This window comes from Harpia harpyja, chromosome 10 (genome assembly GCF_026419915.1).
Source record: "Harpia harpyja isolate bHarHar1 chromosome 10, bHarHar1 primary haplotype, whole genome shotgun sequence".
Taxonomy (NCBI): Eukaryota; Metazoa; Chordata; class Aves; order Accipitriformes; family Accipitridae; genus Harpia; species Harpia harpyja.
In genome coordinates this window covers 25577802-25699697 of record NC_068949.1, presented here as the reverse complement: position 1 = coordinate 25699697, position 121896 = coordinate 25577802, and the positions used below count along the sequence as shown (strand labels likewise).

The following is a 121896-nucleotide window of genomic DNA, read 5'->3' as shown; positions in this document are numbered from 1 at the left end:
CAATCTCTGCTTTGGTGTACTGCTTCTCTCTGGATTGGCAGGGGGCTGAAAGTGACATCAGTCCAGAGGGCTTTAGATCTAATGCTCCTGTGTGCGTCAGGTAATCCAATTGAGTTCTTATATGTCGACGGACCCAGAGATTTATATTGAGCCACTTCCTAAAAGCTGACTCTTATTACCTGGCAGGTGAACTAACAAAAAAAAAAAAAAAGAAAAGAAAAAAAAAAGAAAAGAAAAGAAAAAAAAAGAAAAGAAAAGGAGGGAGTGTAAACAGCCTCAGCAGACATGACATTGCCCTCAACTTCAAACCAGGGGCTGCTAGGCTTGGCTTGCAAGCAAGAGAAGGAACCTTACTGTTTATTTGCTTAGCCACTTGCCAGACCACACGGCGCTTAGTTACGAGACATAAACAGAGCAGTAGAAAGAGAGAAAGGAAGAAAGAGAGAAAGAGAGAAGACAGAAGGAAAGAAAGAGAGAAAAAACCAAGAAAGAGAAGTTCAAGCAAGTACTGAATATTTTTAATGTGACACTTACAACTATGATGATCTAAACAATCAGTATTTGGCAAAAATATAGAAGATTTCAGACTATTCTGGATGCAGCATCTGTCCAACGTGTACAGGTAGGTTCTTACATATTTCTCTTAATCTCATTATCAATTAAATAAGTATTAAAGCATTCATCTTCTTGGCTTTGTACAGCAGTATCTAATATTTACCCTGGGTTTTTTTACATTAAAGCTCATTTCATTTCTCTCAAGTCATTAGCTAATCCTGATTAGAAGGCTGCCTTCTTCTGGAGTTAGAAACATTCACCTATGACAGAATTTCACACATAAAAATTCAGAGTACCTCAGCCTATTTATATTTTCTATTGAAGGCAAAGGAATAGAAGGCACTAAATTGCTACTGCTCTTATGGCAGGGATAAGTCTTCATTGGTATAACACCATTCACATGATTCTGGAAAACATGTTTAAGTACATTATTAATTCATGGATTTATACTGAGTACTATTATTTAGGAAACAGCACTGAACTCCAAACACCAGAAAGACGTGTCTCTAGTGATTACCACCTGGGACTAAAGACTCTCAATTAAGAAATTGGTTTCCTAATTTCTTCTCTACTGCTCTCTGCTGTGTTTTTAGGCAAGTCCCTGCATTACAGTTTGCAGTTTCTAAAATAAAAGCAGCCTTATTTTATGGAAGTTTTGGCATATGCTTTGTAAACATTAGTAATTTAGAAGTTTTTAGATGGAAATTCCAGAGGAATACAAATAATGGTAATTTACTATTTACATCTAAAGTGGATCACTGATGATAGCAAATCACATCATCCTCAGTGATGTGGTGAAAGAAGGCACTGAGAACTTCTCAGGTGATAGAGCCAGTCAGCATCAGAATCAAGATCAGAAGCTTTGGATATCTTGCTACTGCAAACAAAGGTATAACCGTGACACTTTCAGGACTCAAAAACTCTAGCTTTAGAGTACCTGTTTAACATATTAACAATAGGCAAACCACAGCAGCATTGACTACAGTAGGATTAGCTGCTTGAGAAGCTATGGAGAGGCTTTGGGAAGCCTGGACAGTATAGGCTAAAACTTCATTTTAATCTGGCACCTGAAGAAGCTAGAGTAAAGCCTGCTCTGGTGCTTTTACATGTGTTGTGGTGCTACCTTTTAACCTCAGCATCAGCACATCATTTGACTCTTGATTCCCAGCTCCTATGTCTGGAACGAGGCTGCCTCATTGCAGAGAATTACATAATGCCTAAAAAAGGAGATAAGCCAATCAAAATAAAAGAGAAATACTACTATGGTACTTGAGTTCTACTGTCCTACTATTTCTGGCACTGCAGCAGCAGACAGCATGTCTTTGAAGCTTCAATCTTTGAAGCACTGGAATGTAGATTATGTATTAGATGTATCAGATTCAGTTCTAGGCCAGCCGTCCGTTATGCTTTTTTGTAGAATGAGGTTTTAATGACAGTTACATGAGAAAAATAAAAGAATGGCAGTAGCTGTCTATCATAGATAGATATTCTATGAGGTCCTTGGATTTTGACATCAGCCAGGGTGGAGGTGATAGGGCATATAAGCTTAGCAAGAACAAACATAGCACCACTTTCTTTTGAATGCAGTTATCCAGTGAGATGTTTTTATACATTTCTACTGAAAGAACATATATTTGCAAACTGACTGCAGACTGTAATATTCTCCTCTGAAATTCACAGGTAGGTTCCCCTTGAAGTAAAGAGGAAATCGGAATTTAGCCCTGTAATTCTGATTCTGTAGGATGGTGTGTTCTTCTACATTTTCTTTTGGCATCAATAACATTTTGTGTCTTTGAGGAACAATGTCCATAGATCTTGTAATAAAGTCACACCTTTTAACAACCTTACCACTCAGTTCATGAAATTTGCTACAGAAAGGCACATAACCACACTGCTCAGGAATCAGATTTCAACTCTCTCCTTCAAAGATTGGACTTTTTAAAGACTGGCCCAACCCATGAGAAGTTTTTGATTTCCTAGCAATAAAATATGGCTCTCTTCAGCAATGAAATTTTATCCCGCTTGAGTTCTGAATACTTTGCAATAATCTGGTTAATTCTCCTATTGATTAAAGTGCATGTTTCTAGAAAGGAAATAAAATAATTTACATTAGAAGGTGGAAAAATACTGTATAATGAAGGCTGTATCATTACAGCTATAATTTCTCTGGCATAATCTTTCTAAGGAAAAGTCATGCTTTAGCAACAAGGCAACTCCCTTATTGACTTGTCAGTGTTTACAGATTTGGCTCTGCCTGTCTACTTTATTTGAACAGAATTTTTTAACATCATTTTAAGTGTTTATTGAAATTATAAACCCATAAATTTCCACCCCATACTTCAGGGGGTTGAATTTCATACTTAATGAGATTCATCTCTCTGGTATGAGGAATACAGTGTATTCTCTCCAAAATTATAATAAGTGTACAATGAGTCAGAGTACGAAATTTGTACATGGAATATATGTGAATAAATCAGGTTATGATTTAAATTAATTTTAAACTAGATCTTTCAGAAAATGCTCTTTTCAGTCTCTTCCAACTTTTCATGTAGCTAAAATTTATTGGTATTTTATGGACAAGCAGCACTGAAATATAGTAGGTTGTACTTAAGCAAAGTAATTAGTAATTATCCAGCTTTTTATCCAGTTATTATGCTTATATTTCCAGGTAAAAAAAATGTTGTCATGAATGATAGCATGTATCAAGAACTGATTTTAAAGGGTTACGGTAGTGGCCCTAAGATGCATTATATACACTAGAAGCTCAGAGTTTAATTTAGACATTTAAAAGTCTAAAGTACACGGTGTGGGCACCTAATCTCCCCAGATACTTTCCTTTTTCGTTTCTCTAAAATATTCATACAGTTATGATTAAGATATTATATTACATTTATTTTCAATACAGTTTGTTCTGTATTTCCCCTAAGATTATCAGTAACAGTCATTAGTTTGGTGATAGCAACAACATTCCCTTAATTCAATTTTAACTACATTTTAATATATTTTGAGAATTTACTGTTTGAGAATTTACTTGGGTTTTCAATTTTAAACGTTATAGATGAATAGTGCCTATAAAGCCAATATATTTAGGTGTCATTTCTTAGTAAATAATTTCTATACTATGTTTTTTATAAGCTTAATTTGTCTTATGGAAGAGTACTGTTCTTCAAAAATAAAATAAAACCTGAAGTATTAAACCAGAACTGTCATCAACACAACAGATGCAGTCAGACCCTATCCAAAGCTCACAATTACCAACTGATCATCTTCTTTCCTCTGTAGCTAATTTCATGTTACAGTTTTGTGGATTGTTATGAACCAGATGCAAAACAAAACAGGTTTAGGGTTCTCACTGACAGACAGTTTGGTCCCAGCTTTCAGTGCTTCTTCAGTATCGCCTAACTACCTAGTCCTATGATTTTTTTTTAAAGAAGCAAACAACATGCAGTGTTGAGCAACAAAAGATTGTGATCCTCATGTGAAAATTGTTCATTTAAGAATATTTAAGTGTAGACACTCTTCACTGAGGCAGAATTATTTCACTGATCCCAACCTGTCTATAGAGACTGAGAATCAGTTTAATACGCATGTACTATGCAATAATCTTGTGCCTCTATAAAAAGCAAGCCCTATCTTCCCATTTCAATTAAGAAATGATTCTGTACATCAAATATTTAATCTGTATCCATACTAGGATAATTTTCAATTTCAAAACATCTCTACATTCACATTTATAACTATATAATATTTAAGTGCATAAAGGAGATCAGTTAAGTATCTTCCTGGAGATACCGCCTGTAGAATGCAGAGAGGTGATTCTGGCCCTGGTTCAGGTTAATGCCAATTGCTGTCCCTGCCACCACGGCTCAGGGAAGTCAGAGGCAGTGACATTGATGCTAGCTGCATCTGTTCCTTCTCCACCTGTGACTACAGAAAGTGTTCTGCCTTCATCATGTCACATCAATGTACTGCTAGGCTTGGGACAGACTCTTTATAAATTCTGTAAATTTACTTTGGAATTATCACTGATGATTTCAAAACTGTACCTCAGTCCAAAAGTTAATATAGGCCCTATTTTTAATCCCCCTAATTTTGTATTCCAAGTTTGATTTTTTGCACAGCAAGTCCTGAGATACACTGCAAGAACTTTTCTTAGGGTATTTGGGATACTTGATATTAAAAAAGCATTTGTCTTGCCTTTAGTCAGATATAATTTGTGTTTTAATTTACTTCTAGTCTTCAGTGAATTTTTGGTCCCTTTTGATGAAGTTGCTGAACTTTTGTGTCAACATGATGTAAAGATACAAATTCATCCCTGGGCTACTCTTAAACATAAAGGACTTCAAAGCAACATGTCACTGTATGTTATTAATCATTGATGGGTGCAGTCACAGAGGAAAATCAAGAGATAGGATAGACTGATTTTATCTAGGTTGAAGTCCTCACCTTGGTGTGTTCAGAAATTACATTACTTGATATGTTAATTAACCCATTGTACAGCACCTCATGTCAAGTAAAAGGATGCTGACAAAACTGACATTTTTCCAGCTGCTTTTCATTCTAAAAGATCTTTAAGAATTAGCAAGTCTGTTTTGCTAATGTGTCTGCTATGGATCCCTTTTCAGCCCTTAAAATCAGTCTATTAGCCCTCCAACACCCTAGGAAAATGTCCCTTCAACTTCCTATCTTTCCTGGCACTTGATCAGCTTAGATTTGAAAACAGACTGCTCGACATCTTGCAGAATAGCACCTGAGGTCCTCTGGCTAAGTCCCTTCTTCCAAAAGAGGTTTTTTTTCCCCCACTTCATCTTGCTGCCACTGATACAAGAAGTTTTGCCTTTGGCTATACTTAAGCAGGATTGGGTACCCTTGGTTTTGGTCATTTATTTACAGGAGGTGCTTTTAGACTATCAGGCAGCACCTGAGGCCTAAAGGGGACTGTTAGACATAGCTAAGAAATTGGAGTATAACAGCTGAAAGGGATAGAAGGCTAAGAAAAATACTGTATCTAGAGAAAGTTGGCTAACGACCATCTTTTTACAGACTTGTGTGTCGTTTTATTGGTGTGTCCTTCAATGCAGCACTAGAAGAAACAATTCCTGGTCTTAAAGTTGCCCTTGAAAGTGACCGATGGAGATTCGGATACTTCCACACAGTGTAGTGGTTAAATTAAGCAAAATCAGTATTAGCCAACTTCATGTGTCTTCATGTGCAGTGGGTTTACACCAGCTTATATGTACTGTTATGAGTAGACAACTTTTTCTGGATATAGTGGTGCAAATGGAAGAGGTTACACTCCAAGCCCCCCCTCACTTGCCTGCCAGTACAAGCCTACACTCATACTCTGCTAGTGAGGTTAGTGGCTGAGGTTAGCAACCTCTCAGATCTGTCAGAGGACCTACTTATGTTGCCTCTCTCTGACTCACTCATGTCGAAATCAATCAGTCATCTCTAGTAGAGGGGCTGTGATGGGCATTTATGTCCAAACCATAAAGAGGCAATACACCTTTCTCAGACACAACTGCTTACAAAATCTACGTCTGTTTACACCCTTCAGCAATTCAAAAGCTGGTTAAGTTTCCAGCTAGGTATTTTGCAATATACAAATAGAGTAATGAAGCAGAACTGGATGTTCAGTCCCAAGAAAGACAAGACCTCTGCAAGAACAGCTTCCAGGCAGGAAAAATTGAAAGGCATTTCTGGTTTGACAGAAGCCTTTCCAGTTCACAGACTGCTTGGTTCTTACCCAAGGTTAATCCTTTGTTTTTGTTGTTGTTGTTATGTTTTTAAATACACTTTTTGCCAAAGTTCTCATTTCCAGTTGTTCTTCAGGATGCCCAAATGGGGCAAATCTGTTCTTGCTTCATGCCTTTAAAAGTTGACCAGAAACAAACTTGACACCATATTTTCAAAACCTAAACATGGTTTCTCCTTCCTCACCATCTTATTCGCTGCTGTGTCCTATGATCTCCCTTTTTAATCTGTTTTTTCACCATCATCCAGGCAATGGATTAAGACTGATGCTATAGAAACTGATTCTACAGCTGAACCAACTCCCCAGTAAACTCCCTCTGATAGGCTTGCATGAAAAGGGCTGTCATTTAGTTAGGAATCCAGATGCCCTGTTCCTCTTGAGGATTTTTAATTCACATGACTGTGTTTGATAAGGGAAGGTCAGTTTCCCTACAAAAGTAATAGTTTTTAGCTCTTTTGTTGTCTTCATACAGTCAACAAAGCAGCAAAAGTAAAGATGAAGGTTGACAAAAGCCAAGTTGCTCCCTTACATTTTACTAAATAAGATTGCCAAATCTAATAAAGCCAAATTGCATGTAAAGTGACCCTGGCATATGAAATTACTAATGCGTGGTTGTTATTAAGTGTTAAATTCAGATGCAAAGCTGTAGTTCATTACCTTTTACAATCAATTCAATTTCTTTCATTGACCCTAGATTTCAATGACTGTTTGGATGAAAGCTTGCACATATGATAAACCAAAATGTACCAAAATAGAATAAAATAATTTAGAAAGAAATGTGATAAATAGGTGGATATTTGTGGCAATATGATGGCTTATCCTTGCCTCAGTGTACCTTTCATATCTATGCAAGAAGAGTAGATTAAATTCTTCCAGGGGAAAATCTATTGGCTTGAGACAGTCCACGTAATGAATGAACGTGTTGCAAAGATAGAATGGGGAGGATATTTTAGGCTAATTTGCCTATTTGGATGGCACTACCTTCTTCCACAGAAGTCAGCAGAAGATTTGTCTTTGACCTCAGAGCACGAATTGGCACTGAAAGCCCATTGCTACTTTTTCCAGGCACAAAAATGTTAACCTCTGTATCCTGGCCAAACTCCAAAGTGGGTGATTACATTCCGCTGCTCTAATTTTTCCCTGCAGGCTCAACTAGATCTAGCATCATTTCCTGATGTGTAGTGTTACTGCGAACAATCAAGTCCCTTTTTGCAAGGTTATTGTTAACTTTCCTCCTTGCCTCCTAGTTTGTCTGCTTTGCCTTATCAGTTATAGCTTGTTTGAAGGTCAGAACTGTTTGGTTCTGGATCATAGCTTTTATTAAATTGAGGGACCATGAATATGTGCAGTGCTACAATGAAAACAACATCTTTATATCACTTTTACTCTCATATCATATACATAGCGTAGCCTGGCTATAAGAGGAAATGAAATGTATTTTTTTCCCCAAGCACTCACAGTTGTATTTTTGTCAAATATCATGTCATGTTGGTCTTGAAAACCAAAAGTCAAAAACACAGCCCAAAATTACAGGGCATTCTGAGTGTGTTTAAAAATCAATTGACAATTTGCTTGTAAAATAACACATTGCTTAACTCTACATTGCATTAAAGCAATAATTTATTACACTTTAAAGAGATTATGATTTCCATAGCCATACAATGTAATAATTTTTGGAAGAAGTTTGCACATCATTGCTAGCAGAATTCATTTAATTCATACTCAGTATTGATCTGAGACATTACTTTTACTCTTAGAAAAAACATTCACTACAAATGTTAAGCAGCTCTGGTATAACTGCTGATTTCACTTTGGCTTTATAAAGTTGTAACACTTGCACTCTGGATAGTTGCTTATTGAGTAACTTAAGCTAGTCAGAAATGTCAGCACTGAAATCACTTGGTATAAGCAATTCTATCTAAAATAGAGGATGCAGTGCTCCTTCCTCCAGCACGGTCTCAAATAAAACAGCACTAAGTACAGTCTGGTGGATTACCCATATGGAGAAGTCACACAGATTCTAGCTCTGGGGACGTGAATTGATTGCTTAGTCCCAGTACCACAGGGTTAAGTGAAATGCTATCACAGTAACTTACTATTAAGAGAAATGGTGATGGCTTAGATTAAGAAGATTTGTCTGTCTCTTCTAATTAAGGTTAGGTTCTTAAGAAGCTTTACTATCCTTTGAAGCTACAAAGACTAAAATTAGGACTCTGGTTCTGTTTAAAATGTCACTAGGTTGGTCCATAATCCCGTAGGGATTGCAGCAAGGGATCATTCTTTCAATGTTGTGATTCCTTGTTTGGAAGCTAGTGAGCCAGGACAAGACCCCATGAATCAAAGTCTGAGTAGTCTATTAATCAGCAACAAGTTGGGCCTGCAGAGCATCGTAATGCTCTTGCAGTGACCCCTTGAAGACTGCATAATAAATGGGAAGCTGGCAAAGAAATCAGCTGTAAGACACAGTAAATTCTATTGCAGGCAGAGAGCAAATGGTAGCAGTAAGTGGGCTGTGCACAGAGGGTGAAGAAATGGTTAGGGGGGAAGATCTGTTTTCGGGCTGTAAGTGAAGTCATTTTACAGTGGCGTTTATAATCCTACACATGACAATAGCATCCTAGGGTCTAGTGTCCTCACTTGGTGGCCTACAGACAATGTCAAAACCTCAAAGAAATAGATGGATCACTTCCAACTTTTCTCATTATGCCCCTATTTACACAGCATACAATGAACCTATGGAGCTCACTGTTACAGGGTAGTAACAGCAAAAGTGTAAATTAAGTTCAAATATTTTTAGAAAATTTTAAGCTTGGATTCAGTTTTCCTTACAGATGTGTAGACCTAGAGCAGCTCTGCCTAGATTAGCAAATTGCAGAAATGTAAAACTGGTGAAATAGAAAAATCAGACCCATTTATGAAGAACAAAACCTTCTTTGACAATATTTAGTATGATAAAACATTCGGAGAAAAAGAAACCTTGATACTTCAAGTCACAAGTCAGTTTCTAGTTAGCTGGGATTAGGAAAATACTTTCCAATAGGTAAAACATTAAATTATGATTCACTACAGGATGCCTTTCTCTAAATGATCTGATGCTGCGCTGCAGCTGAGACAAAACAGGGAGTGTGTGGACCAACATTCTTCTGCAGTATGCCAGGTCTTACATACCTGTCAGATAAGACAGTGTGCTGGGAGCCACTAAATTGCTATTCAGCAGCTCACAGAGGGAATCATCTTCTAATTTGGTTTAGTGAAACAAAGCAAGTTTATATGTATATTGGTATGGATGAACTGCAGGTTCTGAGTCTCAGATATCTGACCAAGAAAAATCATCAATGAATTCAGTAAGAGTCTACAAAGCTTTTACTGATCAATCTGCTGAGCAATGAATGAAACTCAATTGCTCTGTTGGACTGTGTTTATAAACCTTTCATGTTACAGTGCATCTCTTTTGCTTTGCTGTTCTTTTTCTCTTAGATTAACTCTGTCGTGTTTTTATAAAGAAGAGCATCCAATTAAGCAGCAAAATCAATGCTCTACCATTCAGATAACCACTCACAAAGTCTGAACAGTACATACTGATGAAGAATCTCCTGAGTAAAAACTGTTTGACCCCCAGAATCTTGTGATTGGTTTCGAATGATGAGAAAAAGGGCTCAAAAAGATTACAGGAAGTTGCTTAGTTCAGTCCCCTTTATTTACTCTTACTCAGATTAAGATAGGGATGAACGATTTTGTGAACAAAGCAGCAGGGTGGTTCATAAAATATTTCTTATTGTGAGAGAAGGGTACAGTTGTAATCAGTATGGCTTGCTTTGAGCAATTCAGTCTACTTTAGAGTGTCCAAAATCTGGTTTCTACTGCAGCAGGCATGAGCAGTTCTTGTGTGACACTGGCCGAGGTCCTGTGGGCAAAAGGAAGCCCTCTGGAGGAAGAAGAAATATGGGCACTATTGTACCTGGCCACAGTGCAGCTTCTGGAGGACCTTCACAAAGGTGAGGTGAAAAGTATCTTCTTATAGTCCTTTACAGTTGGAAATTAAATCTTGAGTTATTTTAGCTCTTTTGAGGGTTTGGGGGGTTTTTGAGACAAAAAGCACTAATGGCAATAATAGCATATTGCTAATAAAAATGAGAAATCTTTCAGTGCTGCTGGGATTACATGCAGACTGCTCTGCCTACATAAGAGATCTTCACACAGGGCTTTTTTTTTTTTCCAAATTACACATCAGATATTAATTCATCTAAGTACAACTATACATGGTGTAACAGGACAGAAGAGTCCTTCCTAAAGTCTGAATAACATACACACAGAAAGTGCAGTGCCAGCTAGGATCATGTCCTTCTTGCACTGACAGTGCAGGACAGGCAAATCCACATGGCTCCTCATTCAGCTAGTAAGAGACTTTTATCCTGGATGATAATAATGTGACTTATCATAATGGCTAGGCAAGTCATCATGATGAATGCTTGCCAAGCAGGCCAGCTGTACAACAGAGCACAGCTGAGCGACCTGTCACGTTTTGAGAACTGGTTATGACAACAGATATTCCTTTTGAGGGGACAATGGATGAGATGTGTTCTTACCTCATAATCATGTAGAATCAAAATACAAAATACTGAAAACAATTGATATATAACTTCTATAGCTGGAGGGGTGAACTTTTACTACCAACTAGTTTTTAATGGACTGGAACACTATAGCAGGTTGACTATACCATCAGTTCTCTATTATCTAGTGTAACAAGAGGATAGAACAGCTCAGACAAGACAGGCACCAGGAATGTGCAAAGGAGTGCAGCACAGATATATCCGCCTGGATAGATTCAGCTCAGCTTATTAACTCAGTGCCAGACACTAAGCTGACACTACATTCTCCTGATCTCTTGTTTAAAAAGGGAAAAAAAAAAAAAAAGACAAGACAAGACTTGTTGGATGTCTGTTGAATTGAGATAATCAGCCTATATTCCCTATGCTGCACCAGATAAATTTACGGTATTATGATCAGAAGATGAAGAGTAAAACAAGAGGAAGTAGGGATGTAGGACCAAGCGGATCTACAGGTCAAGTGCAAGGCTGCTCAAACATGTCTTTAGAGAGCTCAAGTCCGGAAGTGATGCCAAGTTGGACTCATTCTGAAGCTGAATCCCCAGTGCTCCAGTTTCTTAGAGGGCAGCAAAGGCGAACTGCCTCTGCATAGCATTGTCCCAGTTGACTAAGACATATCTCTGGCTCCACATCTCTTAATTACAGTTATATTGCTTCTGGAATCGACCTCTTCTCAGGGCTAGTACTGCCGCGTTTGTGCTGCACTGTGCTTGATGTAATAAATCCTGCTAGAACTGGTGATGGTCAGCACTGCTTGCTATAGCAATATTTCCAATGTCTTTGCGCACTGACTGGTTAGGCAGGTATGCTCCCTCATTGGCTGGCCAACATTACAGAAGGCCAGGTAATCTTTGTTGAGGCTAAAGTACAAGCTGGCTACCTGTTTCTAAACCAGAAGAATCTCCAAGCATGTGCTAGTTGTATTTGCTCACAATACTAGAGAAAATGGAGAAGGAGCAAAAGAGAAGGCTAGCTGATGATTTTAAGACCTTTAATTTTGTAAAGAAGTAAATGTCACAACTGTTGCAAATACCAGTGAGTATTGATTCTCTGGGTCCTCTGGCTGTACCAACCTCCTAGGTGTATATGAGTTCCCAGCTTAACATTTTACCCATTTTTACCATCCATTTTCCTGAGGTAAAGGTCACCATGCATAAGAACTAAGTAGCCATTTTTTAATATATAATTTTTAAATGCTAAAATACCAGAGCATTTAGGGCATGTTTCTGAGCTCTTCTCCTATGAAGATCTGCATGGTCTCTGTTCTCATGGTTTAGACTGAAGAGAGTGGTTCAACAGCCAACACTTCTTATTTTTTTTTTAAATTACCTATATTTCCAGGAACACTGTATCTAAATATTGCCATAGTTAATGCAGCTTTTCCTCTTTCTAAAGTAAACAGATTGATCTTAGATGCTTTTTGTCATGTCTTTTTAATGAATATTTTAATGAAATCACTTGGATGTCTTTGGTGAAATTCACTTAACGTATGTATGCAAGTGCAGTGTGTTTGCAGAAGACTGCACATCCTCATGCTTCCACTCCTGCTTCGGACCACTGGGACTGACCTCAGTGGATCTCTGCAGTGGTATTTTTTAAGAGTACCCAGCCCTTTACAAGGAGAATCCAGTCCATTACTGACATACCTTCAAATACAATTTTTCAGGGAACAGCAAGGGCAAGCTGTTCCCTAAGGGAGAGGGAGCCCAGATCCAAGCATGGTTACAAGGGTGGCAGGGCAGGGGCTGTGCCAGCCAGGGCCCTATCCCACAGTACCCAAGTAAGGTGAGTAGGGCAGGTCTGGGGTTGACAGCTGAGAATCCAGACCACCACACAAGTTTGCGGTGACAAGGCAGATCTGAGGTCAAGCTGGGAAGCTGCGTCAGAATCAGGTCTGGTGTGGGCAACCAGGGTCAGACAGCCTAGCAATCCCCAGGCAAGTCCACAGTGACAAGGCAAGTCTAAGGACAGGCTGGGAAGTCAGTCTGTGTGTCAGGATCAATGAGGTCCACAGTCAGGCAAGGCATGGCTGTGGCTGAGCTGGAGACAGGCACTCCTACACCATACATTAGGCAGGGACTCAAGGCCCCAGGCTGAGCTTAACTGGAGCCTGGGATTATGGCCAGAGGTAGGGGGTAGGTCCCAAGTGAAGCTGGTCAGGGCCATCAAGGCCTAGTAGTGTCCTCAGGACCTTGTCAGGTTTAGGAGTCTACATTTATCATTTTAAACCACTTTTGTTTGAAATATCGCCTCTCTTTTAACAGAACTGACACGCAGACAGAAAGAATGAATGTGAATAATGCTAAAATATCATGGCTGTTCACTGGTAGAATCTAGTCTAAGTTTTAGTTTGGATAGTTTTCATATTTGCATTCTGGTAAAAAAAAACCCCAAAGTTCAGGTTAGTTGGAAATGATGCTTCCACTTAAAAGCTTCGTAGGTTATAGCACTGGGACTTGGGAAGTTTGTTTCTACTGCTACCTCAGTTTCTGTTGACTGACACAGTGTAGTCATCAAAGCCGGGCTCTGCATCAGTTTCTTCATCTGTACAATGGAAATAAAAAGATACTGACTCCTGGCACTGACTTTCTGGCAAAGTAACTTGGCTTTGCTAGATACAATACAGAGAAAGAGAGGTTACTAAAATGCAGAGCTGACTGACCATAAGCAGCAGGCAGAACAAAAAAATACCGCCACAGAGAAGAGATTTGTACCATGGTCATGTAACTTAATGGAAGCTAACTTAAGGTCTTTTGCAAATGCCAGCTTCAAAGTATTCATGCTTTATTGGAAGGAGTGTTCTACTCTTCTGATGTTCTCTTGTGTTCTGCTTAAAAAGATCTACCAAAAATGTCAAGATCTCCAGAATCTGCACATGGTATGTAATGCTGCCTTTCCTTAGGCTTCAGAAATCCACTGAAATCAATATATTGTTTATATGTGTGAAATGATGTGAGAGGGAAATCAAGTCTTCAACCATCACTGAATTCCAGCTGACAAAATCAGCCAGGCATAAATGAGTATGATTCCACTGACTTCTGGGTACATCTCCAGGAAACTTCTGTGATGGGTTTGGCTATGCCGGTGAGATGCCAGCAATATGATTTTCTGAGCACAGTGAATTCAACATTAAGAACTCCATTATCTTCTTCCACATTTTTCAGACCCTGCCATCTGTATGATTTGTCCATGGTCAGTACTACTGTGTGCTGAAGGAAATTTGTCCTTCCAAAACAATGCATCTCAGGTGGAAGCTGTCCCTTTCAGTGCACCAGAATTGCTCCACAGGCAAAGTAAAAACCAGCGCATTGGACTAACAAAGGTGAGGTATATTACAAAATAAATCTCGACAGTACCTCATGAAGACAAGCTTGTGGGTTTTAATGCAGCATATCAGGTATCTACTGTCAAACTCCATTTCTAATAACACTAAACAAATTAGGCTACAGTTAGAAAGATTTACATGTATCTTGCAGCTTGCCATTAGATTAGCATGCATGTCAACATCAAAATCAGTTTTGAACATCAGTCCGCAAAGTCTGCAAAAATGTATTTTTGTAAAGGCCCACAGAAAGGAAGAATATTTCTATGAACATGGTGTTTGACCAGATATGGTAATTGTAATCCCAGAAGCAGCAGAACTGCAGTATCTATACAATCAGAGAGTGGAAGCACTCCCAGGAAATCAGAAATATGTTCAGCTTTGTTAACAATTTACTTTTCTTCTCCCTGCCAAATAAGTCTCTCTGGCAAGAGAGTAAGATACAACACTCAGGTACCTAAAAGATTTAAATACCACCAGGACCACATCAGTGCATACTTCCCTTAGGCAGAACGCAGTGGTTTCAGACTCCCACATAACTGATCACTTAGACGCTATGCAGAAATATGAAGCCTTGGAATAGATGGCCCTTACTCCAGTAATCCTCTTCCTGGACACGACTGCTAGTCAGTCCCACAGGCAGGGGAGACCTTTAATTGCCAATGGGAAAGCTTCAAAACTAAGAAAGGAGTTCAAATTTCTTTTCCTACTCATGGCATCATTGGATAGAGGGCAGTCTGGCTCGGCCCCTCAAGCTGAACAATACTCATTGCATGCCATCTAGTCAATAAGCCAAGAGTCACTATTGTATTTTTATATGTTTCCTCTTGTCTAGTTTCTAGAAAAATGACCTGTTTGGCTTCTGCCATTTTGTGACCAAAGACACAAAAAGATGGTGTCTCTAGTATGAGGCTTTTCTGTATTTAATGTTGACTTCATAAAGGGTTTTCTTTTCTGTTTTGACAGATGTTGGTGTATTCCTTAGGAATGACCCTCTATTGGTCAGCAGACTACCAGGTTCCTCCAAACCAGGCCAGTTACACAAACATTTTTCTTTTCTTTCATTCTGTCTTATATTGGTAGGTTCAAAGACAGAGAGGCATAATCTGAAGTCTCAGTAAGAGGGGCTTTATGTTTTGGACCACTAGAAAGAATTGGAAAGCTTGTGTCAAGGTCCAGACTTCACCAAAAATACCAGTTCATCCAAATCAGGAATTTAGTTAGACCTCATCTTTACTCCCCCCCCCTTTTTTTTTCCTTTTTCTTCAAAACCCAGAATTGTTCCCATTAAGATGAATTGTACCTTGCTTTTAAGAGTGAAGATTATTTAATCCAAGACTGTAATAAGGAACAGGCTGCCCAGGGAAGGGGTTGAGTCACCATTCGTGATGTGTAGATGTGGCACTTAGGGACATGGTTTAGTGGTGGACTTGGCAGTCTTAGGTTTATGGTTGGACTCGATGATCTTAAATGATCAACCTAAATGATCGTATGATTCTATGATTCTAAGACACGAAGGGCTAAAAGAAAAACATCATGTCGGCATGATCGTGGTGCTGTGCACATTTATGTGCTTTTTCAAAGAATGGGATGCTGGAATAAAACTAAATGACTCTCCTTATTTCTGAGCAAATTCTACCAGCATCTCTGCTAGCTGAAATTTTGCATTTATTGCTTACCCAGAATACTTTCAAAGATTTGTAGCACACATTTTACATCATTTCTATATCCATGCCTTTGATTGCATGTTTTTGGAGAGCACAAGCTTTTAGTAGATTTAACCCCCCTTTCATGGGTATACATGATCTAAGAGAAAAGGCTCTATAAGCTAAATGACTCTAAAATTCAAGTATCTGGTCTCTATGGCAACAGTTTTGGCTGGTATAACTCCTCACCTTTTTGAAGCTAATGCTGCCACATGTCTTACTTGCATGAATCTTTAAGATTCACAGTCTAATTAGCAAAGCTGTGGAGCAGATTGAGCCATTGTCTGTCACCAAGAAGCCCCTATACAGGCTGATGACCCTCCTTTAAGGGCCAGTTCCCTCCAAGGCTATCCTGGATCCCATTAGAGACTCTATTTAGTGCTGTTACTCTGCCTGTCTGGAATTTTCCCAAAGTCTAAAGGTATTCAGTGCCCATTTCTCACCGAGGGTGAAAGGCTTACAGAAATTCCTGGTCCCAGTTTATACAGGATTTCAGACCACTGGGAGATGTCATTTAACAGTACCTCCATTTTGACTCAGTCTCTCCAGCTGAGTGACCAACTACACACGCTCTTGCTGACACTATGTGAAGATCTGCCACATAAAAGACTTTCTCCTGAATCAATTCTGGAAGCATGTGAGGCATATCAGAAGGAATCTGCTTCCTTACCAGCAGATGTCTACATAAAGAAAATGGTCCAGTTTGCTGTGGGAAGTGTCAGTGAGGTAGGTACTACTTTCATACTCTAATCATCTTCTCTGGTGAGAGAGGGGAGCAGCAACATGGGATACAGGTGAGCAATTGCCTGAAATTAATGCTTGTATGAATTAAGGAAGTGAGATTTGGTTCTAGACTTCTAAGCAGGAAATTGAGTGGGCATGTGTACAAGCAAATGAGGCAATGAAGCCATCTCTCACACCACTCTTACACTTCTGGGAAATTATACAAACCCAGCTTTTGTGCTTACAGTATCTTCATTTCTTTGGTTAATACTGAAAATTGTAACCTTTACAGAGACTCCATATTGGCCAAAGGAATGGACTTTACACAAGAGAAAAGATTTCCCCATTGCCACTCTGGTTTCAGACTTTGTGAAATTCAAAGAAATCACATTTACATCATATTGAGAATTTCATTCATTGTCCTTGAGTGGAACTGAACATTTGCTGTGCAATCAAGCCTGACCACGTGAAGTCTTTAATACATGAGCACCTGAGTCTTTTTCAAGATTTGAAATATCAACAAACATTTTTTGTTGACAAGCTCAATGAAACTGGAAGAAAACACACTGCAAATACTTTTTTTCTGTTTTCAACCAGTATTCATTACCATTTTTAGATGACCTTTTCCCTTGCACCCTCTGTTATTCTATTTCCCACTGTAACAGTGTCCCCCCTTAAACACTGCTAGCATGAGAGCATGAAGCCATCAAAACTCAATCCTGCTTTGTGTTAATCTGAGAAGATGAAGTTGCTTATACCAAGCAAATCAGCAGCCTCTGACAAGCAGAGGGCAAGGATCACTTCAGTATGAGAGTCTGAAGTCCACGTATCATATGACATTGACTTGCAGTACTACTGTCTTCTAGGCAGAGCGAGTAGTCACCGAAGACAGCACAGCCTCTCAGCTTAACAGAAGTCATGTGATAAGGAAAAGACTGCATGAGAAAATATTGGACACCTCACCGCTGTCCTCCCAGATGAATTTTCACCAAGGTAAAGAAAGACTTATAATCTGAACTATCTCATAAGGATACAGCCAGCCTTTTCTGAGTCTTTCCCAAGCTAGGTGAATTGTTTAATTTCATGCTGTAGTGATTACATGTAGTGTTGGATAGGATATTTACTGCTTTACATATAAATGACCTCACAATGGAAAGACTCAGGCAAGTCAGCAAGGTTTCTGTTCCTTATTTCCTCAAAGGACAGTAGTCTGAGGGCTGTGAAGCAATGATAACGAATCAGCTTGCACAGATTTGACTCTTCAACCACTTTGCATAAAACCTGTGCATATAAAAAAAAAACCAACCTTTCAAAACTGCTTTTGTACTTTGTATACTCCAGTGTATTTTTGAAGGTAAAGAGTGGGATTCTGTGAAGTTATCCTCTTGCCATTAAGGAATATATATTCATCCTTCCTATTTGATTACTCAAGCAAAGTTTTGTGGTTTCTTTTTTATTTTAGTTCTGTTTTTCTATTCAAGAGATGTTTTATAAATTCACACATGGATTGCTAGAGTGATTTCAAGACACAAGGCCAAATCCTGCTCACTATATAAATAAACCAGCATACACTAATTCACATTTCATTTGACTAAGATCAAGATTTTGTTATCCCTCAGAGTAATTCTCTGACTGTAACTAAGTGTGGATTTCAGGTTCAGATAGTTCTTTTTTCTAGTCTCTTTATTGTACTGTTCACTTCAACAGAAATCTCTGATTTTGGGGGAAAGGGAAGTTTGTCCCAAGCTATGCAGGGTTTTTTGAATATGCTCAACATTAGGCATATGAACAATCCAATTCCTATTCAGCAAATCACATATACGTTCCATTAACTTCAGCTAGAATTAAACACATGCTTAAATACCTGTGGAATATTTCTATTAGGTATTACTGGTCGTAAGAAAAGGAGATTCTTTTGAAAACATACAGACAAACCACCCCTCAAATGGTATTGGCTCACTCACTTATTCAAAAACTGAGCTTATAGATTCACACTTGCATAAGCTGGTGAAAACTATGCTGCTGCCAAAAGGGATGGTCCCATCTTCAACCCCCTATTAGCCACAAATTCCTGCCATTTCCCTTCTACTGGATCTAGTGATTATGTATGTGGGGTGATCTCTGTGTTTTCTAGGGATTCAGGTCACATGGCTTACACTTGCTGAAGGACTTCAATGAAACAGGGTGTTGATTACATTAAGAAAATGTGAGCCACACTTTTCAAGGCAGCATTTCATTTCTTTCCTTTTTTTTTTAATTAAAAATGATCACCTTCAAAGCCTCTGGAAAAAGACAAGAGACAATGCAACCAAAGTAAAGTTAGGGTGCAACAGAAATATGTACTTCCTAATGACTTAGGATAACCCCTTAATGGAATTTCTGCAGCTGACTCTAGTAGTGGATTGTGGCTGGGTACTGTCCACCCTGCACACAGAAAGAATACTTTACAGCTGAAGGTTTGGGGCCTCAGAATATAAGGAAGGAGAACTTTGCAGGTTATCTGCACTTTGCAAGCTTTCAGTTAAACATGTAGAATAGAATTAATATATTAGATTTGGTTTATTTGGAATAGTTATGGACAACTATGAGAACTATTTTGGGTCAGAATAAGATTATGAAAGTAATAGAATGAAGTTACCAAGCTTTCCTCGGTCCTTAAGGAATCAAAGTCAGGGTTAGAAGACAGACAGACATGGACTATATAAAAATTAGTCAAGCCAAATGGTATTTACGTTATCATGCAGATACAATGATTTATAATTGAAGTATGTGATTCAACATGTTTCCTTTCTGTTTTCAGACAAAGGGTCCAGATTAATGAATTATAGTCGGTCAACAGAAGATTACAGACAACTCTCTGTGGACTACAGTGACTCTAATAGTATTTCTGAAAGTACGTCTTTGATACTGTCTAACCGAGGACACAGGAGAGGTAAGATTTTCCTGAAAGATTATGTTTATGAATTATGAGACTACCCATGTCTGGTCAGGTGATAGGTGCTCCCATGCACTTATGGTTACGTGACTAGGGAGGTATAGTTGTGCTAAGCTGCAGAGAAGAAAGATCCTTTTATACTTGATTCCTTTTTACTTGTGTCCTACTGTAAAGCTATATATTCCTTGGTTACCATGCAGCAGCATCACCTCTTTCTTTCTTTATGCCCCCTTTGCCAGGTGAAGCTGTTCAGCAGATCACAGACAAAGCCTGACAGCATGTTTCTAGCACATGGGGTCTTGAAACAGATGAGAAACAGTGGAGCTACCCCACAGATGCATATGATAGGCAATGTCAATATGACAGCACTGAAATCAGTTGAATCTATGAATAATACCTAAGACTTGAATGGTGGGGATTCATGTTTCTTCAAGCCCATTCAAAAACAAAGGGACTAATTTTAAAATCTAGAGGAAAAAAACAACCAAACAACCCTTTGTTTTCTTTTCATTTTTGTCCTAAAGCCATTGTGCATTTCCTGCTCAGTGTGTTGTTTTCGTTGTGCTAAATTCCAGGTTGCAATGGCTGCTCTTCTGATTTACTTTGTCCGCACATACCAGAGTTGGAATTTTAGCTCCACTTTCAATCCTTCTATGGCAGGAACAGCATGAAAGAAACTGTTTGGGAGAGGACTGATTCAGTGAAGACACTCTGGTAGACATCAGTCAGGGTCCCTCCCAAGCCACTTAAATCACAGTATAGGGGGATACTATGAAGCAAAGATGAAAATTCAGCAGGAAGGGGAGTACTGCTGTGCATATGTATCTTCATGTTTAAACTGGAATCTGAGCTAGGGACACCTAGGCAGGACGTTCACACTGCCTAAGAGCAAAAAGTTCCTGTTGCCAAATCTCATCAGCATCCCCTAAAAAACCAAGCTTACCATGCCAGCTCCTCATTCTCAGACTCCTGCTCATTTCTATTCTCCATTCCACAGTTACCCACCCTCCCATCTGCTTTCAACTTTTTTTTCCATCCTGCCTGGGGCACTTCTCCTGAGCTTCTAGACCCAGAGGTGGAAGTTTACTTCTGTACTTCGGCGTTTACTTCCTCCCTCTATAAGCCTCAATGAGAAATGAAGTACTAGGTCCTCCCATGGCATGGATTCAAATGTGCTCTGTAAGCATGTGTGGGTTTTTTATCCCAGAAATTTCTTCCCTAAGGCAATAACCCTAGCGTCCACTACATCAGTTAGGATGCAACAAGGTATGCACACCAACTGGTTAGATCACTGATGCCATAAATAACAGAAAACTGCTGAGTAGTCCTTGCTTTTTTTCACTGGGGAGCATTAATTTCGGTTTATGATATCCAGCTGCTGACTGTCATGAAATTCATAGGAACATATTATCCACACTCTTCCAAATTTGAAAGGTTGAAAATTTACTAGGCAAAAATAAAAGGCATAGAGCATGATCTCAAGGGACTAATTTCCCTAGGAAGAATGGCAAAAAAAAATGGGTGCCCACTGCATTATCACAAGTCTGCCAGGAGATAATTCACAGAGAGAAAGCGAATGTATCCTGGGAAAAAAACCCAAACATGTAATAGCCTCTCAGCCCCAAAGATGAGGAAGGCGAGGTTTCTCATACAGCTGCTGTTGATACTCTCCTCCTGAAAGGCGCTTTTCTGAAGCTCCAGACTTGCAATCAATATCAGCAGCAATAAAAACCTGAGATTGCAGCTGCTCCCTATGTGACACATAGGTGTCAGTCACATACCTAGTGGCACATAGTGAAGTTAAACTCAGGAGCCTATTTTGTAAGTCATTTTAAAAAAAACTTTTGTCATAAACTTGACAAAGGCTCATTCCAGTGAATTTGTGCATGTCTCAGTCTCCACTGAAACATTGGTAGCTGTTCGTACACAGGATTTTGTAAGACAAAACTCTAAAAATACAGGAGAAAACATAGAATGTGAGAGCTTGTTTGCCGCAGACATTCTTTCATGAGATAATGCATTAGAAAAATGCATTCTCTGAAAAGAAATACTACCATCTAGTAGAACACCATTATCAAGGGAGATCAATATCTCTATCCAGACTGTACTTTAGAAGCTCATTTAACATATAACAAATTAATCATCTACAGGATCAACTTCTTTGAAGGCCACATGTTACTTAAACATCAGGAATGTGTTGGATTTGTGATCAAAGCATGGCAGTCTGGCCACTGAAACTAGCTGACTTGTCCCACTGCCATAACAGCTGACACAGAAAAACTAAGGGGACTTTTCTGTGCTTGTCCAAGTATATTTATACAATTATGTGAAACCTATAGTGTAAGCAGAGAATTTTGCAAGGCTTTCTCATTAAAAAGCATGTCATTTCAGAACACAGGACTGAATTTCTAGTAACTAGCCCTGAGTATCTGGCTTATCTCAAATCTCACATTTTTCACTACCATCTGCAGCTTGAAAAAATATGTTTATGCATATTTTAGCAATGTGACTGTAGATTTTTTAGTTTTTAAAATTTCAGTTGGTGGTTGGTACACTAGAATTCAATTTCATGTTTTCATGTTGGAATTCAGAGTGAGGTCTCAGGTTGTAGTTCGTGGATATTTTATCTGGAGAAAAAGCTGACCTAAATGATTGCTTCCACATAGTTCAGCTTATCACCTTTATCATTCTGCCTGTGTAATAGTTTGATATGCAATTCTTCAAATGAGATCAATGAAATGATCCAAGTGAAGAAAAATTTAACCTTCCCACCCTTCCCTAAAGGATTTAAAACATTTCTGAGAAGAAATGTTTACGGAACTACAAATTGCATAACCCTTTCTGGTTCTATCTCTAAATTTCAGCCTTCATATATTTGGACAAAGCAATGCCTATCATTTCTGTAACAGCAGAGATGCCTGAAGGTGAAAAATTGTACAAATCTTATTTGCTAATGACTCACAAATCATCCTATATTCCCACCAGATTTTTATGATGTAAAAACATTCACAATATATTCAATGTAGCAAATAACCAGTGGAATATTTACAAACAGTTTTAATTTCAGTGATTTTTTATCCTACTCTGATTAAGCCAGAGAAGTTTCATGGCTTCCCCCCCGATTTTATGCCTGGAAATAGAAGAACAAAGAATACTAGAGGTAATTTCTGAAGAGCAAAAGCTGTTTCACAAATTACCCCCATACATATGGAAATAACAGCCATTGTACCTACACAGCTATTTTCCAAATTACATTCATGTGAAGGGTTATGAAGAGGAAGTAACAATAACTAGAGAACTGGGAAAACTACTGGCATACGCTTAGCCTTATCAAATAGCCATTTATCATGCCCAAGCAAGGACACAAGAGAGGAAGTAGCCAATCTAAATTTCTTGTTGTAATTGTCCCAAGATCTGATGCTGAGAGCTGCTACAGTTGCTTCAATTGTGAAATTTCCTTTATTCATTTCAGGGAGAGTTCCACAAACACACAGGTCATGGGATCCCACCCTTAGTGGGTCAAGGACACAAAGTAGCTACAAGCTCTTCATAAACAGGTAATCAAAACTCATATTCCTAAAAGATGGAAACTGTTTTATTGCCAAATGAAGCAGACAACTAGTGTGGCAATGTCATTATCAGAGAGTGCCTGGATTGCCATCTGAACCTGTTTTGGTAATAGATACTGTTTATGTAGAATTAAAGTGCACCTAGACTCGGTTTGGCTCCAAGGGAAACAGTCCAAATATTCTAGTGAAACGGAGCTTGGGCCCTGAACAATCCATACAAAAAAAGCACATTGAAGTTTTCCACCTTCACTCTTTACCACTGTGTCCTGCCAGATGTCACTGGCCTCCTGGAACAGCTGCCCCTAGCGTGTCTCCATCAGAATCAGACAGGTAAGCAGCAATAGCTCGCTGTGACTAAAACAACTGGGAAGCAGCTCCACAGATAGTGTAGAAGGGAAAAACCTGTTGAGAAGGTATGAACAGTCATTGCTTTCACTGGCAATGCATTCTGGAGAGTCTGTATTTGTCTACATTCAGATTTTGGATCCGGTCTGGCCTTGCTGTCACATTAGCAGAGGCCTGATGTGTTCTGAGTGGTTATGACAGACCATGTATATGATCCATCATTTTCAGTGGATTATTTGCATTTCCATCTCAGTTCTTAGACTGATTTGTCTCACTTGTGTCAGCCATATCCAGCCCTGCGCTGCCACTTTACTGAAGAGTCATAGGTAACCCAGGGACACAACACAAGCAGTAAAGACCTCTGCTCTGTCATGAGGATTAGCCTCATTTCAGCCATGGCATGTACAGCAGCCCTGTAGACATAGACAATGAAAGCTGAGAATTGTACAACTGATACTAACTCCTTTTCAAAAGCTAGGGAAACACCACTGCTGCCAAACAAAATTTTTCTAGACTGGGTGTTAGCATAGTGGAGCTGTAATCATGGCTGTTTCCAAATGAAGAAGAGATCTAAGTACTGTTAGCCTCTAGGCACCACAAGGACCAGAATCCCATACTTAAGCACCATGTAATCCCTACAGACATCCCATTTAAATTGAGTTCTTGACCCAGTTAAACAGGAGTTTCTTCTTTTAACCATGACATAAGCAATTCAGGCCCACAGGAAATGCTGCATTTAGATCAACTTCCAATTAAATGTATCCCAATTAAACAGTTTGAACTTCCTGGTAAATCAGCCATGATAATCTGAGCGATGTGATATACCCCAGTACACTTCTAAACCTGCAGTAAGACAGAACTACAAACAGGTTGCAGGATAGCGGCAGCTTTCGTGAAGAAAGAAGTCTCTGTCTACCTGTCTAACTACACACACATACATATATATGCGTGTGTATATATATGCATTACACACCTGGCAATGATACCAGTAACAGAATATTTATTTCCTGAGTATTTTGGAAAAATTGCCATACCTCTGACCACCAACCTGGGTATCATCTTGATATCCTTGATCTAAAATCATGCTGCCAAGAAACCGTTCCCCTCCTTCGCTGAAAGATGAACTCTCTTCTCCAGATTTCCAGCAAGCTGTTTCCCATAGAACTTCAGGACTGTAAACCCCACTTTTGGTTGTAAGCATCTGCAACTGAATTTCTACCAAGGTTACCATCCTATTATAAGTACCATGAAAACCGTGGAGTCGGAAATAATTATTTTGGAAACCACCAATTTCCCATATAGGAGGACAACCAACAGAAAACTTAGTGATGGGTTTACTATCTATAAAGCTTACTAATATAATCATGCTCACTTCTGTAAGCAGTCCAACTGACATAATTTACATCTCATAAAGTTAAGCTTGTAAGTATATGCAGGGCTATGGCCTACATATAAAGAAGACACAGCTGTCAAGTCTGACATCTCTCACCTCACAGGACTAATAACAGGAAGTGTTTTCCACAGGAAAAGAAAGTCTTCCTAATACAGCATCTTGGGTTTTGAGATAGTAGTGTTTTTATATCCACAAAAGTAATTTCAGGTAATTTTTAGGCATATTTCTCAGTTAAAATTTGATCTTTATGAGGCTGCATTGATAGAAACAAAAATATCCAGATATCTTTAGAGACAGAGGAATGTAAACTAGGATCGAACACAATAGAATAGAATAAAATAGAACAGAACAGAACAGAACAGAATAGTTCAGTTGGAAGAGACCTGCAACAATCATCCAGTCCAACTGCCTGACTACTTCAGGGCTGACCAAAAGTTAAAGCATGTTATTAAGGGCATGTCCAAATGCCTCTTAAACACTGACAGGCTTGGGGCATTGACCACCTCTCTAGGGAGACTGTTCCAGTCTTTGGCCACCCTCTCAGTAAAGAAATGCTTCCTGATATCAAGTCTGAACCTCCCCGACACAGCTTTGAACCATTCCCACGTGTCCTGTTACTGGATACCAGGGAGAAGAGATCAGCAACTACTCCAGTAACTTTGTTAAAAACCTTTTGAAACTCCCTGAATAGTTCCCTGAAGCAACTCTGCAAGATGCAAAAGAAAAGGATAAAACTTTGGGATAACAAAAAAGCTTCTGTGTGACTTTGGCATTTGTTAAAAATGTAATTAACAAATATCCACCTCAACAAAACCTTTCCTTCTGTACCACATCATAATTTTTTCCTCATTGATAAGAGTATATATTATATTTTAAGTTTATTCTAAGCATACATGTTTCTTCTTGTGTGGAAAACACCCTTACTTTATGGGTTAAAAGTATAGTATAAAGAGAGCTTTCTGATCTGAGATTACACACATCTTTCTCTTAATTAAATTCAAAATTCCCTCAGTTCCCTAAGACATTAATTTATTCTAATGAATTATTATTCAAATAATTTAGTTCCCATTCCTGGAAAATTCTGAATAATGTAACAACAAATGCTTTTTTGCTTCAGAAAGTAAGAAATGAGGAGTTGACTTCATCCTGTAGAATTCCCAGAAAGGCGCGAGGCTAAATTCTTTGCCTGTTGGCTTCACCAGACATAAACCAGCTAGATCTGGCTCACCAAATGAAAAAAAAAAAAAAGACTGTTATTGAATTAAAGCAGAGTTTAGATTTATTTATAAAGGGCTTCAGTAATATTATCCCTGTTAAATTGTTTTTCTTTTTCTGTGAAGAAACATATAATAACTGATAACTGACATTGCCCTGGATTTCATAATATTCTGCCAGTCAATGTACCTTAAGCTCTTTGTCCTCGAGTCTGTGTTGGTTTGATTGCATGCTATATCTATTGCTCACCATGACATTTTCTTTGAAGGTCGGTCAGTGCTGTAGAAGAAATCCCTGGTGGAACTCAGAAGAACAGCAGACAGAACCTGCTAGGTTTAGGTTCCACCTTCTCTGTGTCTACAAAGGACTACGCAGCAGCTGCTGCATCACAGAAATGTTTGTTCCACAGGAAGGAAAAGGTGACTAATGAAAAACATATAAGCTGATTTCAAAATGTAAATGTCACTAAAGAGAAACCTTGCATCCAGTTGTCGTTCACCAGTGACATGCGTATTAGCTACTGAGTCATCTCATTAGATGAGTATTCTAAATTGACAGACTCCAAATTAGGCATGATCCAGTGTGAAAACTCAGAACTGAAGGCAGTGAAAGCTCTTGTCCATAAAGACTAAGCAAAAGCTTATAACCAAACCCTCTCTGACCTACATGTGTGATTTCTGCAAGCATCAAACACCTACATGTGTGATTTCTGCAAGCATCAAACACCACATAGACTGTTTTCATCAACCACTTTGTCAGGAGTTTCAGAACAGCAAAAACATTTACAGAGACACTGAACCCAAAGACTTGCTCGTCAACGGTGCTCAAAGGACTTAGTTAATTTTTTTTTACAGTCTATACCTGGACAGAAAGCATAGGTTAGCAGCGAGTGTGCCAAACCAATAGTTCACCTAAGGGTCTACTTCTAGTTGCTGATTTGTTGTAGGATTCTCTTAAATGGGAAAGATAATGTTTTTTTGGCAGTTGGATCACAAAAATCCAGAAATAACTGAATCACAGAAAACTCCACAATGCTGCTGCTCATGGAGCTTTCTGTTGTGGAAGTAGAAGGGACAGGTTTCAGACTGGTGAGTCCTTTCACCTGTTCCCAGTTCAAAAGCTCAAGACCGACCAGTTGCAGAACTTCAATCAACAGTTTCAGTTAGATACTTCAGAAAATTATCGTTTTATATATAAATTGAGTTTTAAATTTTGTTAATATGATTTTTGCTGGGATAATAATTAAGTTCCTCAGAAAGAGTCCAGCAACTGTTACAAGAAAGTGCTAGTCCCTCTTTATATGTGATACAAAACTGCATTGTCTGTTGGCAGGACAATACTATTATGTACTATGAAAAAAACCATAAATTTTCTCAAAAAAAGATCTAAATGGGTCAAGGTACTAAGTCATGGAGAATGATTGGCAGGATCCACATCTTACCACTTGCAAACATTTAGTTATTTCTGTCTGCTTCAAGGATCTAAAAGCATAGGTGAATCTGAAAAAAAAACAAAACCAATATGCAAAATTTTTTTAGGTGGATGCTCAGCAAGAAGAAAAGCATCTTGTGCTGTTAAAGTTTGTTGAAGTTAAAGCAAAAGAATACAATGTCTGCTAATAAGAAATATCAGTCAACCTTCATTACAGGGAAGAAAGCAGCTCTGCATTTTAGTCTGGTTCCCTATGGAAGCTAGGCTTATGAAATCACAGTGGTGTGTATGTGTGTGTGTACATGTCTGTGACTGTCCTCATAGTAATTTGGGAATCAAATGGGAAAAGGTCTCAGAAGAAATTAAGTTTCTGTAAGTGTTATGAAAATAGGTGCCTTGCAAAGGATATGGATATTGGTTAAGTGCCTTTACAGAAGAAAAAGACTTCGGCATGAGCTTACCCCTAATTAGACCCCAGAGAGTCCACACAGGAGAGACCCCAAACAGAGAGAAGTCTTCAGTCAGCATTTGCACCTTATTAGACACTGAAGTCAATTAGCTACAGCGTACAGATCAACAGAAATGGGTTTCATTGGTACTGGTGTTTGAGATCTTCATTACGTTAAGGAGACATTTATTAAATTTCTAAATTGCCTCCGTACAGTTTTCAGGTCCAGAATTTATTATTTTGTCTAGTGAACCACCAGTGACCTTACAGCTGCCTGGATCAATTGTGGTAAGTATGAACATATAGAAATTAGAACTAATCTAGTGACCTTTTAGTTGGGGCTCTTTGTAAGTTGCATCTGAGTCCCAACCCAGTATTCTTGCCATGTCCTCCTCCCAGGTTAAGTTAGGGTTCCTGCAGAGGTATTGAGACTTGAAAGGAGATCATTTAATTCTCAGTGCTATGTAGTTATTTCTGTTGGTGTGAAAATAGCTTAATTTATCCTTGTCAGCTAAGAATGCTCACTTTAGCACAAGACTTTTGAGACAAAGTTTATACAGCAAATATGCAATGTGACATCTAGTGCCAATGTCTTGGACTCCTCCAGTTTGCAGGCACATCCTCTACCTTTCATTAAGATAAGGTAAAAGGCTGACAGCATACAGCAGTAAAAATGAGGGCAAAGAAAATTAGAAATTACCCTCAAATCTAGAATAACCCTGGTGATTGTAGAGTCTGAGTATGCTCAGCTGTTTTGTTGGGATTCCCTGGGGTTTTTAAAAATTAGAAATGTTTGGGATATTAATTTATGAGAAGGGAGGCAGGAAACAGCGTAGTCTGTGACCAATTCTATCAGGTTATGCAGAGACAGGAGACTAGGAGGCCTCAGTAATAAAATGCTGTGAAACTTGCATTGCTTGTATTTGACACTCATTCTTCATTCTTTTTTACATGCTCTTAGACTAAAAAAGGGAAATCCTATTTGTCCCAACGGGATCTCAATGTGATTCTACTCAATGGGCAGTGCCTTGAGGTACAATGTGACATCAAGTCCAAGGCAAGAGATGTTTTCAATACCGTGGTGGCGTATGCAAACTTGGTGGAACATTTCTACTTTGGCTTGGCTTACCTGAAAGGTAATGAGACACAGCTAAATACAATAACAGTTGTCTCCCTCAGTGCCTCCGTAGTCAATTTATTAATGAATTCCAGTGAGCTCCTTTAAGATCCTGAGAGGAAAGCACAGCCAAAGCTTAAGCAAAAGTAAGGTACATTGGTTTAAACTGTACTGCACTGATGTAAAGCATATCTACCCTAGGACTGTGCATCAGCACAGCCATACTGTTACTGGCTGATATTCCTATGCAGGAAAGGCTGTGTCCCAGCCTTGCACTGGAATAATACTGAGCCATGTAGCTGCAGCAGAAATTCCAGGAAGCACTGTACTGAGGAAGGCTGACTGCCTTTGTTCCTAGATATAAGTTGGAGTACAGGCTCAGCTATTTTGTCTACAAGACCCACATCTCCCTAGCCCATTTCTGATGGCAAGCACGGCTGAGGCACTAGGAAGAAGCATACCTTGTGTGTAGAGCATGAGGATTACAATGGGGTGCAGAACCTGAATGCTGAGCAGAATGCAAGCCCCATCAATTCTTAAGGGATTCCATAGATACCACACCAATCCAGCATCTAACAATTGTACTCCTAAATTACACACTAAGTATTATCCTAAGTTCTCCATCGAAGAAGCAATACATTAAACCATGACACAGAGAAGTAGATCTCAACTGACATCCATGATCCATTTTATTTTTTATGGCTAGTGATGCACTGAATGAAGACAGCAGGGCTTTGAGCCACTGAACTATCTCCAGACTTATCACAGAACCACAAATTCTCATTTCAGGTAAAGAATTCTTCTTTTTGGATGAGGAGACCAAACTCTACAAAGTAGCCCCAGATGGCTGGAATGACCAACCCAAGAAGAAAACTTCCATCATTAATTTCACACTCTTTCTAAGGATAAAATTCTTTGTCAACCACTTTAATGTTATCCAGTAAGTACATGGTTCTGCTGACAGCAGGAAAAACAGTAGCATTTAGGGTGACTGTTCAAGGCTCCTCCTGTGTTCCTAAACCCTTTTGTGTTCCAGGCATGGCTTGACAAGGCATCAGTTTTACCTGCAGCTTCGTAAAGATATTTTGGAGGAGCGATTATATTGCAATGATGAGACTGCCCTGAAACTCGGCGCTTTGGCTTTACAGGCAGAGTTTGGCAATTACGTTTCTGAGGTGTGGATAAATAATACAATATTTCTCAGAGGTCTCTCTCAACAGCTTTTGCAGCTTTTGTTTGTCACAGAGTTTAATAAAGAAATGTGAATAGCATATAATTTCAGCTAAGTGCTTCAGTAATCACATTTCAGTTATAATTTAAAAAATTACAAAATTTGCCTGATTAAGGAGTAGTAATGAGCCAGATGAATTTGGCAGGAAATATGGCAGAGTGATGAAAGACTCTTGGTCTTTCATAATTGATAACACAGCCCAGAAACTCCAGAAAATCTGTAAAAAATTTCCAACATAGGCAGAGCTTCGATATGCAGAGGGGCTTAAAGAGATTAGAAAACATGGAAGAGAAAAATAAATACACACTCCAGAATTCACAGCTATTTTGCATGTAGGCTCAGATCCACAAGCTGCAAAGACAGGATGGTTGCTGATGATATAGCTGAACTAGTTACCCTAGTTTTGAAGTGTACAGAAAATACCCATTTATGTTCTCTGCCATATATTCAGTTATATAAGTCAGTGTAGCTCCATCAATTGAACTCTGAGTGGTCTGATCCATCTGGTCAGATCCATCCCGGCATTGGGTCCCCCAGTGTAGGTTGTACTGATGCAGCTGTAGCTGTCAGCTCTACGTGTAAGACTTCAGGAATGCCTGTAGGCCCAGCTCTTTTCTCCCCTCTGCACAGAGAAGTAGTGTGTGCTTTGAGCACCTGGCTGAGCACAGGTGCAAGAAGCACATTTGGCCGTCAGGACACTACCTGCTCTTCCCCATCTTCTTTTAGGAAATGGCAACAGGGTGACTTCAGCATACGGGTCACCCTGAAAATGGAAATGCACCAAATAAGAAAAGTCAAGAAAGAACAAAAGGCTCCTCTCTTGTTTTTTCAATTTTTTTCTCCTAAAGATGCATGGAAAGAGCTATTTTCGTGTTGAAGACTACATTCCAGCAAGCCGAATAGAGAAAATGACCCTCATGTATGTACAGCGAGAGCTTGCTAAATTACATCGTATGAATCGTTCCCTGTTTGAGGATGAAGCTGAACTAGAATTTTTAAAGGTAACTTGCCATACCCCAAACATTATTTATTTATTTTGAGATAGAAAGCCCCTCTCCGTTTACCATTGTCTATTATTTCCCTCTTGTCTGATACAGTGGATTTTAAATATGGTGAACAAATTTGAATAGTCAACAAAAACCTCAGAATTTCATTCTGCTATAGATACTGTCACTCTAAATAACTTACACCACATTTACATGATAGTTTATAAAGGGTTAATGCACATTTCAGGGTATTTTCAACATCCTAAGGGTTGATGCAAATTTTCAGCATGTTACCAACATGGCTGGGTTCCAGATGATTATAAATACACCTATTGAATGTATTAGAGATTATTATAAAACATAGGAATAAGCACTTTCTTGACCTCTGAAACTACAGCATCTGTTCAGCCAGTTTCTAAGCATGTAGTCATTATTTGTTTAAAAGTACCTGTGAACCCTGGAAGTGAGGAAGCAGTTACCTGATATATTTTTTTCACATGACACTTTCTCTAGGTCTCTAGAGTGTCATGATGATGTGGGATTTTTTTTTTTTCCCCTAATTTCTCCTTCTCCCCCAAACTTCTCTGCTTTCCATCAAATGAAAAATACCAGGGATTAGATAATGGATAAATATCACTAGCCATTTTGCTGCAGTGCCACATGCTTTTATTTATAGCATCATTTTAGTTCAGCTGCTGTTTAATTATGTTAGTTCCTCATCTAACACTGTCAGTGGAATTGAAGAAATAGATTGAAGCTTAGCCTTAATGACAGTCCCATCATGCATGGCAAATCCAATGAAGAAAAGCAGCTTTGTTAGTATCTGTTTCAATGAATAAATCTGTAGAAGGAGCCAACACATCATACAAAGTGAGAAAGATAGCCCCCATGGCAAGAACATGCAAATTCCAAATATGAAAGGGATTAAAAATTAAAACCCAGATTCAGCTAGTGATTATAGATGCCCCAGTTTTCAGGACCTGAACATTTGTGCTCTGGATACTTTCTGAAAAACAGATCTTCTTAAAGTGTTTCATTTTGGTCACTGAAAATCTCCATTCATGTTTGAAAAGTCATTTGGGGATTCTACATTAGCTTCCCAGGGAAAAAAAAAGTTTTAGAATAAACTTATATTGATCTGCATATCACAAAAGAGGACAGAAACACTTCCTCATATTCCATAGTTCTGTAAAGGGTTTGAGTCACATTTTAACATTTTGTGGCCAAGTGCAGGAGGTAGAAAGACAAGCAACAACACCCAGAACCTCTGGGTGAGTTCCTCAGAGTATCCTCAGCACAGTTAGATGGCAGGGGCAGAAGGTGGCTCCTCAGTCCTTTGAAGTATAATCCTATTTAACTTTTCACCCAGCAATGAGCACTGTGCAAGAAAGAAGAGACACTGAAGATCTGTTACTATAAAGTCTGACACTGAAGGGAATTCTGGGACAGTGAAATTCCCTCAAAAGTCACCACTATATTTAGGTGAGAGACTCTGAGGTGCAATTTAGCAAACCCTGTAACTTAAGATTCTTGGCAATGGGAATTTATAATGTCTGTTTTTAAAAGATGATAGCCATGAAGGAACGGGTGTATGTACCTGAGTGAGTTCATTGCAGGCTGGGAGCTGTGGTGTCACTGCAGGTAATATTTCCAGTTGGTCATCACTATTGTAGAAAAGAAACCACACAAGCCCATAACAATGTCAGAGTAGCCCTGGCACCAAAGTTTTACTAAGATCATCATATTTGCTGTACCTCATGTTTTCTGGGTTTGCTCAAGGAAACAAAGACACAGAAAAGAAAATGGAAAGAAACAAGGTTTAACAGTAGTCAAGGAGCATTAATCCTGCATGGATTTCTCTTCAGAAATGCACACAAGTGCCAGGTAGCAGTACTGTTGAGTACCTCAGTGCCACTGTAATGTTTAGATTATTGTGCAGAAAGCTACATAATCCTCCTACCTCTTCAAATGAGGTATGTGGGAAAGTGTTATTTCAATTTTACACATGGAAAATGAATGCATGTATGGCTCTATGACACACCAAAGTAAGGTGATGATTCTGTGAGGCAGTAGGTATGAAAATTTGGTAAGGGTTTTCAAAGGTTTCTTGACAGAGTGAAAGAATATTCAGTAGACTCAAAACCATTTCCTCCCCCATCTACCTACCCTTTCTTCCTATGCTCTTTTTGAATAATGCATGGTAAATGCACTTTTTCTCTACAAGGTGACTCAGCAACTTCCTGAATATGGAGTGTTATTCTATCGTGTGTCCCAAGAGAAGAAAGGAGCAGGAGGGGACATCATCCTGGGAATTTGTGCCAAAGGCATCATTGTGTATGAGGTCAAAAATCACACAAGAATTGCCAGTTTAAGATTCCAGTGGCGTGAAACAGAGAGAATTTCAGCTCATGTGAGTTGGAACCAAGTGAATCTCTTCTCCACCCTACTACTTTACTCCCCTTCTGCCTGTACTTTGATAAATCTATTGCATTCAGAGCCAGAATTAGACTCATTCTGTACAGACAAGTCCTTTTTGAAAACAGTCTAAAATCAAGGCTGGATCTAGATGTGGATACCAAGATAGTCAGTTCTTAGTGAGGTTTAGTTCTGGAGGTTTTTTGCCAAGGCCGGAGTCAAATTACTATAAAGCTGAATAATCTGGTGTTGACTATTACAGAGGCTATGTCAAACCTCTTTATGGCATATTCCATATCCATTCCTCTCTCATCTTTTCTTCTCTCTCTTTTCTTTTGTTTTCCTACCCACATTAGGTCATGGGATCATGTCTCCCTCTTTCCAGATCTCATTATTCCCATCCTCATCTCTTAGTATATTGATGTGTGTTAACAAACCAGTATTGGTGACAAGACTGTGACCCCTTCTAAATGGTATCCCGCCATCAGAGGTATATCAATCTACCATCATACAGTGTAGGTGTCAACCTGCATCAGACATTTCCTAGTCTGTTTGCTCTCCCAAAATGGCCCTTCTGCCCCTTGAAGATATTTTCATTTTCACATTAAATTGGTTTAATCCTTTTAACATGTGTAGGGCCAAATTTTGCCAGTTCTATCAACCTGCTCTCAATGCAGTCAATGTCCAAAGGCTCTTGACTTTTGACATAGGGCAGTTATGATCCCAATGGCAGACACCTCACTAACAACTGTTGAATTTAAGATAGGCATTTACGATAGGCATCTACTGCACTCAGAAGGCATGCAGCCAGGCATAAATACAACTGGACAAACCAACAAGACTAAACAAATGAACTTTCAGTGCCTCAGTGTAATGACTGACATATGAAGCATGCTGTGGTTTTTTTTCCCTTTAGAGAAAAAAATTCATGATTGAAAGCAGCTTCAGTGGCAAGAAACACACCTTCATTACTGATACAGCAAAGACATGTAAATATCTACTGGACCTCTGCTCTGCCCAGCACAAATTCAATGCACAGATGAATTCTAGGCAACTTCGGCAAACTTCATCAGGTGAGGTATAAATGCACTTTTGTTGTTCAGGCCATAGGACAAGGTTAGGTTTTAGGAAAGGTGCATTCAGTGAAGCTGAGACTCAGAACCTGCCACATCAGTTTCACTGTGCTTCAGTTCCTCATTTGCAGACTAGAAAATAATGTCTCCTATTTCACTGGAAGTTAGAGGTGTGTAAGTCTAATTTAGCATGTGTATGTGAGTGGGCACGTGCAGGGGGTGGAAAGGGATTCTCTGATGATAACAACTGTGTAGCTAAACTCAGATTTAAAAAAAACCCCATGATTAGACTTCCCTTCAGGAAGCCTGCTGAGAATTCTGAAGAAATGTATCAGACTTACCCCAAATGTAACCTGAGAAATATTCCACACAAAGAGTAACTACAGTAGTGCCCAGATATGCTAGAGCTGAATATAGTTAACTGGTTATCTTTGCATAAGACAGGGGTTCAACCCTACAGTTCAGTCCCAGGACAAAACCACTAAACCAAAGGCACATCAGTCATACCCACTCAACTATGTAGCTGCTAGCTGCTGTCATCTTAGACTTTGCCATGTCTGTGGAAGATACGACTAATACCTCCTTAGACTTCAGATTTTCCATAGTTTCTAAGACAAGGTTCTGCTCAACCCAGGGCAGTTACATAGCACTTCTCACCCACAGTTCTCAGCATGCTCTGTAAAGATAGGTGATGATCATTGTGGGGAAAATGAGGCACATAAGAAATAACAGCCTAAGCTGATGACTGTCATCACTCTTGACTTCAGTGGAGCAACATGAGTTTTCACTAGCTCATCCATCGCCTTGAACAGAATCATGACCATTTACAACCACTGAGTATTTGACCCAGTAAGTCATAGCAGGAGAATCAAGTGTCATGCCTTATCTGCTGGGATACTCCTTTCTCTAGGAAAACTGTTAGCGTGTTGGCAACAAATTATATCATAGGATATAACAGGATGATTGATATATTGCTTCTTTCCCACTAAAATTATTTCATGAAAGGTGAAATTCCACCTGCACAAATTTGTTACATGGAAAAAGGTGCTAGGATGACATTTAGGTTCAAGGCACCTTTTGTGGCTTGGGCTCCTGTAGCTTCAAACATAACTTAGTGGGACTGTGATTTGTGGCATACAAATAAGTGCTAATAGTGAATCTTAAAGTTTCCTGTGTCACATTTGTTTGTGGTAATATATTTTAATAAAAATTACTATATTCCATATCTACGAGAACAAAAAGATCGAGAGCCAAGAAAATTATAACCCAAGTCCTGATTACAAGCACCCCAAACCACTGAAACAAGCCAGACTTACACAAACCATGTGACTGCAGGTTCTGAGGTTCGGTGTGTGCTTGCTGTCCCAGAAAAAAGGCTTTGTGAAGGCAATGAGCTACAATAGTTAAAAATTCTGCCTTTGCCACCACAGTGAGGCTGTAAGAGATTATAAGGCTCTTTCTGCATGAGGGAAACTCTTGCTTCTGCTGTACTGTTCAGATGTATAAGTTACCATCTCTTCAAAACTTGCTAGCAACCCCCTACTTTGAAATCACCATGGCAACTCCTAGACAGTGCTAATACTGTGGACACTTAAGCCTTCTGATACCTTAACAAATGCCCCTGATCAAAGTCACTGAGGAAAGAGGAGCCTAGGTTTAATGCTGCAAAGTAGTTTCTAGAAAGTTGCATTCAGGCTACTATTTGTTAGGAAAAAACATGGGAGGTCAGCTGTCACTTACAAACAGAATTAAAGCCCATATTTGTGCTAGCCTGTACCAAGCAGAGTTCTTGTTTCACTTTCCAGCGTGTCTCCAGTTGCCTGCAGTCCCTCTCTCCTTCAAATCCCCTCTCCAGCCCACCAGTTGAGAACCTAAATAAATTAACAATGCCTCCTCCAGCACTATCTTGTTTCAGGGAAATAAACATTTTTGAGAGGATAGATTCATATATAGCAGAGCCCAGATGTCATTAAGCAAGTAGTAGATTTCACACAGAGGTGGAAAATTGGATAGCAAGCATTGCCACCAAGACGGTCCCCTATTCAACTTCACTTGTGCAAACCACTCAGAGCAAACAGTCATCTCGTTGGCCTCTCTCTGAGCTTAAGAGACCATGTGTTAGCAGAGCTCCTGTCTTCTTAGACATATGTATATTGGAGTGGTGGGCCTGTGAAGAATGGAAAACCACCAGCCTGGCTAATTCAGTCTCTGACAGACAGATATTTCTCATACACCAAACGCTTACAAAATATACTTTACAGAGATACTCAGGTTTAAATTATACAGAATTGTACATTTCATGGAATTGTACATGTCTTTGTGGAAAGTGAATTTGCAGTATAATTCAGAGAAATTAAGTCTAAATACAGTGTATGCTTTCTATGAAAGAAATGGATTGGAAACCCTTTCCACTCACTCCAAGGCCTAGATATCCTCAAGGATACAAGAACAAATGTATCTGTGATGTCAACCTTTTTTGCTGGCATGTTCAAAAGGTTAGACAGAAAGCACCTTTGAGCTTAAAAAGATGGGATAATATCAGTGGATTTATCTTTCTTTCCTCCCCTTCTCTCCCTTCTTATTCAGAGGAAAGTAAATTTGTGGAAATAGACAAATCAAACTCTGCATATGCAGCTCAGCGTGAACATCTTGCCCTGATTCAGAGACTGTCTCGTTCAGAGAATGTGCTCTATGGAGCAAACCTGGAAAACCTTTCTGCTGGGATGATGAGCAAATCTTGTGATAACCTCAGTGTGGAAACCAACAACAGGACTAGAGACAAAAGCAATCTTGGCAGGTAGGTTTAAACGTGTGTAAGAATACTCAGTCATAGACTATATCCTTGAAAACCTCTATGGTAAACTGTGAGGCAGACTTCTTGTTTTTTCAGTCTTTATTGGCCTGGGGGCTCCATGGTGCCAGCAGTAGTGCAAACACAGGCAGGAAGCTAACAGTCTAACAGATAAGAACTCGAAAAAGAGTGACATTTAAATTTGTACCAGACTCAGGAATGAACCATTTACTGGGTTATGGAGAAGGATAAAAATAACAGAGAATAAAAGTAAAATCTTTAATGTCTGTGTATCTTCTCTGCAAATGGCAGTATGTGAACTGAATGCACAGTGAAAGCTGGTTTTGAGCAGGTCTTACCTAATTGATTCCTCCACGTCTAAAGGTGCAAATCATAGAGAACAGTGTAAGAACTTTTCCCTTTTCATTTGCATTGGTACATTCACCAGTGTAGGTGGTTACTATAGCTGCATGCAGTCTCAAGGCCTTTGATGAATTGTAGTGCCTTTTAGAATACCAAGAGTTAGAATAGAGCCAAGAAGAACATGAACTACCGAAAAACTTTCAGATGCGGTTTTGTCTAAATGGACAGCAGGGCTAAATGAATCATGCTGAGGCTATGCTGTGTTTTCCTGATGCCTGCACTTAGCTCAGAGAAAAACACAGGGGGAAATCAGTCATGATGTGAGTGGTCTAATGGCAGCTGTTATTTGGAAGCAAATGCTGGCAAGGATAAACTACCTCTCCCCTACAATGAAATGTAGCCCAGAAATCAGAATACTCATTGAAAGGCTATAAACATGTGCATTCCCAACTTAGCTCTGACAGACTAATGACAATGAAGAGTGCTAAATACCATTGCTGATTTGTTATTGTAATGCAGTCTTCATTTCCTGCTGTGCAGATCCACGTCAGGGCTATCCCAGTCAGAAATGCACATCAGTTTGAATGGAAAGCAAAGGAGTTATGACTACCTCTCTATCCATTCAACTCAGAACACAATCAGTGGTGAGTATAATAATCATAGAGAGAGACAGTACCCTTCCATATTTATTGTTTCAATAGCAGGAGACCAAAACATATTCCACTTACAGATTAAAGAATATCCTTTTGTACTTCTAGTCCTGAGAATTAACCCAGAGTTTAGCAAGACAAGCTGTTTTCTTCCCTTTCACTCATGCTTTCCATCAGGATCAGTGGTAAGGGACTTCATGATAAAATTATTCTATCAATGGTGCCTAATGCTCTTCAGAGACATAGTTCAGTACACCCAGGACTCTCACATGGGGCAATATACCTATGTTCAGAGGTCATAATTTGGTTTGCAACTGAGATCTACAACTCAATAAGTAATGAATGAGACAACATAGGCTCCAGGTCCTTCCTCTGTTCTTGCATTTGCATGACACTAACTGGAATAAGAACTGGACACCTAATTTTCTAACAGAAGCCATATTGCATGCACACAGTGAGCAGATTTATAGAATATGAAGCTATGATTATTTAGTTAGTCCATTTTAAAATTAGAACTGTACTTTAAACACACTGTGGCACTTGCACAACGTTAAGTAGTGTTAATACTACAGAAGTCACCATTACAATCAGTGCTGATGGGATTGCACCTACAGAGCCAAAAGGGCCCACAGGGCCGAAGGCTAAAGTTTCCAAAGGAACTCATAGGAGATTTTGTGTCCAAATCACTCTCACGTCCAATGGGCACTATATGCCTGACACTTTAGATACCCTGATCTTAAAAAAGTTGCAGACAAATGCATAGTCTCCCAGAAAAGAACATTATAGGAAGAGCTTACACAGCTACAGTACATATACTTTTCCAAAGAATGCAAATTTCCAAACACTTGTTTGAGCTTCCTTCCTGAATTATATTGATTCAGAAGCAATTGTAATGTGGAAAACAAGGACAAAATATATTTCTAATTTTTGAAGCCCCAGTTTTGCATACTATATGAATCTACTGTCTCCCTGCATTAATCTGCATTTATTCTAGCTGTTTTGTTTCTGCAGCACCTGCATCACCAGCCATCCAAAAGGAAGTTTTGCTAAGTGGTCTAGAAAGAGAAATCATTTGTGTCAGCCTAAAACGTGATGCTAAGAATGGATTTGGTAAGTAAGGAACATGAATGTTATGGTTGTTACTGGGACTATCAGATCCTGGTACTAACACTGATACTTGCTGACTCAAGCTGGGCAAGACTGTAACCTTCTTCACCTCATTTATTCTTCTTATGGAATAAGACTACCGATCTTTGTGAAGGACTTAGAATTTCTGAGACTGAAAAGGACTGAGCACATAAATCAAGACCACAGTTTTTTCAGAAGATTAACTAAGGCCACAGAGGTCAAGGGGACCAAGTGCTAAGAGTAGAATGAAAGGAACAAGGATTTAGTTTTGTATCTGAAATACATGCGCAGTGGTTTTATTTATCTTAGACCTTACACAGGGGGAGATGAAGTTCTGCAAACCTTTCAGGTATTGCCTGTGGGGGTGCAAAATGCTTCCTGACCTCTGGATTCTTATTTTGATAACATTTTTGTTATATAATACACTATTGCACTGTATCCTGTTCTTGTGGATGAGTTCAGAGGACTATCAGGTTTCACAGCTGATCATTAATACAATTAAACATCAGATTTCTAAATGGTGCAGGTCTGTGTGGAATATCCTGATCCCAAACTCAACTATTCTACCAGTGAGAAGAATATATTCTGCAATAGGCAGAATATTCTAAACTAGGATAGTGAAATTGAACTACTTGACAATAGATTTAATTTTCTTAGATATCTCTTGCATATCCATTAGAAGTTTACATGGCCCACCTCAGGGGCCCTAGACTGCATGATGTAGAACAATGTTTGAATTTATCTAATGATCTTTTATACCATTTTCCTCCTGCAGGTGTTAAATACTAAGGTCCACATAGTTTATGACTCTTGTAAGAAAGTAGTCGGAATCTTTAAAAGTCCCAAGCCAGGAAAGTATTCTTATTGAGAAATTATATTTAAATAGCCACCAAAGTCACCAGCACACTTTAATTATAAAGTGACTTTAAATTTCTCCCAAATCAAGACCTTGATGCCACGTAAATCAGAGCTCCCCATTCTCCAGACCACGTATAAAACTTATGCCATTGGACTAAGAGCCTTTTGTGCTCCTAAGGTTCATCTTTTCTAATACTGCCAGTGTCTCTGCATTCTCATACTATCTCATTTTTGCAGGTTTTGTAATTATTGGAGGAGAAAATGTAGGAAAATTAGACCTCGGTATCTTTATCGCTTCAATTATCCCTGGGGGACCTGCAGACAGAGCTGGAAATATCAAACCAGGTCACCGTCCTTAGTTTTTAATTAGAATTAAGATACTTTCATAGTTTAAAGTTAGCTACTCTGGATTTATTTCCTTATTTAGATGTGCTTTGTCTTGTTTTTATCCTTTATTTTTTAAGGAGGACGACTCATCTCTGTGAATAATATTAGTCTCGAGGGTGTTTCATTTAATACTGCAGTTAAAATCATACAGAATTCTCCTGATGAAGTGGAGCTCATCATCTCTCAACCCAAAGGTATAAAGGCAAATGCCTTTGCTGGCTATGAAATGCTAGTAGTTAACTCAGGACACTGGTATTTATTAGGCACTGGAATGTAGTAGTACTTTCTTGCTACTCAGTGCCAGTTATAATAACCATAGGCTAGCAGGGAAAGTAGTCAACTTCTAGTAGGTATCATATGATTTCTGTTCTACAGTCAGTGTGAAAAAATCTATTATGGGCTGCACTGCTGAACACCAGGGGAATTTTGGCATTTCTTTCTCTGATAGAGAGTCATAGTCCTCTGCAGTGATGAAGCAAACATATTTCTCCACACTTATAATAGCAGAGTTCCATTTTACAATGACTGACTCATTTTATAGATCTGATTTCACAACCAGTTGATGTAGGAAGTTACTTTGTCTTCCTGTGCTGAGGTATAATAATATTTCCCTTCAAGTTCACTTACCATTTGCATTCAGCAATGTTTTATTTTGGTATGGCTTTACAGACATGTATGAAGAAGGATTAAATGAAGAAAAGAATCTATCAAGAGGAAACAGCACTAGTGGATCTGAGATCTCTTGTGTAGACAGTGGGAGAAAAAAGATTCAGGACTGTCATACAGCTCTCCCCAAAGAACAGGACATAAATGTAGATGAACTTGAGAAGGCTCTTTCCTGGAATTTAGCACCAAAATTGGGCCCTAGGATTCCAGTTCCTTCAGCTGATAGCCTGGATGTGGAGGTAACTGAGATTTTGATGCTGTTCAGTAATATTATGCCCAGCATGTATGCGTCTTAACAACATGCCAGCTATATTAAGAATGGAAAGTAACCGAGAAATTAAAAAAATTAGGAAAGGAGAAAGAAAACCTTGGAAGATGTTGCTTGTTAAATTACATTGGAAAGGTCAAAATGATAGACGTGTCTAGAATATGTCTAGAAAAATGGGGAAACCGTTCCACAAAACGTTATTAAAAATTCTTCTCCCTTTTCCAGTGGAGGTACAAAATTTTGATTATTTTCTTGCAGTCTCTTAAGTTTTCAACCAGACACAGAACAGCAACATTTTGTGTCTAATTTCCTACTACTAGAGAGCATTATTATCTATACTCAGCTTATGCACATTTAGACAGATTATATTTTGAGTAACATTAGTGTAAGCTTGAAATAATGTCAGGGATATAAATGGTACCACTCCAGGCTTACAGTGACAGCAGGCTCAAACCCTTTATATCTTCTGGAAACTCTCTCTTCTTTTTTTATCCTCTTCCCCCCCCCCCCCTCCTTTTTTTACTGAGATGCTGTAATCTTATTAGTGTTCATATTTTTGAGACAGGAAGCTGATTCTTCACATTTACCATCTCTATCTGAAACCAACTCAAAGGAAATCTATACTGTGGAGCTTGTTAAAGAAGACGGGACTTTTGGAATCAGTGTGACTGCAAGTGTTACTGTTAATCTTTCAGTGTGTCTGTTGAACTGTTACATGACCAAGAAACACATAGGGAAGTGTATTTATGTGGAACAAAGATAAAAGGTTGACAACAAAAACTGTTAGCATGGCACGTTTCAAACCTAAGCATCTGATGGATTGACAGAGAAAGCATGAAGTACTGTCTCTGTTCATTCCCCAGTTCTTGCCCGCAGAATCTGTGAAAGAAGTGTGCCAGCATAAAGCACGTGGCAGTACAAGCCCTCTTCATCCTTACTCAATTTGAGAACAAGACCTACCATTGAAAGTAGAGTTTGGTCAGGGAAGGATATAGCCAGACCCTCTAGAAAATGCAGCAACACAAATAATTCTCCAAGTTATGACTGGTTTTGCTGCTCCCCTGGAGCTCCTGGAACTCAAAGGCTGTGTCTGTACAAGCAGATTGCACAGGACCATGGCATGGGCTCAAGCAGTGGCCCACAGGCACTGTGTAGTTGTTGACAGCCCCCAGTACGGCTTTGGCCTGTGCCTCAACAAGCAGTATAACAGAAGCCATCCCATGCTGGGGGGCTGAAAATTTAGCTGTGTGGACTCAAGATATGCCATGCTTCTTACTCAGAAGGCCAGAGAAAGGGCCCTAACCAATTTTATTTCCTAATATAAGGAAATACAGTTCTCCATATATTTAGAGGACCAGAGAAGGCAGCAGTGAAAACTATCTGCCACATTTGAATAATAATTCCTTGTCCTGGCTATCAAAGTTGAATTTACCCCTCCAGGCTGAGATGTCTTTATAGTCTTTGCTGAAATAGAGTGGGAAGCAACCACCATTTCATTGCCTGCAGAAGAAATTGAGGGCTGCTTTTTCATTTTAATTTGGCCAGGGGATGTAGATGGACAGAACATGATTTTTAGGTTAATCTGGAATTCCTCTGAGCTGTAGGCTCTCAAGTGGCTGCACAAGTTCAGGTCCGTGCTTTATATATTGTCTGAAAGGTTAATAATTGCTGAATGGTTATTGCATAGTTTGGAAGCTGGGCTAGAGACTGACTGAAAGGTGCAACCCCATCTTTATGTTAGCATAGGGAAAAATTTATGAACATTTACTAAATGTTTTTATATAGCCACATAGAAATGCATTGCATTTTCCTGAGAAAATAAAACAAGATTACTACCTAGGGAAGTATATTACAACTAGGGACTTTATAATAGGGACTTTGGAGTAACATCCTCTTTCATTTTTTTTCTTTAAAAAAAAAAAAAAAATGTAATTCCTGAAGCAGTTGCTTTGCAATGCATGTGTAAGTTGCTTTGATTTTTATCACAGGAAGAACATGTGAAGACTCCACTCTAATTTATGGGCATATGTTTTGCAGGGTGGAATTAACACTAGTGTGCGTCACGGTGGGATATATGTGAAGTCAATTATTCCCAGGGGACCAGCAGATAAGGACGGACAAATAAAGATAGGTAACATGTCTGGCAATAAAACTCTGGGCTGCAGAACTCAATGTTAGTGTGGAATGCTTGCCACAGGGACAATGAAACACATTTGGGATTGGAGGTCATGCAACTGTGAAATATAATATGCAGTCCATCGTTCCTCAGCCTGTCCCTGTACTACGTGCAGATATCCCACTGAAAACCCAGGAGTCTCATACCAACATTGTACAGTTACTCTCTGTAGCTGCACATCAGGCTAGTGACTCTGACATCTACTTTCAGTGTTGCTATGATAACCAGATATTATCACTGCATTTACTTAAAGAATACCCTGGTATGTTTTAAGTGCTAGTTATAGAATGCTGTACAACGAGCAGTATTGCTTTCATATGAAGTAGTATAATTTGACACATGTAAGCGTGAAGATCTATTGCAACCTGGGCAGCCTCAAGGTTTATACCTATTGAACTTGGAACATCAAAGCAACTTGACCCTTTTTTGTTTGTTTGTCTGTTTTCTTTTGCCTCAGGTGATCGTCTGCTGGAAGTAGATGGCATCAGCCTCTGTGGCATCACCCACAAACAGGCTGTGGAACACCTTAAGAAATCTTGCCAGGTTTGTACAACAGCAGAGTTCAATAAGATACCCAGTAGAATAAACTGTGCTTAGTATGAAGTACAGTAGCAAAGCTGGGCCAAAAGAAACTTCCCCCTCCCACAGCACATCCAACCCCATTCTCCTAAAAAGAAAAGTAGAAAGACTTAGGGATCACTGTGTACTGTGTAACTGGAACATGTTCATCATTGTTTTAGATTGCCAAGCTGGTTCTAGAAAGGGGAAACTATCAATTGGCAGAGCCATGCCTGACTGCTAATGACAGAAAGGAGGACCAATGTACAGTTGTTTCTGTGGCAACATCCTTCACAGATGGTACCAAGGACTACTGCTTTTTGACAGATGGTGAGCGATAAAAAAGGAACTCAGGGTGACTTCTTACAATGTGCAAGAAGGGAATGAATGAAAATAATTCTATGAAATTTCTGTGGGTTGGAAGGAAAACTGCATACGTAATAAAAATATAATGTGCAATATTAATGGCATTATCAAAAATCAATTCTGAACAAAATATTTCTGATGTACTTAGAGTTACATTTGCTAGATATAGGCGCTTTATCCTAGGCATAAATACTGTATCTCCCAGCCTTCATGAGATGGGGCTGGCAGCAGACACCCCTGTCTGTACTCTGTAGCAGTCTCAGGCAGGAAGCAGCTGAGTTGACGTTGCCAGTCTGTTACCCAAAGAGAGTGCTGCCAGCACAACTGCTGATGCTGTGTCAGTGATGAAGCTAGGGTGAACTGCTGCCCCAGGGCCAGGACTGGAGACTGCCTCACTTCATTTCTTAAAAGCAGAAGATTCAGAGATCACTTTCACTGAATTTAGCCAACAAATAAATGCAGTATCTTGTACTGTAAGGCTGCCTCATAAACACTAAGTCTGAATCATACTTTCCCATGGGGCAGTTACTCCTCTACATTGTCCCTAGCAGAATAAGGTGCAGCTGCAAGTATGGTATTTGGGAAAGGGCTGGTCTCTTGTTCGCATCTGGAAAGAGCAGTAGCTCTGATTCTAGCTTATGCTTGTTAGTGCAGGACCCAAACTGACATCAGGCAGCTACAGAATATTAAGATCTACCCAACGCTTACAGAGGAATGTCAGAAAAAGATAGCATTTGGACCTTTTTATGTTGGTACAAAAGGCTTCTTCCTTTATGGGCTTGTACCAGATGGCATAAAGTCTGTGAACACACAGTGGAATAGAATCCAGTTCTCCCCATTCTGCCTGTGCAATTTCAAGGGCTCACATAAGTTAAAGGAACACCAAACCCTTCTTTTGCCATTCATATCAGTAGATCTACCTCTGTAGCACACAGGGAAAAGGTCTGCTGAGGGTATAATTTACATTAGCTCCTTAGTGGGTACATATGTCACGGCTCCCACGCTTTTTCCAATCCCTGCTTTGAACAGATAATACATTTGAAGTCAAATTGACAAAGAATTCTGGAGGCCTCGGCTTTAGTGTTCTGCAGATGGAAGGACATGATTGCAAACACCTTGGAGGAGCTATTGTCAGGATCAAAAGACTGTTTCCAGGGCAGCCAGCTGAAGAGAATGGTGAAATTGAAGTTGGAGACATCATTTTAGCTGTGAATGGGAAACCTGTTCAAGGACTCTTGTATCAGGTACCAGGCAGTACTATCACTGGGACTGGGGATAGGTAACATTAATAAAGACAACGGGATGAAACTGCATTTAAACTTAATTATCACCAGAGGGAGTCAGAATTTGAATACAATGAATCTGATTTCTATGTAGGATTCTTCTCTAGAATTCTTATAGGGAATTTCCTTCCTAACAGAATTCTTACAGAGAATTTCTTCCACTATTTAATTTATAAATTTCTCCTACTGATGCACAAAGTCTGTTGTTAGATGCACACGAGTTGTTAATTAGTTGGAATCTTTGTTGCTGTTATGCATAATTGGAACATTTTTTTCCCTGTGGTCATTTGTGCTTTGTAATGTCATGCTAAATACCATGCCCCAGATTCAAATCTCTACCAGGTGAGGTAAATCCAGTGTAACTTTTTTACCTAGAATGAGATTCTATACTCACATGAAGAAATTAAATTGTAAAAAAGGACTACATGTGGATTTATTTTTTTCATCATAATCTTTTCACCTTATGAAAAATCCCTGAGTTTTGTATATGAATATGCATTGAATAGGTAAGATTGGTAACAAACAGAAATGATGAAATCATGCAATTTTCCCACTGACAGGTCATTCGTATCATTAGATAGCTAGGGCAAAAGACAAGGCGCTGTAAGTCCTAGACACCTGGGGGGTGCTGTAATTCTACTAGATTTTTTTTTCCGACCTGGAGTTTGTCCTTTTCCAGCACTCTCTTGCTCTCTGACTTACAGCCTTTTTACTCAGTTTGTGCAGAGCGGCAGACAGGGTGTTTTGGCCCACAGCATTTCTCCTCCCCCCCCCCCAGATTAAGTATTTCATCTCCCACTGTAGCTGAAAACTGAATGCCACTGAATAGATGTTGTGTCAAGGAGGGGCTTGAGAAAGTCTGCCTTTGGTTATGTCAGTATGGCAGTCGGTGGAGCTGTGTTGATATAATTGACTGAAGATGTGTCCCTGCCACATGCAGTTTGAATGAATTTGTCTGAAAATCCTGTTTTCTTCAAGAAAAGAAAAAGAATTAATTTAAACCTATGTGTCTGTTGGTGGAAAAAAAGTTTGTAAACAGAACTGACTTTATTTTAGATACACATTCACATAAAATTATGGCCCCCTTATATGACAATCATACAGTAGTGAATTTTGGCCCCCAGACACTGCTGAGAGGCACAAATACCAGGGATTTGGCATTCACAATAAAAATTGTCTGCATCCCAGTTGGTAAAATGATATGCACTACAGTCCATGTTCCATAAGAAATCTAATATTCCTTCTTCCTGCTTAGGATGTCCTGCACTTGTTAAGAGGAGCTCCTCCGGAAGTCACGCTACTACTTTGCAGACCACCAAAAGGTGTTCTTCCAGAAATAGAGCAGAGTGCTGTGGTAAGGCAAACCTTCTGTGAGTAAACTTGCTTCTGTAAACCTGGAAAAATGCTACTATGTTTTCTATCCAGTCTTGAACAAGGCAACCTTCCCTTTTCTCCAAGGCCCTCTATTCCATTTCTTTCCCTTCCTGGACTCAACTCAACCCCTAGAGTTCAACTGATTCTTCCTTAGCAACCAAAATAATAGAAATCTGACAGATGTGAAATATGTTTATCCCAATCAAAAAACTTTTGAATTGCAGTACTGTCATTGGAGTGAAACAGCGCATACTCAAGCAGATCTTCTAGTGATGCTTCTAAAAATTCTCTACTAGATCCTCAGCCACAAACTGCAGATATTCTCAACTGCAGCTATTATAACTCGTAAATAAAGAACTTTTCCTATGCAGGCTAGCTCTTAATAAACTTAACTAAATGAAATAACGGTTTCAACTGTCTATTCAGCTTCTTATTGATAGTTACCAGAATCTCCAGGGGAAAAACAAACAAACAAACAAACAAACAAAACCAGCAGAGACTAAACCAGTGCTATTAGGTGTGCTAGCGTTATTATTGCTGCTTCCTGAACACAACTCATGGACACATACACAAGCACTCTTACAATGAACATGCATTTGCATTACTCTTGTCCACTCATGGTTCCTGTCCCTATAAGAACTGTCCATGGGCAGACAGAAATGACTGTCAGGACCATCTCCTGATAACAAACTGGCTCCTGTTCCTCTCCTGCAATGCGCCCTTTGCTGATTTCTATGGTCAGTCACACAGTAGTCAGATCTGGAAGCCACTTCTACACAATGAAGAGAATATAGACACAAAGCTGAGGCTTGATATGAAATGAAATTAAAAGGGGCCACCTCTAGCAAAGAATTCATTGGGAAAAGTGAACTTGTGTAGTAGTTCCCTGGCTGGAACTCCTGAAGAATGTGGAAGATAAGCATAAAGACAAATCAGTTATTTAGTGAAAGAGTACCTCCCTTTATTTGTTCCCTCCCTTCCAGCTACCATCTGATATTTTCACATTGAGATGCTTATTGATATTGCATCTTCAAATTATTTTGTTCTTCAAGGAAAGAAGATGGGAGATAAAAGGAGTTACACTAACATTTCTATTATTTTGATAGACGCCAGCACCATCTCCAGTTAAGGAGTTTGTGGCAGAAATGCCAGGCAGTACAGAGGTAGGAAATAGTATGGACCAGTCTACCAGTGATGGAGGTAGCACCTCTCCAGACCTCGAAGATTGCCTGGATTCTCCAGTGGCAGCAGATTTCAGTGAGCCTCCTGAAGAGGACAGCTCAACTTATGAAGAGCAGGAAGCTGAGTTTCAAGAGAAGCCCATACAGAAACTTATGACTCCCAGGGAAAGTTTCTATAAGCGTCTTTGGAAGTTTCATCAAGAAGCTGCCAGTTCTGAAGTCTTCCACTCCCTAGAGGAAGAAATGAAGCAGAACTCCTACTCATCATGTGAATTTGGATGGGCCAAAAGGTAGGAAATACTGAAACCTGCTCTGCAGCCTTTCCTTTGGCTTTTAGAATTTTGAGAGTAAATTGCTTAGGTTTAAGTACAGGGCTATCTGCTTCTAATCACTGCTGATTACTGAAGATTTTGTTTTATCATCTTATTCTGACTGTCCTAATCTGCTGTCTCTATTTACTCTCATCTTATTAGAATTTTGCATAAGTCTACATTACAAGACCCATGTATGAGTGCCACACTACTGCAATCATTTATGCTGTTCAGCTGAAGCTGACTGCAGTTTGAAAACAGTGGATAGGCTCTTGTTGGCTTAAATATGAGCCACTTCCTTATTTATTATATGATCTTTTAACTTCAATTTTCTCAGAGTTGACTTAAATAGGCACCAAAAATTATTTCTTATTGTATGATCTTTTAATTTCAAATTTTTGCAGAGAAAATAAAAAAACCTCAGAAGACAAACTGTGATCAAGGAGAAAAAAAAAAAATGTTATTTTCCAGTCTTCAGAAGCCAACAGAAGCCCTGAGCCAGAGGAGTTATACAATAAAATACAGTGCAAATGGACTCAGCCTCCTTTTACACTCTTTGGGATATACCAGACACTGGCACACAGAAGATGATCCATTCCATTTTAGTCATCTTTCCCAGTGCAAAAGAATATAAATTATCAGAACAGAAAGGATTGATGGAAAGAGAGACCTAGAGGTCTCCTAGAGACCTTTAACTTACAGCTTTAGTAATTTTATCTAGAAACTAATTTCTATTTTTCCACACAGTGGCTTGAAATCCTTTTGTTACTCTTGACATTCATCAAGCACAGAACCAGACAGTCAGAGATTCCAGTCTCTGGGGAGTCACAGCACTAGCTGACTGAAAGTCAAATGGGGCCATAATGGCAATTCATACTTTTAGCTCCTCTCTCTTGAGAGAAGAAGCTTCACTCACATTCATGAGTGAAGCTCCTGCTTACATATATGCTTCTCTACTGCTGAGAATAAAATAAGAAGAAATATGTCTGTAGCAAACATTTGCCAAGAGATTCAGTTTCAACAAAACTAAGTTTATTGTGGGAAAATATAAATTTCAAGAAAAGTTTTGGAATCTTCCCAAGAAGAAATTTCTGAAATAAATGTTTTTGTTTGGTACGTTCTCAGTATCATTTAGTTTCAGCTTTTGCATTTTCAAAAGCAGCCAGAGCAGTTTAAGACAGCATGCATTTTAAACACTATTTTAAATGTAATCTTAGTTTAAATGATCCTTCCAGCTAAAAACATACAACCCCCCCCCCAGAAGCAAATAGGTATTAATGAAAGAATTCCTTTTGATTAATGAAGAAATTTCTTTTCTTCAGATTGCTCAAAACTTTTAATGCGAATGTAGAAAACTTCTGATATGAATTTTAAAAGTTCCCTGCTCAGGGTTTCATATGGAAAAATCCTTTCACTCTTCTTATCACCACCAATAAGAACCTTTGAAAAAGCTGCTTTGAAAAACTTTAACCCATAGTTTTCACCTGTAAAGTCCAGGTGCAGGGATCACGAGACTCCAAAAGAAAGTCAAGCATATCAGTGGAGCTCATGTATGCGCCTGCAGGACCAAGACTCAAGTTATTTCCCATGGTGATGTGGAGATGGGCTAGAAGCTGTGCTACGATTAAGCCACTGCTGGCTCATTGCCCTGAGCTTGTGTAGCTCTGCCAAACACCTTTCACACCCTTTGAAGGTCAGTCAGCACCCCACTAGCATGTGACAGCTTCTATGACGCCCACATTGACCAATGTCCATTGAACTTACTCTTTTCTTTCCTGTCTGCAAAAGAAAGGAGCAGACTGCATTTGCTGTTATCCTTAAACATTTCTTTTAATTATTCCAGTCTTCTTCCACAGTATTGTAAGTATCTTTGTCCAGCTATTAAAGCACAAACTGTCAGCTTCATTCTCAGCTTTGCTGGGATACTGGAGATGGCCAGGTTCTCATTTCCTCTCTGCACAGATATAAACTAACAGACTAGATTGCTGCCCTCACTGAGGGCACACAGCACGAGCCTACAAGTGTTTCTTATTTTCATCAATATTTCAAAAATAACATTGAAGACTACTAGGTATATCCAATCAAAATGTCTGTTTTGCTACTGTGCTTTCTATTTTCCTTCTGACTACACACAAATTTTGAAACAAGAGCTTAACACTGGGGATCTTCTGTGATTTCATAGAAGACAATTTGTGTTTCTTTTAGTTGTGTGTGTTTGCTTGGGAGATGGTAGACACAGTTCAGTTCTATCAGAGAGTGAAAGATCCTAGGCAACTGTTACATATGAAATGACATGGCTTCTTTGCTATGTGAAGCATTAATAAAAGCTATGCCATTTTAAATGTTTTTAAGATGAATGAGGTTTAGCAATATTTCAATAAAGATTGATAGGAAGAAAACATGTACTTTTGAAAAAAAAAAAGTGTTTCAAGCATTTCTATTAGCTTTAATGGTAAATTTAATAGGAGACACTGCTATAGTAGTCTATTAGAGTTCATTAATAACAGCCAAAACAATATTAAAGACGACACATATGATTACAGTCCGGACTTGAACATCAAAAGTGCTGAATACTGTGTCTCCAATATAGTGGAATAAAATCAATAATAATTTTAATTCAAGTAATTGAACAAATCCATTGATTTCTGTAGGACAACTCTTACGCTTCAAGGCAAGCATAAGAATAAAAGCAAGCTTACAAAGACAAGTCAGGACTTGTACTTTTTATGGAGAGACAGGAATCGTTTTGTATTTCGTGTTTCTGGTCTGTGCTCTAGTTACCAGGGAAAGACCTGTAAGAGCCAGGAATGTGGCTGGCATTCCTCTTTCAGGAAAAATGCAAATATGAAAATTGTAGTAGTATTGTAATGTGCATACCACTTACCAGGTAAGTTAATTAAATTATGGCAGATGAAATAATTAATGGTCTAGGAATTGTCTGATTAGCCTTTTCAAGAAGCAACCAAAGTACTAATTAATGCCTTAAAAAAAAGAGTGCAAGATTTTGCAAAGGCTGTTTTCAAGTTCTTCAAGTTTTTAATTTTTTAACTAGCTTTGCAAAATATTGATTACTTATTTATTTTTATAGTAACACTGGAGGGCCCAGACAGCAATTTAATACCATAACTAGTACTTCAGTTAAAATTAAAATAAGGTCATGTATAAGCAGTAGACTCTTCAGTGGCCACCTAATAAAGCATATGGAGGAAAACCCCAGCACTGCAATCTTTTTATTTTCCAGCTACATATTTAATAAGAGTGATGATGACCTATCGAACACAAAATGTATGCCTGAAACTCTCTCTCTAACCCCTATTGATGAAGAGTATCTTACTACCAGCTCAATGTCTGTGACCTCACTTTCACGGGGAGGAAGCTCCGAGACACTCTCCACAACTATGGTGACCCCAGAACCACGTGTTTGTGGTCCCTTCTCATCATCCCTGCCTGCTAGAGAGACACATGACAGTGACAATGAATGGGAAGACTTGGAGGAACTAGAGGAAGAGAAGGAAGAAAAGGAAGATTACACTAGGGTATGTGATGGGCACCAGATTATTAACAGGTAGAATATGACAAGGGAAAAGAAACAACATTAAGAACGCAACATTCTTAAATGTTAATTTTAACTCATTATCACGCTATTTCTGCATGGCTTTTTTTACTTTCCTGAATGTCCACAATCTTCAAGTAAAGCAGACCTTCTGCTATGCCTAGCTCTCCAGAATTCTTTACCATTTGCCTTAAGGCCAGCTCCTTGCTCTTGCCATCTTACTATTTCTTCAACTTTCCGGCATTCTGCAGTATTATTCCCAGTATACAAAGGCCTAAAAGCCCTCTACTAGCCTCTAAAATTAATTGGAGTCAGCTACTTGTTTTTTTTCTGTCGTGTTTTAGACCCATGTGGAAAATCACTTTGTTACAGTGATACTACTGTAATGTCCTGATAAGAAAGTATGATCCTTGTGCTAATTACTATTCAAAATATAAGGCTCAGTCCTGCCAAATGCTGAACATCTTGCATTCCTGCTGACACTAATGAGCTCTGAATTCCTACTAATTTCAGAGCACTGAGGACAAAATTTAGCTCCAGCCATTTCCTTCAGTGGGACATCAATAGCAATAACAAAATAATCTCTGCACCCTGCTATTGTAATGCTTGTCAGCTCAGAGGACTCCAAGCCTCTCTTTACATGTTTCAGGTGTCAAAACTCCAGTCCCCGATGGCATTCTCTGCCTTAGTAGGCCCTATCAATCAATCACCATGAAGCTCCACTAGGTAAAAAGAAGTAAAATTAATTCTGGAATAAGGCAGTGGAAGATCAGAGAAACCCCTATGTATGCTCTTATTTATGCCATCTGAGGATCTGATTCCTGTCTGCATATAAAACATAATGGAAGGTGTTAATGAAGCAATGGAAAAGCCTACATCAAACATATCTTGTGCTTATTTTAATAGGAAATAGAGATTTTTGTGACTTTGACAAAGTCAGAGAACAACGGTTATGGATTCTCCGTTGTTCTTAACAAAGTGGACACCTGCCTGTATGTTGATGAAATCTTGAATGAGCCTGCCCTGTCTGATGGAAGACTAAGAAGGGGAGACAGAATCATTATGGTACAGTAATTCTCTGAGTTTATACAGAGGAGAAAATATTTGCAGAGCAATGTCATTTAGCTTCAGCATTCTTCCTTTCATAGGGTCCAGTTTATCACATATTTAGGCATGCAAGTGCAAATGAATCATATAATAAATGCAATTCTGCTGACTTCAGTAGGACAAATTTCAGACTGAATAGATTGTGTGACCAGGCAAATAACATGAATCATCTAGCAGCAATGCAAGACAACTGAGACATTAAATACCTTCCCAATTAATTGACATAAACTGAATTAACGTAATAAGATAGGTGACATACAAAGGATGCAGGAGTTATGACCTTTGTAATGCATGAATAAAGCCTGTTTTCAGCCTGGTTCATCTTCAATTTGTTGCGTTAGTCTGTCCTCCTTGGTTTTTGCTACAAGACCTTGAGTTTCAAGAAAATAAGAGCTATTTTTCTGAAAGCTCTGCTTTCAGAAAAGTGAAAGTTCAAAGAAGAAATCTTACTGCAATCTTAACTGTTGCATTCACTGACATTAAATACCACAGCAAAGCAGTAACATGCAAGTGAAAACTAATTTAAGTTCATATGCAAAATTCAGAGTGGAGGGAGAAGTACATGATGGTCAATGAGATCTATGACATCATTTTACTGGTTTGTCATTTAGGTGAATGGAATTGATGTCACATCTTTACCATGCAATGAAGCCCTGACTTTACTGCAAAGCTCTCCTCCTGATCTGCACCTTGTGGTCGGTCGTGCTGACAGTGATCCACGTCCCTCTATTAGGCCAGATGAGATTCCCGAAATTACTCTCACAAAAGGTGCCAATGGACAGCTAGGTGTGTAGTAAATACTATGCATGCTGTTTTAGACAGGGATTACAGCAATCGTAAGATAATCATAAGCAACTGTGGTCTTAGATCAATATGATCTTGAGTGACTTTGACACCTTTATGCTCTCCTCCATCACCCACGACCAAGGAATGGAGAGCTTTATTTTGGGCAAGGCCTTAAAGGGAGGACTAATATATCTTATAAGACCAATGAAGATACTTGGAAAAAATTATCTTTGTATTATCACCCAATCAGCTGAAGTTTCTGGCAGATCTCCAGTCTCATATTTTTATGTTACTGATATACAGAAGTTGATGGTAGTTAGATAATAATATCTACTACCTGCTGAGATACATAAAGATCTATTTGGAGGGAAAGAAAAAAAAAGAAAAAAAAAAGGAAAAAAAGGCAAAGTTTGAGAAGGATGAGCCACTGTTTAGGGCAATAGTTTGCTATTCAAAAAATCTCCACTCAAATCCTTGATTCACCACAGACGCAAGGCTTTATCTGAATTGTGCAATGAAAGTGAGAAAAGAAATCCCCACAGTGTGAGTATCTTGGTACTTCTGCAGAACATGGTGAGTATTGCACATAGGTAAAACTGTAGACTTAGGAAACAGTATAGCTATATTTGCTCAGGTACAGCATCCTGTTTCCAGTTCAGAAACTGGGTTGTTTGGAGATTGCTTGAATATCATTGCACAATTCAGTTTTGTACTTTATAGGTATCTCTTTAGCTGTTGTATGCCTCCATTCCCTATGGCACTCTAAAGATTGCAATGCGCTTAAGCACTTTGGTAATGAGGGGAGTTACTGCTATGCAGCTAAGTGTGTTATTCAAACGACTATTCAACATCAGATGAAATAAAGCACCATGGAATAGCTGAAACGTAGAGATGGACAATACCATTTAAGTTTTTTCCATACTTTTTTAACATCTAATTGCATTTCACTCTCCCAGTCCAGCTCTTACATCCCTTCTAACTGGGCAAGACTGTTGTTTATAATGTCGGTGATTTGTTCAGCCTATCTTTCAATGACCCACATCTATTCCATTAGGCTGTACGTCACTGACAGTGAAATCCAAAACACACTGCCACAAAAGATGCTTTCTCTGCATTATTCTAGGCTTGAAGCTGACAGGAGGAGCTGGAAGCAAGTTACAAGGTATTTACGTGCTAGAGATAGTGCCTGGCTCTCCTGCCAGTGTGGAAGGCAGTCTGCAGCCACGAGATCAGATTGTTTACATTTGTGGACTGTGGACTGAGGGCATTAGCCTGGATGATGCAGTGAGAGTGTGTGAAGCTGCCACCCAGAATGTCCAAATCAAAGCCACAAGGTAAATCTGAACACACTCGATCTCAATCCTAATGTTGAAGCAGGTTTCTAAATTTTACATCAACAAGTCAAACAATAAAAACAAGACAAACTGCAAGAAAAATGCTTTACCTCAAAGATCTGAATGTTGCAACCCGATACATAACATCCATAAGATATCTTAACTCCTTGTAATTACAACTAACACAGTGAGTACAAGTAGACTCATACAACACAAATGAGAACTCTTCAAACCTCTTCAAACTTCATAGTCCAAACACAAATGTGAACCCTTTAACTGTGAGGCTGGCCATCATTTTCAGATATCCTGTTCTCTAGTGAAAATCTTTGTATTTCCACCACTAGTGCCAACCTTCTCCATACAAGCTCAGATTCACAACTATAGGCAAGAAACTACCTCTGATGGGAAACTGTGAGTTACTTCCAACAGCCAAACATTTTAGAAAGGTATTAAAAATGCAGCATTTAATCTGCAGCATGTAACAAAAAGTCATCCCAGGCTTGATCTATAACCTGCAGTTAAGAATTTCCCTCATCAGTTCTTGGCTGCACTTTAGATTTATCATGTTCTACAATCTGATATAGTACCAGTAGAGGTCCTGGACTGATACAGAAATAGCTTCCAAAGATCTCAGAGGCGCAGTCAAATAGTAACCAAAAAGTATGTGAATAATTAAGTTACACAATCAGAGTGAGTGATAGTATGTCTGTTGCAGCTATCTTAATGTAGTTCAAACTTTTATCAATGTTTTATTAACTTGCACTGGTCTAGCAGATGAAGAAAGTGCAGCCTCATTATACTTCTTGCTGTACAAGCAGTTAATAGGCAACAGACCCTGATTGTAAGAATTTACAATCTAAGGAAACAAACAGAAATAGGGTAAAGGAAATTACAAAAGATCATTCCCACTTTATAGAGAGGGAACTGAAACCGAATTCAAAATGTACCACAAAGCAGTTCTGTATTGGGTCAGTTGGTTTAACATGTTCTTTCTTTCCCCAACCCATTTAAATAAAATGTTTCACTGTTAAATACAGTCAAATATTTTATATACTGATATAAATGCTCTTTAGGAAAGCACCATTAATAAAATCATAGAAGTACAACTACAATTTAGACAACTGACTTTCTAAAAATATTTTTCATATGTGCTTTACAAAGCATGCAGGTCTTAATGGCTCACATGTTTCACTTTTTCTGCCCCCAGAAATGGCAATCCAGTGGTTCCTATAGAGCACGAAAATAGTAAGTAAGGCTAATATTTTGGGGTTTTGTTTCAAAACTTGCTTCTGATTTTGGACATAAGCATAAGGTATTGATTCATTGCATTTAAAAAGTTATTAACAGATTGTAACTTGGCATTCAGTATTTCTGTTATGGCCATTCTAAGGGTCTGAAGAAAATTTGGTAGCTCTTTAAAGATAGAAATAAAATTTATAGTTCTCTGTAAAAAAAATATTTATTGCATTTTGCATAGTCAGTTTCTATTTTTTTAATTTGTTGTTATTAAATGGGAATTTTATGTGGTCATATTTTAACATCTGTTTTGATTGAAACTATTCTCTAAGGGCTTTTCCAGCACTTTTTGAGCCACTATTTAATATGACCCACTACTTCATCATCTAGACCAACTTTTTAAACTGTTGTCAATAAATCTATAGAAAATCAGAAACAGGCAGCACCAATATCCCTTAGTTAATACAAGAGCATTCCTATCAGGGGATGATATTTAATACCATAACTGACACAAAACTTCAGTGATCATCTGCCCTACAAAGACATGACCAGAATTGCTCTAGCAGTAGAAGTATCAGCAAGCAGAGGTTGCATCTGCACCATCAGGTGGAAGGATAGGTATCATGTCTACATCACTGCATAGAAAGTGTGTTAGCTATGCAAGTAATGCTTTTCAGTGTACGTTTGGCTGGAGTGTTAAGTCAGGCCTAACCCACAGTTTCATTTACCTGACTGGATATCCAAATCTTTTTTTAATCATGCAAAGATGACCTGAAAATGTAACCCTGGACCAGAATTGCTCATATGTCTACAGCCATCTGAATACTGGCACATGGCTACCTGAAGAAATTATTCCAAGTCAAGCTAGTTACAGAGTTCCTACTCTACAACAGCTAGCCATGTGTTTGTTTTTATTTCACTTACTGGAGAACAAGCTTCTTTGAATTTACGACAAGACACAGATAAAGTTATGTGTACTCTCAGTTACTGTGATATAACTAAAGCATGGTAAATGCATATCCTGGTAGGACCTTGCTTACACATCCTTGCTCGATGAGCTTTGCAGATTCCAAGATTTCTCAAGACACCTTCAAAATAGGTTACCAGATCTGATCCAGCTCTGATACAGATTTATGAACTCTACAATGGTACAGTTACCTGCCTCTCTTATAAAACAAGATTCTTCCCTTTTATAAGGCACTTAAACTATAGAAATTTGGTATTTGGTGTTCTGTTTGCTATTATCTCTGATAGATTTATAGATAAATCTATAATAATTTCCTATTAAGGAATCAAGCCTTCATTTTATAGACTCTCTTAGTTACAAAAATGCATACTAAAACTGCAGATGCAGCAGGGAGGTTTTTGGTTTTGTTTTGGTTAGTTGGTTGGGTTTTTAAACCAACAGAACACTCATCATTTTCTATAATTCATACATTAAGAGTACTTTTGGAAGACAACTAAGATCACCAAGATATGATAAAGCAAAACCCCAAAACTGGGGGTGGGTGGGTAGAAATGGGACCGTCAAGAAATGCACATTGTCTTCTTACATATCCATCTCTGCAGACACTAACACACCCTGCTTCTTTCTCTGCCTAATCATTGCCACATGTCTAGAATTACTCAGTCTGATCTCTGATTGTTGTTACAATTTTAAAAATAGCAATGACTGAGAGGCAGTATCTCTGCAATTCATGACAAAATTATTTATATCACTGTGCAAACTGGCAAACTTAATCATGCAGTAGCATCTCAAACTGCCTCATATAGTATCAATATTGGATATTGATGCTTTGTATAATAATCTAAGCACAGAGTTTACATTCCCTTGTGTATATGAAGGTTAGCAGGGAGGCCTGTCAGAACAAACCTACATGTATGCTTTTAGGGCCACCTGCTGAGACAGAGAAAGCCAATATTTCTTTCTCAAATGGAAACCTGAATTCCCAAGAACAGCATCTGCTGCATCAACATGGTAAGGAACTTGTATTATTCATTAGGGTTTGTAAAATTTTGTGCTCTCTCTTTGAAAGAAAATAAGTCTGTAGGTGGTACTGGCAGCATCTTGGAAAGATTAGTTCTTCATAAACAAAACTGCCTCCCTCAGAGTTTCTGAGAACATTTATACATTACCTGTTGTCTGTCTGGTGTCTCTGACCCTGTAACTTTGGAACCTGCTCACTGGGAGGTAAAAAGTCTACAGGGATAATGTGCAGAAGGCTCAGTTTACAGTTTACAGGAGTGTAAGGCCACATAAGTCCACAAGAATTTTTTTTGTATTTTACATGTCAAATATAAAATGTTTTATTATGTCTCTGAATACGACTTTTAGTGTTATACTATAGAACGTTTTACCAGTACAACTGTATAAAAATTGTTGCTGCTTTTTCACAGAGAAACATTTGGAGGAAACAAACTGTGGTGCTCAGCAAAACACTCCTGATTCTCCAGAATGTAAGGTAAATGACAATTTTATCAAGTGTGACATGGTCCATCAAGTGAAGTTAGCTATATGGAGTGAGATTTTTTCAACAGTGCTATTTAATGTATTTGTTTCCTCTCCAGTTTCTTTGAAAATGTGAATATAATGCATTTGGAGAGTGTCCCATGAAGTGTGGAATTGCTTCAGCATTCATGGACTAGAATGCGCTGAGCATTTCCTGGGGTCAGATTCTTCTACTGCTGTTTTTCAATGTATAATATCACTATTTTACCAGCGTGGTAATACAAGTGTGACTCATATGATATAGTCCCTCCACTAGGTTTTCAGAGTACTCTTAGCAGCTTACAAGATCAACCCTTAGCTTAGAGAGAAAGCAGCACAGGAAAAAGATACAGAATGTCACAGCATGAGATTTTGGGGAAAATAAGTGTAATTGTAATTGTGAAGCATTGACATAAACCATAACGGTTTGAATTTGGCAAGAATAATGCCATTTTTTAAATGATGAATCCTTAAAATACACAGGTGTGTTCTTTGAAAAAAAGAAGTAATTTCCATGCTTAACATACAATGCTTCAAAATTCTTGCAAGTGCAAACATCACTTCTGTTTGTGCAAACATGCAGAAAATAATGTTACTTGGAATTGAAATTACCCGCATGGGGACTGATATTTTATGGGAGTAGATTTACTAGATTTCTCTTGAGTGTGGTTTGCAAAAAAGGGCTGTCTCTTGTTAAAATTAGGCCTCCAACCTGGCAGAAAAATTGGAACAATTTTCTCACTTTTGATTAAGTCATCACTATTACTGCTTGTTCCGCACCATTTAATCCATAATGGTTTATCTGTTCAACTTGCTAAAATAATTTCTGAGGATGATATTTGCAACATTGGAACTAGTCACGCTGCAAGTCAAACATTTCTAGGTTGCTGCTATTTCTGACATAATACCTGACCCTAAAAAAGCAGCTGATTTTAAAACTGAATGAAGTGCTAAGGCTAAACATACGTGTATGCTGGAGTTGCAAGGTTAAGATTTTCATTATAGAACAATAAAAGAATGGAGTATGTACTGCATTACTGTCATGCTGGAGACGAGTGACTTGTTTGTTAATGAAGGTGATGTACTTGATATATTATTAAAGGATTACAAAAGTACATGTTTCCTTGCTCTTAAGAGGTTATTTTTCCCTCCAGCAATTATTAAAAAAGATTATGGAAAAAAGTATGTACTATTTTTCCTTCTGATACATACATGTAGCTGCTATGTTAATCACTGGAAGCTCTATACACCTATTCAAGAGAAGGATATATCCCTTAATCTACATCAGCCAGTGAGGACTGTGAAGCATAATGGGATTCTTTGGTATTAAAAATGCAAACAAAACACAGCCCTGAATAAACTACACTTTAGACTGCATCCTTTTCTATTGTAGGACTTCATTATTAAGATTGAGCTGGAAAAAGCAGAAAATGGAAGCCTAGGATTTGCACTGGTAGGTGGAAGAAATGGCAGGGCTATCCTAATAAAAGCCATCAGCCCAGACAGCATTGCAGATCTAGATGGGAGGCTTCAAGTTGGTGACATCCTACTTAAGGTAATGCTTGTTCTTCATTGTTTTGGCCTACATTTTCTCTAGTTACTTTATAATGAGCATTCTGTTCAGTATAAAGGTTGTGCAGATTGGAAACCTGAGGCTGCTTGGCACAGTAACTAACATGTAGAAGATGGTGTCGCTCAGCTCCTGGGGGTCAGAGGGCTGTTCTGGGCCTCCCCACCTCTTGCCTAGAGTTCAGCTTCCTGTGGGACTGGACCTCTCTACAGCTGGAGGTGGCATGAAAAAAAATCAGGGAAATGACAGTTAACTGACCAAGCGTGCATATAACAGCTCACCAGGATACTGGGAGGAACCTATCATCAGTGCCAGTTAGGTATTATCAAGACAAGCAAAAAGCACTGGAATTAGAGCTTTTGAATCTTTATTTAAAATCTTACTATGTTAGTATCTTACTATTTTAACATAAATAATCTTTTTTTTTTTTTTACCCCAAATTATTTTTTCTTCCCCCTCCAGGAGTTTCAATATTTTTGTTTGCTTTTCTATTTTTCATTTACATCCATTGCTCCTCCATCTTCCATCTGAAGAGTGGGGGAAACAATGCCTTCTTAGTGTCTCGGAAGAGATGCAGACTGTACTTTTTGTGGTATACTGCTGGCAATCACGGTATAAGGAAGTAGAGAGGAAAGGATCAAGCAAGTTACTAAAATGGGAGGGGATGAGAACACATGAAGTGCAAAGAAGTTATATAAAGATTGCTTAGTGCTGGGATATGCAATTAAAAAAAGCTTTCTGTTACAGGAATCTGGAAGTACATATCATTGTATTTTTCAGGTGAATGAGACTTTTGTGTCTGGACTGCCACGCCAAACAGTTATAGATTTGCTGCGCAAGGCTCAAGGCACTGTCCAACTCACTGTCTGCCGAAGCATAGCTTTGCATTGGGCTTATTCAGGCAATCAGAGCAATGGTATACCTTCCCCCCCAAACACAAAAGCAGAGCCTGGTAAGCAGCTACATCTGCTCAGTATATGATAAAGGTGGGATTATGTGTTGCCTGAATTCAACTTTCCTATTAGAAAAACAACTCAATATTACTAACTTTACAGTTAGTATTGATTCATAGCTGTAGATCTGCAGCTCTGGCTAAGCTACTGAAGACATAGGACCACAGGGAAGAAATGTCTAAGTGTGATTTTAAGTCTAGGAATAGTAGAAGCAAAGCTGCAAGACCCCCAAAGTCTTAACTCAGCTTATGTTTTTAAGTCATGAAGGTTCTTAGTCTGATTTTACCCAATTTTATACAACTCACCGATGGAATCACAGCCAATTATTGACCCTGCTGCTAAAATACATTTCCCACAAATTTCATATCCCAGCATTCCTACCTTATCTCTTGGAAGCACTACACCTCCTATTCTGCCTAGCAGACAGCTCCTCTCCCTTCTGTGCTTGTTCATGTTCAAATCCAGAAGCCTCTAGTCCCAAGCTGATTGCTATTAATTTGAGAGCACACCCACCTGCATAGGGCAGTACTCAGAGAGATGAATAACTCTAATGGAAGAAACTTGTGCTGCAGGCTCTGCTCTACTGAATGCCCCAAATTTAAATACTAATTAAAGCTGGGAGTGGAAGCAAGGGTATACTATCACCAATAGATTACGGGTTTATATTCCTCAACTTTCTATTTCTTTAAACACTGAAATGTTTCCTATAATGTGGAGAAACTTCAGTAGGAATAATATAGAATACTTCCTTAATATACCTTCTGGCCTGCTCGTTACAAATTGGAGGCTTTGTTTCAAATCTTCTCAGGCAAGAAAGCCACTGTCATTGCTATTTGCTTTCTCCCCAGCTGACTAGGAAGAGACGAAGAGCTGACTGTGGATTTTGGACATATTTTACAGCAAACATTTATGCATCTAGTCAGCTTTACTGATGCAAACTTACCTGCATAGATAATTTAGGCAATTCTGCTGTTAGGCAGCAGCTGCCTCTAGGGTTCAAGGATCTCAATTTTTTCAATATCTATTAGACTGAACGTAATGCTCTTGAACTCCTAGCACGTATCACAAGCTCTGGACACTCCTTCACTTACTAGAAGCTACCCTGTGTGTTTCAAGAGCAAAGGTTTTCCATAAGGATGAGAAAGCTACGCTCAGCACCGGCCTGGAAGAAGGGTGTTCACTGTCCCATCTCTATTCTAGTTTAATTTAGCCGTTAATGATGCAAAAAAAATGGAAGGACAGCCAGTTATAAAAAGGCTGATTGAAGCTCTTGCTCTATTAAGGGCTGTGGAAATATTCCCATTCACTTCAGTGAGAGTAGCCTTTTCTCCGGCCCTTCAAATTCAAGGAACTAGCTGTAGGGACATTTATTTGCATCTCACATGAAATACAGAGTTGCTGGAAAGTTTAAACTGTTTTCCTGGACCAGCAAAACCCAATGGTATTATAGAAGCACTGGCATCAAAGTTAATCTATGGTATTTGTCCCGTAGCACTGCAAAGGAATGGGCTGGGTTAGGGAGGGCAGATTTAAATTCTGTTTCAGGTTTTTTATAACTGCTATTGATACAGGGGTCTACTTCACTGTATCTTCTGGCAACCTGAATTATGCTGGCTTCTTCAGTAGTGATATATGGCATTTGTGGTGTACTAACCCTCTCAGAGCATCCATGAAAGGGATATTCCATGCCAGTTTCTGGCACTGTATCTCAATGCTTCTTCCAAGATCAAATTCCCCTGGTGTGGGTGGTACAGAAGAAATAGAACTGTATTTTCATGCTTTATAGGCATTTTACTTTGATTTTGTTTTCTGGTATTCAGACAGTGCTGAGGGAAGCCTGCGAGCTCAGACTGTTTTCACTTTCAAGGAAGAAGAAGAATTCAACCAGATGTGCACCAAGGTAAATCTGAATCAGGCTTCCAGAAGTTATCAGGCAATGTACTCATGTTTGTTTACAAAATGGGTTTGCTGCAATGCAGGCAAGAACCACACCTTCTTAATGAAAAAAGATTAATGTGAGGGAAGTGTGCTGCAATGACTGGAACTGCTAACATTTGAATGAGTCATGGGATTCCACTGAGATAAGACCATATAATTCGTATAATATATATATGCTAAAAGGGTGGGGGGAAGGAAGGTTGCATATGCAAGTCTAGTTCTGATGCTTTATAATATTGGAATGAATCGTTTATTAATTTTACCCTCCTTTCAGTATTTTAAAACAATATACTTTAAAAGATTTCTATTCAACTGTCTGCCATTAATATTCATAACTCCAAGGCACCCAAACTTCTTCAAACATGGTTATGTTTTTGAATCTTAGTAAGTACTGCAAGACATTCCACAGCAAATTTTACAACATCTATTATTTCTAAGTTTACAACTGTAAAACCTCTCCTCAGAAAATGTGAGAAATACAGGTCATCTTATCGTCCAGAACAAATCAAAACCCAAAACCCTGCCTCAACCAATATAATCAAACTAGAAAAAGACAAATGGAGGAAATTCTTGATGTGAATAAGCTGAGAAAATCTTGAAGAGGAATTTGTTTGAGGAAGTTTTAAGTACACTGTTGGAATGGGTGTTGGAACTAAACTGTTAGAGATCAGTGAAATGTAGTATCAAAACAAGGTCATGTCTATGATCTGACAAAGAAGTACACCCAAGAAATAATATCAATGAGAAGTAGGAGATGGTACTAAGGTTACAGGTTCCTTATTAGATCCCTGAGTTAGCAAAGTATTAAGCCATAGATTTAGTTTTAAGCATGTGGTTAAGTCTATCTAGTTTAGCACAGCACATGCCTAACTTTAAGCACATGCTAAAATTTTTTGCTGAATTGGTTCCATTAACTCTCTCTTCTTATTTCCAGCTTGCCTTTAGCTGTCTCCTATGAATAGAAACTATTTATGCTTTACTTTATAGAGCACAGCTGCCATCTACTCCAAAGATGTAGACTTTGAAAATGACAAGCTACTGAAAAAAACAGATGCAAAAAGGCAGCAGTAAAATACCTTTCCTTGGCAAATAGAAATCAAAAATCCATGTAGCATTCTCCAATCAATCAGTGTAGTCAGTAAGTGCCGAAACTGGCTAAATGAATTTGCGGTTAAATAGGCAGCCATGAATTCCCGTATTATAATAGGGAAATATAAGCATAAAAGTAAGAAAATAAGGTATAAGTGGCAGCTCCCATTAAGATTCTGTGGGACATTCAGTAGTATATACTGTGTAACATGCCAGGGTGGTTTCTGAGTTCATCTGGAATATTAAGCAGGGGAAGAAGAAGAAACACCACTCTCAACTAAAATTTAAATAATTATCTATCAAGTATTACAACTGAGAAGGAGCCATTTCCACATACTAACGGCAGATGTCCTGCATCATTATTTAAATGCAGGACCCAGTTATCATTCTCCAGGACAGAAAAACAGACACCAGTACTATTGCTTCTACTGCATATGGAGGATGATCAAGGGTCTGCCTTCTCTGTTAGTTGAGTGCTTCTTCAGTAGAGCAGCTGCACCCTGCTTCTGACAGCTGACATAGTTGTGTCTGAGATAAAAAAAGGAAATTATTACCAACAGTTCCATCTCAGACACTGGTGCTTTCTGCTGCCAAGAGCTGGGAGTTGAAGAGTAGAGTGTGACTCATGATTCCTGTGATTGCATTTTCTTCATGAGATCAGAGAGGATATAACTAACATTAACCTTTTCAAAGTTGTCATGCATGCGAAGTTGTAGAGATGTCTGAAGACTGTATTGTTATGAAACTCACAAATACAGCTGATGTGGCTTTTTACTCCTAGTAGATACTGCAATGCTGAATCAAAGTTACGTACCTTCTTCTGAAAGTGGAAACTATTCTATTTTTCCTTTCCTTCTTGAGTGAAGGACACATTTTCTCAGATATAAGAAAGAATGTTGATGAAAGTAACTATATTCTTGATGTTTCTGTGTACTGATTTTTCACAGATCTTTCTTATTTTAAACCTGCAGGATCCCGAAAATACACACAATTCCCCTCTGCAAGGTCAGAAAAGACTGGCTGGACAAGACTGTAAGGATATCATCAGTAACATTTCAGACAGGTAAGTCTTTCAAATGCAGTAAAAGCTATTAAAATAAATAGTATGGATAATTTATTCTTATATTTCCAGACCTGTCCTAATATGGTATGCAAATGCACTCATGTGTCCCAAATTATAGAAATACAGTTCTATTGGAATGCAGCTCCATCTGCAGTAAGAGTTGCTAAACAGCTTCCACACAACGAAGACAAATGAAACAGAAGCTTCTACACGTAACAGCTCATGCAGGCATGCGTAAGCTAGCTTTAGCCTTTCTAGCTGAGGAGGAGGGAGAACAGTGGTAGTGCTGTCATGTTGGTGTGGGCAGGGTCCCCATGGGTTTTACTAAGTGTTCCAAGCAGGTCTTGCAGCCTGGGCTGGACCCCGTGCTATGGCTGTAGCAATACAGATGTTGAACTCCAGACATCTGGGAATCAAGAGAATCTGAGGACGTTACTCCAAAGAAAGTACATAGTACAAGAAGAGAAGAATTTTACTTCAAATTTTAAATCTACAGTACAACGGGAAAACAAAGAATAATGGAGTGTTGATAATGTATGTAGTATGGCTAATACAAAGTTATCTTATCATATATAGGGATAACAAGTATCTTTTCTGGTAATTTTGCAGATAAAATGGTTTTCTGGCCCCTGTCCTGTAATCTGAATCTTTTTACTGCCAGTACTTTCTGGTATTTCTATTTCCTACTTGCAAGAGCTTTGTGTAACTTGAACATGCACAGCCTGCAATGGTTACTGATATTTGCAAAACTGCTACTTATTATCTTATTTTCCCTCTTAAGTGTACCTTTTACTATTTCTAACATTATGTATTATGATCATACATAGGATAGGATAATGTAAGACTGTGATATGCTTAAGCCTACTAACATAGCTAAGTGTTAGGTCTGAGGGTATCAGAGTTAGCCAGAAGAGGAATATTTGAGCCATTCTGCATGCATTACAGTTGTATTCTGGATTGCAGGCATATCTTCTATCTAAAACATATTTAAGTAAGTAAGTGCTCTAAAATTTTCTAAATACTTTAGGAAACAGTAACAAGCAAAGCCTATTTAGCTATGATTGCCTAACAACTGAAAAATGTCATACATGAAAAACTGTCTATGACTGTGACAAACCTTACTTCCAATGAATTTTTGGGCAGTTTTTTATACAAAGTATGTTCTTATCTCCTTGAAAAATTAAAGTACCACATACAGATAAAAGTCTTTTTCACTAGCCATATTTGCAAACACTACTCCAGACAAAACGCTGCTATTACTCCTTCAGTTTATGTTCTTCAGAGTTCACACTAATTCTTGAAAATAGTTGCTCAAAAAGTTAAAAGTGATCAAAAATAGATTAAAAACAAAACCTTTGTACAGTTCAGATTATCAAAGCTTCTGCCACTTCCATAAGACCATTTAACTAATGCTGTTTTACAGGTCACAGAAATATGCAGAATGTGAAGGCTGCAGAAGGGAGAATCAGCAGTCTGAGTCAGACAGCTGGAACAATGAAGATGATGATATGCCCCACAGGATTTCCATTCTACCTAGAAGTAACCATGCAAAAACTTCTCTTGTTTCTTTAACATTATAGGCCAGCTCCCCCATATATGTACAGTGAGAACAACACCAATCCCTTGTATACAAGCTAAGGATTTGCTCTTTGTGTCTCAAAGACCAGGGCACTCAGGACACAATTTTTACCATTGCTATATATGAAGGTCATCAAACCTTTGCAACATCCACAAGAAGAAAGTCTACATCAGGAGCTCTCCAACTCTTTTGGAGAACTGCTAGAAGGAAGGAACAGGAGTCTGAATGTAGTTAACTGAACCCAGGGATGGCAGCTCTGCTGGCCATCACCCACTCACCACTGCTCTGAGCACCTCTGCTTTGGAACTCCAGTTTCAAAAGGATGAGCAACTTTTTATTTTTATTTTTTTGTGTCTTTTGTTTTGGCTTTTGGTTGGGATTTTTTTTGTTTGTAATGTTATATATTATGTCCTTCCCCAAAGGAAAATCTCTGAATACCTTGATTATACTCAATTAGGTGTACAAACTGAGCAAATAAGTTGAAAAGAAAGTTGTTGAATTAATTTGAGCAACATCATGACATTTGTTCAAATCATCCAGTATTGGATGGTGCAAAGAAATGACACATTGGCTCAGTGGCTGAACAAAAAAAATGAACACTGCAATTTGGGTCAGAAGCAAATTTGTGGGAACTTCCCAGTGCATAATTAAAAAACTGAAATTCTTAGTTTGTCCCAAAATGAATAAAATAAAAGCAGATGGATTATCTTACAAGAGATACAGTAAACAGACTGGATGTAGTAGACGGCCTTTATTCACATATAAAAAGCAATGACAAATAAGGCTTTGAGAATTAATGGAACAAATTCTAGGAACATACCACAAGATGTACTTGATATCACTGGATGCAATAGGTTTTTTAAATCATTCTCCTCTCTCCCACACTGTTCCCATACACCTCCTCAAAAAAGTTATTGAAGCACTTACACAAAAACGTAGAATGAAGGGTCAAATTCTATCTCAAGACTTTGTTCCCAGACTCACTGAATTTCACTTCATATAGTAACTTCATTAAAACCTCTAGAACTGATGTGCTTAAACACATACTGAAGCACTTTCACAGCTCAGGTGCTAAGCCTCTCTGATACCAGAGGACAGGTTACAGAAAGAATCTGCCTTGTTGTTCCTGTAGGAAATTAAGCTGCTTCTGCCCCAAACAAGAATAATTTGTGAAGGGAATCACACTGAGGATGCTGCAGTATCCCATAGATTCTCAAATACAGGTCTCTCCCTGCTTCTTCTTGCCCTGTGGCAGCAATGAATTGCTGACGGCTCTTAAGAGAAGTAAACCACAGTTATCTCCCTCACACTACCAAGCTGTGCTGGCTAGCAAACAGAAAATTATAACCAATCTATCCTCTACTGCCTGCTCAAAGTTTGGGGTTTTTATTCCACTTGATCTGGAAGGAAAGAGAGGTATGTGCGAAATAGCATGCTCTGTCTGGAGAGGGATCTGTCTTCACTGGCACTCTCAACCAGTTAATAGAAACACCCTTGCATCTGTGAGGGTTAGAGAACAGAAAGTGTCTTAGAAGCTCAGGCAAGGCAGGTGCAAGTTGCAGCCCAGACGAAAGCATAGCAAGCACAACACTTTGTTAACAGAGATTAGTTAAGAGTAGCAATGACATCTTACAAGAGGAAAACAGAGCATTGCTCCTTGTCTTCAGCCTACAGCAAACCTGTGGAATAGATCACCAGGTTTTCTTTGAGACAGCTGGCATGTTATTCCTTGCCAACAGTAGCCTATGACTAAAAGAACAAATTGCATAATTCCTCTGCCTCAAACCACTATTTTTTATGGAACAAGCTGCTGTTTTTACTCTACCTGGTAACAAAAGTTTTTCAATTGCTCCAGTAGAGTAGTGATATTTCTGGAGATATAAATGTTTATCCATCTTCTTAATCTGTCAAGTTTTGGATCAGAACACATACTTAAGGATCAGCTAATTAGTAAAACTGAATTCTGATTTTGGTGCATCAGATACTTCACATCTTGTTCTTGAAGGGGACTGTGAGGTAAGATGAAGAGAACAGAATATATTTTCTTACTTCAGGGATGAAGAATATGCAGTGATTATTCCTAGCAGTGGGGTGTGGCAATACCAATTTTCAGGAAAGCATTGGAAACATGAAGATGATTCCCTGTGAAGATGTGGCCAGAGTCTCCTATACCAATATATACTAGCATTAAAGTTTACAATTCTGCAAGAACAGTTTATTTAGAACAGACTGTATTTAGAAACCATATGAGGCAATAAGTTGCAATAGTTGGATCTGCTTCCAAATTACATGAAATGTGGTGCTGGTTATATCCATAGTGCTGACTTATTCTTCCTTCTGCTGTGAACATAAGTAAGCCAAAAATATTTTTTCACATTTCACTTCCACAGTATAAGCATCAAAATGTACTTAAGTACTGCAGCCCCCTAGTTTTTAAAGCCAAGACTTTGCACTATGAACAACAATAATCAAAACCTCCTTTGTCTTTTTGTTGATATATAGGCAGAACCTTTGCTTCTGGAGATGAACTGACTCAGTTAATTAACTTTAAACCATCACTGACTGGAGTAGGTCCAAGGACTGGCATCACAGGTCTTATTCGAGGCCTTCAGTTGCGGATTGAAAATCAAGAGGTGTTAAAGGAGTTTATGGTAAAGTGTGATTCCTTTTTAAGATCTGAGTGTTAGCAGAGCTAAGAAAGTGACTTTTAGCAGCCTTCTGCATACTGGATGGGAGATCTACTTGTATATGTTTACCGACTCCACTTTCTCAGAGAATTATTCCAGCCAGAATGGAGCTTCTACTCTGCTGTTTGGGTGATGCTACAGTATTTGCACCTCTCTCTTTCCATGCAGGTCAGGCTTACACTGTTAGCTGTCCAAAGATACTGCCTACATGGAGTGAAAAATACATCATACACAAAAGTAGAGTATGAATCACTTTTTCCTAGACTGACTTCTTCCTATTACCCCATCAGCTCTGCTGAACATCTGCCTAAGAACTATTCTAGAGGCTGCACTAAAGCAAGAAATCCATGCTGCTAGGGATTCACTAGTGTTGAAACACTTAGCTGATGAAAGGAAAATGTTTCACACAGTGCTCCAGTGATACATGGAACTCACTGCCACAAGATGCTATTAATGTCAGGAACTTTGTGAAATTAAAAAGTAATGTACCTCCATAGATAATGAAAACACATAATTACATCTGATGGCACATAAATCATGAAAAAGTGTAAAATTAGGAAGGCATATAAAAACTCTTGTTTCAGTATATAAATAGAGTACTCAGTTATCAGCAAATTCCCAAAGAACAGATTATTTCATAACTCTTCAACACAGTACTGGAATTTCCTTTAAAGGATGTACTCATCACCAGTGAAGCAGATTGCTACCACTTTTCCATAGTAATTAAAACGTTATCAGTTTCTTTCACTTGCCTTTATATCTCTGACTTTCTGGGTACAAAATCCCACAGGCTCAAGTGTGTAGGATTTGCTGACTTTCCCTGAAGGCTCAAGGGCATGTATTAATTTCCATTCATTCCATTCTGTTAGTGATGTAGGCATAACACACTATGAGCTGAGTCAAGCATCTGCACAGAAAACATAAAGATCTAATAAGGAAACCACTGGTTACCAAAGCCATTGGATATTTTATCTGAGTAAAAGCTGTAGTAACTCATGAAGATGTTAAAGAACTGAACATGTATTTTCAGTCCATATACACTGTATAGTGGCAAACATCTTTTTTACAGCAATATACAACAGGGATTTGTAATGACAGGAGCTGGGGATGTGGGTTGGAAATCTCACTTGAAAATCCCAGAAATTTTGTTCAGGCTGAAGAAAATACAAAGCAATTTGAATTGCTTGCCTAGAAGTTGAGAGAATGATGTACTGATTCTCTTCTGTAAGAAGTCTATTTGCCAGTCTTGGGTCACATATAGCAGTAAAGTTTGCTCACACCGACTCTGTAAAGCTTGTCTATAAAGGATGTGAACAACATGGATTGACTATTTCTCTTTGATCTAGGCTTTAGAACGTGTGAAACCAATAGATGACTGCACAACTGGCAAAGCACCAGAAAACCAGGATAAAAACAGATACCGAGATATTCTTCCATGTAAGTATGCACACTAATGAGAACATACATTCAGTGAACAAAGACATCAGAAAACAGAAAAACACTTACAACACTGAGATGTAGGAGGTGCAAATCCCACCACATTCTTAGTCACAGAGAGCTCCAGCAATAATGAAATGTGTTGAGATTTTTCTCAAAAGAGGTAGAGTTCACGTAAGGATGTCTGCATTGCACAGTATGTAATTTTCTGAAGTATTGTCTTCCACAAGGCAGGATTTGGTCTGGTAGGGGGCCAGCTGTCTTGATGTTTCCTTCCCTCTTTCTCAGAGATATTGATCTACATTTCTGTGGGCAAGTGTAACTTGAACTATAATAGCAGTTCTTTAAATCTATTTAAATGTACAGGTATGTCTACTGCTTGTGACACAGCATAATATCCAACCAGAGCTTTTAGCTGCTCAGCTCTGATCTGAGTCAGAAACAAGTTTCATCACTGATGAGAAGTCATTTTAGGAGGAAGATTTGAGTCCAGGAGTTGAATGACTGCAGTTAACAAGGACTTCCAAAAAATAATGTACTGCCCAATGATTCCCCAAGAGGTATCACAACAGAAGGAGAACACTTTCTGGACCCTCAATGTCTTGTTTAAACTGCAGCAGCAGGACAGCACATGCAAAATTTGTAGCACAGTTACCTCTCTATATTAGTGATACAGTATACATTCTCAGAAGTTTCCTGTTTTATAACACAAATATCCAGTGACAATGTTCCCGTGCCACACATTAAAAGCAGTGTTGGATACACTATTTTGAATTGCTGCTAAACAATTCTATGGTAATTAGGGGGCTTGTCAGTGTTATGCAAGTCTTAAGAGAAATAAAGCTGCAGCGAACCATACAATTTATCTGTGGGAATTCCTATTAGCAGTGATTAATATTAGTGTTACTAGCCAAATGTATTCTAAAATCCAGAGGCATACTTTACTGCTAGAGGCTGAGGTTCCCCATCTCCTGAGTGCTAGAGATGGTAGAACTCAGTTTCAGATCGACAGCTGAAATAGCAACTTTCTGTTTCTGTACAGATGATAAGACACGAGTTCCTCTGGGAGAAAAGAATGGCTACATTAATGCAAGTTACATTACAATGAAAGTTGGAGAAGAGGAACATTTCTATATTATAACCCAAGGGCCTCTGCCATCCACTATGGCTGATTTCTGGCAAATGGTCTGGGAGAGTGAATCAGATGTTATTGCCATGATGACAAAAGAAGTGGAGCTAGGGCAAGTCCAATGTCATCGATACTGGCCTGAACCTCCCCATGATGCTATAGACCTGGCTAATTTCCATCTCAGGCTAGACAATTACCAGATTGTGGAATACTTCATAATTAGAATAATAGAAATGATCAACAAGCAGGTAAGTTGAGTAGGCTTAATGCTTTCATGTATGATGAAACTGATTAGATATTTTACATGAGTAAATACTAGTATTATTGTTTGCTGCTTCTTAATGTTTGCTCAGTATTTTTTAGGAACAGAAAAATCTGAATAACAGGCATGAAATTAGGGTTAATGAGATGATGCTTCTTTGCTCATTGCACAAGCAATGGATCCAATATTACATACATTTGGATAAGAATGTCCAAAAATTAGTCCTTTAATAGTCACAGAGCTGGTGTTTTCAGTGTTTTGCAGAATTGCTTAGTGTTCTCATCAAATCAAATCAGTAAGGGCTGCCAGAATGGATTCATATTCTGTAACAGTGGCTGGAAGGAAGGAGGGGAAGAAGGTGGTTTTCATCCTAGAATTTAGAACAAATGATACTTCTTTCATTGATGAAAAGACATGAATACACATGAAACTACAAATCTAGCAGCAAATTTTTAGAAAACTAACAAATACAGAATCCAGGTGTAAGAACATGGAAATTGGGGCAAATTTGCAAAAATTTCTGCAGGACATATTAATTAATTGCAAAAATTTCTGCAGGGCATATTAATTAATGGAATAATTAAAAGATTAATACTTGTGCCAGACTAACTTGGTGTCTTTTTCCATCAAGAAAACAATTTCTCTATATGAAGAAAACACAATTCACCTTATGTCACTGAGCGTGAAGCATAGTAATGCATTTGATATGAGTCTTCCCAAAAGATTATTAAGATGGGAGGATGGGACATTATATGTGATTGTTTCAATGAAGATGTTATGTTTGCTATGTTTGTCTTGGACCAGTATCAAATTACTACAGAAAGCCACAGGTTTACTTTAGCAGAAATCCATCCAAATTCTTTGGATGGTAAAAATCTAGGTAGTTCTTTTGCATTCAGCTTAATGTGTTTTGGCAAGCTGGCAACAAGAAGTATTGTCCCAGGACCATTCAATTAATAATACTCTTTATTTTATCTACATTATGATTATTCTTGTAATCATTTTTTTAGTTGATTTGGTTTGTATGGTAGGGTATCTAATCACAAATAGTTCTTTTATATCTGATAGTCAGAACATCATTTTCGATCTCACTATCGTGGCTATCATATTACGACTCTTCTATTAGCATTGCTTAGTTCAGTTACAAAAACAATTTTAGTAAAAAGTACCAGAATGTTCTAATTTAACAAATGTTTTTGTTTTTCCTTTCTAACCAACAAAGACAACTACATCCTTTTGGGGCAACAGAGTAACTTCAGTCTCTTATCAAAATTATATGAAGTAAATTTCCTAGGCCTCTGTCTTCTCAAAGCATTTCTGAAAACCTAAAAGAAACTTTAATAGGGTCAAGTATGAAAAGCTGAAGAATTGTAGGATAGACAAACAATTGACTAAGAATGAGGCTGAAGGAAAATTTATCAGAGGAATTCCTTGAAAATCAGTCTTAGGACTGATCATTTTTAACATTTCTGGTCTTCCTCTTCCAGACAGAAGAGAAGCGCACTATAAGTCATTTGCAGTTTACCACTTGGCCAGACCACAATACTCCCAAACTGGCTGAGCAGCTTGTAAAATTTATTTGTTACATGAGAAAAATTCACAGTACAGGACCTATTGTTGCTCACTGCAGCACTGGCATTGGAAGAAGTGGAGTTTTGCTGTGTGTTGAAGTTCTGCTCAGCTATATAGAAAAAGATTTATGTGTAAGTATCAAACAGATCATCGTTAAGTATTACAAACCGGTATGGATGTCAACAACACGTGGGGGTATCTTAGACCAGAGTAATTCCTGGTAGAATTCATCCTAACAAAATGGAATAAACCCAGCTTTTCTTGTTTTAAACAACAAAGATAATAACTACAAATATACTATTTGTAGAAGAACTGAGTCACAGCTTCCCCATCTGAACATGCTTAAATCTTTCTTTATAACTTGCATGTCAACAAAATAAAAACTGTTCTCTTCTGATAGTTCAGCATCAAGCAGATAGTGAGAGATTTGAGAAATCAGCGTTTTGGCATGATCCAAACTAAGGTAAGTTCTCAATATTCAACTAGATTATGATTTTTAAAAGCCTCAATTAGTGGTACATATCCATATGCTTTGATAAATCTGGGGCTTAATGCATAATTTTAGCCCTCTCATTTGAGGAAAATAACAGCCTTCCAGGCAAGTGGTGTCTAGATTTAAATATGAAAGGTCTGTCCCTTACTAACTACTTGAAATAAAAGCAAAGCACCAATATAGTACAGATACCAGACACCTCCCTGCCCCCTTTTTTCAAGCAAAAAGAAAAGCAGGTATACTAACAAAACCGGTGAGATACCATAAACCTTACCCTGCAAAATTCCGGCTTTCAGCTGAATTCTTGCTATTGCTGTTATCATCACCTCAGTAAACCCAACTACTACTGAGTTAAACCTACCCCTGAAAAGAGTTTTCACACAGCAAAAGATAAGATGCAGCTAACTCAATTTATAGCAAACATGTGGTGGGAAGAAAAGCAAGACAAGACTAGGATAAATTCTTCCTATAGGCAAATATTTTAGCACATGCTTTGATATATTTTTCTTCAGGATAATGATTGAGCATGTGACTAAACTTAAGCAAACAGATAACCTTCACTGACTTAAATGAGACTTGAGCACATGCTTAGAGGTACTGCATTGAATAAGAAGGCATTCCTGAACTTTTACAAAAAGAACAAGAATGCTCTTAAATATCTAAGTTTTTGTATCCATGTTACAAAGATGCTGATGTTATAAACAGCACTTCAGCCAGTCCATCCTTCTTTCTCGAGAATTTATGTTGAATGTAACCAGGTGTTTCACATTGGTGTCTCTGCATACAGGATGAGTATTTATTCTGTTATGAAGTTGTGCTGGAAGTCCTTCAGAACCTTCAAGCAACGCATTCCTACTGACTGCAGTATGACTCTTCCCTGTTGCTATTCCCTTTGGACTCCAGGGACCACTCAGCAATTGCTTTAAAGAGATGTCAAGCCAGCACAGACAAGTGTTATATTACATGCTTTGTTAGATTACTCTGATTTCTAAGGCATTTCAAAACCTTGCTTAACATGTCCTGGGTAAGTCATTTAAATCTTGGCTCACAGTTTGGAGAAACAGCCAGCCAGCACTGCAACACTGCTGTTAAATTGCCATGGACAACTTGCGTGTTCTGTGTAATAACATATTAATTGTTAGGAAAATATTTTGGGAGAGTGACAAGGAGATAGCAGCCTTTGGAATTAACTTTACTTTCCAGAGGGCAACTATAAAGATCTAAGATTCTGCTGGTTTTGGTGGAAGATTAGTTATGCTTTTGTGTGGAAGGACTCTGTTTACCCTTGGTTGCTTGAACAATGTAGAACCATATCGAGTCATCACTCCAGCCCAGGAATTTATACCACCATCACTAGACATCTTAAATCAAGAAACTGACAGAAAAATAGGATGCCTTTGAACCCTAGCTGGTTCTCTTCAAAGCAGGAAGAGTGTTGTGTAATAATTGGATGGAATATTAATTTTTCCCAGCAATATGAACAGCTGTAGATAGCATCAGTATTCTTTCATTCTGCATCCATGTAAAAAGGAATGCAATACTAAGCCAGATGAAATGACTGTGTGTGCATTGTGACATGCATATACATTTCATCTTCCCCCGATCCTTTCCATTGATTAACTATCTTGTAATTCTTATCTAGGATCTGAACCAATCTATGGGAAGTCCCACTGGTTTTAGTAGGGGCTGAATCAGATGTTTAAATTAGAGTAAATAACTCTCTGTACAGTTTATTTCTCTTGTTAAAAGTGTTTCTGTTAGTGTGAGTTTGAGTGGATTTGAGCAGAAATCTGCAGTTCAAATTTGTAAGATTGTATTTCTTTCTATAGTATTACTTCTAAGTCCTTTACCTAGAAGGTGATATATATGGAAGTGAAGTTATTAGATGTGCATTGAAGAGTAACTTTTAAACATAGGAAATTATAACAGCACTTATTTAACTGAATTGTACATATTTTTAAAACTTCTTTGATTTCAGGAAAGGAGAAAATATTAAGAGGCATTTGAATATAAGACTGCAGTAGAAACAAGACAATAAAATAGCTGTTTATTTTCATTATGAATGAGAGGTTTATGGTTCAGAAAGAATGAGGGATTAAATACAAATTAAAATTATGACTTGTAGAAAAAGCCACTGTAATACAATCATAATTCAAGTCAAGGGCCATTTTTTCTTTCTGCCCTCAGATAGTCTGTTGGAAGTCAGGAAAAGATAGAAATGGAATTTATGATGTGAGCCAGATGCTAATTTCAAAAATATTGATAGAGATCCAGAGTAATGCTAAATTAGTGGAGTAACCCTGGACTTATATTGGTATAAACATAAACAGAATTCAATGTTTGGTCTTAAAGTCATTGAATCTGAGCCTTCCCAGAAGCATTACTCTCCATACGTTCTGCATTTACTATCTTTATGTTGCATATAAAGGACTATTTGCACAGTTTTGTCAAATGTCATCAACCAAATTTTTGTTCAGAACTTTGTTACTTTAATTTGGTATTTGGCCTTTCACTTTGATTTTAATTACTGCACATGTACTACTATGCAATGAATGCACTACACTGCATGCGAATGCACAAATCACTTTTTGTACCACAACAACTTTGAAAAGCTTCTCAGTGAAAATATTGCTGTACTTTATGCAAAGGTGTTTTTTCTGTGGTTTAGAACAAGCATTTTGGATTTAGAAGACAATCTTCATGGCATTATTTGTTCCTCCACATTTGTGCATCATCTTTGCAGCTGTTCAACAGAAGTGTTTGCTGTTTGACAGAAGTTTTTCCTGTTTTACAGGGATATTAAAAAGATTTCTGAAAACACTGCATTTCGTTTTATGTCTTTTTATGAAAAAGCAGCTGTAATACTTAACTACTAACCAGTAAGGGCTCTAGGGAAAATAATCTTTTCTTAATTGGGGCTTATATTTAAACTTCCTCTAAAGGCAGATTTTGTCATGATGGTACCTTTCGTACGTTCCCCTAAAGCAGGTATTACTGACCTGTGAGACATTCTGCCATATCCCATATTCTTATCCTTTAGGAATATAATAATTAAATGCTTTTAAACAGATACTATAGTTATGATCCCCATAATGACATCCTCACTCAGACTGAACTTTGTTTTGGATGAGACATACACTTTTACACAGATCTAGTCCTCTAAGACTGCTAGCAGAGTAAGATAAAACAGAAATGTCCTTCTAGATATTTCATAATCTGTTATATAACAAAGAAACTTTCACCCACAGAAAATCTCAGAGCCTCTCAAACCAACTTTGAGCAGAGCCAGATAGATGCAATTTACCACATGCTGGGTGACAGGCCCTCCATCTGTTACAGTCCTGAAGTGATCCTACAGAGCAAGTCTCTTGACTCAGCCTGAAAACATTTTAAGAAAACTGCAGACTTGCAAGGGTTCTGCACACGTTTGAAGCTAAAGCCTGGTCACCTCAGTACTAGTACCGCTCATGAGCTCCACTGCTGACAGTCAGCCTAGACAGCAGATAAATTTTGAGGAGGGAAGCACTGAAATGATAGACACAGCTTCTTCCTACAATAGACACCGTTTGGAGAAATAAACAATGAGTCACCACCAGAAAGTGCTTACCAGATGTGGCTGCTGTATATGCTGTCTTGGAAATGCTAAGGAACCATCTGTTCTCAGCTTGCCCTTTAAAGGTAGGATTCAGGGATTCAACTTCCAGCTCTGCTGCAGACCCTGAATAAGCCAAACTACTTAAACAGGATTCTCTGTGCCTCACAGGTTTCTTCTTTTACACTGCACTACTGGGGTACACTCATATCCTTTATAGATGGGGCCACTGAGCTCGAAGTGTAGATAAACTGAGAACAGTTAGAAGACTGTTAAGAAGCTTTTAAGTATAGTAGAATCTGGCTACATCCTGCAGCTCATACACCATTTTCCCCTGTACATAGCACAAATGAGAGTCCCACTTCTGTGTTCTTCATTCATGCAAAACTCCCATGGACATCAAGGCTCATTGATACGCATTCATTTGGAACAAGAGATAACACACTCCTTAAAGAGCTCGTGGTACTTGACAAGTCAGGCTAAACTGGAAAGGTTCTACTGTCCCATTTTGGTCACAGGGAAGTGAGGTAAGGGTTGGTGATTTGTCCAAGGTCTGCGGAGTTTTTGGAAAACTTGGGAACTAAACCCAGATGATATAAGCTCTGATTCTGTGCCTACACACAAAAGTATCTTTCCTCAGTCAGAAAATAGGATCATACTGCTCTGGCCCATTTCTGATGAGATATTACTTAGCAAATAAAGTGGTCTGACTGGAACGTGCATGCATCCTAACAGGCAACAGATGTATTATGGTACAGAACCTCAATCTGTGCCTGTGGTCACACTGCTTACTTCAGAAGTGGCACTGAGATCACTATTTGTATTTCTAAATCATGTTACCCTACCACCTAGTAACCAATCAGGACAAGCTGCAGTACAAATGCAAACAAAAAGGACACATTTATTGGAAGCAGTGCCTGCCATAACAAGCACTCAAAACAAGTAAACATCTGCTAGTCCTCAGATTCATACTGTAGCACAAAACGTTGTCAGTGATACTCTATGTTCAGACGGTAGCTCTGTTCACAGAACAGCACATCTTGTCATCTTACTCTGGGGAAGCGACTGTTTTACTGCCATTGAGAATGCTGCAAAGTTTTCTACATCTACCATTTTATCTCAATTTAAAAGCAAGTATAGCAAGGAGAACCATCTCATAGTTATTAAGTTACAAAATCATGTGAGTAGGGGAAAAAACAGTATCCCCGCTCTTTCCTTTAACATCTTCACTGAGTTCCATGGACTCAGGACTACATCATGCTGATGGCTCCATGTACTCTAATACCCCATTTGCAATGGCAAGATACCTTAAAATATCCATACATGCCGAAATGGGTGCTATTGGCAACAAGAACATTGTTGGGTTTGAATAACTGACTTTAAAAAGTACCAACTTGTATTTTTACAACTTGCACTAATGTAATCAGGCTTCCTTTTAATTTTCTTAGAAAGCCTGAGACATGTGTCAGTATGTTTTCTCTAACTGTCTTTTCGGTTGGAGTTTATGGCCTTACTGAACAACAGAATCTTCTGTGATGGAACAAATACAGTAAAAGCAAATACCGCCACTATTGCAAAAGAACAGCAAATACTGCCATCTATGGGCAAATCGCTACTGCGACAGCATTAATCGCAATTAGTCACTCGTGCCGTTGGCAAAGAACCACTCCATGACCTTTCACTGAGGTTCACTCAAAAGTGTTACCAAGACGGGCTTGGCAGGATGCAGTGCTCTCGCTCCAGCCCGGCAAGTGCCTGCCTGGCCAGGCAGGTGCTGCATGCTGCTGACAACTATATAGCCATACTGTTGGTGGTCCTATAGATCCTAAAGTAATGATAATGAAGTACTTGGTCGGCCTCAGGAAGGGGTATCTAGAAATCTGACAGGATCTGTCCAAATCTGATGAGAGCCTAACTTATGAATAAACTTGCTCTTGACCTTAAAGCAGGGGTGCTTTTGGAATGAAGCTCTTTCTTCATTTACTGAAAATTATGAGTAATGGGAAATCCTCCTGGAGTTTTACAAGAACTGGTTTTATGAAACACTGTGAGCAGCTGAATTTAATTGGGTTGGGGTATATTTAGGGTAAGATAATCCCTGTACACTGGTTTCTTTTGTCAAGTATGTTGCAAATTCATCTGCAGAAGGAGGACTGGAGATAGTGTCACATATCTCCGTGTAATGATCCTGATCATTGCACATCAAGGAATGTGATCCACAAAACAGTTAACCTGAGTAGGCCCAAGCCTGTGCTGTGCTGTGCTGCACATACAGCTTAGCCTTCAGGCCTGTGTTGTGCTGTGAATATCTCTTAGCTGCAGAACAAACATAGCCAGCTAATTGCAAAAGAGAGCCTGTAGGCAGCTCCCACTTTCTACTGGTGATTATGCCACCTGCAAGTTCTTGCCTTTACATAAAAGTGCAGCAAAAAGTTCTCATGTGAACCTTCTTTCTGTTGGACAATAGAAATGCTGAATGGAGTTGTTTTCTTGTGAGAAAATCATATAATAGTTCAAATGACCAAAACGGGGCAACCTTTCCATGGACAGAGTCTGCCAGCTGAGACCTCTACACTGAAAAGAGACCTCACCCTTGCAGTCAAAGCAGACTGGGGGTGACAGTCCACTATGAGATTGATCTTTTAAATGTCCAGTAATGTGTGTGATGGAAGGGCACGGCACTTATAAAGATATGTGTAACAGTAAAGTGTGATTTGCACATAATCTTGCACTGACGTAGCTCCATAGGTTTAAAAATAAGCTTGTGAAACCAGAAGAGTGTTCTGTAGTGCCATTCAGGTACCATTTTTCTTGTCTCGGTCAATTACTTAAGGCACACCAGGAATAACAGAACCTCATACTTCATTCATGGTTCTCCAGGCCCAATAGCATGGAACAATTAACACTGAACCACAGAACCACAAAACCACAAAATAGTTGAGATTGGAAGGAACCTTTGGAGAGCATCTAGTCTAAACTCCCCAACTCAGAGCAGTGTCATCTAGAGCTCAGGACTGTGTTCAGCTGAGTTTTTAATATCTCCAAGAATGGAGACTCCTTGACCTGCTAAGGCAACCTGTTCTGATACTTGACCATCCTTAGAGTAAAAAAGTTTTTTCTGGTGTTTAAATGGCATTTCCTGTATTTCAATTTGTGCCCATTGCATCTTGTCCTGTCACTGGATACCACTAAGAGGAGTCTGTTTCTGCCTTCTTTACTTTACTCCCTCCCATCTAGGAATTTGTACATATTGATAAGATCCCCCTGAGCATTCTCTTCTCCTCACTAAACAACAACAGGTCTCTCAGCTTCTCCTTATATGACAGATATTCCAATTTCTTAATCATCTCAGTGGCCTTAACATGCCAATACTGATTCAGAGACAGGACAAGATTCCATCCAACAGCTGCATGTCTACTGAAATTAGGTGATACAGTTTTTTTGTGCCTACTAGCATGAGAGAGTTGCTGTTTTAATACCACTTACGCACTGATCAAGGCCTGAGAAGCCAATATGGGAGTTTAAGAGAAGATGCAGAGTCTGGAGTTTCTCTTCCATGTCAGTCTGCAAGATCTGCCAGTGACCAGCTCTACTTCTTAGCTACTCTTAACTCTTTGGTGACTGTCTTTGTGTAACTGAGTTCTGTACATAGCTCCCTCCCATAGGAAGTATGTGGCTGTTCAGAATTCATTGCCCCTTCTACACAGCACCAGATATACATGCATGCCTGAGGGACAGGGAACTTTTTGAGATCCTGCTCTGAGTGTTACAGCTATTAAGCTTGCTCATTAAACCATTCAAAAACAAAAAACAAAACCCAGCTAAAATGCCCGAGAGCAGTACACCCCCAACCAGGCGACAGACACAATGGGGACTGTACAGTAGCTGTCCAGCACCCCAGCTCATTACACAACCTAGCAATGAACTGAAGTTGCCTGTGCTCCCTCCCCTCCCTGCATTTGTTCTCTTGACAGATGACAATTCCTTCTCCTCCTTCTTGTTCAACCCTCTTGGAAAGGCGCGCTAGTGATTGTTGGCTTTCCTTTCCCATCACACTGCTGTAAAAAAGCTCCTGTTTCCCTGACCACTTCGTTCATGGTTGAAGTAGATTCAGCCGAGGCAAAGCACCAGCTGCAGTACATCTGAGCCCATTCAATACACCTACCAATAACTCCCAAGGCAGAAATGACATGCTGTGAGCTTGCTTAATGCCAGCATCCCTGGATAAGTGACAAGGACACTATGGGAAATAATGAACATTAGGGAAATGTAACTATAGCAACACTAGTATTCACAAAGCAAATCCCCACCATGAGTGCAAGGAAACTGCTGTTATTGTATAGGTACAAGGGCTGATAAAGCAGGAACTTGGGCTACAGCATCAGGAGAGAGCATGCCTGGCCTGCAGTCTTGCCACAACCAGTACCACACGCAAAAGCACACCTACAGCAGACAGAAACTTAGCTCACACACTTTTTGAAATGTTGGGTGAAACAACAAATCCAAAACTGTGGAGTCTTTGCAAGGAAATCCCAAACCTCACTCAGCTGGCTCCAGATTTTACTGCAAGTTTAGCACCATGTCATCAAAGGAACCATCTACTGATAACACTGTCAGTGATCAGGAGGCTGTCATTGTTCCAGAGGCAGGAACTGAACCTTGGTCTCTCACTAAACTATCCTGCCTCCACCCCGCACCTTTTTTACACACTGAAACCAGGCAAAACTTGTAGTTGTGTATTCAACAGGAATGCAGACAGTGCTTTCTGACTTTTTTTGTAATCCTAAGCTGAAATAATTGAATGACTCTTGGGGAATTTCAACTTCCAGTAGATTAAAGACATTAAAAGTTAGTTTATTTAACTTGGAATAGCCCTACACATATTCCTCCAGAACTCCTGGGTTCCTCTCTTCATCATATCTATAATTAATTGTAAGACAAGTTCCTTAACAGTACCATGCCTCATTCCTTGTCTACTGTTTTGCCATCTTAGACGAGATGCAGGAGTCATGACTAATGCTTGTGAAGTGTTGATGAAGTACTCAAGGAAAAGACAATACAAAGCATAGAATATTCTTCATGCTTGCACTTTTCAGTTACCACACATTCCCCTCCACTGCTGTGTGTAAGTTAGGGTACATGTAGCAAGCATCCGTCTCTCTCATTAGGAAATTTTTTCTGCTTCATTAAGGGAAACATTTCACATGACTGTGAGCTATTTCCGTCACATGTGCCTGGCCCCTGGAAAGAGGAGGATTCTGCTAATGTACCATCTGAACAGCGAGAAATTCTATTAGTATCACCTAACTTGAGCCACTTAGCATGGACTGAACATCATTCCTTTTGCTTGACAGCAATTTTAGATCAAAAGATCTAAAACTGTTCCCATAATCAGAATCTGGACAAAGCCTGGGATGCCAGCAGCAGTGGGATGACCACACCTCTCAGTTCCATAGAAATGCTCAATTCCTTTAGAGCAACATTGCTCTAGGCAACAACAGCTCCTTCCAGAGCACTCCATGCCAGCTCCTGCTGAGATTTTCAATCTCATGGAGCCTCCTCCACCTACTCCCCTCCTCATCAACATTCAGTCAGATCCCTAGCTAAGAGTGTGGGTGGCTGCTGGGTTATGTTCTTCTGCTAGACTTTGTCAGCGACTCAAAAGGCCAGGTTCAATCATCCAAGGAGTTCTCCTGGGGACTTACATGAGATGGGTTTGAGCTCCATCAAAGCATCTGGTGAAACTTAGTTATCTCCTTAGAGTCCTGAGAAGGACACAAAATAAGCTGGGAGCACCACCAACAAGTAAATATGTTAAAAACATTGATTAAATAAAACTTTCCTTCCTTCCCTTTTGCCAACAGTCTCCCCTCTTAGTTGTTCAGTTAATAGGGCAACAGGTTTGCACACCCCACTTCTGATCGTGCACCTTGACTCCCAGTTTTTTGTAAAGTCCTTGAGGAATCCAAAGTGCAGCTAGGCTACCTCCAGGTGGTCAGGACTGCACTGGCCAACGACCTGTAGCCAGCTGAAGTGATTACAGCCTTGGGCAGGGAAGAGAACATTTTATCAAAGCTGCTGCTCTTTGTAGCTTCAGTCCAAATTGCTTCAAAATCATTACACAGATCAGCTCCCTGAGAAGTCTTCAAAAGCAATCCATATACAGGACTCGGAACAGACAATGAAGTTTCTTACCACAGTCTAGGCTACCACTTAGCTTTTCTAGGACCTGTACCATACTGCTGCTGATCAACAAGGCTGGTCCTTAATCAAAGCACATTTGATCCCATTCACTTGTCTGCTCCTTACCAATGCAAGGTTGGTAAAGTTTAATCACACCCTCATCCCTTCTTTTCCACCATTTACACCAAAATGATCTGTGACTAATGTGTTTGAGATGTGTTCTGGCTGCTCTTCTCCCTGTCCACCAAAGTGAGGACACCCTGTCCTCTCCACAGCTTTCAGCCACAGCATTTACACATGTTCAATTCCTTTTGAGGTTTCCCTCCAAAACTCCAGCATTTCTCTTCCTATCAGGCTGTTCTTTGAACACTGACTGGGATGTGATCGATCTGCTTTTAATTCTCAGCTACTTCTTTGACAGGTGGGGGTACCAAGTCTATTGCAATTGCCTTGGCTTCTGGAAGAGGTAGAATATACCCATTCCCAATCCATCTCATATCACAAACACACATGATCTCTACTGGTCTGGGAGAAAACTCGCAGGATTGGAACAGGCATCTGCATTAGTGTGGATGCATTCACCAGCCTACAATGCCATGGGAGCAGGCTGATGATGGATGCAGGCTGCCAACAAATTATGCAGGAAATGAGGAAGGCAGGAAAAATTCCCACCTTTCTTTAGCTCCTTGGAGTAATGTCCTCTTTTCTTTGTTCTCACCCTCCACCAAATCACAGAATAATCTACAACAAAATAAGACGTTCATTCACTTCTCAACCTAAGACACAGTAATGTGTGTGTTTGTGTGTGAGTGCACAAGTATGCATGTATGTAACACTGCTCTCTACAGAACAGAATCAAAAACATTCAACTAAGTGCCCCTTTACAGCTACTAGAAATTTTGTCAGTGGGGATTTTGCCTTCATTCCTGTCTGTGCTCTGTGCAGGAGAATCTTTTTGCTTCAAAAGATGCCATGTCTATAGTGTGGTGGTGAACATGGCTTTCTTTCTGGGTATGGACTTAACAGCTTATCACTGTGTCATAATAGCACCATGAACACCTCAGTATCAGCAGAACGGTTTCCTGCCCTGGTGCTGGTCAGGGAAGATAAAATAATGGGCTTACCCAACACTCAACTCCAAAGACTCCACACAGTCTGCTATGTTAAATGCCTAAGGTCTGTCCAAGTAGCTTTAAGCTCATGCCCTGTGCTCACTATGCCCATGTACATATCCACTAACTAGATGAGCTTTCAGTAAGGGCCCCATCTATGTGTAGTTTTGTGCTTGCATGAATATGAGGCTAGGGCTAGCAGAGTACTAGCAGGAGGGATGGTGACAATGGCCTGTCAGATGGGAAAATCACCCTGTGAGGATATGTGTGATGGACCCACTGGAGTGAATTAGGTCACCTAGTGCTGTCATAAACAATAGGGCCAGAGCTCATACAATGGCAAGCAGCCTCTTATATGAAGGTCTTTGGACAACTGGCTCTGCTAGTAAGGTTACCAGCAGTGATACTACATATCATGACATCACTGCAGAGACGAGCTGGCATGGGAAGGGAGGCAGAGGTCTGAGGAGCTCAAGGCAGGCAACCTGAATCCTTAGAGTGAAAACCTTTCTCCGAAGTAGCTAAGAGGATATCTGCTTTGGACTTGATGGATTTCAGCCTGAAAATTCACCCTGCTTTGTCCTCTAACCTAACTCTTTCTTACTAAAGGATGAAAAGATAAATCGGCTGCAGCAACAGGCTGTGATTATTTAAACTTACCAGTGACTTTAAGGTCCCAGTTCAGATTTCTTCAAGGAGGGTTGAATTTCAGGAAGTGCTCTGTATCCACATTCTGGATTCTCAGTAGTAGCTGGATCTGTGGTATAGCCTTCACAATCACTTCTGAAAACTTAGACCATCATTTTACTGATTTCCTCCTTCTGTATCCGTTCTTTCCCATTACAAATCCTAAAAAGGGATGAAGGAGAAAAGGAGATCAATTGGTAACATTTCAGACTCTTCTCGCTTTATCAAAGGCCTCACAAAACCCTTGGCAAATTCAGGGTATCCTCTTTCAGGGGACATACTGTTCCAATATCTAAAAAACACTGGGATAAAATTTTGTTGACTATTACTTGCTCCATCTTGTGAAGCTGCACAAATGCTGTACACAGATAGATCCAAAAAGTGCACTTGCAAAATGAGAGCAAAGGCAATAGTACTTATGTTTATAAGATTAAAAAGATCTAGAAAAAAAATGGGAAAACTCATTCACATGCACCTGCATGCAGATCAAATGGGATAATTAATTTGAACTTCAGGCAACCCATTTCCACTTTCCTTAACAGAATTAGCCTGAATATAACATTAACTTCACTACCTTTCCCTTCACTGAAGTTTTGTGCCCATTGTCAGACCCACACCTAATCCAAACTCTGGGCACAAATATCTAACTGCTCACAAGTGGGTTGCTGAACATACCCACAATGGTACTTTCCAGGCTAAGGCATATATGTGCTTCATGCAAAGTTTAAATATGATGGAGATTAGTTATATCACAGGGGCTGGCACTGCATGATGGGGAAATGTGACCTGCATCATTTGTTTTTTATACTAATATTCTGATCAGGCTGATAAAAAGATGGCATTTACATGCCTGCAAAAATCCAATGCCAAATTCCTCACATTTCAGCTCTGTTATGTCCCATCAGTATGTCAAGCCCTTTGATCTCTAAACTATACAGTGTTCAGTTTGCATCATTATAGCATCATGTTTTGATTTTGTACTCTTGTGATTCTGAGCATAAAATCAATAGAAATTTTTGTGGCTTGTTTTTGCGGGAATATTTTTAAGATTTGTTTTCATAAATTACTTGGGAGTGAAATCACAAAAGGCTTGTGATCCTTTCAGTTCCCACCAGATGTCACCAAGCTCTCAAGTATCTCTGGAATCAGGGCAGCAGAAGCCTCCTCCTTGAGTGCCAGTCACATACAGTAGCTTTCCCTTTCAAAGAGAACAGGGTAAAACAGCAAACGTAAGGAGCTGAGGACAGAGCCTTTCCTTGTGTCAGTAGATGAAACACTGCTGAATCGCTGCTGAGCCAAAGCTGCTATGATTTCACTGCTGATAGATAGTTTAATCTGAAAGGAGTCAATCCCCCTTCACTTCCTACTAGGGAACACTACCATCACAGTTCTGCTTTCCTCTACCTGAAACACCCAGAAGAGCAGGCAGGAGGTACAATAACATGCACAAGAAGGAAGTTTGTGTTACTGCTTTACAGGCTACGGACTCTGAGATGAAGTGGCCTGCCTGAAACTGCATAGGGAGTTGTGAGCTAAATTGGGCACTGATGCCAGCTTTCCAAACCCATCTTGAAAAACACTTGCCAGTAAGCATCTTGCTTTTCAAGGTAGTGGTTCTTTTCTGAATTTTACTGAGCGCTGAGCATTGTGGTGTCTTGCACAGCATAAATGCCTGAGGTCTCACTACTCAAGTATGTGTGTTCCCCAAGAATGAGCCAGCTTGCCAAGAGGCACTCCTCAATGCATCCCAATTGGCGGAATAGCACTCTTAAGGCTCTGCCATCAGAGGAAATGTTTAGTCTCAAAGAGATTAGATGCACAGACTAAGTAAAATGAATAGAAGTTGACAAATATCCAAGATGTATGTTTGAGAATGAAGAGGCTGAACTGGAAATGAATGGATTTTAATGAGAGAAGGGAAGGAAATTCACCATGAATCACAGACACCTATTGTCCTGAAATGGCATTGTTCCCCGTGGTCCCAGAACAAACATGAAAGGCACACATTCCATGAGGTATTGTTGGGGCTGGCTTGACTATGGCAGCTTGGGCTTGTATAGCACCTTTCACGGAGGGCTTCAAATCATTTCACTTCTGAGAGGCTGGTAGCATTATTCTGGGCTTTTTACAGACACTGAAGTACGCACTGAGACAAAATGACTTAGCCTCACAGTGAGCAACTCCCAGAGCTAGGAAAGTGAATCCTGATCAGTATAAATGAACCTCTGGCCTAGTGCCTTATTTCTGCAACCTCGCTCCTAGGGAAGTATGGCAGTTGGTTTCTGTTGCGCCAGCTCTCACAAATGACATTGTAATGAAAAGATCCTTGTCCATAAGAGTAGCAAAGCCACTTTGTCCTGTGTAGCTGGGGATAGAGTGCACCTTGTACACAGCAGCCAAGGGCATGCAGAAGAACGAACATGTTTGACCTTACTCTTTGGTGCCCTGACAAGCTGACAACAGTCTCAGGGTGATTCAGCTCAGGAGTCAGTCTTATGCGTTATTTATGTGACTCAGCAGGTAACCCTAGTCTTGTCTCCTGCCAACTGAAGCTATCAGTGTTACATTCTCCTCCTAGCCTACCAAAATAGCTTCCAATCTAGAACTGGAATATCCTCATTGTTAAGGTGTGAGTTGTCTCTAAGAGTTGTGTACATCTTTTTGAAGTAGTTCATGACTGCAGACAGAACACACACAAACCATTCACTGCTCCATGATTACATGGTCCCAATTCTGCTTCCCGAGGAGGACAGGGGAACTACAATCCCAGCCTGGGCTTTTTCTCCATTGTTTTTCCCCACATAACGAAAGTGCTCTATATCACAAACTCCTCTTCTGGGAACTTCTCTTTTTCCTCAACTTGGCCAATGACTAAACACAGTATCATAGCATTTCCAATGCTTCATTTTCTGACAGAATAGTAGTTTCTCTTCCTGCCGTAAACATCTTGCTTTGACAGGTACACAAAGACAACCAACATTCAAAAGGCAAGGTGGACATTGTAACCCCCCCCCTTTTGGTACAGAATCAAATTACCCTTCTTTTCTCCCTCCCATCAGCATTCATTGTCGTGCATACCCATGACAAACCCTACTTATACACACACATGAATAGGAAGTGACTATGGGATTGGAAGCACAAACCTCTGCCACTTACAGAATACTGCTTCTCTCCTCCACTACAGACAGACATGATCACAACTGACACAGTGCATTTGCTCACACACCAGCCAGCCTTGTTCAGCTTGTGGTGCAGCCCGTGCTGTTGAACGTCCACTGCTTCTGGTACCCAACTTAGCCAGACTTAGCAATTCTAATAGCTGGCAGCTCTTTTGCAGCTACCTGAGTTGCAATCACATCCATGACCTCAATGTTGCTGTAAATTTGAAAGGTCATCTGAACATTTTGCCTGTTGTTTTGTAACTAGTGGGAAATTTTCCATCTTTGGGGCTATTGGAAGGAATTCAAGCCATAAAGCAGAAGGGTAGCAGGACTCTGATCAGCTCAACAGTAATGTCTAATCTAAAAGGCCTGTATTTTACTTCTGACTCTTTTCTTGATCCATTTGCCTTCTCAGGATTGTTCTATTTCTCATCTGTTAATTATAGCTCATCATTTTTTTCCCAATTAAAAAAACAGATTAAGGGAAAAGAATGAAAAAAGAAATCAACAACGAATTTCAAAATGTATCTGAAAAGCCAAAACCTCTTTGGTTTCCCAAAATCTAGACAAAACTGCAGAGGCGCCCAGGAAGACTTCTTGTTTCCAAGCAGTTCAATAAGCAATTTGAGCCAGGGATTACTTCAATTCTTCTCTAAAAAAGACTCCTTAGAGGGCAACTAATCTTGAACAGTCCTGCTATAATAAAATATCAATGGAGAGAAATCAATTTCCAATATCATTGCTATGTCATGCTCCCAGAAATAGGTGCACCTACCATGGCTCAGGTTTAGTAACTTTGTTCCTGCTACAGAGAGGCAGCCCCACATGTTGCCTGGCCCTACTGCAAAGCAAAACAGCACATGGCAGCCTGAGAAAGCACATAGAGATATCTGGGTCCTTAATTGCATCAATGGTCCTTGCTTGCCTGTGTGTACTTCCTCGACTAAGAAATGAGTCTCACAGAAGTTGATCATAGAAATCTCCCTATAGTAAAATTTTGTGGTTTCTCCCAGTCATGTAGTCCCTACAGGCATAGTTGCTTTCCAGCCTGTGTTTTAAAAACTGGTAATGGAAAATACTTCCACACCCAGTGGCTAATTACTTTCTCCCTCAGAAGTAAAATCTTGGTTTTGTTATGAATGCACTACCTTTTAACTGTTAGTTTCAAGGGATGGCAGAAAGACCTAAAAGGGACAAGGGAGATCTCGTAGTACCTATAGTGCTGCTCTTACTATGCTTTTGCCTGTTAGACTCTGCTTTTAAGTAACTAATAATTAGTGTTTAAAACCCAGTTTTGTTTCCTATTGATTCATGTCTGAAAATCTAGAATATGACAAATTTATTAGTGATAATTCACTGCACTTCCTATAACTCCCTATATTCTCTTTAAGGTTCAGCGTTGCTGGCATCAAATGCCTGAAAATAAGAGACGCCTTCCTTCAAAACTGTAAGATTCATTTAAAAGTAAGTATTTCTTTTTCAGTGAGGTGTTGGGTTGGTGTTGCAGTTGTTTAGATAACATGTTCAGATTTTCTTCCCTAGCCACAAGCATTTTTTACTTCATAAGCACACAACTCCGTGAGCTGGGTTTTCAAGGAAAAAAAAAAATACAAATATTGTAAGACTTTCCTTTAAAGCACAAGACTTAGTGATGCTGACAATTCCTACATGGTTCCAAATGGAACCACACATGTCATGAATTGTAGGAAGTTTCTTGCTGGCACCCACAAGTTCAGAGGATCTGCTCTCCTCCCTGCCCCATCACGACCAAAAAGGAAAAAGATATAAATATAAATATGAACTGTGATGATGTTCTTGGAAGGAAACATAACAGGTTAGCAGGTAGGAAAGGGGCCACAGTGTTCTTGAGAAGGCTCCTCAATTTGGATTATGAGAGGCATTGTGGGTCATACATACTCCAATTTCAACAAAGCAGTTGTGACAATCTAAAATGACTTGCACAATACAGCCTGGAGAGTCAAATCCCCTCATTCACATCCACAGTTTTGGGGTGAACAATGATACACATTTTAGGGAAACACTGCTACTCTGTTCCTCCTCATTCCCTCCCTGGACTTTGGGATCCTTAAAAGCCAGAATGTTATGGACCACATCTCTGCCCAGATTTTGGCTCAGCTGCCTCTTCCAGCACAAAACAAAGCATACTGAGCTTGACAGTCCCTCAGTTGCCCATCTTATCTGAAAGAGGATCACTCCAGTTGGGACATCTGGCAAGCTAAAAGTAGCAGCACAGTGTTGGGAGAAAGGCAATGCTGAGAAATTAAGTCATTTGGTTCCTGAGCACAGCTGGCTGCCTTCACATCCCTGACAGGGCTAGTGCTTGGGGGAGGGGTATAAATTGCTTGCTTCAAACTGTCCTTATTAACTAGATATTTCATTTAAATTGTACTTAGCACCTGCCTCCAATTACCTGACTTCAAGGCCCCTGCGTGACAGAAGCTGGAGCTCTGATTAAATCCATGCTTCGTCCTAGTGAGCCATTAAGCCAAATCAAGGCTTGCCGCTCCTTTGAAGGAGATCATTTGTCTTCATTAAAAGTGGCCATCCTTGATTGCCCTGACAGGAGCTTCTCCCTGCAAGATAATAAGGTCTGTTATTGTTGAGAGGTAAAATAATGTATTGCAGTCCCCTAGAGAGTGATTTGTATTTATTAATGCTCTCACAAATTACTGTACCCTGATTAACATGTGACTGTGACAGGCAGCGGGGTGTGCTGCTCATCATGGCCATTCACGCCAGCCACCATCTCTCCTCAGATCACTAGATAGTAACAGAACGTAAGGAAGCTGCCTTCTGCCCTTCAATGATGCCTTGGGTCTGTCAGGGCATGATGGACAGAGACTTAGCCAGGTTGTGAAAACCTAACCAATCACATCTCTGATCAGGTCCTAATCTTCAGTCCAGATACAGAAGACTGCACAAAAGTCACCTTTGCTACTAATATAATACTCCATATTCTCACCACTGTGAACCAGTATCTTATACTTCTCATCCACAGATTTTAAAGTGTTTTACAAAGGAGATCCAAATTCATAAACTGACTTTCTCATGATCACCTGGGAAGCAAGGAAAAAAGCAGGTGCAGAATTGAGGTCTTTTCAGCTACTGGCCCCACCATTTGGCACATTGAGAACTGTACAAATCCCAGTGTGCTTTACTTTTGTGACAATCAAAATCAGACTAGAATCAGCGTAACATGTTCTTCCACAATAATATCAAGTAAACCATCTCCAGAGGTCCTGTGCATGGATGACAGGAAGCATACAGGAGATTTAGAAGTAGATAAATAGCTGCAATACCTGCTGCAATGGGACCGTTTGCTAGCCCATCTCTGGGTTCCAGCCCGGGGTCTCTTTTGTCGTCCCCCCCCAAAAATTGAGAAGCTCTAGTCTGGGACAATAGCCAGTTCTGGCTAAAATAAGCTCATTCTGTACCCTGGCCTTAAGGTAATTTTCGGCATGCCACTATGCCAGTTCACTTTCTGAGGGAAAACAGTGGCAGACAAACACTTCTTAATACCCAGATCAGAAAACAGGAATGTGTCTGAATAGTTGCTCTCATCTGTACTATCAAACTTGTTAGTTCAGCAGAGTTCAGATAAGGACATCTGATTCAGACAACTATAAATAAAGGAGATATAGTGTGGGGAGAAGTTGAAAGAAGGCAGAACTTTAGAGCAAACTCAAAAGGGATTTTCCATTGAAGCTTAGGGTGTAGTCAGTTCCAGTTGTTTCTACTATATTTCCAAGTCAGAGGAGTCTATGATCATGTTACCAGTTCTCCCTAAATCCATAACAAAACTGAGCTGTTGATACAGTAACAGAAGCTTGCAGAAGGCCTAAATGGATTTATGTTCTGAGTGCTCTAAAGCAGAGATGGGAACTTTCCAAGCAGACAAGCTTCATAGCCAGTTATGGAAGCAAGGTCTGTTGGGTACCTGCAACTACGTCCATTGAGCGAGCAGAGGCCGGTATCCTCCAAATACGCACAGTCAGTAACATTGCAGAGCATGTGAGAATTCTAGTCATGCAATATGCGTCCCCAGTCTCATAGTAGGACTTAGCCTACTATGGGATATGACTTTTAAGGGGACCCATCACATGCCCTTCTGTAAGATATTCTTTTGGTCTGTAACAGAAGAAAACAATTGGCTGCCAAAACAATTCATTTAGTCTATCTCAGCACTACCTCTACAGCTGAGACATGCCCAGGAAAAAGAGAAGTTGCAGTAGCCTGCAGGCTGGATAAACTGCTCTTGCAGGCTGAAGCTCCATCTTGTTCTAAACTTTGGATCTCTTTGATTTTGGCAAGTCTTCTCAATTCTTTAAATACACACTTAAACAGTCATTTGTTTAGAATTGATTCGCTAGTGACACTAGCCAGATGAAGAAAAAGAGCATGTGAACTTAAAATTCTTAAAATGTCTCTTTAAAACTCTTTTCCATAAAGATCTCTACAAAACATTGGGCAATGTTTAGACAGCTGAAATGTCCTCGCACTTGTTTTAAGTATCCCACTGTCAGTTCACAGAGTCTGAGTTTGCTACAAGCCCTCCCTTCTGAGTATGACTCTAATTCATTAAGCCTAGCAGCTCAGAAGCTTTTATTTTTGATGATCAAATTGCTTGTCACACTGGCCACAAAAATAGCCAGCATTCTGTAACTACTGTTTATTACACAGATCCTTATTGTTTAAATCTCACCTTGTATATCTTTCCTTTTGTTTCACTTAACTCTTACTTCACAAATGGTATGAAGTTAGATGCTATATAGAACAACTTGCAGCATTTCCAGTGGAAGAGTTTTCATTGTTATCTACTGACTTCAACAACGTAAATAACACCTGAAAAGTATTCAGGGGGGGAAATCTTATTCCATAATTCCACTTCTAAATTAATGAGTTTTGACTTGATAATTTGTATTAATTTCATCCATCTTATGCAGCACATACACATGTCTGGGTGAACAGATACATGAAATAATTTGAAAGTGTTGTCTTCATAATGTATGTTTACTGTTATGCAGTGCAATTTTCTATAATTCTCATTCTCTGGGAATTTTTGAAATGAAACGTAAATACCACCCAGAGATCTAGGCCACTGAGCCCAGTTCTATCACAAATCATATATGTGAACATTCTTCTACTCTACATATTAGCAGTAGAAGTGATATAGGAAGGCATATCTGAAAGTACATACTGAAAAGAATACAGACTTCATCTTCATACTGTATTTTACTCTGCCATCAGAGCTCGCTCTTTGACCCAAGACAGTCAAACAACTGACAGGTCAGCAAGAAGACAGCAAAGTCTGACTCACTCACATGTGGCCTGTTAGTACCTTACTGAGAGCAAGCTCTCAGCTCTCACAAGCTGCCTGGCTTCCTCATAATTCCTCACATGCAAAGTAAAGCCTGTCACCTCTCTTAATATGTGGCTGAGAACATCAGCCACTTATCAGAAGCTGGGTGATCTGGCAGAGGCATGTTCCTTAGGATGTAACGACCAGGTGGCTTTGATCGCGGCTGTGCCATTAAAAATGGGATAGTGCTCTGTATCCTGTGAGTCTCTCCACACCACAGAATTCTGGATTTCTCTAGTCTGACCTTGAAGTCTTTAATTAGTCCATTACACCAACCCTCTGTCATTTCCTCTCAGCCCAGGAATCCTTTGGTATCCTGCCCTGTTATCTCCAAGGCAAATATGAATAAGGGTCTTGATGATTAGATAAATAGTGCAGAAAACAGATGTGAGGGGCTGCAAACTGTATACATTATGAATAGTATTGCAATAACATCTTTAATCCCTTAATGAGGGCACTTTGTCAGGGTAAGGGAAGACAGAAAGAGGGATTTTGCTGCTGTATACAGAAGCCCAAAGAATGCTCTTAAACTAACAAACGTAACCAACATCATGACACATTCATACTTCTTATCTGCATACTCCATGAAACTTGCACTGATTTGCACATGTTTTCAGAAATGCCATTTTTATTTCCATGCAAGGGTCCTCTTTCATATATTAATATACTTGTCTGTGACTTTAACAACACCACACAGGGAGAGCTGTAAATTGGAAGACAGTTGAGAACAGCCAAGATCTACGCACCTTTGTTAAACATTTTGGGCAATACTTTTCATGATCCACTCACAGAAGTTGCCATGAGCTGGCCTGGTTCTGCGTTTGGAAAGACTCATGTGCTGCATAGATTTCCCTGGGAAAGTTTGCGCGTGCCCAGTAACCAAGAAAGTACAGTCTAAGGAGCTGACGGCCTGACACTGCATTACTTCTCAGAGCTCTGGGGGATGCCTGCTAATCCTGTAACACATCTAGGCCCTTCTGGGGGGCAGGCCAGATTCCTGTCCATGATCAGAAGTAGCATGCAAGAGGCTTGTCTTGTGGTATTATGGCATTTCTGCCTCCAGACCCAGATGGAAACCAGACACAAAACAACATCTTATCCTAATAGCTCAGACACTCCAAAGGTTTGGGTTGTATTTGGTACTAAAATGGTGGGAGGAAAGTGGGAGAGAGGAGGAGGGTTGGCACAAACAATTTTTCCCTGTTCCCACCTAGGCTTGGGTTATGTTGTTTGCTTCCTTTTTTTCCTTTCTCCTCTAAGTTGTACACCTAACAAGTATAACAGAATTTAGCACTACTGATGTCTATGGCTGTTAGCCCATACTCGCTCATCCCTGGTGTTATCCGACAAATCAGCAGTTACACTCTTTTCACCTTACAGGCAGCAGCGGCCTGACACTTGACATGCTGCTGGATAAAAGATGCAAAAAAAAGTTGGAATAAAGAAATAAGAGTAGCATTTTGTGTACCAAGCTAATATTACAAGCCAGTGTACTGATCTTTGCAATTGTTCAGAACAGTGGGGATAAATAAAGCACGCACTTAAAGTTCCTTGAACTCTCAATGCAGAGTTATCATTAGCCCTCTCCTTACAAGTGTAAAAGGCCAGGCGTGGAAAAGATGAAGAGTTCTGCCTCCTCAGTACATTGACCAGCATAAAGGATCTGGCACAAGAAAAAGCTACCCAGAAAAAAATGGTTGGTAAACTTTAATATGATTTTAGTCTAAAAGAGAATAATGCACAGCTACTGTTTCCCCTTCAAGCAACAATCTGCTTCCAGCCTTAGCCTTTACAGCTTTGTGCCTTACCATTCTCAAGATACACTGCAACCTGCCATTACTAATCTTAAGTGGAGAGGGTAGGGTAAAAATTGGGAAATTATCCAAAAAAGTTGTCTGTCTGTCTTTCTAGATCACAACCAAACCATCTTAATCTGAACGTGTGAACACAGGCCTGGTAGGGGGCATCCAGACGATCAAAGCCAGTCCTTCACAGCTGTAGACAACCAAGCAACAACTGAGCTGGCAGATATATGCAGGCTCTTTTGCAAGATTTCCAGGACTTCCAGCATCTGGCTGGGCTGGAAAACCCCAGCCTATGCTGTGGAGCGTTAACACAGTACTTCCATTTCAGACTCCAGCTGGAACTAGGGGCCATAGAGACAGCCACAAAAAAGAATCACTATTAACAAAAAAGGGACCCTTTGAACCAAGCTTTTCCAAGCTGCCAAGATGAACCACAGAATCCATTTGAGCAGACGCTGTTTCAAGCAAAACAGAGCTGGAAAGACTGGAGTCTGTATCCATTTGGGTGAAATGCAGGCAGGTGGTATATTGCTGTGTCATGGCACTATCAAATAGGGAAAGGCACTGATACCTTCTTAGTATGAAAACGTTTATGAAATCTCTGCTGCATGTATTATTCTGTCTGCTATCACAACAATTATTTGATTGCACTGTGCAAATTGTCTCCCATCAGGATTGGGACTTCATTGTAATGGGTGCTGTGCAGTCCATGCCTTCTAAAATTAATATATAAAACATCATAAGACATCTGATTTTATGGATGTTTGCACTGGAGATACATCCAATACCAAAACCCTGGTTCCAAACACTTATTAAGTTTATAGTAAAATTATCTCCTACTTTGAATCTAAGAACAACCAAACCCAAAAGACAGTTAGGAAACACCACTAACGTTTAACTCACATTTGTGGAGGTGGCTTCACTCAGCATAATCCTTCTTGTTATTAACAGAGAGATTGCCAGTTAGTACTCTAAGTGACACTGCAACCCTTTTTTGTGAAGGTTTCAATTTCTCCATTCCCTGTTCTCCTGGACACATAGTCTTCAGAGATGAATTATTATAAATCTCAAACCTCGTAAATTCAAACCAGAGATTTCAATCCTGCCTATATTCCATTAGCACCTTAGTGAACTCAAGGGAAGTTTAAAGTCCTTAGCACTCTCCAGATCAGAAAAAGAAACAAAGAACCAGTCCAGCTATTTGTACTATTCTACATATCATGAGAAATAATCAATTCGTAAGGATTTCTCACACATTTTATACAGTCAGTGGCTGCTCTGAGTAGTGCCTGATCATATATTATTTAACCCAGGTTTGGGGATTTTTTTTGCTATGCTGAATCCATACACCATGTGAATCCAAAATGTAATTGTAAAAAAGTTGCCTTTTATTCTAGTGAAAAGGGGATTTACAAATCTCAGAGTAGGAGGCCTTTCTTACCTGTGGTATTCAAAAATCTTCACCCTTTGGTCTTCCTCCAATTTGTTTCAAATGGCATGAGGGAATAAACAGGCATTAGCCAGTCAGCCCCATTTCACGCCTTTGATCAGTTTGTAAATGAACTTCAAGACAGCTAATCATTCTCTAAGTGGGGAAGCTCAGCATCACCAGTGATGAATGCCTATAGTTTGTGACAAGATCTATTTCCATCTGCGCTGGGACTTCCTAACAGCACACGTGGCAACTTGTGCACTCCTGCAATATGAATTGGATGGGAGAAATTGAAAAGCTTTTCACTCCTTTTATATACAGAGTGGGCTCAACGCCAGACCTGGGATAAAGAAAGGTGCTGGGTTTCCAGTTGTCATGAGTCACTACTGCTAAAAAAGAAAATGTATATGTGTGCATGTATATAAAACATACTCCATACTTTCTCACTTTCATTGAAAGTAGCCAAATTCAGGACAGTTAATTCCTGTCTAAATTCTGGGGGGGGGAGAAGGGTGGAATCTCCTCCTTCTCATCCAGTTTTGTATTCCACAGAGGTGAGTCAATAGCATCTGTTTCCAAATCCTACCAAGCAGCCATGGAATAACGCATATTGTCTACAATTTCATGAGACTCATCTGATAAAATTACACCTGATAAATCTGATAAAATTAATGGAAAGCAATGATTGCAGCATGATTAAGAATAGATGTAAATTTAATTCCAGTCACACCCACTTTTGCCTTTATAGATAGATACATGGACAATTTCCTGTATTAAAGCCTAAATTCACTTTCTCTTCAAAGTGTTTGGGCATATTGTAAGGCTACTCTACGATGAGAGAACAAATTTAGCACTACATTAATCCTCAGCATGGGCCCAAGTATGCTTCACATTAAGAAGGTAAGTTAGTCACTATATTCTGCCTAGAAAAGCATCATCACTGTGTTTGCTAAGGGATAATGGAGCAGGTAGACAGCCGAGGTTTGACCTGCTTTGTGTCTATGTCACACTGAACTGAACTACAAGCACCCTAGGTCTTAGTGGTGCATATAATGTGGTCAGGTCAAGGAGATTGCTATGATTTAACATGCTTGCTCGTCTGCATTTTGTCAGGCAGTCTAGCAGTAGCCTGTATAACCCTGGGGATGTTTACATCACAAAATGCAGCTACCACCATGCAAGCCGGTGCTTCTAAATGATGCAGTGTAATACTTGCATTAACATAGGCTGATATTGGACTGTACTTTGGCTATGCAGACTATCACTTGGCAAGACAGTTAGTTTAACTGAGTGCCACTTTTACATGGCTTTATTGCTTCTGGTCCCTGCAGCTTGCTCAAATGTTGCTAGCTTGGGGTATCTGTATAGGAGAGTAGCACAGTACTGTGCGAGATAAATACACACTTAATGCTGTTCTGAGTTTCACATCTGTAAAGCAATAAAAATCTTTGTCTATTTGGGATGTTAGATGTTAATAAGTGATTAATTTAATCTAGATTTACATGCTGTAGCAGAACTCAGAATTTGAATATCATGTTCAGTTGTACAAATATCAGTTTAGGCTCTCTGAAAATGATAACCACACTAAGCTCAGGGGAGTTCCACCTGATTTACCCCACTATGTGATGAGCACTAATTAAACCACATGCAGATCTGGCAGTGTTGTACAGCAGTTACCTTGACAATGTGACAGCAATTTAATGGATCGCTACTTAAAAATAGTGTGTGTCTGAATGTTTTAACCCAGCAGCAGTACAATGACTTCCTCAGATTAAAGAGAATAAATATTTTCCTTTAGCTCTGGCTGATAATGTCTCTTGAAGAACTGTAGTAAAATGAAACTTGAAAACTATGTGACAAAATACAGAGAAGGTGATTACCGAGCAAAGAAAGCTGCACTTAGAAAGTGAAGCAACGAGTGATTTTCAGCAACATACAGAACCCTCATAGCTGCAAAGCATCAACATAAAGAAATAAACCCTGTTCTTCGTGAATTCAGAATGGAGCTCTAATTATACCACACCAGTGAAGTCCATGACATTGTTGGAAACATAGACCAAAGAGACAAAATGTTTTGCAGTCATTTTTTATACACTGTAACCTTTGCTGTGAAAAAAATCCAACACCTCCACACACACCAAAAAAGAAGAAGAAAGAAAAAAAAAGAAAAAAAAAGAATCCTTCTAAGTAGGGTGAGAAGATTAGGAGGAAGAGGCAAAGTGGATGGGTGGGACCCCAGACCGAGTGTCTCTTCCCTTTAGAATTCATTGCACATGTCAGCATTCGACAAGCCAGCGGTATTGTTCAGGGCAGACCTTATTAATTACTGTTCAGTAGGTGGCAGATGATAGCGCCCACAACTGCAATTGTCATTGTGCCACCAATCATCCCATTCCCTACACTTGCCAAAGCAGCAGGCTTTATATGAAAAAATCAAGCACAAGCAAGGAGGAGACATCTGTGATGACCTACAGGGGCTGCCCTGGGGATCTGCTGCTCTTTGGATTATCCACCTTGTGATTTTCAATACCCTAAGAAGAGCAGCCCCTCCTACCCCACTTCGTCCTTTAAACTAATGGATCTTGATCTCATCAGGGGGTGCCATACTCTGCTGACTAGCTGTACTGGCATGATAAGCTTTTGTTCACACAAACCTGTACTGCTCATATAGCAAATATTCTTCCACAACACTGGAATCTAGAGGAAGAAACCAAAGCAAATGGAAACTCTAAATACTATTGTTGAGTGAAAGTTTCCAATTTTTTTGCTGTGTAACTGGGATGTTTATTTTTAGAAATGAAAATATCAACTCCATCCTGCCCCCCTCCCCCTACTGGATAGAAAAAGAAGTCATGCCAACCTATATTGATGAAAAGCATGTTCCAATACTTTAGGGAAAAAAGCTCAGGAACAGTTTATACAAAGGAAAATATTAGTCTTGTGTTTTCTGGCCAAGTCAGTGGCAGCTTGGGTTATCTGCAGCAAACATGCCAGTTAGACATGCCCAGAATAATGTCAGGCTTTTCCAGCCTGCTAACTCATAAACATAATTCTGGTCAGTAATAGTGATTTTTCACTTGTTTATGCCAGGATGTCTTTGCTTAGCCCGTGTACCTTCTGCAGCAAACAGTTTCTGCCCGTGATGCATTCCGATATAATTCCAGGATCAAGTCTAAATGTGATACCTGCTCCAAGCCAGCCTTCCACACTGGAATAGAGTCTAACCGGACTTCATGAGCAAACATTACCATGACCTCGTTCAGCATGCTAGAGGAAATGTTCAAAGACAACCTGGAGACTGCAGCAGATGGTGCTAATTTTTTTGTGGTAACTGTTGTCCTTCTAGTTTCAGGAACAAATCTAATACAATATACTAACGAGGGCTCTGCTGCTTGGGTTTTGTGAGAATGGGTGTTTTGGAGATAAAGCAGAGTCATATGATTGTGACTGCAGGGAGATTCCAGTTTTTTAATTCTTAACCAAACTCTGGTTATTTAGAGGTTCACCCATTACTTGCAGGCCATATGGGATGAGGAATTAATTTGCATTGCCTGAAAGCTCATACCCTGGGAACTATTTGTTGTATTCACCTTTTTTATTGCTAAGTTGTTCTTCCAGTTCTCAGCATGCTTTTCTGCTGTGTTCCAGGAACAATAAGAAAGTTCTCCCATTGCATACTCAACACATGAAAGTTTCCATGCTTGTAACCTAACCCCATAAAGCCTAGAAAAAGTTGAGCTGGTGTGGTCAATGATTTCCTTGAAATTTACAGAGTGCTGCTTAGGTTCTGGTAAGCGGTTTCTTAACAACAAATTTCTTGTTTACTGATCATGATGAACAACATAATATTCAAGTTTGTTCTTTGTCATAAGACACACACATGCTACTGCTGAAGCCTGCTTTTACTCTCCCCAACAGACCACCATGTCCAGAATCTTCTGTTGCTGAAACAGAACTGTGGGATAGACTTTTTTTTTCCCAAGTAATACTGTTTTATGCAATACAGTTAGTGTCTCATAATGACGGGTCATAAGAGGGCAAAGGATGAGAGAACAGTTTGCCAGTGCTGCCCCATTACAGCACACACCCTGAATATAACCCAATTTACACCTCCCCAACTCTCTGTTTCACTTTTAATTCGATAAGAACAAACTCAAACTGACTTCTCTTTCAGGACCCTTTTGTTCTGGCATCATTTTGATTTGCTTCAGAAGCACACACAACCCATTTTACATACTGGAGGGGCAGTAACAGGACCCGCCTGCTGTGGCTGTCTAGATACATTTTAGAAAGAACTGTGCATCTCCTTAGTATTTACTAACTTGTCCTGTACCTCTGTGTATATGAATTTGAGCATTACACTGAGATCAACATGTAAAACGGTTTAAAAACACAGGGATTTCACTAGCCTCCATAGAAAAGGAGGGCTGATCCATTTGAAAACATTATTCCTTCTCTTTATATTGAAAAGTGTTTTTGGAAATCTGCACATAGGAAAAAAGCGGACCATAAGCAAGCTGTCCAAGTGGATAGACTAGAAATAGTTTTGGCTTGTGAGCACAAGAAGACATATAACCCATCTTTAGGGGATATTATGCCAAAAGAAATGTGCTGAAAAATAAAGCAAAGTCACTGGGCTTTTATGCAGACAGACCATACCTCCTAATAAGCACAACCTGTAAAATCTATGAGGATTGCAGACCCTACAATGAAAAAATAAAGGAGAGATTTTGTGTGATGCCTCTGGAGAGAGAATTACTACCTATCTCAGAAACATATGAAGAAAAAATGTCAAGACATTTTAAGCAGGAACACAGAAATGCTAATAGCATTGTAGCACTGAATGGAGGATAGAAACACAGGAAGTAGGGCTTTTTTTTTCCCCTTGTTAAAACTATCTGAACAATGGCAAGGTAACCTTGATTTTTTTTTTTTTTTTAAATGCCAGATGCCAGATATCAAAGACCTGATTTTTCATATCATGCTAGTGGAGTATGAAAATTTAAAACCAGATAAGAGGAGGAAAAGAAAGATCGTTATGAAGGAATAGACAGTGGGCTATGGAACCAGAGTAGCAGGATGTAAATTAGGAGGGATTCTGGAATATTTCTGTGGCCAACCTATTTCCTAATACATACAAACTATTTGAAATTAACAATCACCTCCATTGCAGCCAAAAGCTAGAGCAATAGTAGAGTGCTCAGGTTTTCCAGATCTTCAGAGAGGACCAAACAACATGTTCTGCCAGTCTTCTGGCTTCTACTTGAGAATTGTTTTTTGGTATTTATTCTCATGTAGTGCTGAAGTGATACACAAAGTCTGTCTTTTCTGAGAGTAACACAGTCCACTTATGTTTAACTCTCATTCCAGTAAGAACAAATATGAATCTTTTCAATGCTGCTAAAGAATATAAATGTGTATCCCTTGAGAAGCCCAAACCTAACCTTTCTTTTAACCTTTTATTCTGTAATGCAGCCATAAAGAAAGGTGGTACTGATTAGGTGTTAGTTTGCCAGTCATAAAGTACTAATCAGCTCTATACACGTATCACGGACACTCTTACAGCCCAGTTGAAATGCTTTCATTAGTCTCCTAAATAATCTGAATCCATATATGTACATTGTACTAAAACAGCTTTTGAAGCCTTTTCTATCTTTAAAAATTAAAATTAAAAAATACATATAGGTAGGTATATTTGAGAGTTTCATAGTTATTTTTAAATAAACTTTTTAAAAAAAGAATAATGTAAAAAAATGGAGGTTACTAGGAAAAGTAAGAGAAATAACATGGAAAGTATGAACTAGAATTTGAACAAGCTTTTCAAACAGCATGATACAGCTTTTCTCTCAGTAAAGTGGATGTTGTTATGGTACTGTTGCACAATCTGGCACAACTGTAGGATTCACCACTTAGGCATTCTCCAACCTGCGTGGTGGAATATCACAGCAAGGAAACAGATGGATATTGGCTGTGCAATATGCCAGCGGTGCCTCACTCCAGTTCACACTTAGCTGTTTAACCCTCTTTAGAAAGCACAGTTTTGACCTTTCTCCTCCCTTTGTGTTACTGTGCAGCTTAACAGGTTCTGCTGAGTATCTGACAGAACAGAAAACACACTTTTAGGCATCTAGCTTGATTTGCATTGTGTAAGGAGTCATCACCTAATTCAGGACTGTAACTCCATTTTATGACCTAGCATCTAAGTTAGACATTGTAACACTGAGTCTTAGCTACATCATGCTTGGGATGCAGCTTAAAGTATCAGTTCTCTGTACAATCAGAATTTGTGCAGTATTACATAGCATTATAGTATTACCCAACTTCATGTGAAAGAACAAAGCATTAAAAATTGTGAGATTGTTATGCTGCAGGGCAATGGAGCTGTACAAATACCTTCAAAAGCTGGCAACCATATTGAAAAATGACTAGTGATTTACCAGCATGTAAGGTATATGCTGGCAGAACAGAAGGCGGAATTGTTTTTTCCAGTGTCCCTGCTTTTCATTTCTCCACATCTCCTAGTACTTCCATTCACTGCTTTCAGTACAAAGTTCATTAACATCTGCCTGGAAATATTTGTGGTTGTTTTGCTGGTGTTCAAAAGCACTTTCCATTCTTGTCAAAGGGTTTATGTAATTGAAGGCAGCCAGACATTCAGGTGGTAGATTATAACACACTCCTGCCATGGCTTCCTTTTTCATGCTCCTTCCTCTTAGTTTTGTTTTGCAAGCCCTGATCTGTTTCACTTGCATCTGGGATTTCTTTCTTTATAAGCTATGGCTAACACATGTTCTTCTCCAACTGGGAACTGGACGTGTCTTTGCTAATGTCACTCAGATGCTGACTTACTCCTACATGAAGTTCTCTTGGATTTTTTCCAAAGCAGCATGGTTATCATCATCTCATGTTGCCTTCTACAAAGTCCTGGGTAGGTCCTCTGTTTGTAAAAGATAAACAGCTCCACAGACCTCAGCGAACTGATACATACTCAGCCAGAGGAAATTGATAGCTGTTTTCCCATGCCTCACTCGCCTTCTCACTTTTCCCTGTAAGCTGCTGTTTGGTAAATCCAGTCCATATATGGGTTGAAAACTGAAAAAGCATGGTTCTGCTTATTTATTCTCGAAAAGGCAAGCATTACTCTAAAAAAAAAAAAAAATCAGTTACAGAGGAGAAGAAAATTAACCTGCTATCCTGCCATCCTTTCACCCTGTTTCATGAGATGTGAACTGGGGCTGTCAATGAAATTCAATGGCTTGTGACATAAATCTAAAGAGAGATTATTGTATGCAATGCATAGTCAGATGGCAGTGTTCACTGCTGCAGGGGCACAGAGCTAAGCACTGAGACAGAGTTTTTAAACAGCTAGACATAACCACAGTGATGTGGTCTGAGAAAAAGAGGTTAATCAAATTTCATGCTTTGGGACATGAGCTGATAATTTTCTGAACCCTGCAGGATACCACACCCTCTACAGCGCCCAGCCTTCTGCCAGATGGTTTACGTAGGCTTCAGTCTGATTTTCCAGGGCCATAGTTGAAAAGAAGACACTAGCGTACAATGGAGGAGGAGAATACACTGTGATTAGCCTTGGCATCCTCTTCCAATCCTAAGGACAAAACAGGTCTAAAGGTTGTTTGTATTTTCTTCATGAAGCAACTTTGCTGGAAAACAACAGTGCTTCAAGGGGGGGAACCTCAAAATATGTGCAAGGGTGACTAGTTTTTTCTAATTTTATTTTTCTTCTCAATGAGAAATTTTGTTTTGAAATTTAATTTCTATGTACAATGTGCAGGCATTTTAAAAGATCAAAGTGAAGCAATGTTTTTAAAATACTGAAACAACATTTCAAGAAACTCAATCTTATTTTTTTCTATTTCCACTACCAATTTTCTAGATTTCACCTTTTCATTCCAGTAAGATGAGAAAATAATAGGAAATACCCAATTTTCTTGTGGAATAGAAGAACAAAATTTCCTGTTATTTCTGTACTTGGGAGAACACAAGTACAGCTACTCTCTGTTACCTACTGAGATATGAGGAAACAGGACTAAGGCTTCAGTCTCAGTTTCTCAGCTACCAGCAGATCAGACTGTCATACAGGGAGATTGAAGTAAAACAAGTGTAACACACTCTGCATTGACAGAGGCAACATTACTTCTGGATTTCCGTGGGATTCTTGAAAATCAATATTTTTGTGAAAGAGTTGAGTAAAAAAAAATTCACTCAAATTCAGTCATATATAGACTGAAGAATATTGACTTTCAATCAGCCCTAGAAAGATGGGAGGATTCCTGCTGATGGTCTTGACTCACAAACATACAGACAGATTAAAATAAGAGCCAGAGTTGTCCAACTTATTTGTTTCTCAGACATATGTACTCTAAGGACAGCTAAGCTGATAGAAATGAGCATCCTGAACCACCACAAATTGTAGCTTGGTGTATCAAGGAAACTAACAGAAATTTTGGTTTTCCTCAGCATATCACACTAACTTGCAACAATACAGCACGTTTCAGGATCAGCTAAGCTAGTCATATAGTGGTGTAAGGACTCTCCAGGGGGTAAGGAGTCTCCAAGAGAGAGAAGTGAAGCAGACAGAAGCAGGTGATAATCTCTATAGCCTACATCTATGACTCAGAACACCATGTACTTTGCTATAGGTCACTAAGAAGAAGGATCTGGCAGACCTACGACAAAAAATCTGCTCTTCTGGGTACCAACTCATTGCTTTACAAAGCCAACTTCCTTCTTTTGACCTTAAAGTACAAGTTTTGTCCAACTGTCCCTCTCATTTCCCATGGAAAAAAACCCACCCCCAAGCCCCCAAACAAACCACAACAGAAACAAAACTCTCGAAGTCTGTATAACTGCTAAAGGAGATAAGAGTAGTAAAGTGATTTTTTATAAGAACTGGACTGTCATAAAGATGCTAGCTGCCGACATGCAATATCAAGAGTAAGGCTTACAGGCTTTTCCATGGCAAGCATCAGTAAGCACCAAAGAAACAAAAGGAGGTTGTTTTTAATATTTGGACTATTTCTCAGGTTCTGTTCTGAATCACTTTGAACTTCAGAGGCAGCAAGCTCTTGCTAGGTTTCAACTGTGATCAAAACAAGCTAAATGGGACATTGTGAGCAGTTTCCATTTCAAAGCATTTGAAGGTTTTGCACCGTGAATTTGACTCCACTTAAGTAAATCTAGTAAAATACTAGAACATCTTATAAAAGTTGCAGAGAAAAGAAGCCTGTCGTTCAGTCTCACATTACTCCTGCACTGCCCTCCAAGTCCCTAATTGTGTTCTGTCCCCACAGTCTGTCACAAACAATGTCTCCACAACCTCCCAGCCTCTGCAGGAACAAGGAGCCTGAGTTCAACTCTCACGGACTCCAGCAGAGGTTGGAGAAGTTCAAATACGGGTCTAGCTGTCAGTAAGTTCTATTTCACATAATAAAACTTTTATTGACATTTTATCACTACTGAGGTGAACACAGCTAATTTGTTTCTCCTAAAGCCTCTTCTGGGTAAAGTCAGAATTTCCAAAATTTTTGTTGTTTGGACAAGAGAGGTGGCAAATTGCATGATCCTTCTCATCTTTATGTGCCAGGAAAGGATCTTGGTGAGAGAAAGGAAAGGAGACATCTGTGGTAAACATGGTTTGGAACAAGCTTCCGCTAAGAGTCTCTGGCAACAGATGAGAGACTTCCACCACAATATCATTATTTCCAGTTAGCAAATTCAGATTTCATGACTGCTCTCAGGAGATCACTGTCCTGCTACCATGAATCACCAGCATCACTGAATGACCTTCTGCAAGTCCAACAGCAAGTCTGTTTCTTGCATTCAAGCAGAAAATAAGGCTTCATTAGGCACTCTCCATGTCAAAACCAGTAGCACAAGAAGTACAAGGCTTATTACCCATTTATTTGCTGCAAGGACCACAAAAGCATAATTTCATTCCTCCTCCCTCTCTAACATTAATTTTTCTCCTTTAAATGTTATCTGTACTACATTAGGAGCCCATAGTTCCAGCTGAGATCATTGTCACATTGCAGTAAATGGTCTGAAAATGCACACAATAAATCTTCACTGTGGACTTAACTCAGACTTTTATTCACAGTTGCCCCACACTGGACTTGCATCTGCACAGCGATTTTGTGGAGTTATCAGCTTAAGCTAACAGGCCTGACTGAGGATCCCTGAGTTATTAGGAAGATCCCAGAGGGGATCAGCTAATCACATAATTTGCACTTATAGTCAGCTAGTTGGAACTGGCATGGAAACTCACTTGCTCTGGAGATCAAATCAGAAGACTGCATTGCATATTCACACAGCTCTTTCTGCAACGAATCCCCTTTTTCATCTCTCTCTCTCTCAACCTCTCAGAGTCCCTACTCCTCTTCTTCCCATGTGGAGTCTTTATTTCTTGTCTCCTTTTCCTTCCTCCCACTTAAAGACCTTCCCTTCTCCCCCATTGCCTGTCTTCTCTCCTAAACTTCTTTAGTAACAGCATTTTTCTTCTCTTCCCACCAGCTCTGCACTGACAGCTCACATCTGTTCTTTCCAAAGCCTCATTAGTTGCTGGGGTTGCAACCATCTTTTCTGTCTTTTCCTCTCAGACACGCACATAACATTATAGATGTCTCTCTCTGTCCAAGAATCCTTGGTGAAATCTCTATGCTTCTCCCCTCATTCTGGGTCTGTTCTGCCCTGGGCCCAGTGATTGTGCTTGAGTGATGGGGAGCCACTGCTGTATCCAATCTCTTCCTCCCTCAGAAGTGTTTGGGAAAGGATCTCTAACAATAGGTTGCCAGGCTGGAAGAGGAACCAGTACAGCTGCCCTCCTTACACTCTTTCTCCTTCTATGCTCTGCACTTGTGGGGCCGTTTCCTGCAAATATTATTTGGAACTATTTGTAAATGAGGCCCAGAGCTACATGTGATACATTTCACCTAGACAGACTAAAAGGTGAGGAACACAAGATGTCCCAACTTCTAGACACACACTTGTTTTCAGCTCCTTCCAGAACTGACACAAGGAGCTGGCATCATGCTTAGTTCTCAATCCCCACAGAATCTCTGCTGATGGAAAGAGACATAGCAAGGCAGCCACATGGTTTTTGTTTATTTCTCTTTTATCAGTCTCTGTCATGAACCTCTCCCACCCCGCAAACAACTGAAGTCACAGAATTTCATCTAAGGCTTTCCATCCCTTCTTTTCAAAGGCTCTGCTCTCTCAACACTCTCCAACACATCTGCAGACTGAGGTTCCCCTGGGTCAGCTGCCAGTCTGCATAAGTGTAAGCCAATTGTAAGCCTAGTATTATAGCTGATAGAAGTTGTGGTAGGGTAGCAGGAAGAGAGTGATCTGGCTTCTCTGCTTGCTAGACCCAGCCAGAAAGCATAAGACAAGGTCTACTCCATAACAATATTTTGAAAAGTCTTTAAAAAGTGATCAGCTTTGAGTCAGGAAAAGTAAAATCAGTTTTTTGAGTTTGTTCTGCAAAAAGTACAGACTATTTCATTTTGTTGAACTGCCTCAAAACATTTCAAAGCACTTATCTGCCATCATATGGCTATATGTATCTTTGTATTCCAGATCCCATTTTCTATCTAATTTCAACAAAGTGTTTCAGATAAGATCAGGCAGAGAAAAACATGGAATGTTTTAATTTCTGAATGTTGAAATGTTTTGATTGAAACAATGACAGTTCCAAATTTTTTTTCAGAATTGTCATAATGCAGTGTATTTTTTTCAGCTTTTTATTTCACTTTGCAATGAAATTAAATGATAACCTTTTCAGCTAGTTTTTGTAACAAGGCATTGTGACTAAAGGGAGGGAATAACCATACACAGGACACATTTCTTCTCTCTTTTAAGTCCTTCTATAAATTTGACCGAGGAGATTCACGTTGTGGGTTAAAGACAGTTTGAAAACTAATGTGTATTTTTATATTGCAGAGAATTAGCATGCTGATTAGGTAAAGTATAAACTCCTGTCTGCATATTTTTTCAGTGAATGCTCTTGAAAATCCAGTCATATTAAAGCAACAGTAGGGTTAGGGTTTGGGGTTTTTTAATGGACTAAGCCAATACTTGTCATCAACGTTTTACCACTGAGGCACCAGACTGGGTTGTTGTGGGCCTGCTTTTTCTCAAAATCACATTTACTAATGCTTCTGAGCAGTCTACAGCCATTGGGACTTATTCTCATACTATCCTGTTTGCCATCCCAGAGACATGAAGCAATCAACCTATGGTCAGAAATTGAATTTCTGTTCTCTGGAATGCAAGGCCAGACTCCATTCATAATTCTTTCCTTTCTATTTTGAATGGTTTCAGCTTCTGAAATTCTTTATCTCACATATTTTATCCACATATAAACCCAAAATTTAGAAATCTCTTCAGTATGTAGGTGAAAACATTTGTCTGCTTTTTGTTAATTATTGTGATCAAAGCATTGAGACACTGAGATTTTCTTGTATAAGAGAATGATCATGGTGACTTGTGGCACCCCTGTCAGCTGCTGTGATGTGATGCATGTGGAAAGACAAAAAGTCCTCCCCTTACCTGTTCACCATCTCACCTGTCCTTGAAAACACCTATTTTGCTCCTTGAAAGCAGCTCATAAATATGCTGTTGGCAAAGAACCTGAAGCACAGGTTGTTATAGACGAGATTTCTGACATAGCTGCAGTAGAGGGAGCTGTTTTACCGGCTAAGAAGGAAAGAGAAGGTTGGGATTCCTATCTTGGTAGGCACAAAGTAGCATTTTCAGAATGAAGTACATCAGCCACTCCTTTTGACAGCTGCGTCGTTCTATTGTTCTAGACTATCTGGACTATTAGTATCCAAAGGCTGTAACTAAGCATTGATTTCTGTTGAATATTAACTCCTTACACAATGAGTTAACAGAGTAAGAAAAAGTGTTTTTCTCTCTTAGTGCTCTAACATGCAAGTGAATCCTGTAACATCCAAGTGCCTCATATTCTAGATAACAGCTGTCAGGTATCAACCTAGAGGTGCTCATCACCTCCAAAGGATGGAACAGCTTCACAATGAACATGTGCCACACAATGAGACCAGATTCTGCAAGTGTTTTCCTGACCATGGGATGTCTTTCTGCAGGGAAGGACCTGTGCTTTGTGGAAAGCTGCAAAGAAATCTAAATATGTTGCAAGCACAAACATTTTATAGTTATATAGGAGGGGAGGTTATGTAACCAGCTACTGCAGAGGCAGCTCAGAGATCACTGCTACTACATCAGCATACTTCTCCAGCTAATCACCCTTCAACTTAAAGGCCACATGTTTGGCCAAATGAACTTTGCTTTGCCCTTAGGACTGTGTGTCATGGCTTAACCCCCAGCCAGCAACTAAGAACCACGCAGCTGCTTGCTCACTCCTCCCCACTCCCAGTGGGTTAGGGAGGAGACACGGAAAAAAAGTAAAACTCGTGGGTTGAGATAAGAACGCTTTAATAACTAAAGTAAAATACAATGTAATACTAACAACAATAATAAATTATAATTATCATTATAATGAAAAGGAATATAACAACAACAAAAAACAAACCAAGAAAAAAACAAGTGATGTACAATGCAATTGCTCACCACCCGCTGACCGATGCCCAAGCAGCGATCCACCCCTCCCAGCCAACTCCCCCCAGTTTATATACTGAGCATGACGTTCTATGGTATGGAATATCCCTTTGGCTAGTTCAGGTCAGCTGTCCTGGCTATGAGACCTTCCAGCTTCTTGTACACCTGCTTGCTGGCAGAGCATGGGAAACTGAAAAAGCCGTAACTTAGGATAAGCGCTACTTAGCAACACATAAACATCAGCGTGTTATCAACATTATTCTCACACTAAATCCAAAATACACTGTACCAGCTACTGAGAAGAAAATTAATTCTATCCCAGCTGAAACCAGGACACTGTGATTTACTGCCATGCCTAGCAATGTAAGAAAGCTGGAAGAGGGTGACACGGAAAGGGCTTGCAAGGAGCTCCTCCTTGGTGCATTGCATTTGATCCACAAAAGCAACAAGGTGAGTGAACTTCAGTACATAAAAGAGAGGAAATGCTTCCAGTGTCAAAGTTCTATGTGGGATCCTTTATATTCTATTTCTCTGATGTACTAGTTTTGTTTGGATTCCTTACTTCTTCAGCTGAAGAAATAAACAAAGTGGAAAAGTCTCTTGTGGAAACTGGAAAAAAAAATATCTTGCCATTCCTTTCAAAGAATGTTTTAAAACATATCTTCAGTATTGGACAGTGAGCTTGCAGTGAGATTCCACAGCCCACCTATATTCTGGCCTTCCTAAAGTGGGATGCTGTAGAGATGAGGACTCCCTTTCCTTTCCTTATAGGAAAATGCCAGAAGCTAAGCTCTGAAGGATGGCACTCAGCCTAAAGAATATGTAGGTATACAGAATACTGTGTGGACACAGAGATCCATGTAAATGTATCATTCTATATGTTTGGGAATGCATGATCTGAGTGTCTATAGAGGTGGTATCTGTTCATTTCAGATACAGTGAAAGCAAAATGACACCATGTGAGTTGATGCTTCCACTGATAAACTGAAGGACAAGGCGTTACCTGCTGCCCACAAGTGTTTGAGTATACCCTGGAAATTGCTTTCAGACAATATGCCAGGTCGAAAGTTTGCAATTTATAGAGCTGCATCTGGTTCTTGACACAGCCTGAGATTGTTCCAGCTCAGATACCTTTTGAAAGAGTCTGGGAACCTCAGTTTAGCAAGGCTTTTTACATAGTACTGTGATGCAAACCTAAAGTCCAATAGTGATGGTGGCTTCTTTGGTAAACTAGAGTAGATTAGGTACCAGAAAAGCGAAGCGTATAATGTGCCTTACTCACCAGAGAGGTGGGGATTGGCCTTTATCCACCATCTACATATATTGTATACATAAAAGCAGAGGCCAGTGGATTTTGCTGCAAGCAGTACGTTAAGAACAATAGCCCTATCCTGGTCCATTTATATGCAGCACATCTGATGCTATTAAACTGTAATATCATCAATTGATAAAAATCAACTCTTGGATAAAAAGCAGTTGGATCAAGCCAGGATAGAAGCAAAATAGAAAAAGACTTGGGGAATAGCTGCAGAGACATTCCTCTCTGTTTAAGTATTGCCACTTCAGCATTCTCTTGGTCTCCTCTCCTGTTTGTAGGTGCCAAAACAGTACCAATGGCCAAGAACACTTTTTATATATCATGAGCTGGCTATACCTTTCTTCCTGGAACCAGTCATAGCACAATAATCCAGGATTTTGTCTGCACTGCTGCAATACATCTACCTGTGACCAACTGCACATGGGCCACCCAGGAGCTCCAGCTGAATCAACAACGCATAGCAACTTGCCTTTTTCATGGTAAGGGAAAGACAGATGACAACACATTGCACTGGGACTTCTTGCTACATATTGGTGCAACATGGACCCACCTAAAGGCCCTAACGTTGATCTTGAAGGGTTCAATAAGTAAGCTATTTACTGACAGCTAATGATAATAGCTATCAGTGAAAATGGTTAGGTTCTGCAGGGGGAAATAGAGCTAATCCAGGAATCTAGTGTTTATCCTACGGTTTTCTTAGAGGTCAGGAGGGTCTAAAGATGTTATGCTCTGTTCTGTGATGAACTGGAATCATGTGAAAATTTCAGGTCAGGGATCCTATTAACTAACACAAAGAGATATGTGAAGGGACTTCTACTAACAAGACCAAATTTGACAATTTAGATTAAATTCAGCAATATGTTTAGTCTGAATTAGGTATAGATGAAAAAAAAATTCAAGACATTTGAAACATTTTGGATTTGACTTTGTCCTGGTTTCAGCTGGGATAGAGTTAACTGTCTTCCTAGTAGCTGGTACAGTGCTTATGTTTTGAGTTCAGAGCGAAGAATGTTGATAACACTGATGTTTTCAGTTGTTGCTCAGTAGTGTTTAGACTAATGTCAAGGATTTTTCAGCTTCTCATGCCCAGCCAGCGAGAAAGCTGGAGGGGCACAAGAAGTTGGCACAGGACACAGCCAGGGCACCTGACCCAAACTGGCCAACGATGTATTCCATACCATGTGACGTCCCATCCAGTATAGGAACGGGGAAGTGGGGGGGCAGGGATTCGCAGCTCGGGGACTGGCTGGGTGTCGGTCGGCGGGTGGTGAGCAATTGCACTGCGCATCATTTGTACATTCCAATCCTTTCATTATTGCTGTTGTCATTTTATTAGTGTTATCATTATCATTATTAGTTTCTTCTTTTCTGTTCTATTAAACCGTTCTTATCTCAACCCACGGGTTTTGCTTCTTTTCCCGATTTTCTCCCCCATCCCACTGGGTGGGGGGGATTGAGTGAGCGGCTGCGTGGTGTTTAGTTGCTGGCTGGGGTTAAACCACGACAGACTTAAAAACCAAAATTCTTATTTTTCACTTTTGAAAGTGTTATTTTTCAAAATTACCTTAAGGGTTACATACTTTCAGCCAAATTAAGACATTTCAAACAAACAAATATTATTTGCACCATTTTACTGCATGGCCTCAGGGCAGTGGATGTTCAGAATGTAGTTTCCTTCTCCCCCCACCCTTCCTGACCTGCTCCCTCCATCTATGGCATTTCCCTCCCTTGATGTGAACATGGTGCCAGAAATCCATGTGCTTCCTGCTTCTTGCCACCTACAAAAAAGGTAAACCACAGAAACCCCCACATGCACAAAATTAATACAAAATAAATTTGGTTGGTCACATATTTTTCTAATAGCTTTTTGGCTTAGTTGCTTTGGGCAGAATTATGAAACAAAAAGGACAGACCCAAGCTGAAATGACTAATGCTGGGCTGTACAGTCTGATTCCCATTTCAGGCTGGTGTAAAACTGAAGTGACCCCAGTGGAGTCCAAGAGCCGGTTCCAGGGACACTACATATATGCAGCTGGTGAAGTACAATGATGCACTTAAGGCTTTGGGCAGCTTGACTCCTCCTCTCCTGTGAGCTAAAAGAAAATGGAAAAGCTGGGTAGGCTGCACACAGTTTCCTAGCAGTCACCTACATTATTAAGATGCTTTTCAAAGATAACAAATCACTAGCCTGAGGTGTTCCAGTGTGACAAACATTAGAGAACTCAGGAGATGAAGATGACACACTAGATATTTCATTTAGCTTCCCCTATAAAACATTTGAAGAAGCCTCACGCAATGAAACCTTCCTGACCTTTTTCAAAGAACTACTGTAAAGCCAAATAGCTCTTCCTTTCTCATCCAAGTGCACGCTCTCTCATTTGATAGCTGACGTCCTACTGATATTTAGAGGCCAGTAATCCCAGCCCTCACTCTGTTTCTAAGATATTTACACATTTACATGGAATAATAATTCCTCCCCAGATCAGTGAGAATTTCTACCTGTAGATGCCCTTCTCACACCCTTCACAATATTCTTTAAAGCCAGCTTCTCAGTGTATTTTTTAAAATTATTGCTATTTTGATCATGTACAGCCTGGAACAGAGGCTCAAGTTTCACAGGACATTTACATGTATTACTTAAATCAATCTCTGTTCAGCAAAACTTGTCAACATATGCTTAATTGTAAGTATTCACTCAAAACCTTTGCAGAGCACAAAAGGACTGCTGGAATGGGGCCTGCTTCCAGCACTGTTTGTACAGTCTCTGTGATACGGACTTTTCTAGTGCAGTTCCTGGTTATTCAGGGTGACTCATTTCACACCAGAGCTTTACTAGTAATACTCCAGCCCTCCACAAAACATATACATCAGCTGTGCCATCTAGATTTAAGGCAACATTTAAAAAGAAGCAGCAAGTCAGAACACACCCTTGCAGAGCTTTGCGTACCAGTTCTTTTAGCCTTAGCTGGATTTTCAGCTCCAACTGAGGCACAGCCAGTGAATGCTGCCCTTTTGCCTACCTGTCTGTCAGCATCACAGCAAGAGCGTTAAGCCTCTGACACTTTGCAGTGCCACACACACATTGCAAATGCATGAAGTGAAACAAGTCACTCCCAGCCAGACATGTACATAGAGTTCTGTGAAGTGCATGGTCTGATATCTGGTACCTGATGAAGTACAGGGCTTGGGGGCTTACTGCTGTCTCAACCTTGCGTGATGCACAGCTTGAAATGATTTTTCCCCCTAGCAAAGACTTGCTTGATTTCTTTGAGGAAGTAGTCCTATCAATTTGCAAGCATACTGTTCTTAGAAAAGTGAACTCAAAATATATTTCAATATGATTTTCTGGAATGGGAAGAGCCTCAAGACAGCCTTTTGTGTAGCACTCGGATTTTATATTAGCCTTTGTCACTTGTATGTGAAAAAGATAGTGTATATGCAGTTTCATTCTTTTATAAAATTGCACTGCTGGGGAAATGAAAGTTAAGTTCCATCATTTCTAAAAAATAATTTGTATGTATAAATCCCATGAAGACCCATGGGTTCTAGTAATCTAACTATCTCTAATAAATTAAACTTATAACAAAAACCTTTTATCACACCCAATAATATCTGTATTTTAAACATCAGTTATTATCTGGTCTATAATTCTGTTTGTATGCACAGATAAACAGTGTATTCTGTCAGGCAGCATGTAGCCTAGTAGATCCTAATTAATCACAGACCAACAGATAAGCAGGATAGGATCACTGCAAAATCTCCATCTTGGAAGGAACTTTTTGCTGCACTCAGTTTTAGAAAAAACTTGCTGACAATACCTCATCTTTAATCAGTACTTAGAAAACACCTCTGCCCCAAGTCTTAAGTCATGCATAATTCTGGTTGCTACCAACTAGACCCATTTTGTGTGTGGAATTTTAACTTTATGATTCTTACATGCTTCTCAGGCTGGAGTTCTGAAGAGATGGGACTGGTAACTTTCATTAATAATCAGATAAATTTTAAAAGATCCTATTGATCAGTAGGAAGATAGTTTAAGCACTCTCTCTTTTTAAATATGTGTTCTACAATCCATTGCAAATTTAAAAATCAGTGGAAAATTTCATGAACAGTTTGTCCTTGCAACTCACTGCTTCCACTTCCATGCTTAGCCTCCAGCTCTCCCACACCCTCCCATACAACCTCAATCCTGACAACTTGCATTCACCCTCCAGCCATATATCACTGTTAGTGGAGGGAACAAATGATAAAATATAACCTCTCCAAACATACCTTGAGTTCATTGCTAGTAGCAACTGTTGAATCTTGACCCTCCTGGAGATACTGAGCAAGAGTTTGCCTTCATTGCTGCCATTTCTTTAGAAGAGGAATCATTGTGTGCACACATCCAATCTTCCTACCCCCCGCACCAACTACATCCCTGCTGTAATCTCTGGAAAAGCTGATCTTCAGAGATCAGCTACCTGACCTTGAGAGGTGGTACCATTTCAGGTTCAATCTTGCATTTGGAAATTCTTGTGACTGAAATAAATAAGTAAATAAATAAATAATCCCAAATCCATACAGGACTTTGGATTGGTCACCTTAGTAAAAGTTGCAGCTGTTCAAAACTTCTCCACAATATTAGAGAGATCTGTAGATCCATAGCTATGGAGAGGCTTGAGCAGCTATAGAAAAGAGGAGCTCAGTGGCACCAGCAGCTATGAAAGTGTGGATTTCCTGAGATGCAAAAGAGAGCACACCCCCTGACACCAGGGTTACTTTGATTTTTCAACTGTTCACAGCTGACAATACTGTCAGATGGCCAGGACATGGGGAAATGTCCCCAGCAGGGGCAATCCAGCATGCATCAGCTGCTATGTGTGGTCCTTTAAGGATTTTTTCATTTGCCAGCAAGAAGCAGCGAATAGAAGGCAGTGGTGAAGAAAACTGCAGTGACTTACTGCTTACATGCAGATTCCAAGAACCAATAATGAGGTGCATGTGGTCCAAGAATATAAGGGGACCAAAGAAAGGGAAAGATACCTATCCTGGGATGATGCACTGCCATGATTTTGAGGAATTTTGCTCACAATATATTTCTAAAGTAGGTGAAGAACACAATTTGGACTTGACAAAGCTGGATTGGTTAAAGTTAAAAAGTACTCCGAGGCAGAACTAAGAATAAGCACAGGAAACCCTATTTGCTTACATGAATAATTGTTTAATAAATATAACAAACACGTATACACATATCTACATATGTATATAAATGTATGGTGAAAACAATGAAGTGGCATTCAAGTGCATTACACAGTTGATCAAGCACTAGCAGATAACATAGGAAAGTATGTTAAAGAGTATCCAGACTTGACTTCTAACATGGCTCTGCTGACTCCCTGTGTACTCTCTGGGCCCATCAGTCTGTCTGCAATGGGATGTTTCCAGCAGCTAGGAAAACTGAGAAAGCCAGCCCCAGCACTCCCAGGACTTACAGTGGCACTCACTTCTCCACAGAGCCATGGGCTGCAATGCAGAGACCCAACAAAGTGCCCCATCAGTTAAATCATGGAGGATGGTGACTTCCTGTCCTCTCACCTTATGTTCTAAACACCATCATAGAATAAGCCCTTAAAAAAACAACTCAAACCATTGTAATAGTGACCATCATTGCCATGGTGTTTGGGGTTGCCCAAATTATGTTACAGGAGGGAGGAGCAGATGGAGGTAAAGAAGGGAAACTTATCCAGTTCATATAAACTAACTCAGAAATAAGAAATGAAAATCAAGAATCTCATCTACTTTTTGCTCCTTGGGAATGATGGGGGTTTTTTTCACAGAAACTTTTTGTCAAAATCTCAAAATGCAGCATTGTTCCAACAGAAACATTTCACAAACATCTATTTGGAAAATTTTTCTAGCAAGAAGACTGACAACTAGAAACAGCACTTTGCTTGAAAGGTAATTTTATTTCATAAAATTAAATTTAAAAGCATCTTAGAAGATGCAACACATCATTTGATTCTAAAAAAAATAACCTCCCCTTTTACAATTAATGTTAGAAAAAATGCTGGGGGAGAGGGCAGGCAAAATAGATTTTGGTTTTGGTTCAAGGAAAAAACCCAAACAAATAATTCAAAGGCCTAAGCAAGTTATTTGAGTTTAACAGCTCTCATTTCTTATTGCAGTGTCCTACAGCCCATTTTTTGACTTGGCAAACGGGTTTCTTTAGTAGCAGCATGCAGTGATAGCTACTATCATGCATTAATGCCACCATACCTGAGCCCCGACAACTGCATTTTAGAAGTGGATCTTTATATTAGATCTTTCTGAAACCACAGAATCCCTTTCCCTTCCAGGCTTAATAAACAGCTTAGTCAAGGTTTTGACTATCTGTTTCATTTAATTACATATCCCTTGATTTATAGTTCAGGAAAGGCTGTAAATGAGGACATCATATTTGCAATCCGACCTCAAAATGTTTTCAAATCGGCAACAAAAATCCTCACATGAAGTCTTATGAAAACAATCCCCTGGGGAACCACATGCAGTGCAGCGTAGTTAGCTTCTGTGTTTACTGAACAGGAGAGATGAATGGCTGACTTTGATTTTTCCCTAGGTGTGCAAATAAGGAGTATTAGACTTGCTTATCCTGAAGTGTTTACCTTCATCTGTCAGCACTGGGAGCTGAACACATGGCTCTGTGCCCCAGGGGAGGCACAGGCCAGGAGATGTAAGGCTGAGTTAATGTGGCTTGGCAGAACTACGTGGTACCAGAAAGGCAGAAGAAGGCGGAGTGTCAACTAACAGGGGTAGTAGGCACCAGAAATCAGAAAACAGAGTTTCTAGATGCTCGGTCAACCCACCTCACTCAGACGTTAGAGTCTCCAATGAGCACATAAAACAACAACAAAAAAGGAGAGGCAAAACCCCTGAGGAAATATCCACCAAAACCCTGCTCCCAGCACACCTGAATTTGGGGGCCATTAAACCCAAAACCTGCCTGAGGCTCCATACTTATCAAGTGACCTGTTATATTAATAGTGGAAGAAAGTCCATCTGTAAGCTTTCTGTTCTGTAAGTGTTTCAATGCACATGGTTCGTGTGGCCAGTGACATACAGAACAGCAGCATATCTGGAATCCCCCTCCACCCAGAGCTGTAGCAAGGTACATTACGCACTCTGGCATGACACCCCCAGGTGTATAGCTGGCAGAACAAAAATGCCAGGTAGGAATAATCTTAAATAATCTCATGGACAGAAATTCTAAGGGAAGTTCCAGGATATGGGATAAACATGGAGACAGAGTCCTGCAGGATATGTAATCTTGCATTATCTGAGGCATATTTTGGTTCATAGACAGGCAAACTTTAAAACCATATAGGACCACCATGATCATCTATACAAATCCACATGATGATTTATGCAACAATGTTATAGCACATGGTTAATCTGTAGTGTACCTTTTAAAGTTATGATGGGATGGGTGTCTTTCCAAATACCTGCCAGTGATAGAGAGAGAATCCACCACACTTGTGGCAAGTTATTGCATTAGTGTTAGTATATCAACTGTTAAAATTTTTTTTTTATTAACAGATTAAAACAGAAATCTCTCCCTCTTGTGGGTGTTTTGTTTTAACTTAGGTAAGATTAATATTTTGAGCTTCTTAAGCTTTTTGATCTAAGGCAGGTGTTCAAGACCTTCAATCATTCTTTTCAAACTGTAAAGGACTGGAAAAAGAGACACAATATCCTTGAATGAATCAGCACAAGCACTAGTCACACTTTGAGCTGGTCAATACATTTATATTTTTTTCAGCTAGAAATGTTTTGCTGAGAGTTACTGATTCACCTTCACGCAGTGCAGTGGTTGAGGTGAAACTTCAAGCAGGAAGTTCAGGTCCAGGATGGAATTTCTGATCAAACTGTGAAAGCAGCCTTTAGCACAGGCAACAGTCTGTAATGGGGCACTCAAATGCATAAAGAAAAATGACACTGAAGTTTCTCCTCTAGGACAAACAGATCAAGGATGTGAACTTGAGTCTCAGAAGTCCTTGGTAAGGTTTTTTTGATAGGCTATTTTGGAATGTTTCGTTTGCATGGCAATGCACCACAAAAACAGAATTTGAAAGACCTTATCTATTTTTAAAAAACAGAATTCTTATTTGTTGATCAGCCCCAGATAT

General features: G+C 39.4%; 1 protein-coding gene across 6 annotated transcripts; it reads left to right on the top strand.

Annotated features, from left to right (window-relative positions):
* Positions 1-249: 249 nt before the first annotated feature.
* Positions 250-78280, top strand: FRMPD2 (FERM and PDZ domain containing 2). Of its 6 annotated transcripts, none has more exons than XM_052798972.1 (47): positions 250-622; positions 10180-10305; positions 14082-14239; positions 15206-15271; positions 16486-16671; positions 17535-17661; positions 19469-19600; positions 23076-23160; positions 26394-26544; positions 28221-28292; positions 28966-29140; positions 29911-30061; positions 30158-30296; positions 31201-31353; positions 33563-33748; positions 34670-34826; positions 37413-37623; positions 38521-38624; positions 39642-39740; positions 40854-40961; positions 41081-41197; positions 41673-41908; positions 42503-42607; positions 43975-44068; positions 44571-44656; positions 44854-45001; positions 46067-46281; positions 47576-47674; positions 48801-49165; positions 52428-52722; positions 53646-53804; positions 54458-54632; positions 55756-55966; positions 57174-57211; positions 59094-59180; positions 59600-59664; positions 61084-61245; positions 62041-62212; positions 64034-64113; positions 66212-66303; positions 67727-67842; positions 70385-70533; positions 71916-72006; positions 73049-73383; positions 74885-75100; positions 75370-75432; positions 76250-78280. In XM_052798972.1, exons 2-47 carry the CDS (start codon positions 10182-10184, stop codon positions 76319-76321), a joined length of 6627 nt encoding a protein of 2208 aa, XP_052654932.1. In that variant the 5' UTR covers positions 250-622; positions 10180-10181; the 3' UTR covers positions 76322-78280. The 6 variants fall into 6 exon arrangements, with proteins under 6 accessions (XP_052654932.1, XP_052654936.1, XP_052654933.1 ...); XM_052798976.1 differs by having other exon boundaries at positions 10177-10305; positions 52527-52722; XM_052798973.1 differs by having other exon boundaries at positions 10177-10305; positions 62041-62161.
* The last annotated feature ends 43616 nt before the right edge of the window (positions 78281-121896 follow it).

Excerpts from the sequence above, each read along its gene's own strand:
- FRMPD2 (XM_052798972.1), top strand. The coding sequence starts at position 10,182 with ATGAGCAGTTCTTGTGTGACACTGGCCGAGGTCCTGTGGGCAAAAGGA. Across the intron at positions 59,181-59,599 it reads GCATCTGCTGCATCAACATG|AGAAACATTTGGAGGAAACA; the intron begins GTAAGGAACTTG and ends GCTTTTTCACAG. Across the intron at positions 66,304-67,726 it reads ATCAGTAACATTTCAGACAG|GTCACAGAAATATGCAGAAT; the intron begins GTAAGTCTTTCA and ends GCTGTTTTACAG.